At 45.6% G+C, this 144,179-nt stretch overlaps 1 protein-coding gene across 3 annotated transcripts; it reads right to left on the bottom strand.

Moving 5' to 3' along the window:
* Positions 1-80,281: 80,281 nt before the first annotated feature.
* Positions 80,282-127,949, bottom strand: DND1 (DND microRNA-mediated repression inhibitor 1). Of its 3 annotated transcripts, none has more exons than XM_088456650.1 (5): positions 127,854-127,949; positions 123,822-123,939; positions 106,079-106,540; positions 104,836-105,225; positions 80,282-80,730 (listed from the first exon to the last, which is right to left on the bottom strand). In XM_088456650.1, the coding sequence occupies exons 1-5, from the start codon at positions 127,884-127,886 to the stop codon at positions 80,714-80,716; spliced, it is 1,020 nt and encodes a 339-aa protein (XP_088312776.1). In that variant the 5' UTR covers positions 127,887-127,949; the 3' UTR covers positions 80,282-80,713. The 3 variants fall into 3 exon arrangements, with proteins under 3 accessions (XP_088312776.1, XP_088312774.1, XP_088312773.1); XM_088456648.1 differs by lacking the exon at positions 80,282-80,730 and adding an exon at positions 94,168-94,653; XM_088456647.1 differs by lacking the exon at positions 80,282-80,730 and adding an exon at positions 99,110-99,630.
* Between the last annotated feature and the right edge of the window lie 16,230 nt (positions 127,950-144,179).

Here is a 144,179-nt window from a genome sequence, read left to right as displayed (position 1 = left end):
AGTCATTAGAGAATAAGAGAAGAACATACGCATTTTAATTCACTGTATTACAGGGCCGGATTTACCACTGCCCATCCTAGGCAGCCGTCTAGGGCCAGGCAGGACCCAAGGGGCCCGTGGCAGGGCTCCTCTGAAATCTGGTCCTGGAGAAGTACCTTTTGGCTGCGCTGTTTGTTTTCAGCGCACCATCCGGGTAGAGGACCCACACATGGGCAATCTGTAAGCAGCAGCATGGGGGAGGAGGAAGAGAAAGGGCGGGGTGAGGAGCCGAGTTGCTGGCCAGGCCGGCTCTATCATTAGGCAGGGTATAGAGCACCGGTGAGTCACCTGTCTATCCCCTCTCCCTGCGCTATCAGGAGGCACTGCTCCGTAATGCAATGTGACATCATCACCGCAATTTACACTGACCGAGGCAGAGGAAGAGCCACTCGAGGAGCCATGGAGGTCAGCGGCGCTAATACAAATGTCCCCGGCAGGTAAGTTTGGCGGGGAGGGGTGAAAGGTGCTGTGAGGGGATGGGAAGGGGTCTCTTGTAAAGTGGTCTGTGCTTTGAGGTCAGAGGAGTCTGAGTTGTCAGTGGAGCTGGTATCTGTGGGAAGGGGGATCTGTGCTGAGAGGTGAGAGGAGTCTGTGCTGAGAGGAGAGGGTGTCTGTGCTGAGAGGGTTTGGGGGTCTGTGCTGAGAGAAGAGGGGGGATCTGTACTGAGAGGTGAGGGAGGTCTGTGCTGAGAGGTGAGGGGGGGGTCTGTGCTGAGAGGTGAGGGGGGGGTCTGTGCTGGGAGGTGAGGGAGGTCTGTGCTGAGAGGTGAGATGGGGTCTATGCTGGGAGGTGAGGGAGGTCTGTGCTGAGAGGTGAGATGGGGTCTATGCTGGGAGGTGAGGGAGGTCTGTGCTGAGAGGTGAGGGGGGGTCTGTGCTGAGAGGTGAGGGGGGGTCTGTGCTGGGAGGTGAGGGAGGTCTGTGCTGAGAGGTGAGATGGGGTCTATGCTGGGAGGTGAGGGAGGTCTGTGCTGAGAGGTGAGATGGGGTCTATGCTGGGAGGTGAGGGAGGTCTGTGCTGAGAGGTGAGGGGGGGTCTGTGCTGAGAGGTGAGGGGGGGTCTGTGCTGGGAGGTGAGGGGGGGTCTGTGCTGGGAGGTGAGGAAGGTTTGTGCTGAGAGCAGAGAGGGGTCTGTGCTGAGAAGGGCCCCAAAACCGGTATCTTGCCTAGGGCCCCATGAGGTCTAAATCCGGCTCTGCTGTATTATATATCTTTTTCTTTCATATATCACACAATTCATGTATGTTTTCCTAATTCCTGAATCTTGCCGACAAACACGATCTCAATGTTTATTTTTTATTAGTAACAATAAAAGTTATATTTTAAATTAAAAAAATCTATGTGAGTGTTTTTTGTTTTTTTTTAGAGGTGACATCATTCCTTTCTCTCCCTGTGTAAATAAATGTGTTGATATAAGTAGGTCTGGACAGCACCATTTTGCAGGTATGTCCCTTATCTGTAATATAAAACAAGTGAACCTTCTTTCATTGCAATATAACAAAGATATACTCAGGAATGTTGAGTTATTCACATAATATCAGCCCCTGTAGTTGCTGGCATGGTTCCAATCTGTTTCCCCTGTCAGGTAGAGTATTCCTGTGTGGCATAATGTAATCTGATAGGTTCTTCAGTGTTACATAATGTGAACTGGAAGGTAATTAAGACGGAGTGCATTTCATATGCAAGGAGTAAAATTAAACACCCGAGCCAGTATGTCTGACTACAGGCTATAGAGGGTTAAGATTTTGTTACTAGGTAGTTCATCCAATCCGCCGGCATCTTGACTGGATCCCCCAATAGGTACTCAGTTTTGTTTACTAACATACTACGGCAACCACCTGCCTCGGCCCACATCGTTTCACACACTGCATTTTGATTGGCCATCCGTAGCCAGCTTAGTTACCAGCCCCCCCAACTCTACCATACTACACACCCATTTATTCATGGCCACAATAACATAAGACCACAATGATTGGCCACTCTGCACCACGTGACATCCCGACGTGACATCCCAGTAAGAAGCGGTCAGAATTCCACCTCAGTAACTCCTTGAGAAAGGCCGACAGGTTGAAACAAGTTGGAGGATCACCTACACTAACTGACATTTACTAACTTTTATCCCGTTCCCTGCAGGACTGCAGGCTGAACTGACCACTATATACCTAAAGTACGGTGCACTCTGCACGCAAATTCTGAGACCTCACCCACCACTGGCAAAAGTTAAACCCCATGGACCATGGGGTCACCACCCCAATTTATCTCCTTTTCACCACGTGCTGCTGCACAGCTTGACCCACTGGTCCCACTCGCCGCAGGACTGCAGGTTGAGCATATCTCCTCCAAGTGCGCTGCACCCAGCACGCACAGCCAGAGTCACCATCAATACCGGTTGTCATCGGACCCCACGAGCATGTGGGGTCACTACCATACCCCATCACAGCGCTCGCAAGCGAGTCGATGGTCCCCGACTGCGCATGCACCACCACTGGCATGTGCATGCGCGAGACCTGTACTGCGACGGCAGCTCCATCGCAACGGGTCTCGCTGCATGACGGGGCGGCTGTCAATGTTGATTGACAGCCCACCCCGTTTTGTAGGCGGGGAGGGGGGGTAGCTGCACAAATGCAGGCGTTCCTTTAGGAACGCCTGGCGTTTGTGGGCGGCTCTACTGTCAGTAGTGGACGTTTTGCTCTATTAGAGCAGGAAGTCCACTCGGGCTTGCGAGAGCTAAGACCCTACCACAGGGTCTCCTCACAAGCCCGATGGTCGCGATAATCGCAACCATCGCCAGGCCGCCCACAAAAGCTGTGGGTGGTCACCCACAGTTTAGCGAGCGGCCTGGAGGCCAAAAAAAAACCCCGCTCTGAATCAGGCCCTGTGTTCCAAGGTCTGTCAAAGCAAGTCCTTCCTCTCCCTCAAAATGATTCCAAGTCGTGGAATGGAATATATAATAAAAAAGAAAAAGAAAACACAAATGTGAAGTACTGATAAATCAAATAAATATGTCCTCCTTGTGTTTGAAAAAATAAATAGATGATGGTGGGGGTGGTACTTCTATAATCCAAGATTATACAAACAGAAAGAAAAGGGCCTCGCCACCAATATCTTCTAAAATTAGGCGTACCGAAAACTCACATGAGGAGTACGTGGAGAATACACATAAAGGTTTCTTTAGAAAAGCTTCACCACATGAAAATCACATAAAATAAATTATATGAGGCGTACCCAACTCACATGTTAGATGGTTGGGATCCACACCTAAAGGTTTCTTTATACTTGGTAACACTTTGTCACATATCACACACGGAGATTCATCAAAAAACAGCAGTATTTTATTCCAAGTAAAAAGTATATTTAAAAATATATATTGAGATAATTCCAATAATACAGTAAAAAAACAAGTCCAGGGTTAAATGCGGGGGAAAAAAGAAAATATGCAATGTTATCACATTACAGGAAAAAAGGTCCAGGCCTAAACCTGAATGGGAAACATTGCATACCTCCAAAGTCCAGGTCTGTGTAATCATCCTTATGGATACCCACTAATCACAGCACCTAAGCCACAATATGAGCAGGGTCTGTCCCGAGTTGGAACCATGGGCCTGATTCAGACCCGCTCGTGAGCGCTGAGCGCTCGCAAGCGGGTCCATGGTGCGCTAGTGCACATGCGCACGATGGAGGGAGCTCCGTCGTGCGCATGCGCTAGACCCGCATAGCGACGGCCAAGCCGTCGCTATGGGTCTCACACCAAAGGGGGTGTGCTGTCGATGGTGAGTGACAGCATGCCCCCTTTGGTGGGCGTGCCGGGGGCGTTGCTGCCCAGACGGAGGCGTTCCCATGGGAATGAGCCAAAAGCCAAAAGCACTCCTGGGCTGATAGAACCAAAAGCACTCCTGGGCTTGCGGCAGCGAGACCCTACCGCAGGGTCTCGTCGCAAGCCCGATGGTCGCGATGGTCTTGACCATCGCGACCATCTTTTTGGCCGCTCGCATAAGCTGTGGGTGGTCACCCACAGCTATGCGAGTGGCCAGGAGGCCGCTCCAAGTTTAGGTAGGAGGGCCCTGATTCAGAGCGAGCGCTCTTGTCAGAGCGTCCGGCTCTGAATCAGGCCCCATGTTCCGTGGTCAAACCAGGGATTTTAATGTAAAAGGAGTAATACTAATAAAATACTGTTTACAGTATCTCATGTTTGGTACAGCAATATATATCAATGAGCCCATGTCTCAACTATTAAGAATAATGTATGTCTAAGAATATGTTTTTCACTCATTTTTATCATATATATGAAGAAGATCATGGGGCATTGAGAGCAAATTAAAAGAAAAAACATTGGCACTTGGGTAAACCATGTTGTACATTTGGGTTGGGTACAGTGGCGGCTCCAGGGGTCAGTCCAAAATTCAAATAGGGGAGCCACACCAACTGAGTCTCAGCCATCTATGTTTGGCAGCGTGTGAAATGGCAGTTGGTGAGGTTCCCCTATTTGAATTTTGGACTGTGCTGCAGCCCCGCCTCTGGTGCCGCCACTGATTGAGTACGAGATTCCCGTGCTCAGAATGCTGGTGCTCGGGATCCTGGCGGTCAGAATCCCGATGCCAGCATCCCAACAGGGTAAGGATACCGAGATTTGTCGGTCAGTATCCTATCCCTCCCCCTGCCCCTAACCCTCCCTCCCTGGTGCCTAAACCTAACCTCGCCCTCCCCGCACCCTAAACCTAACCTCACCCTCCTTGCACCCTAAACCTAACCTCCCACTCCCCGCACCCTAAACCTAACCCTCCCCCTCCCCGCACCCTAAACCTAACCTCCCCCTCCCCACACCCTAAACCTAACCCTCCCCGCACCCTAAACCTAACCTCGCCCTCCCCACACCCTAAACCTAACCCTCCCCGCACCCTAAACCTAACCTCCCCCTCCCCACACCCTAAACCTAACCCTCCCCGCACCCTAAACCTAACCTCGCCCTCCCCACACCCTAAACCTAACCCTCCCCGCACCCTAAACCTAACCTCCCCCTCCCCACACCCTAAACCTAACCCTCCCCGCACCCTAAACCTAACCTCCCCCTCCCCGCACCCTAAACCTAACCTCGCCCTCCCCGCACCCTAAACCTAACCCTTCCCCCTTAGTGCCTAACCCTAACTCTCCCTAACCCCAGTACTTACAGTCGGGATGCCGGCAGTGGAGATGCCAGCACTGGGATTCTGATAGGTGTCAGGATCTGGCGCCGGCATTCTAATCGCCAGCATCCCGACTGTCGGGATTTTGACCGGATCCCCATACATTTATTGTATTTGCATGCAGGATAAATACCGGCTGCTTTTGCATGTAGCCCACAGTGGCGGTTCTAGGGGTGGGCTAACAGGGCCGTCGCCCGGGGCGCCAGCCCCTAGAGGGCGCCACTGAGTCCCCAGAAGGTACAAAAAATAATAAAAATTTCCCATAATAAAAAAAAAAACATGGGGGCATTCCAACTTTGGGCACTACTATAGGGGGCATTCCTACTGTGGGCACTACTATAGGGAGGCATTATTACTGGGGCACTACTAATGTGGGCACTACTATAGAGGGCACTACTACTATGGGCATTGTATTAGGGGCACTACTACTCAGTACTGTGGGCCTTGTGTATAAAGGGCACTAATTTGGGCATTGTGTAAAAGGGGCACCACTGTGTGTCCAATTGTAAAGCGCAACGGAATATGCTGCGCTATAAGAAACTGTTAATAAAATAAAAATGAATAAGGGACTAATGTGTGGCATAATTTGAATTGGGGATACTGTATTATAAAGGGAATTACTGCATGTGGCATAATGTGCTATACAGGGCATTACTGCATGTGGCATAATGTGTTATACAGGGCATTACTGCATGTGGCATAATGTGTTATAAAAGCAATTACTGCGTGTGGCATAATGTGTTATATAGGGCATTACTGCGTGTGGCATAATGTGTTATAAAGGCCATTACTGCGTGTGACATAATGTGTTATACAGGGCATTACTGCGTGTGGTATAATGTGTTATACAGGGCATTACTGCGTGTGACATAATGTATTATACAGGGCATTACTGCGTGTGGTATAATGTGTTATACAGGGCATTACTGCGTGTGACATAATGTGTTATACAGGGCATTACTGCGTGTGGCAAAAATGTGTTATACAGGACATTACTGCGTGTGGCATAATGTGTTATACAGGGCATTACTGCATGTGGCATAATTTGTTATACAGGGCATTACTGCATGTGGCATAATGTGTTATAAAGGCCATTGCTGCGTGTGGCATAATGTGTTATACGGGGCATTACTGCGTGTGGCATAATGTGTTATACAGGGCATTACTGCATGTGGCATAATGTGTTATACAGGGCATTACTGCGTGTGGTATAATGTGTTATACAGGACATTACTGCGTGTGGCATAATGTGTTATACAGGGCATTACTGTGTGTGACATAATGTGTTATACAGGGCATTACTGCGTGTGGCATAATGTGTTATACATAGCATTACTGTGTGTGACATAATGTGTTATACAGGGCATTACTGCGTGTGGTATAATGTGTTATACAGGACATTACTGCGTGTGGCATAATGTGTTATACAGGGCATTACTGCGTGTGGCATAATGTATTATACAGGGCATTACTGCGTGTGGCATAATTTGTTTATAAAGGGCATTACTGCATGTGGCATAATGTATTTATAAAGGGCATTACTGTGTAAGGCGCATTACTGCACATGGCAATTATTCGCCACGAGGGAAGAGCTTGGGGGAAGCCCAGCACCTTCATAAGTGCTGGGCACGCCCCACAGTTTGATGAATTGGGGGTGTTCCGCAAGGACACGCCCCCTTTCCAGAAGGGCATGTGCTTTCAGCGCGTGCAGAGGAACGTCATCTACAAAAAGTTGTTTTGTTTTTGCTTTGTTTTTTTTTTGGGGGGGGGGCGCAACTGTGAACTTTCGCCCTGAGCTCCACAATGTCTAGAACCGGCCCTGGTAGCCCACAAATGCTGGACAGCTTTATTTTTACACTGCAATTTGCACGCGCAGTAGCAAAATATTGCTCCCCTGTGGCCGACATCAACAATATATGTGTCTCTGAACCAAGCCCAAAGTTACCTGCTTTTTATTTTTCCTTTGCTCCCCACTCAGAATAAGACCCACTTATGCACAAATCAAAAAAGACGTTAGGCAAAAAAAGAAGGTAAACCTAATTTTAAAGAATCTCAGCATCACATTAATTTTCTCTTAGAATATATATTGCGTAAACATTTTTCATGTCTGTTTTTGGTTCCATAAAAAAGGCAAAGATATACTTCAAAGCTACGTTTATGAATCTGGGACGTTTACTCCATCAAACACATGCTCAGAATAATTAATATAAATTGAGCTTGGGAGCAATGCACATTTCTTAGAATGCCTGTAAAATTCCGCTGTTACCTCTTTATAGAAAATAAACTATCTTTTGAGTTTGTGAAACTTTTATGGCATTCCTGCCAGTGAATTTGTCTCACGGTGTTAGCTCAGAATAAAAAATAAGGCACGGTGGCTAAGAGATTTTTATTTTTTATTTTTTTGCAGTTCATCGTAGAGAAAATAATTTCAGGGTCCTTCAGCATTGAAGAATTTAATCACATTATTCCTGCTACTGCAGATGCATCTGAGACATTTGGCTAAATATGATCATTGCACACAGCGAATCGGCAAAAGGCAATGCCTAACTGTGCGGCACTATAACTCAAAGCACATAAATAAAAGGTAACCATTTCAAAAGACCAGGTAAAATTCCTGGGAAATATCTCTTTAGTGTAATGGGTCTGTCATCTGTTGCATAAAGGTCATAAGTCACACAAAGAGCTTTTGAGAAGCTATCATCACAGGAGAAATGGTCTACAAACAGCCCGATACTTCCCAGCTTGTGGATAATATACATTATGCTCAACGGGAACAGAGCTGAAATACAACGTTTTTTCCGCATATTTTGACCTTTCTGAGAGAGAAAATGTCTAATGCTAAAAAAAAGAGCAGTGTTTGTAATATAAAAAAACAGTGAAACCCAATGAAAGCCAAGAATAAATAAGCATTTGAGATGTTTACAGCCAGTCATCAAAAATATGTAATTTAGTTTATTATCTACGATGTACAATATATTATTGAAATGATTAGGAATTGGTAATGCAATTAAATTGCACCTATGGCTTCGAGCAAGAGGCGGAAGCCGCCGCACAGACGGTGTAATGGTTAGCGTCACTGCCTCACAGCACTGAGGTTGTGGGTTCAATTCCCACCACAGCCCTAACTGTGCAGAGTTTGTATATTCTCCCTGTGCTTGCGTGGGTTTCCTCCCACACTCCAAAAATATACTGGTAGGTTAATTGGCTCCCAGCAAAAATTATCCCTAGTGTGTATGTGTGTGAGCATGTGATAGGGAAAATAGATTGTAAGCTCCACTGGGGCAGGGACTGATGTGAATAGCCAAATATTCTCTGTAAAGCGCTGCGGAATATGCGTGTGCTATATAAATAACTGATAATAAATAAATTTTGGGAGCCGGATCAATGAGAATACAGCCTATGGATGTACTAGGAACCAGTGACATCACTGAGAATACAGCCTATCAAGTTATCATAAATCAGTGACATCACTGAGAATGAAGCTTATCAACTCTCTAAGCTCTAAGGCAGTGTTTCCTAACCTCGGTCCTCAAGACACACTGACAGCCCAGGTTTTAGTGATATCCATGCTTGAGCACAGATGGATAAATCAAAATTACTGAGGTACTAATTAAGACACCTGTGCTCAAGTATGGCTATCCTTAAAACCTGGACTGTTAGTATGCCTTGAGGACCATGGTTGGGAACCCCTGATCTAAGGGGTATATTCATCAATGTCCCCGATTGGCCCATGTTAATTAGGTATCCAAGTCACCGTTAGTTGCGTCGGCAGATATCGAACTAAAGGAGCAATTTAGTGCTCAGAAAAGCACGAGATGGTGTCAGTTGGCAAAATCAGACTCTGAATTTCAGTTTTCGGATTTTGACCAATCTCCTATTGTATGGGGACAGTATGCCACATTGGGACTGTTCTGCATGCACAACATATGAGTGATAGCTCCTGCGTTGCAGCCAAGGTGACTACTGTAGGTCCGTTACTAAAAAACATACTGTTTTCACATGTAGAGTAGACCTATTCAGCTTGACGAACTGTGCAGAGTAGGACTTGGGCCTGTATTCAATTTGAGGCGAAAAGTCCGGATCCGCGATACTTTTTCACCAATGACATCATTTTCGCCTGTTTTGCTTTTACCCCGTATTCAATTTGAAAGACTTTCCGCTTAGGCAGAAAGTCAGTGCAATGTACTAGGCGAAAAAGTTTCGCCTATGAATAGCAGGCGCAGAAAAGTGCAGAATTCGGGTTTTGGGGTGCAATGTTGCGGGAACCCCCCTGCAGCGTTCAGACAGTCCCCCAAAGGTAAACTGTGTCAAAAATTAAAAAAAAAACTTAAGGACACCCAAAAAAATGACTTTGAAAAAGGGGGTGAAAAAAAAATGTTGGGGTACAAAGTTCAAAACTAGAGTACTTGACTCTGGGGGGTCCCCAAGTATGCTCCAGGTGTTTATTGGATTGGAGGGGCTTGCGGCAGGTGGATTTTCACGATTTTTTTCAACTTCACTTTAGCAACTTTTAAATATGCTGACCCCCATTTTCAAGTACCCCAAATTTGCTGGGATAAGTTATTTTCTGGAAAATATACTCCTGAATACTATTCTGCACCACTTATACAAAAACGCTATTTAGCAGCTATTGAGTCCGTTTAAAAACTCCAAATACCTTCAGCAAGCCAAATCGGGGGTATCATAGTGAACCCCCATGTCAGAACATCTTTTGGGGGGTGTTAGACTGATTTTCCCAAATCTGACAGTACATTCCGCTTGTTTAAGTTTTGCCGGGTCCCGTTTTTGCGTACTTTCAAATTGAATACGGGGTAAAGCGGGCACGCTCGTGCTACTTTTCCGCCTACAAAACAGGCGAAGTGGGTGAAAAGTCCGGGCCACGAAAAAAGTATCGTGGCTTGGCTCAAATGCAATACAGCTCTTAAGTGGAAATACATCTGATTCTAGGCGTAGCATTTACACCTGATGATGGTGACAGAGGAATACAGTAGTAGTTTCCAAAACAGATAACAATCACAAAAATACTTAAACTGGATACACACCACGCCACTGTCCTTAATGACCCCATACAGGTCACGTTTTCCAGATCACCCAGCAGGTTCACAGGTGCAGTCATTACTCACTGGCACATTTTAAAAGATCCAGAGTTGGAGCTAATTATGTCACTTGTGATTCTGTGAGGAGTCCTAGAAAACATGCACTGTTTAGGGTCCCGAGGACCGAGTTTGAGAACCTGGGCACTACACGATACACTGTACTATATATCATTCCAACGCGGATCGCATAGTGTGTGCGCCCGGGAAGATGAGATGAATGCAGCACGGAACTACAATCTTGCGCCGTCTTCCACTGCATTGTACATTGTGTATGTATCATGCCGTCGCATCATTCCATCGCTGGGTACACACATCGCGTAGTGATAATGAGGCCCTTTAGGGGGAGATTTAATAAAGCTTGGAGGGAGATTAAATTGGAGATAAATAGCACCAACCAATCAGTTCCTATCTATCACTTTACAGGCTGTGGGCGGTATTCAATTAGTTTCGTACCCGCGATAACGTCACGCATGCCGGACTTTTTGCCTACATCGCGTATTTTAGCCGCGGAAACTTATCGTACGCGTACCCGCTATTTGCCCTATTCAATTCCAAAAGACGCGAAAACGGTGACATGCGAAGTCAGAACAGGCGAAAAGTGGTGCCAGAATCGGGGAAATCACCCTGAACCCCCAAAAAAGATGCAGAAACATTGGGGATGAATGTAGTAGTGCCCGATTAGTCCTAATAAAACTGTTTGCGGTACTTAAGTTCGCACAATTGCATCTAATTAGCGTCTTTGCACAAGTGGTGAAGAATGGCATAAAGCTGGAGTTTTGGGAGAAAATAAGTACTCCTGGCACATTTGGGGTACCTGAAAATGGGTACAAGCATCTTTTAATGTCTCTAAAGTTTAGTTTTAATAAAAGTGAAATTCCTCCCTCATAAAAGCACCTGCAATCCCAAAAACACTTGGCCCCTTCTTAGAGCACCCCCAGATCTTATTTCGCTAGTTTGCGAACTTGTCCCCCCACTTTGTGCTTTTTCGCCCCCAAATTCAAAGCACTTTTTTGGGGTGTACCTCACTTTTTTTTAGTGATTTTTTGACACAGTTGTCCTTTGGGGGGATGTCCCAAGGGTTCTGAGTGTTCCCCACCTTTGCACCCCGAAATATAAAATGTTGCATTTCTTTTCTCCTGTTATTCAGAGGTGAATCTTTTTCGCCTATTACATTGCATTGACTTTCCACGTACGCGAAAAGTGGATGGAATTGAATACGGAGATAAGTTTCCAACAGGCGAAAAGTCGCAATCGACGATACTTTTTTCGCGGATCTCGGCTTTTCGCTTCTAGTTGAATACGGGCCTATGTTTGAAAAATTAGCTGATTGGCTGGTGCTATTTATCTCCAATTTTATCTCTCCAAGCTTTATTAAATTAAGTGTGATATATAATTAAAAGGGATACAGTACCAAGAGTGTATACCTGTAATCAGGATCATACTAATACTGATAATTACAATAATATTGTATGTGCATGAATCTGATTGGACTGATACAAGCAGCATTCTAGTGCATGTTCTCTATTCACATGTATTTTCCTGAAAATGGACTCGCCATTCGCATTGTTCTACTTTATGTGCATGTTGTGTGAATCTCACAAGACTCATAGCGTTTATGTTACACACATTATTTGGTGCTGAAACATGAAATTCCATTTTGTCTTAGTTGAAAAAGCGTTAAATGGAGAGAATGTGGTACTAACTTGTGTTTTGCAATGTTAGCTTGTTAAATGTAATGTACCATTCACAATATTGTACCGCAAGGAAGGGAAATATTGTATGAATTTCCTCTGGCAGCTTAGTGATTACCAGCATTATTAAAGAGTAATAGACTGTAGTGAGGTGCTGCAAGGGACTTTCTCCCAGACAGCTCACCCGCCATGTATCTATGTCAGAGATGCCTGTACATAGATAAACTGTGGACAAGGGTAACCCACATTACTATGGAAGGGAGACATTTTGTAACAACATCATTAAATCATGTGGACATCCTAAGGGGCATATTTATTAACATTATTTTTACTAAAATAATGTAAAAACTGGTGTTTTCACACCCTTTTCACATTATTTTAGAATCACATACATTTATTAAAGGGCAATTGGAGTAGTTTTCATGAAAAAATTACTCCAATCCCTTCAAATCACATAATTTTAGTAAGCAGACAGCATTTCCCATACTTGTAATGGGAAATGTGATCTGCCCAGATTTACTAAAAATATATTGTAAAAAAATACCGGGGGAAGCCCTGGAGGTGGCATTATTGGGGCTTTCCCCTGGTTCCCTGACCTCTGCTCTGACAGGCAAAGCAGAGGCGGGAACAGGCACCCTGTGATTAGCTTTGTGGTGCAAATAGCTGATCACTGTAATAAAAAAAAAAAACATGTACCCGCATCCAGGGACCGGTGATTGGTGCCTTGGTGATGTCCTCTGGGGCTCCGGTCAGCTGGTCTACGGGCTCCTGCACTGTGACCCTGGTCAGCTGCTGCCAAGAGGACCTCACCGGAGCACCGATCACCGAAGTAGGTGTAAGCTGAGGGGGGGAGCGGTATCCATTCTCCCTGTATTTTTTCCGAAACTTACATAGAGAAGTCTGTGGACGGGATTCGCAGGGACGGAGCTTTATCACAAACTCTGTCCCTGCATGCAGATGTTAGTACATCCATGTGATATTTCCTGAAAATATCACACTATAACCACATTTTACATGCAGAATGTAGTGAATAGGGGCCTAAGAGTAGCCCAGCTGGGTGAAAAAGGGGTTATGTCATACTTGCCTACATTTTTTATCTCCTTGCCGGGAGAATCAGGGGAGGAGAAAGATTGGGTCGCGACAGGGGGCGGGGCCTGATGGATCGCGGTCAATAAGCCCCATCCCCTTCACAACAGTGCCACGGTTGGCACAAATTTACATAAGGGGTGGGGCTAAATCATGTGATTCATGCAGAATCGCGACATTAAGCCTCACCCCTTACTCAAGGACCCGCGATCGCTGCAGAAGTTCTCCCCATTCTGCCCACTTTACTAGGTGCGGGGGGTCACCCGAAAAATCGGGAGCCTCCCGCGAAAACCAGGAGGGTAGGCATGTATGGGTTATGTCATCCTTTCTGGATTTAACAAAAGCGGTAATATAAAATTACTGTTGTTTATCCCAGCATTACTCTCGCTATCTGTAGATGGCGAGAGTGATGCGTTCCCCATTGACGGCAATGGGGACCCGACGCTGATTTTCCGGCTTCAGCAAAGCCTTCCAGGCACTACCAGGTACCCATGTCATGCACATGCACAGACGGACCGCCGCACATTCGCATTACACAAGACCCCGTAGCTGGTAGCGTTAGGCTGCCAGTAGCCCAGCGAAGGACCTGGCAGATAAGGAGGACTTCGCTGGACCTCGCCGGAGAGGTAAGAATTGATAAATATCAGTGGATATTTGTGTTTACTTTCGTTGATAAATGGGGCCATTTGTATGTTCACTTTACACTAGTGTAATACCATGTATATAAGTGTAATAATGCTGTGAACATCTGTGGGGGTGGGTACGGGATACTGACGCTTGGAATACCGGCAGTCAGAATACCGACGCCAGCATTCTGACAGAGTTAGAATACTGACACCTGTCGGTAAGTATCCTAACCCTAAACCTAACCCCCCTGCAGCTTAAACCTAACCCACCCCCCTCTGCAGCCTAAACCTAACCCTCCCCCCTCTGCAGCCTTCAGATAACCCACCCTCCCCGCCGCAGCCTAAACCTAACCCTCCCCCACGCAGCCTAAACCTAACTCTCCCCCCGCAGCCTAAACTTAACCTACCCCCCCTCTGCAGCCTAAACCTAACCCTCCCCCACAGCCTAAACCTAACCTACCACCCTCTGCAGCCTAAACCGAACCTACCCCCCCTCTGCAGCCTAAACCTAACCCTCCCCCCTCTGCAGCCTTCAGATAACCCACCCTCCCCGCCGCAGCCTAAACCTAACCCTCCCCCATGCAGCCTAAACCTAACTCTCCCCCCGCAGCCTAAACTTAACCTACCCCCCCTCTGCAGCCTAAACCTAACCCTCCCCCACAGCCTAAACCTAACCTACCACCCTCTGCAGCCTAAACCGAACCTACCCCCCCTCTGCAGCCTAAACCTAACCCTCCCCCCCACAACCTAAACCTAACCTACCCCCCCTCTGCAGCCTAAACTTAACCTACCCCCCCTCTGAAGCCTAAACCTAACCCCCCCAGTGCCTAACCCTAACTCTCTCCCAAGTGCCTAACCCTCCCTCTAACCCAACTACTTACCATCGGGATGCCGGTGATCGGGATGCTAGCACTGTGATTCTGACTGGTGTCGGGATTCCGGCAGCCGTGATTTAAACTACATCCCCATCTGTGGATGCCCTGTGTAATGTAATAACCTGTAGTAACACTGTATTTATTGTGTATGTGTTTATTAAAAATAAAACTGTTTATTTAGTGAGACATAGTGCCCTACTGTAGGGACTTAAACTGGGATGTACTAAAAGGAAAATGCTGGCAAAAATCAGAAAACGGCAATTCCTATATGTACCAAGCACTGGAATGCGTAACGGAGAGCTTCCCCGTGGCACACAAGTCACATGACGCACATGCAGCAGGACTCCTGGGTCATAACCCCGGAAGTCCTTTCATCATAAAGATCTTTTCGGAAGAGCTGTCCTTTGCGACTTTAATCCCAATTCTAGTTACATACCAGTGTTATTAACGGCGTTATGTACCCATTGGTGTGAACTGTACAGTGCCGGGGAAATCTGCAGGCTAGTGCTAGGAATGGACATCAGTGCTAGGTGATTAGGTTTAGGCTGCAGGGGTTAGCAACCATCAATGTTCCCGAACCAGTGTAAGTACTTTTTTCATCAAATTGCAGGTATTCGATGGTTGCAAGCCATCGGATGCTACTTTCCAATGCCCATCCGATGGCTGACAACTTGTATGCAGCTGTGGATGTGAAGTGACATGAAAGTTATTAAAGTGTGACAAGGACAATCTAGAGATCTTTGCTGGTAAATATTAATACTGATGCAATGTTTTATTTATTTATTGTCTGTGAACATTTACTATTTTTGATGTAAAGTAGTTTCCACAAAGGAAGTATAAAAAGTTTTCAGAACATTTCAGCCAAACTATTAGGATTCAGCCAATCAAAACTGACTATGGAACTGTTTGCAATTCTAAAGACCACTATACAAGGGGCATTTATGTTCTTAATAAAATGCAGTGGTCCAGCACATTCCATATGTGCAATTGCACCTACACTACTTTATATAGATTTATTTCCTATTCTGCATTTTAATGGTTTTACCTGAACACAGGTTCTTGTGCCCACATTTAATTCAACATATCCTTTTTAATGAAAATGTTTGCTTAACCCTCTTTTATTACTGTCTTAATGACTGATCACTCACCAGGGCCACCATTAGAAATGACAGCCACTTGTATGAAATGGGGCTTGGCTACACCGAGTTAGGACTTTCAGGCCCCAATGAACAGGTGCTGCCCAGCAACAGATGTCATTGGTTGGGAGCATGACTGCACCTCTGTGTCAGGCCTGGCTGCACCCCAGTACTTTGTATCCCAGCTGCAAACTCCCCGTCCTCAGCCTTCCCAGTGCCCTTGGTGATTACAATCATCTCCGATGTCAAAATCTGTCCATTTTGTATGTCTACAAAATTCCTTACAAGAGGTCTAATCGCAGCTCATAATAATATAAAGTTTATCATGTGTTCAGATTTAGGGATATTAATATAGTAATATAATTATATATTTTATTGATATGAATCTCCTGCATTTCAATTATAATTCCAAATCCCACTTTGGCCAGCCAGGTCCAATCAACACCCTTGCTGTGTGGGGCTCCAGTGCTCTCCCTCTCGTTCAGGGCAGTGAAATGTCTAGTTACTACTCTGCTTATGGCTGTGTGAAGGAGAATCAGCAGATCTCTGAGGACTCAGGGAGCATGGTCCTGCCCTCTGGCATTAGAGATTCGCCAGCTGGATTGTATGGGGTAAATTAACTAAAGTGAGAGTTTTTAGAAGTGAGTTTTAAAAGTGATGTTGCCCATAGCAACCAATCGGATTCTACTTAACATTTATCTAGCACCTTCTAGAAGATAATAGCTAGAATCTGATTGGTTGCTATGGGTTGCTCCTCTGCGGTTGATGCAGGTTAGGTGCCCCTTTGAAAGCGACACCCGCCGATATGACTTCCACTTTTCATCCCACGTTCTGCTTCCCGAGGCTTCTCCACCTGCCCATCGGTCCCAGGCCCCGTGCTTGTCGTGTGTCACTGTGGATAATAACGGTGTCCTGTGCTGGCAATGTGTGTTGCATGACCGCATCGCTGCTGGCTGCAAATTCACAGAAGCAGGACAAGATCAAATGAAGGGGTCTATTTACTAAGCAGTAGGGGTGTGCACCGGCCACTTTTCGTGTTTTGTGTTTTGATTTTGGATCTGGATCTTTCTTCGTGTTTTGGATCTGGATTGGTTTTGCCAAAACCACCCTTCCGTGTTTTGGGTTCTGGGTTTTGTGTTTTGTATCTGTATTTTTTTTTAAAAAAGCATAAAAACAGCTTAAATCACAGAATTTGTGGGTTTTTCTGCTCCTATGCAATTATTAACCTCAATAACCTTCATTTTCACTCATTTCCAGTCTATTCTGAACACCTCACACCTCACAATATTGTTTTTATGTCCAAAAGGTTGAACCGAGGTAGATGGATGACTATGCTAAGCGACACGAGTGGGCGGCACAAACACGTGGCCCATCTAGGAGTGACACTGCAGTGGCAGACAGGATGGCAGTTTGAAAAACTAGGCCCCAAACAGTACATAATGCAAAGAAAAAAAAAAGGTGCAAGATGGAATTGTCCTTGGGCCCTCCCACCTACCCTTATGTTGTATAAACAGGACATGCACACTTTAACAAACCAATCATTTCAGCGCCAGGGTCTGCCACACGACTGTGGCTGAAATAATTGGTTCGTTTGGGCCCCCACAAAACAAGCTGGCAATTAATCTGTCCCTGCACAAACTGGCTCTATGGAGGCAAGATGTCGTCCTCATCCTCCTCATTCACCGATTCCTTACCCTCTTCAGTGTTGTGTACATCCTCATCCTCACAGAGTATTAATTCGTCCCTGCTGGAATCCACCACCACAGGTCCCTCTGTACGTTCTGGAGGCTGATCTCCATGGAAGAGTTGATAATTCATTTTTATGAACATCATCTTCTCCACATTTTGTGGAAGCAACTTCCTACGCCTTTCGCTGACAAGGTTCCCGGCTGCACTAAACACTCTTTCGGAGTACACACTGGAGTGGGGGCTACTCAGGTAAAATAGAGCCAGTTTGTGCAGGGCCTCCAAATTGCCTCTTTTTCCTGGCAGTACAGGTACAGACTGTCTGACATGCCTACTTGGATGCTGTCACCGATGTAATCCTTTAACAGACAGACACGCGCTTGTCGCTGCTGCTTTGAGGATGCAGGTGCGGCTACAGCCCACACAATTCACAAAGACAGAAAAAAAAAGATTTTTTTATTTTTGTGGAGCGCACTTTGAGGGTTACACCACCCTTTAACAGACAGACGCATGCTTGTCGCTGCTGTTTTGAGGATGCAGGTGCGGCTACAGCCCACACAATTCACAAACACAGAAAAAAAAGAATTGTTCATTTTTTGTGGAGTGCACTTTGGGGGTTACACCACCCTTTAACAGACTTATGGGAAATAGGCGCACGCTTGGCGCTGCTCCTTTGTTGATGTACGTGCAGCCACAGTGCACACAATTCACAAACACAGAAAATTATTTTTTATTTTGTTTGGAGTGCACTTTGGGGGTTACAGCACCCTTTAACAGTCAAGCCAGCTGGCCCTTTACGTATGACACAGGCGCATGCTTAGCGCTACTTTGTTGATAACCGTGCGGCCACAGTGCACACAATTCACAAACACAGAAAATAATTTTTTATTTTGTTTGGAGTGCACTTTGGGGGTTACAGCACCCTTTAACGTTCAAGTCAGCCGGTCTTTTACTTATGACACAGGCGCACGCTTGGCGCTACTTTGTTGATGCACGTGTGGCTACTGCGCACACAATTCACAAACACAGAAAAAAAATATATATTATTTGGATTGCACTTTGGGGGTTACAGCACCCTTTAATGGATGAGCCAGCTGGCCCTTTACTTATGACACAGGCGCACACTTGGTGCTGCTTTGTTGATGCACGCACGGCTACTGCGCACACAATTCACAAACACTGAAAAAATATATATTTTTTTTGCACTTGGGGGGAGCACCCCTGATGGACAGAGCACTCCCTGGACAACACTACAGCACCCCTTTAGGACTGGGACACTGCACAGGACTTTGGAGTGGACACAGCCCCTATGGACAACTGACTGCACAACACAGTCCAGCCAGCCCCTATGGACTTTGGAGGAGTGGACGCAGCCCCTATGGACAACAGCAGCACAGCACAACACAGCCAGCCCCTATGGACTTTGGAGGAGTGGACACAGCCCTTATGGACAACAGCAGCACAGCACAGCACAACACAGCCAGCCCCTATGGACTTTGGAGGAGTGGACACAGCCCCTATGGACAACAGCAGCACAGCGCAGCACAGCACAACACTACACTGCACTACACTACACAGCCCAACCAGCCCTAACTCCCACCCTCCCTCTTCACTGTCCACAGCCGAGTGAGAAAATGGCACCGACGCGGGTACCTTATATAGAATCCAAAACCCGCGAGACCCGGAAGGCGGGATGATGACGTTTTGCCTCGATTTCAGATCCAAGTCAGGCGGGAAAAGTTGAGCCTGACTCGGATCGGCCTCGGATCGGGTAGACTCGGGGGGGTTCGGATTTCAGAGATCCGAACCCGCTCACCCCTTCTAAGCAGTGTTAGGAGACAGAGTGAAAAGTGATAAGGTGCCAACCAATCAGCTCCCAACTGTCATTTTTCAAACACAGCCTGTGAGATGGCAGTTAGGAGCTGATTGGCTGGTACCTCATCACTTTTCACTCTGTCTCCTAACACTGCTTAGTAAATAGACCCCTAAGCCAACAAGCGGTAAGTAACAAGTACCGCTAGTTGTTAAATACCTACACATTTCTAAGGGGTCTATTTACTAAGCAGTGTTAGGAGACAGAGTGAAAAGTGATAAGAAAGTGATAAGGTGCCAGCCAATCAGCTCCCAACTGAACTGTGAGATGACACCTTATCACTTTCTTATCACTTTTCACTCTGTCTCCTAACACTGCTTAGTAAATAGACCCCTAAGTCACATATGCAAATTAAAAAGCGCTGCATTACAACAGCGCTATCTACATTGATGAATAACATTCACAATGAGTTTAGAACAGCTCAAACTCATTAGTAAATGAAGCCCCAAAAGTGAAAGAACGGAAGCTGCTTTGGATCTGTGCTCCCAGTATTAGATACAGACAGGAGCATAACTAAACTGTCATTTATTTCAAGCCAGTCTATATCACCATCTACCATCACCAGGCTCAGTTAGCCAGTCCTGGTTGCGGAAATAAGGGGGATAAAATGAGTAGGGGATCCCCTGAATTATCTACAACCAACACTGGACTCTTTCTAGCGGGGGTGTAATGCCACAGTTGTGAGACCTGCTTCACGGGCTCCCCCGGCAATTGTCACCCCCATATAGTTAGCCCAAGCCTATAATCCCTAGGAAGGTGGGGACCACCACAATAAAGAGGCTCCACTTCTCCAGGGCACCCCAGTTAGGGGTGCCAGGTTGATTGTGTGAAAAAAAATAAAAAATAATATTGTCTTTTACAGGAGAACTAGAGGTCCCAGCAAGCATCCTCTGCATTCTGGTACTTGGAAAACCACAAGTACCAGCATGCGGAGCATTAAGGGCCCGTTTTCTTCAACTGCAAAGAAAGATTAGAAAAACCACAGGACACAGATACCAAAGATTTTATTATTTTACTAGCTGTAGTACCCGGCGTTGCCCGGGTTTAAGTCTTCAGGACATGAAGTTATCAATGAGTTGGATGTAACTGTCAACATTTTAAAAATAATTAATAGCTTTGCAGCCATGAGGAAAGTTTTGCCAGGTGCACTCTGCCGTGAGGTCCGATCAGGACCCCAACCACTCCATTAGGCATCCCAGACCAATTGCCACCCCTCTGTGAAGTTTTATCAAAATCCATCCAGTGGAAGGCCCAGAACAGGCTCCCCGGGTCAAAGTTCCACAGAGTGTACACCAACAGGAGGTCCGACCGGGACCTCAACACCCTAGTATGTCTTCTGGGATCCAATGTTACCACTCTGTGAAGTTTTTGCCAAAATCATTCCAGTGGAAGGCTCAGAACAGGCTCCCTGGGTCAAAGTTCTGCTAAGTGTACACCAACGGGAGGTCCGAACCGGTCCCTAACCCTCCTAAAACCTAGCCAGGATCCAACTGGACCACCTCATGTTGGGTTCATCCCAATCGGCGCAGGGGTGTCCGAATGCATAACCAGACAAACAAACAGACCAATGAGCTTTACATTTAAGATTACACATGCACTCACTCATTCACTCACACTCACCTGCACTCACACTACATACTTACCTTGTCCCTATCGCTGGTCTGTCACCTTATCCATTACAATCCTGTGTACGGGACCTGTAAAAAAAAGCCATACTCACCTACCCCTTGGCTCCGGTCCTCTTTGTTCCATGTAGGCATGATTGGTCTTCTTAATATAACAAACCGAAAATAGGCGAACCACTATGGTACTTTGCAAATGACGGCTCAGCTGCTGCATTTCCCATAGAAATGCACTGGCTGAACGTTAATTGGCTGAGGGAGGTGAACCTCCACCCCTCTCAGCCAATGAGCGGTTCCCACCATTCTCTCTCAGCCAATAAGCGGTTCTTAAAGTGCACTTATCGTCTGCCAATTAACATGATGCCTATCCAGCTTCAGCTCAGCTGAGAAGATCAAGGCCCGGATTCAGAGGTGGACGCGATGTTAATGTCAGACATAGTGGAGCGATTTTTTTGCTACTGTGCATGCACCAGAGCTGCACTCTGCATGTGCGGCGATGGATTAGAAACTGTAGGCGCAGTGAGGATTTATTTGCAAAGTGAGTGACAGGTAGTCAGCTCTTTGGGGAGGTAACTGGAGGTGTTTACAATGCAATGATGCTTGCTTGTCAGGACCGTTGCCAGGGCGTACCTTAGTTGGCCTCTGCAAATTTGTACGCAGCTGGGAAGGCTCCGGCATCTTAGGTCAGACGGACAATCTGAAACAGCATAGTGTTGCTCAGATGTTCGATGTGCGACCGATGTTCCCGATGTTTCATCTTTTGTACATAAGCGGCGACTGTGAGATCATCCAGCAATGGGAGTCTCGACTAGCAGGATATGCAAAACAGACATTTTTCGCTGTGCCACAAAACTGAGGTTCTCCGTTAAAGTTCCAGTAAATGTAAATCCAGCTAGAACTTGCAGCTTTGCACCTTGACAAAGCCATGTTGCACTGCTGGGAGAATTGTAATTGTGAGGACAGATTTAGTATTAGGAGGGAGTCATGTTCTAGCTCAGCCAGAAGTGTCTTAAGAGAGAAGGAGGCCCGTGTTCAGTCTCCATGTGGGCCCCCATCTTTCATACACATGTGTATCTCCGGGAAAATGGAGACTACTCCATTTTCCTGTGATTTCTGCAGCATCAGCGGAGAGACAAGTAGGCATGGGAGGGCAGGGTGTGTGGTGTCAGGAGCCCACATGCACTGCAAACCTTGCATCCATTACAGATGTGCCCCTGAGCTTGCCATTTAAATCCAAAGCATCCTATTAATTGTGTTGTGCGCTACATGAAAATGAAGGCAGCCTTTTCTGTCTATAAAAAAAAATAATAATAATTTGCACCCCTTGCAGTGCAAATTGTCCAGGTGCAAATTTAAACTTTAAAGGGTAAATTTACTAAGATTCGTGTTGGTCCGAGATTGCAATCTCGGGTGAGTTTAGGCATTTTTTTCAACTCGCAAATTTATTAAAGACAATCTTGGGTGAGAAATCTCGATCTAAACTTGCTACTCAGGTGAGAAATCTCTATCTAAACTTGTTACTCAGGTGAGAAATCTCTGTCTAAACTTGTTACTCAGGTGAGAAATCTCTGTCTAAACTTGTTACTCAGGTGAGAAATCTATATCTAAACTTGCTACTCGGGTGAGAAATCTCTATCTAAACTTGTTACTCGGGTGAGAAATCTCGATCTAAACTTGTTACTCAGGTGAGAAATCTCTGTCTAAACTTGTTACTCAGGTGAGAAATCTCTGTCTAAACTTGTTACTCAGGTGAGAAATCTCTGTCTAAACTTGTTACTCAGGTGAGAAATCTCGATCTAAACTTGCTACTTGGGTGAGAAATCTCGATCTAAACTTGTTACTCAGGTGAGAAATCTCTGTCTAAACTTGTTACTCAGGTGAGAAATCTCGATCTAAACTTGCTACTCAGGTGAGAAATCTCGATCTAAACTTGCTACTGGGGTGAGAAATCTCGATCTAAACTTGCTACTCAGGTGACAAATCTCTATCTAAACTTGTTACTCGGGTGAGAAATCTCGATCTAAACTTGCTACTCGGGTGAGAAATCTCGATCTAAACTTGCTACTCGGGTGAGAAATCTCGATCTAAACTTGCTACTCGGGTGACAAATCTATATCTAAACTTGCTATTCGGGTGAAAAATCTCGATCTAAACTTGCTACTCGGGTGAGAATTCTCTATCTAAACTTGCTACTCGGGTGAGAAATCTCGATCTAAACTTGCTACTCGGGTGAGAATTCTCTATCTAAACTTGCTACTCGGGTGAGAAATCTCGATCTAAACTTGCTACTCGGGTGAGAAATCTCTATCTAAACTTGCTACTCGGGTGAGAAATCTCTATCTAAACTTGCTACTCGGGTGAGAATTCTCTATCTAAACTTGTTACTCGGGTGAGAATTCTCTATCTAAACTTGCTACTCGGGTGAGAAATCTCTATCTAAACTTGTTACTCTGGTGAGAAATCTCTGTCTAAACTTGCTACTGGGGTGAGAAATCTCAATCTAAACTTGCTACTCGGGTGAGAAATCTCGATCTAAACTAGCTACTCGGGTGAGAAATCTCGATCTAAACTTGCTACTCGGGTGAGAAATCTCGATCTAAACTTGCGACTCGGGTGAGAAATGTCTATCTAAACTTGTTACTCAGGTGAGAAATCTCTGTCTAAACTTGTTACTCAGGTGAGAAATCTCTGTCTAAACTTGTTACTCAGGTGAGAAATCTCTGTCTAAACTTGCTACTTGGGTGAGAAATCTCGATCTAAACTTGCTACTCAGGTGAGAAATCTCTGTCTAAACTTGCTACTGGGGTGAGAAATCTCGATCTAAACTTGCTACTCGGGTGAGAAATCTCGATCTAAACTTGCTACTCGGGTGAAAAATCTCGATCTAAACTTGCTACTCGGGTGAGAAATCTCGATCTAAACTTGCTACTCGGGTGAGAATTCTCTATCTAAACTTGCTACTCGGGTGAGAAATCTCGATCTAAACTTGCTACTCGGGTGAGAAATCTCTATCTAAACTTGCTACTCGGGTGAGAATTCTCTATCTAAACTTGCTACTCGGGTGAGAATTCTCTATCTAAACTTGTTACTCGGGTGAGAAATCTCTATCTAAACTTGCTACTCGGGTGAGAAATCTCTATCTAAACTTGTTACTCTGGTGAGAAATCTCTGTCTAAACTTGCTACTGGGGTGAGAAATCTCAATCTAAACTTGCTACTCGGGTGAGAAATCTCGATCTAAACTTGCTACTCGGGTGAGAAATCTCTATCTAAACTTGCTACTCGGGTGAGAAATCTCGATCTAAACTTGCTACTCGGGTGAGAAATCTCAATCTAAACTTGCTACTCAGGTGAGAAATCTCTGTCTAAACTTGTTACTCAGGTGAGAAATCTCTGTCTAAACTTGCTACTGGGGTGAGAAATCTCGATCTAAACTTGCTACTCGGGTGAGAAATCTCTGTCTAAACTTGCTACTCGGGTGAGAAATCTCGATCTAAACTTGCTACTCGGGTGAGAAATCTCTATCTAAACTTGCTACTCGGGTGAGAAATCTCGATCTAAACTTGCTACTCGGGTGAGAAATCTCAATCTAAACTTGCTACTCAGGTGAGAAATCTCTGTCTAAACTTGTTACTCAGGTGAGAAATCTCTGTCTAAACTTGCTACTGGGGTGAGAAATCTCGATCTAAACTTGCTACTCGGGTGAGAAATCTCTGTCTAAACTTGTTACTCAGGTAAGAAATCTCTGTCTAAACTTGCTACTGGGGTGAGAAATCTCGATCTAAACTTGCTACTCAGGTGAGAAATCTCTGTCTAAACTTGTTACTCAGGTGAGAAATCTCTGTCTAAATTTGCTACTGGGGTGAGAAATCTCGATCTAAACTTGCTACTCAGGTGTGAAATCTCTGTCTAAACTTGTTACTCAGGTGAGAAATCTCTGTCTAAACTTGCTACTGGGGTGAGAAATCTCGATCTAAACTTGCTACTCAGGTGAGAAATCTCGATCTAAACTTGCTACTCGGGTGAGAAATCTCGATCTAAACTTGCTATTCGGGTGAAAAATCTCGATCTAAACTTGCTACTCGGGTGAGAAATCTCGATCTAAACTTGCTACTCGGGTGAGAATTCTCTATCTAAACTTGTTACTCGGGTGAGAAATCTCAATCTAAACTTGCTACTCGGGTGAGAAATCTCTATATAAACTTGCTACTCGGGTGAGAAATTTCTGTCTAAATTTGCTACTCAGGTGAGAAATCTCGATCTAAACTTGCTATTCGGGTGAAAAATCTCGATCTAAACTTGCTACTCGGGTGAGAAATCTCGATCTAAACTTGCTACTCGGGTGAGAAATCTCGATCTAAACTTGCTATTCGGGTGAAAAATCTCGATCTAAACTTGCTACTCGGATGAGAAATCTCGATCTAAACTTGCTACTCGGGGGAGAAATCTCTATCTAAACTTGCTACTCGGGTGACAAATCTCTATCTAAACTTGCTACTTGGGTGACAAATCTCTATCTAAACTTGTTACTCGGGTGAGAAATCTCGATCTAAACTTGCTACTCGGGTGAGAAATCTCTATCTAAACTTGCTACTCGGGTGAGAAATGTCTATCTAAACTTGTTACTCGGGTGAGAAATCTATATCTAAACTTGCTACTCGGGTGAGAAATCTCTATCTAAACTTGTTACTCGGGTGAGAAATGTCTATCTAAACTTGTTACTCGGGTGAGAAATCTCTATCTAAACTTGTTACTCGGGTGAGAATACTCTATCTAAACTTGCTACTCGGGTGAGAAATCTCTATCTAAACTTGCTACTCGGGTGAGAAATCTCTGTCTAAACTTGTTACTCAGGTGAGAAATCTCTGTCTAAACTTGCTACTGGGGTGAGAAATCTCGATCTAAACTTGCTACTCAGGTGAGAAATCTCTGTCTACATTTGTTACTCAGGTGAGAAATCTCTGTCTAAACTTGCTACTGGGGTGAGAATTCTCTATCTAAACTTGTTACTCGGGTGAGAAATCTCAATCTAAACTTGCTACTCGGGTGAGAAATCTCTATCTAAACTTGCTACTCGGGTGAGAAATCTCTGTCTAAACTTGCTACTCAGGTGAGAAATCTCGATCTAAACTTGCTATTCGGGTGAAAAATCTCGATCTAAACTTGCTACTCGGGTGAGAAATCTCGATCTAAACTTGCTACTCGGGAGAGAAATCTCGATCTAAACTTGCTATTCGGGTGAAAAATCTCGATCTAAACTTGCTACTCGGATGAGAATTCTCGATCTAAACTTGCTACTCGGGTGAGAAATCTCTATCTAAACTTGCTACTCGGGTGACAAATCTCTATCTAAACTTGCTACTCGGGTGACAAATCTCTATCTAAACTTGTTACTCGGGTGACAAATCTCTATCTAAACTTGTTACTCGGGTGAGAAATCTCGATCTAAACTTGCTACTCGGGTGAGAAATCTCTATCTAAACTTGCTACTCGGGTGAGAAATGTCTATCTAAACTTGTTACTCGGGTGAGAAATCTATATCTAAACTTGCTACTCGGGTGAGAAATCTCTATCTAAACTTGTTACTCGGGTGAGAAATGTCTATCTAAACTTGTTACTCGGGTGAGAAATCTCTATCTAAACTTGTTACTCGGGTGAGAAATCTCTATCTAAACTTGTTACTCGGGTGAGAAATCTCTATCTAAACTTGCTACTCGGGTGAGAATACTCTATCTAAACTTGCTACTCGGATGAGAAATCTCGATCTAAACTTGCTACTCGGATGAGAAATCTCGATCTAAACTTGCTACTCGGGTGAGAAATCTCTATCTAAACTTGCTACTCGGGTGACAAATCTCTATCTAAACTTGCTACTCGGGTGACAAATCTCTATCTAAACTTGTTACTCGGGTGAGAAATCTCGATCTAAACTTGCTACTCGGGTGAGAAATCTCTATCTAAACGTGCTACTTGGGTGAGAAATGTCTATCTAAACTTGTTACTCGGGTGAGAAATCTATATCTAAACTTGCTACTCGGGTGAGAAATCTCTATCTAAACTTGTTACTCGGGTGAGAAATGTTTATCTAAACTTGTTACTCGGGTGAGAAATCTCTATCTAAACTTGTTACTCGGGTGAGAAATCTCTATCTAAACTTGTTACTCGGGTGAGAAATCTCTATCTAAACTTGCTACTCGGGTGAGAATACTCTATCTAAACTTGCTACTCGGGTGAGAAATCTCTATCTAAACTTGCTACTCGGGTGAGAAATCTCTGTCTAAACTTGTTACTCAGGTGAGAAATCTCTGTCTAAACTTGCTACTGGGGTGAGAAATCTCGATCTAAACTTGCTACTCAGGTGAGAAATCTCTGTCTAAACTTGTTACTCAGGTGAGAAATCTCTGTCTAAACTTGCTACTGGGGTGAGAAATCTCGATCTAAACTTGCTACTCAGGTGAGAAATCTCTGTCTAAACTTGTTACTCAGGTGAGAAATCTCTGTCTAAACTTGTTACTCAGGTGAGAAATCTCTGTCTAAACTTGCTACTGGGGTGAGAAATCTCGATCTAAACTTGCTACTCAGGTGAGAAATCTCGATCTAAACTTGCTACTCGGGTGAGAAATCTTGATCTAAACTTGCTATTCGGGTGAAAAATCTCGATCTAAACTTGCTACTCGGGTGAGAAATCTCGATCTAAACTTGCTACTCGGGAGAGAATTCTCTATCTAAACTTGTTACTCGGGTGAGAAATCTCAATCTAAACTTGCTACTCGGGTGAGAAATCTCTATCTAAACTTGCTACTCGGGTGAGAAATCTCTGTCTAAACTTGCTACTCAGGTGAGAAATCTCGATCTAAACTTGCTATTCGGGTGAAAAATCTCGATCTAAACTTGCTACTCGGGTGAGAAATCTCGATCTAAACTTGCTACTCGGATGAGAAATCTCGATCTAAACTTGCTACTCGGGTGAGAAATCTCGATCTAAACTTGCTACTCGGGTGAGAAATCTCGATCTAAACTTGCTACTCGGGTGAGAAATCTCGATCTAAACTTGCTACTCGGATGAGAAATCTCGATCTAAACTTGCTACTCGGGTGAGAAATCTCGATCTAAACTTGCTACTCGGGTGAGAAATCTCTGTCTAAACTTGCTACTCAGGTGAGAAATCTCTATCTAAACTTGTTACTCGGGTGAGAAATCTCGATCTAAACTTGCTACTCGGGTGAGAAATCTCTATCTAAACTTGCTACTCGGGTGAGAAATGTCTATCTAAACTTGTTACTCAGGTGAGAAATCTATATCTAAACTTGCTACTCGGGTGAGAAATCTCTATCTAAACTTATTACTCGGGTGAGAAATGTCTATCTAAACTTGTTACTCGGGTGAGAAATCTCTATCTAAACTTGTTACTCGGGTGAGAAATCTCTATCTAAACTTGTTACTCGGGTGAGAAATCTCTATCTAAACTTGTTACTCGGGTGAGAAATCTCTATCTAAACTTGTTACTCGGGTGAGAAATCTCTATCTAAACTTGCTACTCGGGTGAGAATACTCTATCTAAACTTGCTACTCGGGTGAGAAATCTCTATCTAAACTTGCTACTCGGGTGAGAATACTCTATCTAAACTTGCTACTCGGGTGAGAAATCTCTATCTAAACTTGCTACTCGGGTGAGAAATCTCTATCTAAACTTGTTACTCGGGTGAGAAATCTCGATCTAAACTTGCTACTCGGGTGAGAAATCTCGATCTAAACTTGCTACTCGGGTGAGAAATCTCTATCTAAACTTGCTACTCGGGTGAGAATACTCTATCTAAACTTGCTACTCGGGTGAGAAATCTCTATCTAAACTTGCTACTCGGGTGAGAAATCTCTGTCTAAACTTGTTACTCAGGTGAGAAATCTCTGTCTAAACTTGCTACTGGGGTGAGAAATCTCGATCTAAACTTGCTACTCAGGTGAGAAATCTCTGTCTAAACTTGTTACTCAGGTGAGAAATCTCTGTCTAAACTTGCTACTGGGGTGAGAAATCTCGATCTAAACTTGCTACTCAGGTGAGAAATCTCTGTCTAAACTTGTTACTCAGGTGAGAAATCTCTGTCTAAACTTGCTACTGGGGTGAGAAATCTCGATCTAAACTTGCTACTCAGGTGAGAAATCTCGATCTAAACTTGCTACTCGGGTGAGAAATCTCGATCTAATCTTGCTATTCGGGTGAAAAATCTCGATCTAAACTTGCTACTCGGGTGAGAAATCTCGATCTAAACTTGCTACTGGGGTGAGAATTCTCTATCTAAACTTGTTACTCGGGTGAGAAATCTCAATCTAAACTTGCTACTCGGGTGAGAAATCTCTATCTAAACTTGCTACTCGGGTGAGAAATCTCTGTCTAAACTTGCTACTCAGGTGAGAAATCTCGATCTAAACTTGCTATTCGGGTGAAAAATCTCGATCTAAACTTGCTACTCGGGTGAGAAATCTCAATCTAAACTTGCTACTCGGGTGAGAAATCTCGATCTAAACTTGCTATTCGGGTGAAAAATCTCGATCTAAACTTGCTACTCGGATGAGAAATCTCGATCTAAACTTGCTACTCGGGTGAGAAATCTCGATCTAAACTTGCTACTCGGGTGACAAATCTCTATCTAAACTTGCTACTCGGGTGACAAATCTCTATCTAAACTTGTTACTCGGGTGAGAAATCTCGATCTAAACTTGCTATTCGGGTGAGAAATCTCTATCTAAACTTGCTACTCGGGTGAGAAATGTCTATCTAAACTTGTTACTCGGGTGAGAAATCTATATCTAAACTTGCTACTCGGGTGAGAAATCTCTATCTAAACTTGTTACTCGGGTGAGAAATGTCTATCTAAACTTGTTACTCGGGTGAGAAATCTCTATCTAAACTTGTTACTCGGGTGAGAAATCTCTATCTAAACTTGTTACTCGGGTGAGAAATCTCTATCTAAACTTGCTACTCGGGTGAGAATACTCTATCTAAACTTGCTACTCGGATGAGAAATCTCGATCTAAACTTGCTACTCGGATGAGAAATCTCGATCTAAACTTGCTACTCGGGTGAGAAATCTCTATCTAAACTTGCTACTCGGGTGACAAATCTCTATCTAAACTTGCTACTCGGGTGACAAATCTCTATCTAAACTTGTTACTCGGGTGAGAAATCTCGATCTAAACTTGCTACTCGGGTGAGAAATCTCTATCTAAACTTGCTACTCGGGTGAGAAATGTCTATCTAAACTTGTTACTCGGGTGAGAAATCTATATCTAAACTTGCTACTCGGGTGAGAAATCTCTATCTAAACTTGTTACTCGGGTGAAAAATGTCTATCTAAACTTGTTACTCGGGTGAGAAATCTCTATCTAAACTTGTTACTCGGGTGAGAAATCTCTATCTAAACTTGTTACTCGGGTGAGAAATCTCTATCTAAACTTGCTACTCGGGTGAGAATACTCTATCTAAACTTGCTACTCGGGTGAGAAATCTCTATCTAAACTTGCTACTCGGGTGAGAAATCTCTGTCTAAACTTGTTACTCAGGTGAGAAATCTCTGTCTAAACTTGCTACTGGGGTGAGAAATCTCGATCTAAACTTGCTACTCAGGTGAGAAATCTCTGTCTAAACTTGTTACTCAGGTGAGAAATCTCTGTCTAAACTTGCTACTGGGGTGAGAAATCTCGATCTAAACTTGCTACTCAGGTGAGAAATCTCTGTCTAAACTTGTTACTCAGGTGAGAAATCTCTGTCTAAACTTGTTACTCAGGTGAGAAATCTCTGTCTAAACTTGCTACTGGGGTGAGAAATCTCGATCTAAACTTGCTACTCAGGTGAGAAATCTCGATCTAAACTTGCTACTCGGGTGAGAAATCTCGATCTAAACTTGCTATTCGGGTGAAAAATCTCGATCTAAACTTGCTACTCGGGTGAGAAATCTCGATCTAAACTTGCTACTCGGGTGAGAATTCTCTATCTAAACTTGTTACTCGGGTGAGAAATCTCAATCTAAACTTGCTACTCGGGTGAGAAATCTCTATCTAAACTTGCTACTCGGGTGAGAAATCTCTGTCTAAACTTGCTACTCAGGTGAGAAATCTCGATCTAAACTTGCTATTCGGGTGAAAAATCTCGATCTAAACTTGCTACTCGGGTGAGAAATCTCGATCTAAACTTGCTACTCGGATGAGAAATCTCGATCCAAACTTGCCACTCGGGTGAGAAATCTCGATCTAAACTTGCTACTCGGGTGAGAAATCTCGATCTAAACTTGCTACTCGGGTGAGAAATCTCGATCTAAACTTGCTACTCGGATGAGAAATCTCGATCTAAACTTGCTACTCGGGTGAGAAATCTCGATCTAAACTTGCTACTCGGGTGAGAAATCTCTGTCTAAACTTGCTACTCAGGTGAGAAATCTCTATCTAAACTTGTTACTCGGGTGAGAAATCTCGATCTAAACTTGCTACTCGGGTGAGAAATCTCTATCTAAACTTGCTACTCGGGTGAGAAATCTCGATCCAAACTTGCCACTCGGGTGAGAAATCTCGATCTAAACTTGCTACTCGGGTGAGAAATCTCGATCTAAACTTGCTACTCGGGTGAGAAATCTCGATCTAAACTTGCTACTCGGATGAGAAATCTCGATCTAAACTTGCTACTCGGGTGAGAAATCTCGATCTAAACTTGCTACTCGGGTGAGAAATCTCTATCTAAACTTGTTACTCAGGTGAGAAATCTATATCTAAACTTGCTACTCGGGTGAGAATTCTCTATCTAAACTTGTTACTCGGGTGAGAAATGTCTATCTAAACTTGTTACTCGGGTGAGAAATCTCTATCTAAACTTGTTACTCGGGTGAGAAATCTCTATCTAAACTTGCTACTCGGGTGAGAATACTCTATCTAAACTTGCTACTCGGGTGAGAAATCTCTGTCTAAACTTGCTACTCGGGTGAGAATACTCTATCTAAACTTGCTACTCGGGTGAGAAATCTCTATCTAAACTTGTTACTCGGGTGAGAAATCTCTATCTAAACTTGCTACTCGGGTGAGAAATCTCTATCTAAACTTACTACTCGGGTGAGAAATCTCTATCTAAACTTGCTACTCGGGTGAGAAATCTCTATCTAAACTTACTACTCGGGTGAGAAATCTCTATCTAAACTTGCTACTCGGGTGAGAAATGTCTATCTAAACTTGCTACTCGGGTGAGAAATCTCAATCTGCTTCGCTATCGCACAATTCGATAACAGCTAAACTCACTTCTTAGTAAATTTGAGAGTTTCAGAAGCATCAAATCAGAGTTTTGGCAATACAAATCGAGTTTAAAAAAAAAAACTCGATCAGGCTCTATTCTTAGTAAATTTACCCATAAGAGTTGTTTCTCTATTTTAAATGAGCAGATTCTCAAACAGTTAAACACCATACATATCACTATTTTTTCAGAGCAATTCTTTATTTGTACATCTCTATAGTTCTGTCTTTTGGGGGGATGCGGACGCTTTATTTCAGGATTAAATCTGTGCCCCCCGCTTGTATGCGAAGAGATGTATTTCTGCACCATAGCTTTCTTGCCGAGCTCTCCGGAGAGCATCCTGGAATCATTTTTGAAATTGTCAACATATTGTCATTGTGATGAAAACAACAAACCATTTCAGCATGTACATTTACACACAATTTCAGACATTATGATGCCAAGTGAAATGTTATTACTGCAATGCTGACTACTGTACAGCAGCTTGTCTCAAAAGGCTTTTATTATTTCAGCTTAAATGTGCATTATAGGTTTATGTGGAATTACAGCTTAATGTATAGACTTATTTATATTATCTTAAATGTAGCATCAATCATCGAGAGTCGATACAGTATCTTTAAAGAGTACACAGTGTATATAATATATGTAATAAACCTCATATATTCCAAATAAATGTGTTTCTGTGTTGCTATTGCTGCTGCTGTGAACCCATAAATACCTTTTATAATACATTCTGTGACATTGTTTGGTATCATGCTGTAGGCAGTGATATCACAGCTGTCTCCAATTATTGCAGCGGGAAAACTGCATCTACCATTGGATACTGTGTGTAAGACTTGGGCCACATTTATATATTTCAGACCCTGGATTGTTTCTGGGGGCTTTGCCATGTTGTGAATATCGGACACTCTGGGTAATCCCAGGGCTCCCAAACAGGCCTAGATACGGGTACTTTATATCCGCCATGTAACCCCTCTTGGTGCCCCTGTGGAACATTATCTATTAACAGCATCTATCTCTCCCCTGGGATAGCAACACATACCTCCCAAGGTTTAGGAGGAGTGAGTCTGGACACGGTATGCGCATCAAAGGGGCACACTTGCAAAAATGGACAAAACTGCACGCTGTGCAACCTATGTGCCTTATAAGGTGGTGTGGCCATGCATCTCATCCCATTGCTCACCATGAAGGTAGATCTCATCACGCACCCGGTGTCCCCCTTCAGTATTTGGATCTGCGCTTTTGCGAGACAGAGTATCCTCCTAACCTCCCCTCCCTACTGAGGCCCATGGTGGGATGGTGAGACAATGCCTGAAAAGCGTGACTGTCCAGCCAAAATCATGATGGTGGGGAGATATGTCATCAACGTATTGCCTGTAGCATAGATAGACTCACTAGTGCTTGTAAACTAACTGCAATGAGCTGACAATTACAGAGAAAGTACAGAATAAAGTATGAAAGCAAATCCCAAAGCTGCATGGAATTGTCTGTTACCCAGAGCTACCAAACTACAAAAGATTTCTCCCCAGGGTGACAGTCACTGCTGGATGTTGTAAGCCAGCTGTATCATCTAATCTTCTATAGCTCACATGTTCCATTTTGTTTTAGGAAATATGTATATTTGGTCTTAAGAGATTCATTGCAAGATACTCTTTTTTTTTTAAAGATCACATTTCCTTTAACAAAACTTTTTTTCAGACCAGCAACTTTTTTGGGGGGGGGGAAGGGGGGGCATTTTCAATTCTTATAATTGGTTCCAGAAACAGGAATAACTCATTGAAATAATTTCAGAGGTGGACAGTATAAGCATCTGAAGACGTATCCAGAGTGTGAAAGCGACTGTAAACTAGTATCAACTTGTAACTTTAGGATTGGCACCTTTTTTTGAGTACTGACTCAACGTATGACAGCATGATACTCCAGTACACTAAAAACTTAAAAAACAAAGTAAAAAAACAGGCTCCCATTATGAAACTGGAATTATATGCCTGTACAAACCCTTGGAGATCACTACTATCCAAACAAGTGATAGAACTGTCTCTACTGTTCAGCAATCTCAAATATATTTGAATTATATACAGATATCATCTACTATACATTTACAATAGCAGTGATATATTATTGCCTAGACTGACTCTAGTCACTTACCCAGACCTTTACTCATAAGAACTTCTGGCACTTGATGGCCCAGCTGGATCAAGGTCTAATAGAAGATAAATATGTAATTTGCCAACTGCCACCGGTGATGGCGGCCTATTTAACAGGACAGCAGCAGTATACATACCATCGGCTATCCCCTTATAGCTATCGCCATCTGTCAATATTATATACTTCCACGTTGGTGACCGGAGCTAGAGAAGATAATCTGTGTAAAATAAACCGACAGGTGAAGAATTAAAAAAACAAAACCCAAATTAGGGCAGATTTACTTATTTACTCATCTGTGTTATTTATGTTTTGGTTTGGTTTTGTTTTTTTAACAGTGTTTCTCACATAAGCTCACAGGAAAGAACATTAGGGGGCAGATGTACTAAGCTCTGGAAAGTGATAAATTGGAGAGTGGTAAACTACCAACCACTCAGTTCCTAGACGCCATTTATTCAATTTCAAACACAGTCTGTAACATGACAGTTAGGAGCTGAGTGGCTGGTAGTTTATAACTTTCCAATTTATCACTTTCCATAGATTGGTACATCTTCCCCAAAGTGTTTGTCTATGCTTAGGTAGCTGCCCCCAGTGCTGCGAATAATGGGATATCTCCCTCACAACCTGAGATGTTACTTGCAAGGGATGCAGTTATAATGCCGGCGCCAGAGTCCCCACACCTGTCAGAATTCCAGACATTAAGTATTGGGGTTATGGGGAGGGTTAAGGGTGGTTAGAGCCAGGCACTAGGGGCGGGTTAGGATTAGGCACCAGGAGGAGGAGGTTAGGTTTAGGCTGTGGGGAGGGAGGATTAGGGGTAGGGTTGGGACACCAACAGACAAGTGTTGGTATCCTAACTCTGTCAGGTTTTCGGCGTCAAGATTCTGACCGATGGGAATCCCGAGCGCTGGAACCCCCTACCCAACCCACCTGCAGGCAACAGCCATGCCTCTCGGTGCACAGTGGGCCTGATTCAGAGGCGGACGCATTGCCGATGCCACGCGCAGTTGGCCAATGTTTTAAGTCTGCACATGCATCCTAGTTGCATTGTGTACCGATGGTTGCCACCGAGAGATGGAGGACGATATCAGGGAGGTGGTTAGCCGGAGAACATGTCTAAAGTCGCAGTAGCACTAACACAGGAAGCCATGTTCAGACAGAGAAATTGCACCGGCCTTAGGGCTGGTGCACGTTTACATCGTGTAACCAACAGTACAGAGATGGTGCGCCCCCTCCGAGTCCTCCGGTGCTGGACACTCAGTGCGGTTGCCTAGTGCGGGTAATAAGGTAACATACAGGGTCAGAGTAAGGACCACATGGGCCTGTGACTGAAAATGACTAAGAGCCTATTATGAAAAGCAGAGGTGGCGTGGCCAGTAGGTGTGGCCAGTGCCATGTAGGCGTGTACATCCCGTTACACTATCAGCCTCAGTGTGTCAAAATACATTTTTGTGAGGAAAACAGAAATACAGTTTTGATACCTATGATTTATGGCCAACCCTGTGGCCAGCTGGTGGCTGGTCATCATCATGCTGTCACAGTGATGGGCCTATTGTTATGTGGGGGCCTGGAATTGTAGCTCCATCAGCCCCATTGATAATCAGGCAACCCTGGGAATTACAACATCTTTTTAGAAGAGGATTCAATTCAGATGTCTCAATATTTACTTTTGTAGTTACAACTGGGGGGGGTTATGCAGTCAGCATTTCAGCAATGACTACTGTATACAGACAGTCGTCATGTCGACACCACAATGACAAATTTTGCCATGTCGACAAAAATGGGTGTCAACATGGAGTTCCTGCCAACATAATGTAGTCGACGGTATTATTGTCAACATTGACAGCGTCTGCAAATCATACTGAACCCAACCGCAGAGAGAAAGCTGACAGTAATTGTTCTTCTATGGTAGTACAATTATACATATAACATGAAGAGGATATGTTGATATAATCTATTTGTTACCAGGCTTTACTAGGGGGATTGGTATGAAATACCGGCGGCAGCCTGACAGAAGGAGATCCTGACGCCGGCTGGTAAGTACCCTAACCCTTACCCTCTCCCCCCCCAACCCTTCCTTAGGGGTGCCAAACCCTAAAACACCCAGGGTGGTGCCTAACCTTAAATCCCAACCGGGGGTGCCTAAACCTAACCCCCCCTTTCTGCACCCTAAACCTAACCCTCCCGGGGGGGTGCCTATCCTACCCCCGGGGGTGCCTAACTATAACCCTCCCCCCTAGGGGTGCTTAACCCTAATCTCCCCCCTCAGAAACTAACCCTAACCCCGCTACACTCCCTAAACCTAACCCTCCCCCCCCCTCGCTAAGGGCTTACCTCTTCTAGGCTGTCGTCCTTCAGCGTTCCGGTGTCGGTATTTCGATGCCTATCTAAAGTCCCCCGTCTTGCTTCTCCTGTTGGGATATAGGACCTCATTCAGAGGCGGTCGGAGGATGCAAGCGGTTGCTCAGAAACAGCTTGCATCCTGACCGCCCACCTCTGTTTCGGTCGTTAGGCTGTGGGCTAGGGTGATGGTCGCGATAGTCCTTGACCACCGCGACCATCGGGGCTTACGACGAGACCCTAGGGTAGGGTCTCACTTGTCGTAAGCCCCGGAGAGCTACTGGCTCTGTCAGAGCCGGAAGCGCTCCACTGACATCACTAGTGATGTCAGTGGGGCCTCCCCCAAACGGTAGGCGTTCCCATGGGAACGCCTCCGTTTGGGCTGCCGGCCCGCCTTCCAAACGGGGCGAGCTCTCAATCAACATCGACAGCTCGCCCCCTTTGGAAAGAGACCCGCTACGACCAGCGCTGTTGGTCATAGCGGGTCTCACGCATGCGCACGAGGGAGCCGGCTCCCTTGTGCGCATGCGCACTGGCCAAACATCATGGCGGCCATGTGGTCGTAGACCGTACGGCCGCCTCTGAATAAGGTCCATAGAGTGGCGGCATTTAGTCCGCCGATCTATAAACTGCATCGCTTACGAGTAGTATTCAGTACCGTAAAGAATAAGCCTAGGCTAAAGTGGCTGCTGTATGTACAAATAGAATTTCTTCTTATTTTGCAGAATTACTTTGCTAGAACATCCCGTTCAAATGAGCAATCAGTAAAAAAAAATATATGTAATAAATTACGTACAAAGATTTTAAGATTTTTTAACCTATGCAAACTGTAGCCTTGTCCTTCTGACATTGTCGCGCAGTATGTGTAATTTATGAGGCCTCATGTACATTACGATAGACGTTTTGGTTCAGCCAAAGATTTGCTGACTGTCATCAGGGGTCAAGCTCGACCCATAACACACATTTCCAATGATAAAAATACTTCTGGTTGCAGTGAGCACTGGTTCAAATTCCCTTGTCGGTTAAGGAACGTTTTTGTTTTGATTTTCTTTACAGGGAATAAAAGTAAGTTTGCCTTTTAAACAAACATTGATATTCTTTTAGTGATTCGGGCTGACAGTGATAAATACGTATTTAAGTCTACCCGGCTGGCGGAATACCGGCAGCGTGATGTCTGCACACTCACTAACCAAATTATTTTTTAATAATCATCTCGCTACTTTTAATCTGTGGAATGGAATCAGGGGCCGTCAATCAGTGGGATGGGATTTGCCATTGTACCCACGTCCACAGCCTTGCCGCTCTGCATTCCTCAGTCATTTACCAGGAGCGCTCTTGGCAAGCTTGAGTCTCAAAAATAACTGCAAAACGATTATCTGTTTTGTTAATCTAAGCAATGTGACAATCCTTTACCCAATTTTGCTGGATACTATGTGATAGATTCAGAATTACAGACAGTAGTATTTTAAAGCAGAAGTTTGGGTAAAAACTACATTGAACAAAAAAAAAAAAAAAAAGTCCAGGTGCTTAGGCTTGTGTAAATGGAGTTCAGGCGCCATCTAGTGGCCAAAGTGGAGACATAAAAATCTAATTTAAATACAGAGTTTGGCAGCACTGCCTGTTCTGCAAAGGTGATTAGTTACAGATGGTTAGCTTGAATGCCACAGGTCAGAGACAATAATGATAACAAAGCATTTTTGTTACACTGCATGTTGGGAAGTTTGAATTTAATCAGCCTGTAATGACCTTAACTTAAAGAAGCTTAAAGCTCAGTAGACTCTAGCTGCTACTCCTGTTCACCTGTTCAGGCAGAAACATTTGTATTCATTTTGGGAAGAACTCACACTGACTGCTGATTCCAAATACTTTACTCTATGTGATTCATTCTTTCCCTCTAAATTATACTAGATTTATTAGAGAAATCACACGTTCATCATACATTCCAGTATCTTCTGAATGGAACAACATACGTATTTGTACTTTCATTACCTTATTTACAGTATACTCAGACTATTTGTTCATTGGGTGTGGAATGATATGTCGACATGAGAATGTTAGCATGGTCATAATGTTTCATCAGGTAGACAGTGATGAAATGTCGACGTGTTAGAATGTTCAACATTCCAACATGTCGACATTTCATCACTGTCTACATTCAATGTCGACATACCATCCCTGGTAGCCTAGTGGGAACTTACCTGGTTCCTGAGGGCTTCAGCGAGCCCAGTGCAGCTTCTGGGTCCCGGCAGTCATGTGACCGTCACTTCTGGGTCAGCACTCTGATGCGTCTGCCTCCCAGAGAGTATTTCTCCCCTATACATAACTCTAATCCCTACCCATCCCTCTAGTGCCTAACCCTAAGGTCCCATCCCCCCCCATGCAGCTTAACCTACCTCCCCTTCCACCCGCAGCCATCCCTACCCTCCCCCTAGTATATAACTGTAACACTCACACGTGCAGCTTAACCATAACCCTCCCGTCTGCATTTTTACGCTCTGACGATGTCGGCATTCTGTGATTGTCGACCTTTTGACTACATCCCTACTAATTATCCCATAGATATGCACCCCATTGTAATGGTGTTACTACTCCTTAACACATAACTAGTCCTATTTAATTTCAGCTACTATCTTGGACATTTGCATTTTTAGGCTGGGTACACACCACGCCATATATCGTCCAATATATTGTCCCGATTTGGATCGGAACAACATATCATACACGTCTTATAGTGTGCACGCCACGATCCCTCGTTCATTGAATCGTTCCATGGGATGTGCTGCACATCCAATGAGACGATTCAGTGAATGATGCGGTGTAGTTACATGCGGCATGTAGCAATATATTCGGCTGTCGTATAGCAGAACGTGCAGTGAACGGCGCACACGATGTATCGCTACAACGCTCGACACATCGCTGGATCGCACTGCTGTAAGGCATGTACCCAGCTCTTCGCACATGGCGTTACACTGAGGGTGTGTTTCTTGGCGTCCAAAGATTTTGACATGTATCCACCACAGGGTTCAATGAGTCCTAATTTTCTGAGCACTAACAGAGCTTTAGTAGTGCCCTTTCTGACATGCAAATGATTCTGAGTTGCACGCCAAAGTGCACGCAGCAGCATCTATTGGCGGTCACCGGTCGACGACTTTATGCAGATGTCGCTACAAACTCCTTCCTTTGTGTACATATGAGCGGCCGAATGTGCAAGGACTGTGAAGCCCACATTTAGCGCCGGTGCACGCTGTAATACTGCTTGGTGCATCCTTATACACCACCATCGGTCGCACCATCGAAACTTGCACCAGTCCTATCATGGCAGGTGCAGTTCCTCCATCTGACCACGTCCCCCCACGCCTGCGGCTGTGAATGCATCCCATAATAAGCCCTCTGAACGGACCATTTCACTATCCACCATCGAATGGCCGTCACTTTACTGCCTCATTTCCCGATTGCAATAGCCCCTTTGTGTGTACACGCTGCGTAACGCATGCAATAGCGGTTTTCAGAACTTTTTGCGCATGTGCAGTCGCAAATAATCGCTCAACTACGTGAACATCAGCATGGAGTGCGTATTGCGTTCGACCCATTGTGGCTGCAGGAGGAGTGACACAACTCTGTAATCTGTCAGTGAGTCAAGCCCTAAGTCTCCCTCACCACCCTGGTTGTCCTTCCCTGCTCCGTCCGTCCGGAATCCCGTACCCAACCCTTACCATGGCAGAATCAGGCTTATTGATTGGAGCGATTTGCACTGGTTTTTGCAGTATGTGCCACCTACTTACTTCTTTACACAAGTGCACATTATATATGTTCAAATAAATAAAATAATTTTCAGAATTAATATATACAGTATTGTATGTAGTGAATATATACATTATAGTATATAGTGATGATCTCCTTTACAGTTTAGCAGCTCCAATATAGTGACTCTGAGACCATTAATCATACCCTTATATATTCAAATTCCACACCTAGGCATATATCATGAGGAAATTCACTAGAAAGAAATGTATTATATAAAAGGTGTAGAGGCCATATCATCGCTTCCAGGACTCCTTGTTCTTCTTTACGCTGAAGATAGTTGTTAATGACGTTGGCTGTATGTTTTGGGTCGTTGTCCTGCTGTAGAATAAATTTGGAGCCAATCAGACGCCTCCCTGATGGTATTACATGATGGATGAGTACCTGCCTGTATTTCTCAGCATTGAGTCACCATTAATCCTGACCAAATCCCCAACTCCATTTGCTGAGATGCAGCCCCAAACTTGCAAGGAACCTCCACCATGCTTCACTGTTGCCTGCAGACACTCATTATTGTACTGCTACCCAGCCCTTCAGTGAACAAACGGCCTTCTGTTACAGACAAATATTTAAAATTTTGCACCTGCTGCCATTTTCTGCACCCCAGTTCCTGTGTTTTTATGCATAGTTGAGTCGCTTGGCCTTGTTTCCATGTCAAAGGTATGGCTTTTTGGCCACAAATCTTCCATGAAGACCACTTCTGATCTGACTTCTCTGAACAGTAGATGGGTGTACCTGGGTCCCACTGGTTTCTGCCAGTTCTGAGCAGATGGCACTGCTGGACCTCAGGGGCAGAACTATGGGAGACACCGTTGGGCTCCAGCACTGAAGGGGCATCTTCTCCATTGCCCACAATATATTCACCCCACTTAGGGCTGTAAGAAGGGGCACCAAAATATAACTTGCCTCCGGGCATGTGGGATGAACTTACACCACTGCTGATTTTGAAGGGAAGTAAGCATCTGATGCACTGTTTCCTTGGCTGACCTCTGCGTCTATGGTCCTCAACATTGCCTGTTTCTTTATGCTTCTTTGAGAAAAAGGTCAAACAGCACATTTGCTGTTGAAATCTTTGCCTGGGAGAGACCTTGCAGTATAACCACCTTGTGCCTTGTTGCTGTGCTCAGTCTTGCCAGGGTGTATGGCCTGTGACATGAAACTGTCTTCCAAAACTTCATCTTTGTAACAGTTTGGCTGTTCCTCACCCTAGTTTTAAGCCTCCTACAAAGCTGTTTCTGTTTCAGTTAATGACTGTGTTTCAACCTACATATGAAAGTGATGATCATTATCACCTGTTTGGTATGTTTGGTTAATCATACACCTGACTATAATCCTACAAAATCTCTGACTTTGTGCAAGTCTACCTAGAAGAATTGATGCTGTTTTGAAGGCAATGGGTGGTCACACCAAATATTCATTTGAGTTAGATCTCTCTTCTGTTCATTCACTTTGCTTTTCGTGAATTGATAAAAATGAACTATTAATACTTCTATTTTTGAAAGCATTCTTACTTTGCAGCATGTTTTACTTTTTCACAGAATTGTATTACATATATTTATATAATGCTCACAAAGAAGACAGTTCATCCTGATTTACCAGTGTTTCGGACTATATTTCACACAACATCAGGGTATATAGCAATATGCATATACAATAAAGAAATTTAACTTATTTACACCACATGTGAAAGACAAACAAACAAGCTACGGCATCAGAGTTCACATCACTTCCGAGCTCCACAACCGGAAGTGCGTCAAGGCAGCAGGACGTCCAGGATGATGCCCTTCCGGTCAGTGCTGGCATGCAAAGATGGTGTCAAAACACAATCACTTGAAAGTGGGTATAAAAGGAAGCACAGGGCAATACCTCTCTTCTTGTTACCTAACCCTGAGGAAATCCTACACAGGATGAAACGCGTTGGGTCACTTACCTTCCCCAGCTGTTTATTCACACTACATACCCTACCTTGGTAGACGATTGGACTTGGAGTCTGACTGGCTTAGGTGCTGAGGAATCTCTAAGGACGGTGATACCTTCCCAGCACCAATCTACATAGAAGCTAAGCATTATCCTTTATTCTTTTGTTTTTGTCTGTGGTGTGTACATGTAGCCTTTGCTATTTATTTGTTATTAAATACACTAACAGTTAAGAAATAGATTACTACATGCAAAACATTTTATTTATATTCCACCACCCAGTCACAAGTAGATCACACGATATGATACATACAATGCCCACTCACTTCCCATACAAAAATAAAAATTTCCTATAAGAAAGCGAAAAGTGACCAATTACCAGCAGAAAATGCGAAAATAATTTAGCCCCTGAAACACAACATCGGTATAGATGGATTTAAAATCGTTCAAAATCGACCTTTAGTAAATTTACTTCTAAATATTGATTAACTAGATTCCTGGAAAAAAAACTAGTACATTTATGTGAATTTACCTTGTATGTTCTCTGGGGCTGATTCATTACGGATCGCAACTACAACAGCATACGGAGATCAGCCGATGGCGCGTACTGCACATACGTATACACCACAGTGGACGTGCGTGAGTTAGCATTGCGATCGCACTGCGATTACCTACACAGATACAAAGCCATCGCAGAGTGAGTAACGGGAGGTCAGCGTTTGGGGGTGGTGACAGGGAGCGGTCAGATAAACGTAGGCTTGCCTTTCCGTTTGAACACCGTCGCATGGGCGTGCATAAATTAGCCACTGCGATGGCATATGCAGCTTCTGTACTCATTGCGTGCGACGAGGTTAGCAATTTCTGGGTAAGGTCAGACCTGCTATAATTGTGCATAACGGGCTGATGTTACTCGATGTTCCCGATATATACGCAGGGCTGCAAGGTATTATGGATGTGAGATAGCGGTAGTGGGCGTCTCCATGCTGGTTGTGCGACGGCTTTGCGATTGCATTCATTAGCATATTTTCACAGCAGATGTATCAAGATAGGATGGGGCCCATATTAACTCACCATCCGCGGGCCCGTTCCTCTCTCCCCGGCTGCCGTCAGCGAACTGACAGCAGCGGTAGACTATGGGCAGTGAGTGTGCCCAGAGTCTACTTCGCATGCGCAGATCATCGGGAAAATGGCTCGGCAGCCATTTTCCCAGTGATTTTCTACTGGACATGCACAGAAATGCTGGGAAGATTGCTGCAGTGGCCATTTTCTATTGTGCTACACCGTGGGACATCGGAGAAGTAAGCATTAAAAAAAAAGTATGGGTGCCATGTGTGCGTTGCAGGCCCCCCTGGACCCAGGGGCCCGTGGGCACCACACACCCTGCACCAATTATAAATACGCCCGTGCTTCTCTTTTGCTGCCACCCCCCGACGTAATCTAATAATTGTGGGTGTATGAATTTTGGGTGTATGAAAAGGTGACTTAGAAAATGCACACATCGTAAATTGTCCAACACACCTGGAGGATGTCAAGTATTTTTTTCGGTTCATACTGTAGCTTGTATGAAAAATTCAAATGTTCATATATTAGGTTACACAGAGCATTTAGTACAACAATCTCAAAGAGAGGAGCAGCCTGAAGAAGTCAAAGCAGAGGCGGCAAGGCCAACACACAGCCGTGGAGGGGATGACAGGACAAAAGGAGTAGGTGTACCAGCAGATGCCAAGTCAGGAGGAAGAGTTACACCAGAGGAGAATTATGTGGACGAGGTGTAGATAGAGGAGCAGCCATCTGTGGAATCCAAACCACAAATATTCAATAGTAGATTGTCTGCTAGCGTTTGCCCGCAGCTTTGCTTGAGTGGATGTCTGTTATTGCTCAGCAAAACTAATTTTACAAAGACAGTAGTGGCATCTAATATTGTGATGTATATTTTATACTGTAGACATTGATCACAAAATGTCTTTGTAAACAATATTTGCAGTTTTTCCTTCAGGGATTAACACAAGAAGATCCTTGGGGCTACTAACTTGTGAGTAACATTGAAAGGTTGCAAGTAACATGAGCAGCGACTCTATGATATGTAGTATTTGTCTTGGTGTGCCATCTACTGGATTGACATGTATAGTGCAACTTCATGAGTCAAGATAAGATGCAGGATTAATGCTCAAGATATAGTTGGATTTTCCTGTGAAATAGATCTTAAGACATACAGTATATCTATATATAATATATGTATGTATTTATATATGCATACATATATAACTGTTTGCGTTCGGGGGTGTGCATACATATGGTAATTTTGGACTTGAGGAACCTGTGCAAATTCCGATAAAAACAATATTGTCTCCATAGTTCATAAACAGTCACTAAAAGAATATTTGTCCCCAAAAAATTATATTTATACATCTAGTAATTTTTTGGCTAAAGGAGCCTGCACATTGCACGCGCCGAGCGTCGAGTTTCTGTTTCTTCTGTTATTGCTCCTCTCCCCGATGTCACATTGAGAAGATAGTTACATACCTCAGTTTCTTTCTAGGTGACTAAGCTATACAATATTGAAAACACTATCCAAATCCATCCCGTACTTTTTGCGTGATTGCGGAACGAACAAAGAAAAATTCCGATTTTTTTTTTTTATCTCCATAGTACAAACACAGTCTCTAAAAAAAAAAAAAAAATTCTATGTACAGACACAACCATTTCAACTTTATTATAAGTATAGATAATATATTAAAGACATTTTGCATAATTCACAGTAAAAGTGGAATTGTAAGTTAAATGTGACTTGCACTTGTGGACACCCTACGTTTGGATTTAGGGCCTGATTCAGAGCCGCTCGCTCTGAATCAGGGCCGGGCATTTTTTTATTTGGATCAGCCTCTTGGCCGCTCGCATAGCTGTGGGTGACCATGCGACCATCGGGCTTGCAACGAGACCCTTGTGGTAGGGTCTTGTGGCCACAAGCCCCAGAGAGATTTCGGCTCTAACAGAGCCGGAATCTCTCCACTGACATCACTCGTGATGTTAGTGGGGCCGCCTCCAAAAGGCAAGCATTCTCATGGGTATGCCTCCATTTGGGCAGCCACCCCCACCCTGGCCCACCCACCAAAGGGTAGCGAGCTGTCACTCAACATGGACAGCTCCCCTCCTTTGTTGCTAGACCCGGCGCGACGGATTGCCCATTGCTAGCCGGTGTCTCGGGCATGCGCACAACGGTGCCGGCTCCGTCGTGCACATGCGCTGTGGGCCACCATCGACCCGGTTACGAGCGCTCAGTGCTTGCGACTGGGTCTGAATCAGGCCCTTAGTTCCATAAGATAAGCAAACATTATGTATTTTCAGAATTTGATGGTGTTTCTATACGCGACTTTCAGGTGTTATTGATGGAGAGGAGGAATGATGAATTCCTCCGGTAATTAGGTAGAACTCCATGCGAGTTCTAAACCTAATTACCTCCATCGAGTTTTTAGTAATGATGAATAGGCCCCTTAATGTTTCAAACAGCTGAGCTGTCTCTATTGTCAGAAGCAACACCTTTTTACCGGCAGTTTTGTCTGTGATTCTCTGACATTTTTCAAAACCGTCACTTGATAAATGGGCAGCTTGTCTCTTTTACAGTGAAAATCGGGATGACAATGTGTAGCAGGCAAGTTTATCACATAATGGTTTTCCAGCAGTGTGAGGACATGAGATGTGTGTTACAAATGTACTGGCAGCATCTCAGTCCTTGCAGAGATCAATTTACTTTTTAGTCCTTTTGTGTTCAACTTCCCGTCTCCTAGTGTATGTGTGATCATTCTCAGAACACACATTTTCATTAGCATGTCTATTATGTACTGTAATAATGTAAGTTATTGAAATGTTTAATACTGGATAAGCCTTGATGTTAGCCTGGTCCATATGTCTGTGTTAGAGCAAGGTGACACCTCCCAAAACAAAAGACCCTCTAAGTTAATTCCCACCTCCCCAGGGGACGCTCAGGATTTACTCCTCCTTCCATTTGCCTGTTTTGTGCTTCACGTGAGCCTGGTAGACTGAACGGAACCATCCCAGCAGGTGTTCGTCAGGGAAGTAATACCCAAAGGAGGTAGGAGAAAGTGACATCATAAGGGACTCGCACCAATCAGGAAACGGTGCAACCCCCCCTGGGAGGTCACAATATCGTGGGAAACTGGAAGATTCTAAAACAGGTCACTGAAGGTAACTCCACATGTTAGTCGCTGACTTTGGCTAAGAGGCCTCGCTCTGCCAAGGTGCTAGTGGAACGCATCACCAGTTCTGTGGATTTATACTTGGAAATTCTGCAAGGACCTATACGCTATTCATTGCTGTGTGATCTCTGATAGTTTCTACATGTGGGGTCCTGGAAGTGATTGAGTGGACATACGCTATGCACTGCTGCGTGATCAGTGATAGTTTCTACTGTGGGGACTGAGGGTCTCTAGCTATTTCGTGGAATTGTTCTGGGACATTATACTCTACTGGGACTGCCTCTGTCTGGACTGCTACCTGTTTATTGCCCGTTCACTGGATTTACTGCTTGTCCTGACATATTGTCTATTTCTGTGTGCTGTGGAAAAATAAACCATCACGTTGGTTTCATCTGCTCGGTGTCTGGGGGATTGAGTGAACCCCGTATCCTCACATTTGGCGGCAGCGACAGTGGGATCATTCAGACATCAATCAAGGAGCAGTGAAAGTGTGAAGTCACTCACAATAGAGAAGAGAGGATCAGGCCAACTGAGTGGTCGTCAGTCCTGTAAAAGGTAAAATGGTGCTAAGGAAAGAAAGTCAGTGCCTCAAGTCTCCCAGGGCAGTGAAGCTCGTGGATGGAGGTACGTCGGTATGTCGGCAGGCTAGGAAGCCGGATATATTATTTATTATAAGGATGCAGTACATATGGGCATACTGGAATGATGCTCGGAGGATGATTAGCGGGTGGAGAGTATCCAGCTTAACAGACAAATTGTGTTATCTGAGAGATGCTTTCATGCACTGCAGAAGTGAAGCAGTCACATGGAAGATGCTGGATGAACCAGAGTTTGAAGAATTCGCAGAGGAAGTGAAGGCTACAATGGCCCAAATGATACAAGGAAGCCACTGTACAAAGACAGAAGGGCAGGTCCAGGATAAGTTGTCCTCCTGGACAGACCCAGAGGAAAGATCCGAAATAGAACTACTGCAACCCGGCCAGACAACCGAGGGGGTTGCCCCAAAATTAACTGTTACCAGTGGAGCGGGGTCATTGTCAGGGGGGCCCCTAAGCCCTCTGGACGAAATGAGCATGGAGGAGTTGGTAGCAGAATGCCAGCTGCGGGGCATCCCTGGCCAATTCGGCACGCGCAGGGAAATCCTTCAGTGTATACTCCAGGACGAGGGGGACCCCACCAAAGCGTTCACTGATTATCGGACATTTATCCTCCATCTCGGCCCACGGATGAGTGTGGGGGAACAGCTGGAGTGTCTGGAGTCGTGCTTTGTTGTGGCAGAAGAAGAGGCCTCAGATCGTGGTCTCCTGGATACCCCAGGCTGGCGGGACCAGTGTTGCAGGGTGAATGCAGAAAGGCACCGCCTGCAACAGCTTCTCCCACTCCCAAAGGACACAGCTGCCCAGTGTACTATACTGGGAGAGGCTAGCGCCCAAGTGAAGGAAGCAGTGCCCATAATACAGGCACCCCAGGAGGAGTCGCACTACACCTTCCCTTTTGCTGAGGTGGAAGATGGAGACCTATTAACCAGCTGCCAGGGGATCTATGAGGACGGTGTCCGAGAGGAGATCACCAAGGTTGGGGGAGTATCATCTCACTTCCCAACCACAAGCATACCAGTCGCAGATGGCATCGTGGTCCAGGCGGTTCAGCATACTCAGCTGGGAGAGGTCCATCATGATGAACTGGCAATGGCAGACTCTTTTATTTCATCGGGGGAGGCTGAGGAGAAAATGCCCTGTGTATGTCCTGCTATCCTAACTCCCCCTGAAGGATATGAAGGATTGTACCCGATCCCCTATTTGGAAACTGAGGAATTGCAGGCAAAATGTTGGTACGTACCCTGTGATTTAAATGGAACATGGGTAGCAAAGACTGTTAACCTAACATCAGATCATAAATCAGAAGAGGATTTGTTATCACCCTGTAATAACTCGGACAGTGGTGTGGACTGTAACTATGTGCCAGGGGATTTGCCTGCCCTTAGTAAGATTCCAGCAAATACAGACCAGGTGGATGTCAGGAGACAGCGCTTGCAACCCCTTCTCCCACCCCAGGGAGAAGGCACTGCACCACCCGGCCCCCTGCATCTCACAGAACACGAGGCATTTGTGGAGATAATTTTGGAGTGTTCAGCGGTTAAAACCTGGTGTGGTACCCAACCAGTTATCCAGCCGACCGGGCTAGAAGAGGGAGTTACCAAGGAGGAGGACAGTCCAGAAGAAGTTCCAGGTGAGACTCTGGCTTTTGAGGGGGGAGGGCTGGGACAGGACCAGCCTGTCCTGGTGGCTCCCCTGCAGCCACTAACTGCATTGTTCCATATACAAGGTTCATCCTGGGGCCCGAGCCGTGAGGAGCCCACATGTTGCACTGAAAGTTGTCAGCCTCCCAGTTGGTGTTTGGGGGAGGAAGGAATGGACACTGCCACAGAAGTGCCATGTAAAGAGACCCAATATTTGCCTGCCCCTGGGCAACCGTTACTTGTACAAGGTGGTGAGGGGGAAGGTACCCACTGCCCCTGTGTTCCAGAAGTGAGGGTGTTAGGATGCCCGATTAGTATGATTTGGGGAAAGGGGTGTGATAATGTGAAGGGGGAACACCGAACGTCTGACTTGGGGGAATTGCTAAATCCTCTGGTGGAAAAAGGGGACATGTTATATTGTAATTTTGTACTTGCGGATTGTCTAACTAGGCTGCTTCTTACATCCTGGGTCTTATGTTACATTACTCTGTGGGACACTGGTGGCACACTCACCCACAAGATGCTTTACCCTGCACCCCACCTCGCCCAGTCAGTAGTGGTTCTGGATCCCCCCAGGGAACAAGGCCTAAAAAGTGGGAGAGGAATGTGAGGACATGAGATGTGTGTTACAAATGTACTGGCAGCATCTCAGTCCTTGCAGAGATCAATTTACTTTTTAGTCCTTTTGTGTTCAACTTCCCGTCTCCTAGTGTATGTGTGATCATTCTCAGAACACACATTTTCATTAGCATGTCTATTATGTACTGTAATAATGTAAGTTATTGAAATGTTTAATACTGGATAAGCCTTGATGTTAGCCTGGTCCATATGTCTGTGTTAGAGCAAGGTGACACCTCCCAAAACAAAAGACCCTCTAAGTTAATTCCCACCTCCCCAGGGAATGCTCAGGATTTACTCCTCCTTCCATTTGCCTGTTTTGTGCTTCACGTGAACCTGGTAGACTGAACGGAACCATCCCAGCAGGTGTTCGTCAGGGAAGTAATACCCAGAGGAGGTAGGAGAAAGTGACATCATAAGGGACTCGCACCAATCAGGAAACGGTGCAACCCCCCCTGGGAGGTCACAATATCGTGGGAAATTGGAAGATTCTAAAACAGGTCACTGAAGGTAACTCCACATGTTAGTTGCTGACATTGGCTAAGAGGCCTCGCTCTGCCAAGGTGCTAGTGGAACGCATCACCAGTTCTGTGGATTTATACTTGGAAATTCTGCAAGGACCTATACGCTATTCATTGCTGTGTGATCTCTGATAGTTTCTACGTGTGGGGTCCTGGAAGTGATTGAGTGGACATACGCTATGCACTGCTGCGTGATCAGTGATAGTTTCTACTGTGGGGACTGAGGGTCTCTAGCTATTTCGTGGAATTGTTCTGGGACATTATACTCTACTGGGACTGCCTCTGTCTGGACTGCTACCTGTTTATTGCCCGTTCACTGGATTTACTGCTTGTCCTGACATATTGTCTATTTCTGTGTGCTGTGGAAAAATAAACCATCACGTTGGTTTCATCTGCTCGGTGTCTGGGTGATTGAGTGAACCCCGTATCCTCACATTTGGCGGCAGCGACAGTGGGATCATTCAGACATCAATCAAGGAGCAGTGAAAGCGTGAAGTCACTCACAATAGAGAAGAGAGGATCAGGCCAACTGAGTGGTCGTCAGTCCTGTAAAAGGTAAAATGGTGCTAAGGAAAGAAAGTCAGTGCCTCAAGTCTCCCAGGGCAGTGAAGCTCGTGGATGGAGGTACGTCGGTATGTCGGCAGGCTAGGAAGCCGGATATATTATTTATTATAAGGATGCAGTACATATGGGCATACTGGAATGATGCTCGGAGGATGATTAGCGGGTGGAGAGTATCCAGCTTAACAGACAAATTGTGTTATCTGAGAGATGCTTTCATGCACTGCAGAAGTGAAGCAGTCACATGGAAGATGCTGGATGAACCAGAGTTTGAAGAATTCGCAGAGGAAGTGAAGGCTACAATGGCCCAAATGATACAAGGAAGCCACTGTACAAAGACAGAAGGGCAGGTCCAGGATAAGTTGTCCTCCTGGACAGACCCAGAGGAAAGATCCGAAATAGAACTACTGCAACCCGGCCAGACAACCGAGGGGGTTGCCCCAAAATTAACTGTTACCAGTGGAGCGGGGTCATTGTCAGGGGGGCCCCTAAGCCCTCTGGACGAAATGAGCATGGAGGAGTTGGTAGCAGAATGCCAGCTGCGGGGCATCCCTGGCCAATTCGGCACGCGCAGGGAAATCCTTCAGTGTATACTCCAGGACGAGGGGGACCCCACCAAAGCGTTCACTGATTATCGGACATTTATCCTCCATCTCGGCCCATGGATGAGTGTGGGGGAACAGCTGGAGTGTCTGGAGTCGTGCTTTGTTGTGGCAGAAGAAGAGGCCTCAGATCGTGGTCTCCTGGATACCCCAGGCTGGCGGGACCAGTGTTGCAGGGTGAATGCAGAAAGGCACCGCCTGCAACAGCTTCTCCCACTCCCAAAGGACACAGCTGCCCAGTGTACTATACTGGGAGAGGCTAGCGCCCAAGTGAAGGAAGCAGTGCCCATAATACAGGCACCCCAGGAGGAGTCGCACTACACCTTCCCTTTTGCTGAGGTGGAAGATGGAGACCTATTAACCAGCTGCCAGGGGATCTATGAGGACGGTGTCCGAGAGGAGATCACCAAGGTTGGGGGAGTATCATCTCACTTCCCAACCACAAGCATACCAGTCGCAGATGGCATCGTGGTCCAGGCGGTTCAGCATACTCAGCTGGGAGAGGTCCATCATGATGAACTGGCAATGGCAGACTCTTTTATTTCATCGGGGGAGGCTGAGGAGAAAATGCCCTGTGTATGTCCTGCTATCCTAACTCCCCCTGAAGGATATGAAGGATTGTACCCGATCCCCTATTTGGAAACTGAGGAATTGCAGGCAAAATGTTGGTACGTACCCTGTGATTTAAATGGAACATGGGTAGCAAAGACTGTTAACCTAACATCAGATCATAAATCAGAAGAGGATTTGTTATCACCCTGTAATAACTCGGACAGTGGTGTGGACTGTAACTATGTGCCAGGGGATTTGCCTGCCCTTAGTAAGATTCCAGCAAATACAGACCAGGTGGATGTCAGGAGACAGCGCTTGCAACCCCTTCTCCCACCCCAGGGAGAAGGCACTGCACCACCCGGCCCCCTGCATCTCACAGAACACGAGGCATTTGTGGAGATAATTTTGGAGTGTTCAGCAGTTAAAACCTGGTGTGGTACCCAACCAGTTATCCAGCCGACCGGGCTAGAAGAGGGAGTTACCAAGGAGGAGGACAGTCCAGAAGAAGTTCCAGGTGAGACTCTGGCTTTTGAGGGGGGAGGGCTGGGACAGGACCAGCCTGTCCTGGTGGCTCCCCTGCAGCCACTAACTGCATTGTTCCATATACAAGGTTCATCCTGGGGCCCGAGCCGTGAGGAGCCCACATGTTGCACTGAAAGTTGTCAGCCCCCCAGTTGGTGTTTGGGGGAGGAAGGAATGGACACTGCCACAGAAGTGCCATGTAAAGAGACCCAATATTTGCCTGCCCCTGGGCAACCGTTACTTGTACAAGGTGGTGAGGGGGAAGGTACCCACTGCCCCTGTGTTCCAGAAGTGAGGGTGTTAGGATGCCCGATTAGTATGATTTGGGGAAAGGGGTGTGATAATGTGAAGGGGGAACACCGAACGTCTGACTTGGGGGAATTACTAAATCCTCTGGTGGAAAAAGGGGACATGTTATATTGTAATTTTGTACTTGCGGATTGTCTAACTAGGCTGCTTCTTACATCCTGGGTCTTATGTTACATTACTCTGTGGGACACTGGTGGCACACTCACCCACAAGATGCTTTACCCTGCACCCCACCTCGCCCAGTCAGTAGTGGTTCTGGATCCCCCCAGGGAACAAGGCCTAAAAAGTGGGAGAGGAATGTGAGGACATGAGATGTGTGTTACAAATGTACTGGCAGCATCTCAGTCCTTGCAGAGATCAATTTACTTTTTAGTCCTTTTGTGTTCAACTTCCCGTCTCCTAGTGTATGTGTGATCATTCTCAGAACACACATTTTCATTAGCATGTCTATTATGTACTGTAATAATGTAAGTTATTGAAATGTTTAATACTGGATAAGCCTTGATGTTAGCCTGGTCCATATGTCTGTGTTAGAGCAAGGTGACACCTCCCAAAACAAAAGACCCTCTAAGTTAATTCCCACCTCCCCAGGGAATGCTCAGGATTTACTCCTCCTTCCATTTGCCTGTTTTGTGCTTCACGTGAACCTGGTAGACTGAACGGAACCATCCCAGCAGGTGTTCGTCAGGGAAGTAATACCCAGAGGAGGTAGGAGAAAGTGACATCATAAGGGACTCGCACCAATCAGGAAACGGTGCAACCCCCCCTGGGAGGTCACAATATCGTGGGAAATTGGAAGATTCTAAAACAGGTCACTGAAGGTAACTCCACATGTTAGTTGCTGACTTTGGCTAAGAGGCCTCGCTCTGCCAAGGTGCTAGTGGAACGCATCACCAGTTCTGTGGATTTATACTTGGAAATTCTGCAAGGACCTATACGCTATTCATTGCTGTGTGATCTGATAGTTTCTACGTGTGGGGTCCTGGAAGTGATTGAGTGGACATACGCTATGCACTGCTGCGTGATCAGTGATAGTTTCTACTGTGGGGACTGAGGGTCTCTAGCTATTTCGTGGAATTGTTCTGGGACATTATACTCTACTGGGACTGCCTCTGTCTGGACTGCTACCTGTTTATTGCCCGTTCACTGGATTTACTGCTTGTCCTGACATATTGTCTATTTCTGTGTGCTGTGGAAAAATAAACCATCACGTTGGTTTCATCTGCTCGGTGTCTGGGTGATTGAGTGAACCCCGTATCCTCACAAGCAGCTTTTCCTTCAGTAAACCACCAAAACATGGCTGCTTTGCAAGACCTCTCTGCAACTTCAGTGTGCTTAATGAGAACGCATATTATACTGACTGAAGTGTAACCCTATTGAGAGCAGTATACTTCGCATAAAATGCTCTCCATGGCAATAACAAGTGGCTCTGAAGGAGAAACACCCCTTATTAGTTGAAGAATGCCATAGCTTAAAGACTTTGCACAAAAGATTTAAGGCTGAATCTTCCAGAATATAGCATCTTAAGTGAAGCTCCTCATCTGTGTGTGATCTTTCCTTATCATGTGTATTTAACACTTTTTTATAATCTATGTGTACTGTATAAATGTATAACAGAATCCGTGCGTAAGTGGCTGCCAGGAAACTATACGTAAAGTGTGTATGACTGTATGTTCTGCTTATAGGATTTCTGCATCAGTGAAATATATATCATTGCATATTTACAAACGTTAACTCAGATTAGAAACGGAATAGCTGGGTAAGAACTATTGAACGCATTGAACCAATCTTTTTGGCAAGGTTACACAAAAGACCTTAACAATCGGCTGCCCTATAGTAGAACCATCTGTGATGTCATTAGCGCTGGTTCCGGTGGCAGTCGGTCGTGTGTACTGTACACACAAGCAGATGTGAAAGATATACAGTCAGGTCCATAAATATTGGGACATTGACAGAATTTTCATATTTTGTCCTCTATTCACCACCACAATGACTTTTAAATGAAACAAACAAGATGTGATTTAACTGCAGACTTTCAGATTTAATTTGAGGGTAATTACATCCAAATCAGGTGAACGGTGTAGGAATTACAACGGTTTCTATATGTGCCTCCCACTTTTTAAGGGGCCAAAAGTAATGGGACAAACTAAACAATCCTAAATCTAACTTTCACTTTTTAATACTTTGTTGCAAATCCTTTGCAGGCAATTACAGCCTGAAGTCTGGAACGCATAGACCTCACCAGACGCTGGGTTTCATCCCTGGTGATGCTCTGCCAGGCCTCTACTGCAAATGTCTTCAGTTCCTTCTTGTTCTTGGGGCATTTTCCCTTCAGTTTTGTCTTCATCAAGTGAAATACATGCTCAATCGGATTCAGGTCAGGGGATTGACTTGGCCATTGCATAACATTCCACTTTTTAGCCTTAAAAAACTCTTTGGTTGCTTTTGCAGTATGCTTCGGGTCATTGTCCATCTGCACTGTGAAGCGCCGTCCAATGAGTTCTGAAGCATTTGACTGAATATGAGCATATAATATTGCCCGAAACACTTCAGAATTCATTCTGCTGCTTTTGTCAGCAGTCACATCATCAATAAATACAAGGGAACCAGTTCCATTGGCAGCCATACATGCCCACGCCATGACACTACCACCACCATGCTTCACTGATGAGGTGGTATGTTTTGGATCATGAGCAGTTCCTTTCCTTCTCTTCCCATCACTCTGGTACAAGTTGATCTTTGTCTCATCTGTCAATAGGATGTTGTTCCAGAACTGTAATGGCTTTTTTAGATGTTGTTTGGCAAACTCTAATCTGGTCTTCCTGTTTTTGTGGCTCACCAATGGTTTGCATCTTGTGGTGAACCCTCTATATTCACTCTTGTGAAGTCTTCTCTTGATTGCTGACTTTGACACATATACATCTACCTCCTGGAGAGTGTTCTTGATTTGGCCAACTGTTGTGAAGGGGTTATTCATCACCAGGGAAATAATTCTTTTGTCATCCACCAGTTGTTTTCCGTGGTCTTCCGGGTCTTTTGGTGTTGCTGAGCTCTCCGGTGCGTTCTTTCTTTTTAAGAATGTTCCAAACAGTTGATTTGGCCACACCTACTGTCTTTGCTATGTCTCTGATGGGTTTGTTTTGATTTTTCAGCCTAATGATTGCTTGCTTCATTGATAGTGACAACTCTTTGGATCTCATATTGAGAGTTGACAGCAACTGATTCCAAATGCAAATGTCACACCTAGAATCAACTCCAGAACTTTTACCTGCTTAATTGATAATGAAATAACGAGGGAATAGCCCACACCTGTCCATGAAATAGTTTTTGAGTTGATAGTCCCATTACTTTTGGCCCCTTAAAAAGTGGGAGGCACATATTGAAACCGTTGTAATTCCTACACCGTTCACCCGATTTGGATGTAATTACCCTCAAATTAAATCTGAAAGTCTGCAGTTAAAGCACATCTTGTTTGTTTCATTTCAAAACCATTGTGGTGGTGAATAGAGGCCAAAATCTGAAAATTCTGTCAATGTCCCAATATTTATGGACCTGACTGTATCTTTCAGATATATGGCATCGGCCGTGCTGCAATATAGCTGTGAAATACGTCTTTCACAGATATACTGGGCCTAATTCAGACCCGCTCACAAGCGGGTCGATGGTGCCCTAATGCGCATGCGCACGATGGAGCTCCGACGTGCGCATGCGCGAGACCCGCATAGCGACAGCCAAGCTGTCGTTATGGGTCTCGCACCAAAGGGGGCGTGCTGTCGATGGTGAGTGACACCACGCCCCCTTTGGTGGGCGTGCCGGGGGTGTGGCTGCCAGACGGAGGCGTTCCCATGGGAACGCCTACCGTCTGAGTCCGGCCCCACTGACATCAGTAGTGATGTCAGTGGGAGTGATTTTGGCTCTGATAGAGCCAAAATCACTCCAGGGCTTGCGGCAGCGAGACCCTACCACAGGGTCTCGTCGCAAGCCCGATGGTCGCGATGGTCTTGACCATCGCGACCATCATCATGGCCGCTCGCTATAGCTGTGGAGGCCGCTCCATTTTAAGGTAGGAGGGCCCTGATTCAGAGTGAGCGCTCTGGTCAGACTGAACGATATATCGTCTAGTGTGTACCCAGCATTAGTATATTATCTTACCCAGTGGTTCCCAAACTTTTTGGAATCACAGCGCCCTAGAGTATCAGCATTTTTTCCACGGCACCCCTGGGCCAAAAGTTTCTTATTGAGAAATACAGCAAAAATGTAATTAAGTAATCTGTGATAATATGTCACCCTGAGGTTCAGTGATGTAGTGCTCGACAGGGCTTCGGTTCTTTTTGGGGATGTAGTCAGGAAGCCGGCGGTCGAAATGCCGACCACTGGCTTCCCGACAGTGAAATCCCGCTGAATATATCACACTGAATAAAAATTATTTTATTTGGTACTGGACCACCAACCCAAGGCACCCCTGCAAGTGCCCTGAGGCAACCCAGGGTGTTTGGGAACCACTGATCTTACCTGTTAAACTGTACTGTATTATATGTACAATATGTAAGGATTCCATGTACTGTTTATATGATCTCACAGTAAACTGTGATTGTGTTACCTTTATGTTCATAAATTGATGATAGAGTTGTATTCATAGAGACTGACGCACATCGTCAAGTGGATCGTGAATTTTACCAGACATGTGCTCCCCCTAGTGGATAGGACAAAAATAGAAGCCTCATGAGTAACTACTGCAGGCTTCACAACATGTCACATATATTAGTGGGGACCTGTCTATGGGTTGACATGGAACAAGACAATGGGCTTGATTCAGCAAGGAACGCAATTGCTAATAAGCACGCAATTGGCCGATTGTTGCAAACTGTGTATGCATCGCAGTGCGCGAACCAGCCACTGCGACGGGGACTGCGATTGCAGTGACTATGCAAACCCATCGCAGAGTGAGTGACAGGAAGTGCCATTTGTGGGTGGTGACGGGGGGGTGGTCGGGGAAAAGCAGGCGTGTCAGTGCATTTTAACGCCGTTGCAGTGGTGTGCATAAATTATCCACTACGATGCCCTACGCAGCCTGAGGCCTGATAGCATGCGATGAAGTTAGCAATTGCTGAGTAAAGTCAGAGCTTGTGCAAGTGTGCATGAGGCTGCGATGTTACTTGATTGTACCAATGTTTTCGCAGTTTTGCTAAACATTACGGATGTGTATAAAGTAAAGTGGGCGTCCCTGTGTAGTGCTACAGCGGCATAGCGATCACAATGAATTTGCATACTGTCGCAGTTGAACTGCGTGCATAATCGCTATTGCATCCGCAGTTGTGTTCCGTAATTAACCAGTCCCAATGACGGAGATTTTAGAGAAGGATCTTTCTTAGAATATCTGTATTGTATAGCAGCTATTCCATATATGTGACACACATATTTACCCCTTGTCTGATTACATAGGAGCTGCATGAACATTGGTGATCAGGTTTACAAACTTTTCTAAACAGCAGCGTTAGAATATGATTACTGTAGTTAGACAATTGTTTCATAAAAAAAAAAAATTGTCTATCACAATATCGTCAGAAATAATGTGTGGCCTGAAATTGCAGTGCATGTTGCCCCAAAACTAGACGGATGCCCAATAGTAATCCAATCAATCACATAAATGCAATCAGAAGATAACCACTATCAGACGATGCAGTGTCATCTTCCGTCTAAATGGGCACATCCACTAGGCGACAATGAAAAGACTGAACGATAACGATATCGTTCAGTCGTTCATTGTACTGTGCAGTGCCTACACTGAACGACATATTGGGGAGGTTAGGGTTAGGCACCCCTAAGGGAGGGCTAGGGCGGGAGAGGGGAGGGTTAGGGGTCTTACTCACCTCAGTCGGGATCTTCATGTGCCGGCCTTCCGGTGTCGGTATTTCATCTGCCGGGCTTAGGTCCGGCGGTAATTCATACCGATTCCTTCTTTTTTCTCCACATTTTTTTTTTTTATTGCCAGCCATTAGCACTGGTTTTGCCTATCACACTGACATTATCGGCAGATTGACCAGCATGTTCGGGCGATGCTTGATGTCGGAAACGACCAGAGAGTGCGCATCGCTGGTCGTTTCCGATATTTGCATGCCCGATTCGTGCCCGATTAACGAGCGATTGAACGATAACGATGTCATTGTCGTTCATTTGCTCTGTTTAATCGGGTAGTGGATGTGCACCTTAACAGTCAGCCAGAAACAATCTCATTGCAATGCGATCACTATCTCAAATGACAGTGGTCGCATATCGAGTGCCAACTAGCCCAGAAGAGTTGAGCAAAACTGACCGAGAATACATAAAAGGTTATAGATAATCCAAATACATATGAAGAATGAAACTAGATTGTTTTGGAGGGGGATTATAAGGAAGACTCTGTGATATCAGATTGTAGGATTTATTTTTAAACAAATCCCCCCCCCCCCCTTTCCCCTAGAAAAATGAACAATTCACCTTTGTTTGTAGTTGTGTCTAAAGTCCACAGCAACAATGACTAAGGGCCTATTCATCATCACCTAATTGTCACAAAAGCAGGTGAAAAAGCACATTTTCACCTGCAATTGTGACAATTAAGTATTCGCCCATTCATTAAGAAGGTGAAGCAGGAGATATCACAGATATCTCCTACTTACCTTCCGTTTGCGGAATGGCCGCTGTCCCCATACACTAGTATCACAGATATCTCCTACTTACCTTCTGTTTGCGGAATGGCCCGCTGTCCCCATACATTAGTATCAGAGATATCTCCTACTTACCTTCTGTTTGCGGAATGGCCCGCTGTCCCCATACATTAGTATCAGAGATATCTCCTACTTACCTTCTGTTTGCGGAATGGCCCGCTGTCCCCATACATTAGTATCAGAGATATCTCCTACTTCCCTTCTGTTTGCGGAATGGCCCGCTGTCCCCATACACTAGTATCACAGATATCTCCTACTTACCTTCTGTTTGCGGAATGGCCCGCTGTCCCCATACATTAGTATCAGAGATATCTCCTACTTACCTTCTGTTTGCGGAATGGCCCGCTGTCCCCATACATTAGTATCAGAGATATCTCCTACTTACCTTCTGTTTGCGGAATGTCCCGCTGTCCCCATACACTAGTATCACAGATATCTCCTACTTACCTTCTGTTTGCGGAATGGCCCGCTGTCCCCATACATTAGTATCAGAGATATCTCCTACTTACCTTCTGTTTGCGGAATGTCCCGCTGTCCCCATACACTAGTATCACAGATATCTCCTACTTGCCTTCTGTTTGCGGAATGACCGCTGTCCCCATACATTAGTATCAGAGATATCTCCTACTTACCTTCTGTTTGCGGAATGTCCCGCTGTCCCCATACACTAGTATCACAGATATCTCCTACTTGCCTTCTGTTTGCGGAATGACCGCTGTCCCCATACACTAGTATCAGAGATATCTCCTACTTACCTTCTGTTTGCGGAATGGCCCGCTGTCCCCATACATTAGTATCAGAGATATCTCCTACTTCCCTTCTGTTTGCGGAATGGCCCGCTGTCCCCATACACTAGTATCACAGATATCTCCTACTTACCTTCTGTTTGCGGAATGGCCCGCTGTCCCCATACATTAGTATCAGAGATATCTCCTACTTACCTTCTGTTTGCGGAATGGCCCGCTGTCCCCATACATTAGTATCAGAGATATCTCCTACTTACCTTCTGTTTGCGGAATGTCCCGCTGTCCCCATACACTAGTATCACAGATATCTCCTACTTACCTTCTGTTTGCGGAATGGCCCGCTGTCCCCATACATTAGTATCAGAGATATCTCCTACTTACCTTCTGTTTGCGGAATGTCCCGCTGTCCCCATACACTAGTATCACAGATATCTCCTACTTGCCTTCTGTTTGCGGAATGACCGCTGTCCCCATACATTAGTATCAGAGATATCTCCTACTTACCTTCTGTTTGCGGAATGGCCCGCTGTCCCCATACATTAGTATCAGAGATATCTCCTACTTACCTTCTGTTTGCGGAATGTCCCGCTGTCCCCATACACTAGTATCACAGATATCTCCTACTTACCTTCTGTTTGCGGAATGGCCCGCTGTCCCCATACATTAGTATCAGAGATATCTCCTACTTACCTTCTGTTTGCGGAATGTCCCGCTGTCCCCATACACTAGTATCACAGATATCTCCTACTTGCCTTCTGTTTGCGGAATGACCGCTGTCCCCATACACTAGTATCAGAGATATCTCCTACTTACCTTCTGTTTGCGGAATGGCCCGCTGTCCCCATACACTAGTATCACAGATATCTCCTACTTACCTTCTGTTTGCGGAATGGCCCACTGTCCCCATACACTAGTATGGGGACAGAATTCATTAAGCTCCAAAAATATTATATTGGCGGAGCTTGACTGCGGGGGCATTTGCCATTTTCAGATGGCGAATACCCCCGCTTAAGGTTCGCAACCCGCTCTTCCCAATGGGAAGTAGGTCCGGGTTGCGAGAAAGGATCCTTTCGGATCCCTCCGCCCCTGTCCGGCTCCTTCTGACGGACTTCGGGGCTCTTGTGTGCATGCGTGACTTGTAGGTCGCACATGCACACCGCCGTCACTGCTCCGACAGGAGCAGTGAAAAGATTCACTGCAGGTTCATCTTCCGTCTAAATGGCCACATCCACTAGGCGACAATGAAAAGACTGAACAATAACGATATCGTTCATTGTACTGTGCAGTGCCTACACTGAACGACATATTGTTCAATGTAGGCACCCTCCATCATCCCCAAACATGGCCAATCTGTCATTATCGGCAGATTGACCGGCATGTTCGGGCGATGATTGATGTCGGAAACGACCAGCGGGAGCGCGCAACGCTGGTCGTTTCTGACATTTGCATGCCCGATTTGTGCACGATGTCGTTCATTTGCTCTGTTTAATCGGGTAGTGGAAAGATTCACTGCTCCGAAAAGGAGCAGTGAAGCCGCTCGCGGGGGCAGCTGATTTCACATCAGCTGCCACTGCGCCGGAGCAATGATGAATTGCTCCGGTGGCCACGGCGAATTAGAATGTTAATTATCGGGGTGCTTCGGACCCCGATAATTAACATCATGAATAGGCCCCTAAACCACTGCTGATGGTTTTGGTTGGGTTACTGGCGAATTCACAACTAACACCACCAGTTCAGCTGCCATGGCAATCACTAGAAATTGCATCGTAGCTCAGACCTTTCAACCACTCTCTTGTTGACAGCAATGTGATGGGGACAAGGGAGTAGCGAGGGTGGTTTCAGTGGAACATGAGCTGTCACCGGGCCTGCCTAATGGGCCCCATACATAGTCAGGGGCGCCGAGAGGGTGGGGGAGTGGGTACAAATTACCCAGGCCCGATCTTGCTGGAGGGGCTCGGCGGGGGCCTGGGTCCAGCACCGATCCCCCCTCTTACATCACAGCAGCCCTGGGAGACTGCTCGCGGCTGCTAAGAAATCCCCATCTTACATTCAGGGCCAGGCAACAGAAATCATGGGGCCCTGTACACCCATTCTTTTAGGGGAAGACACAGGCTAGTTGCCGGAGTCTGCCCTCCCTGCACAGTGAAGAGATGGTGTGCGCATGCACATGGCAGTGAAATTGATTTCTCCAAACTCCCCCCAACGCGGGACACCGCGGCCCGCGGGTGGGACGGCGGGACAGTTCCTGAATAGCGGAACAGCTGGGATGTGGTTTTTCTGGGGAACCTCTGAGCCCCACAGTTTCCCTCCATGCCCCACACTTACCTTATTCTGTGTATGCCTGCTGCAGTGACTCTGCTTGTGTGTCTTTTCCTCTCGTCTCACGGTGCTGGCTTGACTCCGCCGGCTAATTTATACTTGAAGGACTTAACCTAAGCAGCATGGGGGCTGGTATTAGCTCCTTTGCATAAGCATATTTTGCTTCTAATGGTGCGTACACACTGGGCGATAAAGTGGACGACTGAACGATAACGATATCGTTCAGTCGTCCACTTTATCGTCCATTTTTAACCCCAAAAAGATGAACGATAACGACGACGCGCGTTCCCGCGGGTCGTTCGTCATTATCGTTCATCGGGCTGACATGCAGGCCAACCTGACGACCTCGTCAGGTTGCTGCATGTCAGGGAATGGGGGAGAGAGCCCAGCGCTGAACGATATCGTTAATTATATCGTTCAGCGGCTGTGCTCAATGTCATGAATGACATTGAGCACAGCCTACCGGGGACAACACTACACGATATCACTAAGGGAGCATACCGTGTAGTGTGTACCCACCTTACATCAGACTCCTCAGATCACTGGCTGAGAGATCGAGGAGTCATCAGGCAGTAGCCCCACCCCCCACCACAGTGCTGAGCGCTTCACCATTCACCAAGCCCAAGCAGTAGCAGCCAGCCAGTACTAGTAAGTGGCTATAAGTAATATAATATATATGCAGCATGTGGCTGCAGCTGTCTCACATCCGGGTGGCAGACGCACCCTGCAGTGCAAGTCCAGTGGGGGGGGGGCACCCCCCCCACTGGACTTGCGGCTGCAGTGATCAGCAGGGGCTCATACATGCCTGCACCCTGCTGATCACTGTGGGGCCCCCTAGGACCCGGTACAGTTGTACCCCAGGGCCCCACCTGTCGCCAGGCCTGCTTACATTAGTCAAATATACAATAAAGTATGTCATATCATTACCACAGTATAACAAGCATCATTATGATTAGTACGCAGTGGTTTTGTAAACATTCATAAGGTCAACAAGACCTAGGTCGACCATGGAAGACAGGGGTCATGTTCAGGGCCGTAACTAGACTTTTTTGGTGCCCTGTGCCAGAAAGAGCATTGGCACCCCCTTATTTTTCAAATGGGGACAAAACGCATTTGAAAAAGGGGAATGGCCTCATTGGGACGGGCCAAGGAAGAGATAGGGGAGGCCAGGAGATGCTGGGGATAAAATAAAGGCGGGTATCCACTACCCGACAGTGAAAAGACTGAACGATAACGATATCGTTATCGTTCAGTCGTTCACTACACTGCAGGGTGCCCACACTGAACGATATGTCGTTCAGTGCAGGCACAATCAATCATCTGCAGTCATGCTGAACCTGACGATATCGTCAGGTTGACCAGCATGTTTGAACGATGATAGATGTCTAGAAGACCAAATTTTCAAATGATTTTCAAACGATGTTCAAACGAGTATCGAACGATTATCAAACGATTTTATTGTTATCGTTCAATCATTCAACTTTATCGTCTAGTGGATACCCCCCTTAAGAGGAAGCTACAAGTGAGAATGCTTATAAACAGAACATTGAAAAGCTCGAACAGCGCCCCCTGCCCTGCGGTGGCACAGGTCGCAGTACCCTAGTTACGGCCCTGGTCATGTTTACAGTTGTGCCGCCGGCAGCCATGAAATGCTTCAAGTACCTTGTTAACCTGCTAGAATCAGCATTCGTGTCAACATACTGCTCATCAACAAGATGTATATAACCCCTATGTACCAGTGAATAATGAATACACCTGTGCACCTGCTGGGTGACCTGGAAAACGTGAACTGTGTGGGGTCCTGTGGACCGAGTTTGAGAACCACTATTTTTTAAGTTGCTTAAAATGACAAAGTTAACACCTGTAACTCCCATCTGAAAGCTTGAAAAAACCTGTCCCATCTATACAGCACTCCCATATACCTGCTCCACATCTTTTAACCCATTCTTCTGCAGTTTGCAGAATATCACCCCAAATGAAAAACTAATAAGTACCTAATTAATCATTGGGGGCAGGGGTCCCAGGGGTTCTGAAGAAAGTCCCGACATTTTAACATTAATATCCATTTTTCCAAAGTTTTATCTTCTCAGGTAATTGGGTGTAATATATTAACATATTATTATTGAACTGGATTACCAACATTGAATTAATCAACACCCATATAAAACAGATGCTCCCACACAGTGGGTCAAATAGTTTTTTTTAATCACTTTATTCACTGTTTAATGCACTTATCGTTGTTTTTAAATATTTCACGGATTTAGCTTACATACTTTAATTGTATTTAATAAAGGTTACAATTTATTAAATAGTGCGCCAAACAGGTTGCTTTTTTTCTTCTTTGGCGTTTTAGGTCTTACGGTTGTCAAAAGGCTGCAACCCCTTTAAATATACACAAGAATTTGTGGTGAACACTCATACCCCTTTTACACCAGAGCAAAAACCTGGGTTTTTGCTGGGTCTACCCTAGTTGCAGCTCAGTGTAATACCCCTTTTACACCGGAGCTAAAACCCGGGTTTTTGAAGGGTTAACCCGGGCAGCTCCCTGGTGTAAAAGGGCAGAGGGTTGGATCGCCGGGTCGAGTGACCCGGCAATCCAACCCAGGTTACTAGCAGGGTTTAACACGATGACCTGGAGTGCGCTGCTAGCCGGCCGATTGGTCCGGCTTCAGTGGCGCTTGGAGATGACGTCATCTCCAAGCGTCCACTTTCACTCCGCAAAAGCCGGGTCTATGCAGACCTGACTGCGGTGTGAGCGGCGCTGATTCGGGAATATCCCGAGTCAGCGTCGGCAAAATTCCGGGTCTGATCCGGATAGGAACTTTGTTCTAACTCCGGGTCAGACCCGGAATTTAGGTGGAAAAGGGGTATTAAAGGGTCCCTGAAAAATAACCCTGGTCAAGTGACCCGGCAATCCAACCCAGGTAGCTACCAGGGTCAAACCCAGGATGGACCTGGGTGATGATGCAGTGTAAACGACGCAACCCGGGTTATCCAACCTTGGTCATGAGCTGATTGCTGGTTGTGGAGTAGTCACCTCCCACTTTTTATGACCTCACAAGTTTAGCAGGGCAGACCCAGGTTTAGTGTGAACAGGGCTGACCTGAAAATAACCCAGATAGATGGTGCTGTGTAAACGGTGTCTGACTTGGATCTGACCTGGGCTGGAACCATGTCTCAAAACCCAAGTCGGACCTGTGTTTTTGGTGGAAAAGAGGTATAAAAGGGCCAAATCTAGTTGGTATAATACTAACAGTTAGACTTTTCAAGGATCCATTATTCCAGTTTTTCCTTTTCCCTGAATTTTGAACTTTTGGGCTGCAAGAAAAAAAAAATAGAGTTATGGTAGACTTACCTTGATAACTTCTTTTCTTCGAGGTCCATAGGGTCCACAGGGATACCATGGGGTACTGTGGTTGGAGAGATCCAGGCACCAAACAGTTAAAGCTTTCAGCTCCCAGTAGCCTCGGGTCTTCCTCCATATATACCCCACCCCCAGCAACAGGCCTTCAGTTTTGTAAACAAGTCTCAAGGTAGGAGAAGGAAAGAGGAGAAGGAAGAACAATAGAACACTAGAAACACTCTCACGCAAGATGAGGGTATCCGTGACCGAAAGAAAAGAAAATTTACCCAATGCAGCCAGGTGCTTCAGGGTGGACCCTATGGACCTTTAAGAAAAGGAGTTATCAAGGAAAGTCTACCATAATTAATTTTCTTCTTCAGGGTCCATAGGGATCCACAGAGATACCAAATGGATTTCCTAAAGCAGTTCCCATAAGGGTAAGGGACGCTCCTGAGCAGAAAGGAGAACTCATCGCCCAAAGTCAGAATCCCGAGAGGCAAAAGTATCAAAGACGTAGAACCTAAGAAAAGTGTCGAAAGAAGACCACGTGGCTGCCTTGCACAATTGTTCAGCAGAGGCACCACGACTAAAAGCGCACGATGGCCCTACAGACTGAGTATGAATGCGCTGTCACCATGTTTGGGACAGGGAGATCAGCCTGTGTATACACCTGAGAGATACTCATATGTAACTACCGAGCCAGGGTCTGCTTATTAGCTGCCCATCCTCGTTTGTAATACAAAAAAAGCATCTGATTTTCTAACAGAGTTTGTACGCGCCACATATAAACGGAGAGCATGAACTACATCCAGGGATGCTTCACCTACAGAGAGGTCTGGAGCCTGAAAAGCTGGAACTACAATTTCTTCATTTACACAAAATTGGGACACTACCTTAGGAAGGTAACCCTCCCTTGTACAAAGAACAGCTCTATTCTGGTGAAAAATCAAAAATGGGGAGCGACAAGAGAGCGCTGCCAAATCAGAGAATCTGTGTGCAGAAGAGATAGCAGGAAGAAAAAGTGTCTTCGCTGTCAACCATTCCAAAGGTTCAAATGGGGGAGCTTGTAGCCACTTAAGAACCAAGGATAGATCCCACGGTGCTACTGGGGAGACAAAAGGAGGCTGAACTCGCAGAACTCCCTGAAAAAAAATTCTAACATCTGATAAAGAAGCAATCTTTCTCTGGAACTAGACTGAGAGTGCAGGTTTCTGCATTGACAAAGTGGCCAGACGGAGACGAAGGTCTAAACCAGCCTGGAGAAAACACAGTAGCCGGGAAACCCTAAACACCTTAGGGTCATACTTCCTGTGGGAACACCACGGAATAAAAGAATGCCAAACCCTGTGATATATATGGGCAGAGGCAGGCTTTCGTGCCCTAAGCATCATTTGAATCACAGAACTGGAAAAACATTTGGCTTTTTAAGATGGAAAATTGAAGAGCCACGCCGTCAAAGCCAGACGTGGTAAGTCCCAATGCCGGCAGGGACCCTGTGCCATAGAGGAAGAGGATATGGACTGTCTATGGATAGATTCTGTATGTTGGTGAACCAATGATGTCTGGGCCAAGCCGGAGACACTAGTATTATTGTTCCGCCTTCCTGCTTGAATTTCCTGAGGACTCTTGGTAGGAGAGAAATTGGAGGAAAGAGATACATCAGCTTGAAGTCCCATCTTTCTGCCAGTGCGTCCACGAATGCTGCTGATGGGTCTCTGGACCTGGACTCATACCTGGGGACCTTGTGGTTGTGACGTGATGCCATGAGATATATGCCTGGTAGACCCCATTTGTTCACCAAGAGCTGAAACACTCCCGGGTGGAGAGAACACTGTCCGGCGTGTATGTCCTGAAAACTTAGGAAGTCTGCTTCCCAATTGAGGACTCCTGGTATGAATATTGCAGAGATGGCCGGAAGATGATGTTCTGCCCAAATCGGAATCCTTTGTCACTTCCTTCATTGCTGCATGACTTAGTGTGCCTCCCTGATGATTGAGGTAGGCCACTGTAGTTATGTTGTCGGACTGGATCTGGACCGGCCTGCCCTGGAGCAGGTCCTGCGCCATGATAAGTACTTTGTATACTGCTCGCAGTCCCAGAATATTTATTGGCAGATGACTTTCCTTATTTGTCCATCTTCCCTGAAAGATGTGATGTCCCATCACTGCCCCCATCCGAGAAGTATGGCATCCGTGGTGAGAAGCACCCAATTTGGAATCCAGAATGGGCGCCCTTTGTCCACATGATCCTTTCTTAGCCACCACAGGAGGGAGAGACAAACCTCTGGAGTGAAAAGGATCCTCTGGGACTTTATTAGACGATACTGTCCGTTCCACCTGGAGAAAATCAATTTTTGCAGAGGCCTGGAATGAAACTGAGCATATCCCACCATGTCAAAAGTGGATACCAGTGATCCCAGGACCTGCTTCGCTGATAGGATGGATAGCCTTTGCTTGTGCAGCAGTTTGCGTACTCTCAATGATAGGGCTGCAATCTTGTCCTCTAGTTGAAAGACCCTTTGTGCCTGAGAGTCCAGAAGTGCTCCCAGATGTACCATCTGTTGTGTTGGAGAAAGAGGATTTCTTCCAATTGATGATCCAGCCATGCTTCTGTAGGCAGGCTATGGTCAGCTGAAGATGGTGTTGTAAAACAACTGGAGTTTGTGCCAATATCAGAAGGTCATCCAGATATGATAGGATTCTGACTCCCTGACTCCTGATATAGGCTGTCATGACTGCCATTACCTTGGTAAATACTAGAGGGGCTGTTGATAGGCCAAAAGCAGCACCTGGAATTGGTAATGTTGCTGTAGGACAAGACAGCAAACAGTAGAAATTGTTGGTGGGAAAGCATAATAGGAACATGCAGATACGCATCCTGAATGTCCAGAGAAACCATAAAATCCCCAGGTTCCATTGGCAAAAAAATAGACCGTAAAGTTTCCATACGGAACCTGGGTACATGGATAAACCTGTTGAGGGTTTTTAGATTTAGAATAGGGCGATGAGACCCATTCGGTTTCTGAACCAGAAATAGATTGGAATAATAACCCCCTTCTTGCTGTAACACAGGAACCGGTATTATTACCCCCGCCTGCAGCAGGGAGTGAATGGCCTCCTGAAGGACCATTTTTACCGCACCCGATGGAGAAATTGTGCAAAACTTCTGGGGAGGATGCATCCGGAAAGTGAGAGCATAACCCTGAGAGACCACTTCTTGGACCTAGGCATCTCTTGTCGTTGTTTGATGCCAGCAATCCACAAACTGAAGAAGTCGCCCCCCCCCCACCCTGGGATCCCCCAGGAGGATGCCCTTCCCATCAGGCTGAGGGTTTGTCATCCTGCTTAGAAGCTGGATATCTGGCCTGCCCAGACCTCTTAGTTTGTCGCCTGGTTGTCTTGCGAATACTAGATGGCCTGGAGGAAGACTTGTTTCTTTGCTCATCCCTGAAAAACCAAAAAGAAAACTGCTTAGCCGTAGATGACAGACCTGCAGATATTGAAGCTGCCAGATAAGATAATAGCTAATCTAACTCTACTCCAAAAAGTATATTTCCATAAAAAGGTAAGGATTTCAGAGCCTTCTTTGATCCTGTATCAGCTTTCCAGGATGTTAACCAATGGACCCTGCGTGCCACTACTGATGCTGCTAAAATTCCAGCATCTACTGCAGCTCCTCCCAAATAGGAGGCAGCTTCCCATATGTGGGAGATATACTTCCTCTGTTCTCTGGTAGCACCTGGTAGAGAGTCTTCCAATGCCCCCGTCCATTCTTCAACAGCTTTGGCTACCCAGGCTCCAACCATAGCTGGATGAGTAACAGCTCCTGATAATGAAAATATTGCCCTAAGACACATTTTAATTTTCCTATCTTTAGAATCCTTAAGAGAAGATGCTGACGGAATAGGCAACGTAGTATTGCTGGCTAAGCGCGTCCCGTGAGTATCCACAGTAGGAGGTACCTCCCACTTAGTACATTCAGAAGCTGAGAAAGGATACAACAATGTTAAACTTTTATGCACATAAAACTTTATCCAGGTTACCCCATGCCTCTTCCATAAGCTCAGTGAGCTGCTTGGATTTAGGAAACTCAGTTTTGACCACCTTCTGGTGTGTAAACACTGGAGCCTTCTTACTAGGGGCTGGTTCATCATCCTGAATCTCTAGGATCGATTTAACCTCCTTCACCAAAGAAGGAACATCCACTGAGTACGATTGGTCCTCCACTCTCGAGCTAGGCCCCGGAGAAGAACCCTGCGCATCATCTGAGTCTTCTGATAATGCGTCTGAATCCATATGCTGAGCAGACTGATAAAAAGATAACTTGCGTTTAGGAGCCTTAGTAACTACAGCAACAGCTGACTGATCCATACTCTGACTTGAGTGGGCATAAACATTCACCCAGGAAGGATGTATAGGAGGTGTAAACATAGCACGCTGTGGGTACTCCATACAAGGAGCCTTTATGGAAGTAGCCATATGATCCACAAACTGCTTCATAGTCTGAGACAAGGAAGACACCCACAATGGCTCCTGTACAGGGACTGGTATACTGAACTGATGAGGTGGCTCTTTATAACAGACAGCACACAAACCATCCTTAATCAAGTCCTGAGCGGTCAAACACGCTACAGAGGCCTTACATCAATCAGCACAGGGGGCTCCCACTCCTGATCGCCTTTACTTTTTGACATATCAATTGTAAAGGTAACAATGCAATGTAGTGTGACAGTCTTCACAAATGACAATTAAATGTGAAGTATAAGAAAAGACAACACACACCTGCAACAGAGGGATGAGGAGAAAAACAGTGATAGTTATAACTGATAGTCAGAAATAAAAAGCAGTATTAACACCACAGCTAGCAAACAGTCACATACAATGCATATGTCATTTAGTTGCAATGGGCTCTCAATCAACTACTCAAAACACGATGCTCGGTAGGATATAGAGCACTGTACAGTGCATCCGGAAAGTATTCACAACGCTTCACTTTTTCCACATTTTGTTATGTTACAGCCTTATTCCAAAATGGAATAAATTCATTTTTGTCCTCAAAATTCTACACACAATACCCCATAATGACAACGTCTAAAAAGTTTTTTTGAGATTTTTGCAAATTTAATTAAAAAAAAAAACCACTAAGAAATCACGTGTACAAAAGTACAATTGAGCTCAGGTGCATCCTGTTTCCACTGATCATCCTTGAGATGTTCCTACAGCTTAATTGGAGTCTACCTGTTATTCAGTTATTTGGACATGATTTTGAAAGGCATACACCTGTCTATATAAGTTCCCACACTTGACAGTGCATGTCAGAGCACAAACCAAGCATGAAGTCCAAGGAAATGTCTGTAGACCTCAGAGACAGGAATGTCTCGAGGCACAAATCTGGGGAAGGGTACAGAAAAATATCTGCTAATTTGAAGGTCCCAAAGAGCACAGTGGCCTCCATCAGCCATAAATGGAAGAAGTTCGGAACCACCAGGACTCTTCCTAGAGTTGGCCGGCCGTCTAAACTGAGTGATCATGGGAAAACGGCCCTAGTCAGGGAGGTGACCAAGAACCTGATGGTCACTCTGACAGAGCTACAGCATTCCTCTGTGGAGAGAGGAGAACCTTCCAGAAGGACAACCATCTCTGCAGCAATCCGCCAATCAGGCCTGTATGGTAGAGTGGCCAGTCGGAAGCCACTCTTTAGTAAAAAGCACATGGCAGCCCGCCATGATTGAACTCTTTGGTGTGAATGCCAGGCGTTATGTTTGGAGGAAACCAGGCACCGCTCATAACCATGCCAATACCATCCCTACAGTGAAGCATGGTGATGGCAGCATCATGCTGTGGGGATGTTTTTCAGCGGCAGGAACTGGGATATTAGTCAGGATAGAGGGAAAGATGAATGCCACAATGTACAGAGACATCCTGGATGAAAACCTGCTCCAGAGCGCTCTTGACCTCAGACTGGGACAACTGTTCATCTTTCAGCAGGACAACGATCTTAAGCACACAGCCAAGATATCAAAGGAGTGGCTTCAGGACAACTCTGTGAATGTCCTTGAGTGGCCCAGGCAGAGCCAAGACTTGAATCCAACTGAACATCTCTGGAGAGATCTGAAAATGGCTGTGCACCGACGCATCCCATCCACCCTGATGGAGCTGCAAAGAGGAATGGGCGAAACTGCTCAAAGATAGGTGTGCCAAGCTTGTGGCATCATATTCAAATAGACTTGAGGCTGTAATTGCTGCCAAAGGTGCATCGACAAGTTTTGTTTTTTTTATAAAATTTGCAAAAATCGCAAAAAAACTTTTTACACGTTGTCAGTATTGGGTATTGTGTGTAGAATTTTGAGGGCAAAAATGAATTTATTCCATTTTGGAATAAGGCTGTAACATAACAAAATGTGAAAAAAGTGAAGCGTTGTGAATACTTTCCGGATGCACTGTATACCTGACCCATGGGAGGGGTACACAGGGAGACTGACCCAAAACCTCCTGAGACCAACAGCTACAACAGCGCACCATTAGTGGACTGGGAGTGTCTCATATACACAAGGCGGGTAGGAGTGACCCAGACGCGCAAAATTCTTTGATGGGACCGCATCTGTGTTGGGGGATGGGCTGCCAGGGGAGTGCCTACCCTCCCTAAGTTGCATCAACTGGCCCGGTATGCTGGCCTCGTGGCAGCAGAAGCATCTGCTGCCGATCTCTGGCATAAGACGATAAGGACCCGGCGGTCTAGAGAGGACGCGGACGCACCGAGCCCTGACTGCAGCGGCTTCCGGTGCATCTCCTACACCGGAAGCAAGGATTGGCGCGCGCGATTCCCCTTAAACTAGGCATTGCCTTACCTGACATCTTCGTGCGTCCGGTTGCAGTCCAGGTCGCAGCATTGCTGCTAGGAAGCTCAGACGAGACCCGTCAAAATCACCAGCTCTATTACTTTATGTTGCAGCCCGGCAGAGGTAGATGGAGTCGCAGTACATGCGTCTTAATTCAGACGCTCTGTACTGCCAACCCAAAAACATAAAAAATAAAATAAAACATAAAATAAAAGTAACAGTAAAATGTACTTATCCCTAAAACTTCACATTGGACTCTTGGAAATGCTATCAGGTTTCTTTCCGCTATGGATGCAAATTTAATATTTCTTATGTATGCCGAACAATGTACAAACAAAATGCAAATGATCTTTCCTATAAAACTTAACCTATAGAAACTCTGTAGTTAACAATTTTTATTAAAAATATATATATATATATATATATATATATCTGCTATGAAAGCCATATGCAGTTTATATTTGCCAGCCGGGATGTAGTTAGCAAACCAGCAGACGGATGCCTCTTGTCTAAATCCCGACGCTGGAAATCCGACACAGGACTTAAGATAGGTGTCGAAATACCAACGCTTATCTTAATCCCGACACCAGAACACAGACGCCAGCACGAACCAGGTAAGTCCAGGGCATCTTAGCTGTTAGCCGTAGGAGGCGATAGTTAGGTAGCATAGTGGGGTTAGCATTAGGTTTTGGTGGGAGTGGGGAGGTTAGGCACCACTGGGAGGGGCTTACAGTTAGGCACTAAGGGGGGAGGGTTAGGGTGTGGGGTTGGGGAGGGTTAGGCTACAAGAAGGGAGGGTTAGGGTGAGAAGGTAAGTATACTTACCCGACCCATTGGGATACCAAACTTCAGGGTGCCGCTATCAGTATTTTGACAGGAGGCATCCCGACAGCCGGCATTACATACCAATTCCTTGCCAGCCCTGTGCAGTTGCCCCCTGATCCACTGCAGGACCTGCTCCCCTCTCCTACCTCATAAATTGGTGCAGTGCTCATGGCCAGAAGGAGCTTGAGGTCCGTATGGCATTCAAAGTCCCAGTATGCAATGTATACAGGTTGCCATCCTTCAAAATTCCCTTCATTGGAGCCAAGTGCTATGCAGCCCCGTTAAAATTCTGGAATACAGCCCACACCCTTCTAATTCTACCTCTGACTGTGATGTAGTCAAAATATAGACAGTAACAAGTTAGGCACTCATAAGGTAGACAGTCAAAATGTTCACAAACAAAAGTTCAACTTGGACACAGGGTCATTAGTCAAAATGTTAAATAAGGAAAAATATTGACAGTCAGAATGTTGGTGACCAATCATAATGGACAGATGTACAAGATAGCGTCCCACTGAGAGAAGTGCACTGCCCATCCTGTCATGTCAGCCATAGTGTCTGATGTGCCTAATTGTCATATCAAGATGTGACCTGTGGTACTCCAGCTGCTGTGGAACTACACATGACAGCATACCCTGCCACAGATTTGCTGTAAGGAACACCTGAAACTGGCCGGGTGTGCTGGCATATGTAGTTCCACAGCGGCTGAACTGTGACAGTTTGCCTACTGAGGAAAGAGCACTGCGCAATCATCCTATCATGTCAGCCATATTTACCTTCATGCATGTCAAATACAAATCAGTCACCCCCTCCTGCTAGAGAACTGTGCAGACTAACTGCCCGACTGTTATGTCCCACACCACACATTAATTCCCATGATCGTTGTGCTAAAACCCATCACAGTAACGCTAAATGCCAAACAAAAGTATGTGCAGTTACCTATATTTTCTATTTCAACATTTTTAAATTGTCAAAATGTCAACATATAACATAGAGATGAGTTGGTCCGGTTCTCAGAGAACCGGACCCACTCGAACATTGCAATTCCGAGTCGGATCCAAGACCGGCTTGGGTTTTCCCCATATTTGCCTACTTTTGAAAAAGCATTTCATGGAGATTGTGATAGCAGCACCTATGAGCGCGGCGGTAAAGTGGGCGTGTCCTGCTACATCTGAGAGGCGTATCAAAAACCTGACTTACATCCACATGTAAATGTGCCCCAAAACAGTAAGATCTACTTTTGATGAAAACACACGGATACTTTTTAGAAAATGCATGTAGTCATAGGGATCATGTGCCTTATTATAACCAATTCAGGGCATTGATACTAATTTGGATGGGTATATCTGTTTTTTATATATATATATATAGAACAGCTTCATATTGGGGATAAGGTGCAATCAGGGAGAATGACAACACTTCAGAGAGACAGGGAGATTGCTATTATTTCAGGGAGAGTTGGCAAGTATGGTTTTCCCTCCTGATTCAGCTCTCAAAACGTCATTCTCCCACTGTCGGGTTCTCGCGGGTTTTGGATTCTATAAAGGTCCCGTGATCTGCGCCATTTTCACTCCGGGTGTGGATGGTGGACTGAACAGATGTGTTGCTGTCACTGTCTGTGTGTTGTCCAACTTGTCCTGCTGGGGTCTGGGGCTGAAGGCTGCTGCTGTGTTGTCCATAAAGGGGCTGCAGTATATAAAGGGGGGCTTCAGTGGGTGCTGCAGCTGCTGTGGCACTTGTCCTGTCAAGCAAGGGGCTGCTGCTGTGTTGTTGTCCTGTCAATCAAGGGGCTAGGGCTGCAGCCCATACAGGGGTGCTGTGTTGTCCAGGGGGGGTGCTCTGTCAATCTGGGGTGCTCTACCCCAGTGTAAACAAAAATAAGTGGGTTTTTTTGTGTGTGTGTGTGTGTTAGCAACTTAGCTGCACTATTATTATTTAGCGACACTGCCGGCCAGACCAGTTTATCGTCCATGTACTTGTGACGCTGCACTGCAGGTGGTCTGTCCGTACTCAGCAGTGGTGTTTTGTTGTCCATAAAGAAGAGGTCCTGTCTGTTGTTAATCAAGGGGCTGCTCTCCCCCAGTGTAAAAAAAATAATAATTTATATCAATCCACAAAAATAAAAAAAAGATTTATTTATTTTTTTGTGTGCGCGTTAGCAATTTAGCTGCGCTGTTATTGTTCGGTGACACTGCCGGCCAGACCGCAGTTTATCATCCACGTATTGTGACACTAAGTCATAGCGCAGTGTGTTATTCTTATTCATAAAAAATTGTGACAGTGTGATAGCGCAGTGTTTTACTCAGGGGATTCCAACCACGGCCCTCAAGGCACACTAACAGTCCAGGTTTTAAGGATAGCCAAACTTGAGCACAGGTGACTTAATTAGTATTTCAGTCGTTTTGATTTAACATCTGTGCTCAAGCATGGATATCACTAAAGCCATGAGGACTGAGGTTGGGAAACACTGCACCAAGTGGTAGCGCAGTGTAATATTCAACTTTTCACTTCTTTCCTCAATCGTGAATAAATGATTAGTCTACATGCCGACTACAAGACCACAACAAAGTGCTAAATAACATGTTATATATATAAATCATGACATCACTGTAAGTGGTAGCGCAGTGTTATTCTTTTCTTATTCATAAAAAAAATCTTGTGACAGTAAGTGGCAGCGCTGTGTGTTAATTCTTTTTTTATTCAGAAAAAAAAAATCTTGCGACACTGTAGGTCATTGATATCGTAGTGTAATATTTCAAATTGGTACAAATTGACGTGTGTGCTGTACCCCACTTCATTCGTGTTTGTTGATTTGGAGAACGATCAGTTGAGAGGAGAGCAGGAACCACATACTAGTGCTGGAGTTGCTGCCAGAGCCACCCAGTCATGATGATACTAGTCCATCTACATCATCTACTAAAGCCGATGCCCAAGAACCAATCTTTACCAGTGGTAAAGAAAAAACATCAAAGAGAAAGTTAGTCGCAGAAAGAAATAAAATTGTCAATATGCCTTTCACCACCATAAGGCTCGTATTCAATTTGAGGCGAAAAGTCTGGACTTTTCACCTCCTTTACCTGTTTTCCAGGCGTAAAAGTATCGCGCGCAGCCCGATATTCCCCGTATTCAATTTCAAAAGATGCGAAAACGGGAACCTGCGGGGAAAAAAAAAAAAATAGGATTTTCAGAAAATCATCCTTGGCCCCCCTAAAGATATTCTGATGTGGGGGATCACATTGGGTACCCCCGTTTTTGCCTGCTGAAGGAAGTCAGGTTTTTAAATAGCTGCAGCAGGTGCATAAATGCAGCTTTGAAGGTGATGATGCAGAAGAGCATTTAGCAATTTTTTTTGGGGGGGTGGGGAGGGAATAACTATGCCCATCAAATTTGGGGTACATGAAAATGGGTGCAAGCATATTTAAGTCCCTAAAATGATTTATTTAAAATTATTTAAAAATGCACCTGCCGCTACTACCCGCATTGAAGAAAACACCTCGTATATGGGAACCCCTCTGGATTGTCTTCTCCATTTTTTATTTATTTTACCCCAAAATTTTCAATTTTTTGGGGGGTGTCCCAATTTATTTTTTTACACATTGTTTTTAGGGTTCATTCACAGGGGTGCAGGCTATTTTTTTTTTTAAGCCTGCACCACTAATTCCCAATTCTGCACTTTATTTCGCCATCTAAAGGCTGGCAAAAAATGAACCCCATTTTTTTACATTAACTTTTCGCACCGGTGAAAAGTCTTTGTAATTGAATACGGGGATAATGACAATAGACAAAAATGACGTTTTTGCCTCAAATTGAATATAACCCTAAGTGGCAAGAAAAGGCTAAGGCCTTTATTTATGACTGGTAGTTCTGCTTCTTACGATGATGTAAGCACAAGTGCACATGCCGACATAGAAATCGAGGATGCCTCTGTGGACTTGCAGCAGGAGGTTTGTGTAGCTGACGCTAATGGAGGATGTTTGTGTAAATCAGGCACCAGTGGAAGAAACAGTAATTGCCCATAAGGAAAAGCCCATGGTCATGCCTGGGCACAAGACAAAAATAAATCCACTTTTTATGTGTGGAATTATTTCTAACCAAATCCAGGACAATTGTCAAGCCATCTGTACCCTTTGTAAAGCCAGAGTAAGTAGAGATAGGAACCTTAATCATCTAGGAATCTCCTCCCTGTTACAACATCTACAGCACATCCACCCAAAAAAATGTTTCCAAAATTCAGAAACTGGCTAAAAAAAAAAAAAAAAAAAAGAACCAACAAGCAGTCCAGCATCAGCTAGCTCCCTTCTCTCTGCTAGATCCAAGCACCTGCCATTTCCTCCACCACCATCAACAATTTGAAAAATGAAGCAATTGGTTTGTTTGGGCCCCCACAAAACAAGCTACCAATTGGCTGCTCACTTTGCTGGCAATGATCTCTACGTGCACAAACTGGCTTTACAAAGGCAAGATGTTGTCGCCATCACCATCCAATTCCTCACCCTCATCTGTGTGTACATCATCTTCACACATTAATTCGTCCCCGCTGGAATCCACCATTACAGGTGCCTCTGTAACATTTGGATGTTATTGGCATATAATTTGTAGTTCATTTTGATAGACATCTTCTCCACACTTTGAGAAAGTAGCCTCCTACACCGATCACTGACAAGATTCCTGGCTGTGCTGAAAACAGCTCAAGCAAAGCCAGTTTGTGCAAGGGACTCCAAATTGCTTTTTTTTTTCCTGCCAGCAGATGAGTGGACTGTCTGACATGCCTATTTGCCATTGGACGCTATCATGTAAAATAGTCTTAACCATTCTTTGAATGGTGACCGTATCAGATTGAGCCATGGTAGAGGTCTCATTAATTGTAGGCAATGCCTTTAGACCCAACTAGATGTCAAAACTTGGTTGTGTTGACTTATCTGCAACACCAGTTGGACTTTTGGGACAGTTTATTTTTTTTCTTGGCAGATGCACTCACTGGAGAAACTGACGGCGACGCAATCGCTGCATCACAGGCCACTTGAGCTGACAATTTGCTTACCAACAGCTCTTTGCATCTCTGCAGATCTGTGTGTTGAGACGAAAGACACAACTTAAGACTTAAATCTTGCATTTGCTCTGTTCAACTTCTCCATATATCTGTGGTGGAGTGGACAGTGGGTACAACAGCATTTTGGAGGCCACTAATTAAGTTTGTTTTTGTTTTTTAAATGTCCCTGTACAAGACCTCAATTAATGGTCTAAAACCCACTGCATTATTGGTGGATATTGGACGCACATCTAATACCAGCATAGAGTCAGTGATACGCTGTGCACCTGGGTAACTGCTGTCATAATTCTTTGCAAGGGGGAGAAAATAACAGTCAATTGTTTTTTTAAAGTACTAGTAGTCTTCCTGGTCCCCTTCTGGGATGAAAATCCACTCACGCCAGAAGGCATAGCCCTCAAGGATTTTTTCTGAGGGCAAGGACTGATATGAATGATTTAATTATTTTTTTGTAAATGCCTCCCCTCCTCCCTTATAAATTTGCATCAGAATCAATTACATTTACTACCAATCAACCCTTCCTGTCCCTACCATCAACTACATACATACATACTCCATCTTCTTCAGGCCTCTTGATTAATGAAAACATGTTTCCTTATGTGATAAGTTGGAAGTTAAACTGCCACGTGTTTGTGCCGCCCACCGCTGCAGCTTAGCTTAGTCAGCCAAATAGCTTCATGCAACCTTTTGGCCCAAATAGGATGAAAATAGTGAGCTGGGAGGTGGTCAAAATTAACTGGAAATGAATGTTATTGCAGTTAATTCTGTAGGAACACAAAAAAATAAAATAAAAAATAAAAAATGTTCCTGTTTTTTGTTTTTTTTAAAAAAAAAAAAAAAAAATCATGAGATCCAAAACCAAAACACAAGTAGATACAGATCCAAAACACAGGGTCGGCGCACATCCCTAATAGAAAATACAGGTATCTGGGAACAAATATATACACATGGTTCATACTAGCACCTAGCTTCAATACTAACTTACAGATGTGTCCTCATACCTCTAGCCTCAATACGCCTGGCAGTGCAACTTTCCTGGTGTGAGTGGCCAGGTCCCGTGCTACTCTGCTACTTAGATGCATTTTTGGCAAACGACTAGCAGACTGTGCTGATTAATTTGATGCGACACCTGTATATCTGTGTGCCCCTGAATCTGTATATATGAACCACAACAGAACATGGAATGCAAAAAGCTGCGGTCGCTACATTGTACCACTTTGTATACAGATTCAGAGACTCACACAGATATGCAGTGTCGCACATCAAATTAATTAGCAGTCTTCTGGCGTGTCCTTGTCTCTTTGCGACTTCGCATTTTCTGTAAAAAGGCAGCCCGCGCTAGCAGTCTCATGGGACCTGGCACGCCAAGAAGGGTTTTTTGGTGTGACTGCCGCAAAGATGTGTAAGGACACATCTGTAATATAGGTCTACCAATGGCATTCTTCGTGTGGCTTTTAAAACACATTACTGATAATGAAAGTGGCTATATAGTGGATTTTTGTTGCGAAAAAAACAAATGTGACTAACATGTAATAAGTGGTAAACTATAGTACTGTATCTTTATCAAATAAAGTGAACAAGTACTGTATGTTCCTGCAACCTTCTAACCTAATGTAAGCAATTTGATGCCTAATGCAGAAGTGCACGTAACGTCGAGGCTGCATGAGAGCAGCCAGTATTTTCAGTGTGTAGATGTAGCAGATACACTGCGCTCCCATGGTTACCGCAAACAGTATTTAGCCGCAAGAACTGGGGCTTTCAGTGGGCGTTCCTAGGACTTAACAGGGGTGGCTAAAAAGATGAAGACGTGTCTGTTTATGAGCTAGTAATACTCTTTATAGCATTTTGTTTGTATGAAGCAGTGAAAACAAAAGCCCCTCAAACAAAAACCCACCCCCTCTTATCACATCACACACATTCCGAGTGAAATCCAACCAAGCTTCATTTTGAAATCATTTCTTTTAGTATAAAATTTAGCAATCATTTTCATACATGAAATCAATAACGAAAACACACAAAAGACAAAATTTTGCTTATTAATCTTACATGTGAAATATTTAAAAGTAATACTCATTAAACATAATGCCAACAAATGGCAAGTTTCCAGTGCTCAAACGCATTCGCAGATAATGATAAAGTTTGTTGTCAAAGTGAATACACAAAACTCTCAAAGTGCAAAAAACCTAAACAAACATTTACAAACAATATTAAAGTGCCAAACATAAAAGTACAATAAAAGGAAGTGTCTTAAAGCCATTCAAAAAAGGCATTCATTTCTGGAGATCCCGACGTTCTCATCCTTATCCTGGACTCCAAATATTCTGATAAAACACAACATAAAAATCATGCGAGTTCTTCACCATAAAAGTAGACTAGTCAACGACGTACCCTGCAAAACAAAAACAGTACTTTTATTGGCAGGGGTTCTATAGGTTAGAGAACAAATATTTGTATATGCTCAATCTGTGACAGAACAGATGTGCCACAGATTGAATTAGAATTTTAGGTCATCTGCAACTCCTTCTGGAGAAGGAAAGGAAGTTTGGTTCACACGTTGGCGATCCCAGTTTACTTATCACCTCAGGCGAGTGCATGCAAAAAAATACCCTGACAAGTGTTCAGACAGGATTTGCAGGGATAGAGCTTTCTCAAGCTCTGACCACGTAATACTCGATACTGTACATCCTTGTATTTAAATATCGCATTACTAATCCTGGCGAGTTCATCACATCTGCATCTCAGACAAGGGTTGAAATAAATAGGGCTCTAAGTCCTTTTTGTCTGTTTGCTGATGGCCTGTGTTACAGATTTGAAGACCACTGTTCACATCGTTTTGCGATCAAAAGAAAGAGTTGCACAAATAGGTGCTCACATGTTGTCTAACACGACTCAGCACACGGAGGACAGATGTATGCGGACACATTATAGATTTCTCCACATACAAGTACCGTTTGGTGAACCACTGACTGACTTCGCCACACCAAGCATACAGTCATTGACTTTCCACAAATGTATCTTCGTCACGTATGCAACAAAAGTACAGTGCAGAGGTACCCTGAATACAGACGCAGGCACTCCATCGCTAATCTGAGTAACAGAGCGGTAACGAAAGCCATTCCCTGCATCATGTTATGATTAATCTGTACCTTTGAACCAATTCCTTTGCAAAAAAAATACAAGTTGTGAATACCTAGTACACTATGGACAGGATTCCATGTTGATTATTGTTTGCATACAAAGATTGTGAGTCCTGAGCACGTGCAGGATCTGTACTCGCCTCGCAGTTCCCCCCAGTTTTGAAGCAGGGCCAGTCTCAGTTCCAGAATACAGGGACAAGACCATAGTTTTCTGGGAATGGCGAGGCCAAGGACAGAGTCTTCTGACGCAGACTTCCTGGCCTCAGCTGCAGCGCTGCAAGGGTTACTCAGATGCCGATTGTCTCGCAGAAGTTTCAATGCTGCATCTTGGGACAGCACTCGGTTCTGCGATGCAGTCAAGTGGCGTCCATTCATACCAGACGCCTCTTGCTGCATTAGCATATTGGTTGTTTGGTATTGCACAGCAGTTCCCCTGTAGCAGAGCAATACCGTACGAGACCGAATTACGCCCAATAAGCAGCTACAATTCAAAAATGCAAAAAAGTTCAGGAAAAATAAAATATACAAAAAGTATGGAAACTGCCACTTGCGGCAGAGCTTCCACGTCACACCAAGCATCTCACATGCCTTAAGGAACAAAAATTAGAGTTATGTTAAGAACTTACCTTTGTTAACTCTTTCTTCGAAGTCCATAGAGAGATCTTGGGGTGTAGGTGATTGAACTGAATCCGGGCACCACCCAGTTAAAAGCTTTCAGCTCCCAGGATGCACTGGTCCACTCTCCCTATACCCTGCCCTCGAGGCACCTCAGTTGGTAATAAGCCAAAGGCCGGAGGAGCATAAGAGAGGAGGACTGATACACAAGAATTACTCACCAAGGAGGAAACTGAAAACCGGTGACCAGCAACATAGCCCATACGAAGCCAGGTAAGTCAGGGCGGGTGCCCTGTGGACCCTATGGACTTCAAAGAAAGTTAACAAAAAGGTAAGTTTTACCATAACTCATTTTCTTCAGGGTCCATAGGGCTCCACCTTAGAAAAGGTCTGGATAGAAGATCACGTTGCTGTCTTACACAGCAGAACAGCCCAGGCACCACGGTGAGCTGCCCATGTGGGGCCCACAGACAGAGTGGAATGAGCATCAACAGAAGCCGGAGATAGTCATACGAAGCCATCTAGCCAAAGTTTGTTTATCGGCTGGCCATACTTTCTTGTGAAACCTATAGAGCACAAATAAGGAATCAGATTCACAGAGTGAACTGGTACAGTCCACATAAATCCTGAGGGCACAGACCACATCCAAAGAGGCCTCACCTGCTGAGAGGTCTGGTTATTGAAAGGCCAGGATTGTAAATTCCTCATTAAATGTGGTAACTAGAAACAACTTTAGGAAGGAACTCAAGGCGAGTGCGAAGCACAGCCCTTTCCCGGTGAAATATCAGGAAGGGGGAGCGACAGGAGCGCGCCCCCAATTCTGCCCCCCCCCCCTGGCAGATGCATTCGCCAGAAGAATGTCTTAGCTGTCAACCACTTCTATTGCATCTAGTGGTTCAAATGGAGGACCCGAAGAACTACTGCCAAATCCCAAGGAGCCACTGTGGGGGACAAAGGGAGGCTGAGTCCTGAGGACACCCTGGAGGAAGGTGTGGATATCCTGAAGTGGAGCAATTCTACGTTGGAACCATACTGACAGCAGAGAGAGATGCACTTCCAGCAAGGCCAGACGGAGTCAGAGGTCCAATCCAGCTTGAAGGAAGGCCAGAACTCTGGAGATCCGAAACACCTAGGGGTCATAATTCCTGGGAAGACACCACTGGAGATGTATGCTACACTGTGGTAGATCCTAGCAGAAGCCAGCTTACGCACTCTAAGCATTGCTTTGATGAGAGCTAGAGAATCATAAGGTCCAGATGATCCAGGCCCGGGTAAATGCAAGGTCCCCGAGACAACAGGTCTGGACGTTGAGGCAGCAGAAACAATGTCGATGGAGAGACTCCAAATATCTGACTACCAATGACGTCTGAGCCAAGCTGAAGCCACCAGCAGAACAGTGCCTCCCGTCTTGTTTGAACTTCTGAAGAACTCGAGGAAGAAGGGAGACTGGAGGAAACAGGTACGCAAACTAGAAGGTCCACTTCAGAGCGTCCACCAAGGTTGCCTTGGCATCTCGTTCTGGACCCGTACATTAGTAATTTGTGATTGTGTAGTAAGGCCAGGAGGTCCACGTCTGGAAGGCCCCATTAGTCCACTAGGAGTTGAAACACCTTTGTGAAGAGACCATTCCCCTGGATGCACGCAGTGACGACTGAGGAAGTCCGCTTCCCAACTGAGAACTCCCAGAAAGAACACTGCCGAAATGGACGGGAGGTGACACTGCCCATGTCAGAATGTGCAACACTTCGGTCATTGCTGCCTGACTTAAGAGTGCCTCCTTGATGGTTGATTTAAGCCACCGAGGTGGCGTTGTCAGACTAGACCTGCACGGGTTTTCCATGAAGTATGTGGTTGGCCAACTGGAGGGCCCTGTACACAACCCGATGTTCCAATCGGTTGATGGGAAGGCTTGCTTTGGCTGCTGTCCAACGACCGTGAAAAGAGTGCGGACCGGTCACTGCACCCAAGCCCCGGAGACTGGCATCCGTTGTTAGGAGTACCCAGTCCGGGATCCAAAAGGGGCGACCCTTGGTTAAATGAGACGTCAGTAGCTACCAAGACAGACCGACCTCTGGAGAGCACTATTGTCTCAGCTTTGATCCGGTGGGGCAATCCGTTCCATCTGGAGAGGATCAGCCCCTGCAGAGGACTGGAATGAAATTGAGCATATTCCACCATGTCGAAGGTGGACACCATGGTTCCCAGAACCTGCATTGCAGAGTGTATGCATACCCGGCAACTGTGGAGGCATCTGCATACTCGTAGTTGTAATGGAGATCTTGTCCGAAGTCAGAAAGATTATCTGCTGTTGAGACTCCAGTAGGGCCCCCAGATGAATCATCCTCCATGAGGGATTCAGGGAGGACTTTTTCCAATTGATTATTGCCTTTCTATAAGTGCACAGGTGGTTAGTCAGTTGCAGGTGGTGGTGAAGCACTTCTGGAGAATATGCCAACAGGTGGTCGTCCAGGTATGGTAGTATCTGGATACCCTGATTCCGCAGATGGACCGCCATGATAGCCATAACTTTGGTAAACACCCTTGGAGCTGTGGACAGGCCAAAGGTTAGCACCCTGAACTGGAAGTGTTGCTGTAGTATAGTAAACCAGAGAGAACGCTGGTGAGAAGGAGTTATAGGGACATGTATGTATGAGTCCTGAATATCCAGTCATACCATAAAATCCCCAGGTTCCATAGCCAGTATGATGGAGCGTAAGGTTTCCTTCCTGAACCCGGGCACCCTGAGGAATTTGTTCTGGGATTTGAGGTTAAGGATAGGCCAATGAGATCCATTCAGCTTCTGCACCAGAAAGTAGAACCAGTCCCTCACTGGGATAGTGGGACTGGCACAATCACCCCTGCCTGCAGCAAGGACAGTATGGCTTTCTGGATCTGTAAGGCCTGTGCAGAAAAACTGGTGAGGAGGTCTTCGAAGGAAAGAGGGCGTAACCGTGAGAAACCACTTCTCTTAGCAAAGCGTCCGTGGTGGTTTGACACCAGCACTGGGCGTACTGAAGAAGTCGGCCTCTCACTCTGGGATCCCCGCCTCGTCAGGCTGAGTGTTTAACCTCTGGTTTGGAAGCAGGGTGTCTTGTGCTCCAGGACTTTTTTTTTTTTTTTAGACTTTGTGGCCTTTTTGGCAGCCGACTGTCTAGGAAAGGACTGTCCTTTGGGTTTTTCTTGGGGACGAAAGGAAGAGGCTCTAGACTTTGAAGGGGCAGATGCTGAAGGCAGAAATGCAGATTTCGATGTTGTCAATGTGTCAATCTTGTCTAGGTCTGAACCAAACAAGATCTCCCCATTGTACGGTAAGGCTTCCAGGCCTCTTAGAATCAGCATCCATCCTCCAAGAGATCAGCCACAAGGAACGGCGAGCAGACACGGCTGCGACTCTGGAGGTCAGCAGACTGGCATCCAGAGCAGTCTCACCAATATATGCAGCCGCATCCCTAATGTGGCCAACAAACGACACCTAAGTCTCAGGAGCTTCCGAGGGGAAGGAGTCCTCAAGTGCATCGGCCCAGCTCGATAGCTTTAGCTACCCATGAGATAGCCATGGACGGACAGGCAAGAGTTCCTGAAAGAGGATATCTATTTCAGCCAAGTTTTCACCTTCCTATCCATAGGATCCTTTAAGGAAGAAATGTTAGGCAGAGGCAGTGTAGCACTATTTTTTAAACGTGTAACATGAGTATCCACCGCCGTGGGAGATACCCATTTCCCGAGGCTCATTGTAAAAAATGGGAAACATGAGGCCAAATGCTTTTGAGGCAGATAGCTCTTACCAGGTGATTGCCAAACAGCAGCCATGTGATCCACTAGCTGATCTGATAGAAGGAATACGGCCGAAGTCACCTTGACCCATTTAAACAGGGTGTTTGGACATAGGGGCTAGCTTGTCATCCTCTATTACCAATATGGATCTGACCGCACGCACCAAGGCAGGAATATTATTTGACCTAGCCTCCACCTCATGCAGAGGTGAGTCAGGGTTAGAGGCATCAGCAATCTCAGTCGTCAGGACATCTCAGACTCAGGACTTGAGGAATGAGATGACACCACAGGACGCTTAGCTGGCTTCAGGGTTTTCACCCCCTGCAATATAGACTGAAGAGCAGTAGAGGAAGCATCTACCCATGGTGGATGCATAGCCTGTGGTAATCCCTGTAAGGGAATGACAGACTGCTGAGGTACAGGAGTAGTGTGCATAATCTGAGACAGACCCTGAGAGGGCATAATGGTCTGCCGAGGTAACCCCATCTGGGGAAAAACAGCAGGGACATCCAGGCGTCCTGCAATGGAGGCCAGGACCTGAGAAAAGGTAGCCCAAGGGTGTTCCTGTACAGTTGTTGGGGGGTATGAAGTGCCTGGAGGATTATAACACTTCACACAATCCCTCCTGAACCAAATCCTCCTCACTTAAACCTGCAAGATAGCAGAATGGGTGCAGAAGGGTGTTTGTCATATTGTCAGACATGTCTGACATGGGTAACTATGAGAGATTACTAGTCTGAGAGCACAACCATGGTCCCGACTGATACTTTTATAAGCTGCAGAAGCCCACTGCCTAAATATACTAGCCACTGGTCCTGTCTGATGCCTGGGTAAGCTGCAGGAACCTTTGCCTAAATATGGCACAGTGCAGCACACAACAGTATGTGACAGACCTCACAAATATCTTTTTATATATGGGAGGTATAGGAACCACCCTAACTACACCTGAATTAGGGAAGATGAGAGGAAAGGTATAGATTAGATATATGCCGACAGGAAAAAGAAAAAAAAAAAAAAAAGTCTGGGTCCTCCGCAGGGGCCTTGGCTAGCACTGACCCCCGGAATACCCGCCGAGATCCCCAGATCAGTACTGGCGTCGCGGCTCCAGTGGGGTGATTGAGCAGCAGCAGACATCCCATGGATAGTCTGCTGCTGCACACTCTAGTTGAAGTCAAACTAAATAAATCATTAAAAAAACAAGCTTAAGGGCTGCCTAAGGAGCCCCTGCGTATTGGTGACCTGACTCTGGCTGGGCACCAACAAAACTGAGGTGCCTCTGGCTCGTAGGCGAGGTATAGGGAGAGTGGACCAGTGCATTCTGGGAGCTGAAAGCTTTTAACTGCGTGGTGCCTTGATTCAGTTCCATCACCTACACCCCAAGGTCTCCCTGTGGAGCCCTATGGATCCTGAAGAAAAAATATAAGTGAATGAGGACGCAGTTTAGTTTAAATAAAAGTAGCATCATCTCAAGACAGTCATGTGCGATCAATATATCAATGTCAATTTAATCAGTGTACTCTATATAATATCAACCATTCCATCAGTCTCTGGGAGTCAATTACACCAAAACTGAGGGCTTGTCTTCCATTTGACAAATTAAGTATTTGTAACCCAGCTTTCCCGCCATCCTAAGGCTGTTACATATTGCAGGCTCAATAGAGGCACACTTTACAGCTCACTGCCACCATTTCTAATAGAGGTCACCCATGGTTCCAGTCAGTTACAGAAGTGCCATTAAGATGAACAGTATGCTTGGTGCGACTCGGCAGGCTGTGTCCAATCGGCACTCTGCCTACCTGAATCAGCGGTCACTAGAGTTAGTGCAGTGTTGAGTGTGGGTCGACAGGACAAGGTAACCAACATGAGGGAGGCTCTGGGTTGGCATATTTTCATTGTAGATGGAGGTTACTTGACCTTGAGCAACCTGAGCTGACTTGCCTCACCACTCCTAGGATCTCCTTCACAGGGCCTGAATCTGCACGCAGTCGGCCGATTGTTACGAACTGGGCATGCATCGTAGTGCGCGAACACTCCACTGCGATGGGAACAGTGGATAATTTATGCAGGCCCCTGCAACTGTGTTCAAATGCACTGGCACACCTGCAATTCGCCGACCACCCCCCAAATGGTACTTCTGTCGATCGGTCTGCGTAGTCGCAGCTTTTGAACACCGTTGCAGGGCCTGCATAAATTATCCACTGTGATGCCATACGCAGCCTGAACTCACTGTGTACCGGAAGGTTAGCAATTTCCGAGTAAGGTCTGACCTTGTGCAAGTGTGCATGAGACTGCGATGGTACTCGATGCTACTGTAATCGCAGTTATGATCCGTACTGAATCAGGCCAAAAGACAGCAGCCTGTTAGACTGCTCCCACTGTTGTGAGCAGGTTAATAGTTGCCACCACCAGGTTCCTACTACCGGCACCTGGAACCACTCACATCTGGGTATCCATGGTTACCTCAAGCACAATTTGATCAGACATTCTCAATCAGGAGCTTTAGAGGAGGACACCTCAATTTGCCCTCATCAGGATCTCATACCTCACAGCATCAGCTTTAAACAGAACCCCCCCCCCTCCTCCTCATATATTGTATTTAATTTGCATTGTGTTCACTTTAACACTTAATAAAAAGGAGTGTTCTGATAAAACTTACCCTTGTTAACTCTCTTTGAAGTCCATAGGGTCCACAGGGGAGACAATGGGATGTAGGTGGGACTTGGAAGACCGGACACCAACAGCAAAGCTTTTCAATCCCAGGATGCTCCAGTTCTTTCCCCCCCCCTTATACCCCACCCAAATCTAGAGGGCAACTCTTGTTAACAAGCCCAAGGCAGAAGGAGGATAGGTGAGAAGGAAGACTGGTACACTGAAGAATCACACGGTCACACAGAAGAAAATAAGTGAGCAAGAGAAAAAACCCATAGAAGCCAGGTGCGTCAGGGAAGGTGCCCTGTGGACCATATGAACTTCAAAGAACATTAACAAGGGCAAGTTTTACCATAACTCCTTTTCTTCTTCAGGGTCCATAGGGGAGACAATGGGGATGTCCCAAAGAATTTGTCAAGGGCAGGTACACTCCTGAGCTGAGAACCCTGCGCCCGAAGCATCCTGAGAGGCAAATGTATCAAAGGCAAATAACCCAAGAAAAGGTGTGGACAGAAGACCACGTAGCCCCCTAGCAGTTCAGCAGAGGCACCACACCGGGCCCCCCAGAGGGACCCACAGAGCGAGTAGAATGAGCAGATACTGTAGCTGGCACAGGAAGGCCAATCTGCGTGTAAGCCTGTGAGATACTCATGCGAATCCATCTGGCCAGAGTCAGTTACCTGTCCATCCCGTCTTATGGAATCCAAAGATGAAGAGGGAGTCTATTTACTAATGGAACTAGTGCAGTCCATGTAGATCTTCACAGCACAGACCACATCCAAAGAGGCCTCACCTGCCGAGAGGTTTAGTGATTGAATAGCCAGAACCACAATTTACTCATTAATGTGGAAACGAGGAAGCCTGGGTGTGGTCTAAGAACAGCCCTGTCCTGATGAAAGATTAAAAGGGGAGCAACATGAAAGCGCCCCCAACTCAGATACCCTACAGGCAGATGCTATAGCCAGAAGAAACAGTCTTCGCAGTAAGCCACTTGACATCCACTGATTCAAAGGGCTCGAATGGAGGCTCCTGAAGTGCGCGGAGAACCACTAAAATCCCACGGAGCCACAGGAGGGACAAAGGGAGGTTGTATACATACAACACCCTGCAGGAAGGTGTGACCATCTTGTAGAGGAGCAATTCTGCGCTGGAACCAGATTGACAGAGCAGAGATGTGCACTTTCAGAGATGCTAGGCGGAGTCCAAGATCCAGTCTAGCCTGAAGAAAGGCAAGTATTCTAGAAACCTGAGGGTCATAGTTTCTAGGGGCACACCATTGGAAATATGTATGCCATACCTGGTAATAAATCCTGGCAGAGGCTGGTTTACAAGCTCTGATCATGGTCTGGACCACAGAGCTAGAAAATCCCTTAGAAGGAATGTCTCAAGAGCCAAGCAGTTAAAGACAGGTGGGCCAGGTCTGGATGTAGACAGGGACCCTGAGACAATAGGTCTGGTCGTAGAGGAAGTTGAAGAGGAACATCTATGGAGAGACTTTGAAGGTCGTGGTACCAAATAGAGTCTGGGTCAAGCCGGAGCTACTAACAGGACTGTTTGGACTTCCGAGGAACTCTAGGAAGAAGGGATATTTGAGGGAAGAGGTACACCTCACATAGGATGTGTCCACGAATGCCACGTTGGGGTCCCTTGACCTGACTCCATACACTGGAAGCTTGTGGTTGTGTCTTGAGGCCATTACATCCACATCTGGTAGACCCCATTTGTCCACCAGCAGCTGAGAGACTTCTGGATGTAGAGACCACTCCTGCATGCACGTCATGACTGCTTAGGAAAGCCTCTTCCCAATTGAGAATTCCCAAGTTGAACACTGCAGAGATCAGTGGCGAACGCAGGATTTTTAGAGGGGGGGGGGGGGGGGTGTTAAAAATGCTTGATTTTAGAGCAAGTGTGGCCAGTCCATGAAGAGGGCATAATTAGTACTTAAACAGCTTTAATATGCGTCATACATACTGCATTGTAGAGTCATAATTCCAGCATATACAGGACCAGCGATCACAGTAACCCATTATATGCAGCAGTAGGACCATCCTGCCTGAGCTGAATTTTTTTATTTTAGTGTGAGCACCATTCCAGAGCCTTGGAGCAAGTTCAGGAGCCTGGAGGAGCAGCAGCAGAAGGACCTAGCACTGTCCTGGACATATATGTACATATTGTGCTCTATAGCAGTGCATCCCTAACAGTACATGTTTTCCAGATCTCCTAGTTTGTGCACAGGTTATCACTGGCTGATAAAATGTTAAAAGATCCACAGGTGGTGCTAATTATTTCATTTGTGATACTGAGAATAAAATGCAGCACAAGTAAAATTCTATTATATTACTTTTTCTATTGTGGTCATGGTGTGAGCTGCGGAGGGGGGTTTCCAGGCAGACGGAAACCCCCCCCCTGCGTTTGCCTATGGAGATGGAGTTCGGTCCATGTGAGAATGCGGGTCACTTCTGCCATTGCTGCCTGACTTAGAGCACCTCCTTGGTAATTGAGGTAGGCCACTGCCATGGCATTTTCAGACTACTTGTACTGGCCATGATCTTTGTAAAGACCCGTGGAGCTGTTGACCAAAAGGCAGAGCTTGAAATTGGTAATGTTGCTGCAGTATAGCTAACCCAGACATTGCTGATGAGAAGGCGCTGTAGGTACATATCCTGAACGTCTAGACACCATAAAGTCCCCAGGCTCCATAGCCAGGATAATAGAGCGGAGGGTTTCCATATGAAATCTGGGCACCCTGATAAACTTATTTGGAGACTTAAGGTTGAGGATAGGCAGATGAGACCTGTTGGGCTTCTGAACTAAGAAAATAGTATAGTTAGGGGTATTTCTAGAGGAGGGGGGTCATGTGCAGTCTCCGTCACAGGCCCCCTCCTCTCAGTCCAGCAGCGCACTGAGCGCAGCACGGCCAGCGAGGCACTGATAGACTCTGGGCACTGGGAGAGACCCGCCCAGTCAAGCTGAAGGCTTGTCCTCAGATTTGGTAGGTGGACGTCTAGCAGCCCAGGTCTATTTGGTCCTAGGCTTCGCAGCCTTAGTTGATGCCTGGAAAAGGACTGATCTTTAGCTTTTCCTTGAGGAAAAAAGGATGGCGGAGCCAAACAATACGGCAGGCTACAACAGAAGTGGCAGATGCCTTGGAGGCTAGGAGAGCTGTATCCATTGCTCCTTCACACAAATTTATAGGCTGCATCCCTGATGCTTTGAGGGATCAGCTGTCATACATATCTCACATTAGAGGGAAAGGTCTCTTCTAGGGACTCTGCCCAACTCTCAATGGCCTTAGCCACCCACGCCGTAGCCCTAGCAGGACAAGTAATCGCTCCTGTAAGACTACTGTATAGATTTTAGACAAGCCTCAATACTTCTAACCATAGTCTCCTCCAAGGAAGTTGCAGTATGGATAGGCAAGGTAGCATTTTTGACCAGACATGTCATGTGGGAATCCACTGCTGGGGGAACTTCCCATTTAGTGCAATCAGTAGTGGGAAGAGGGTAAAAGGAACTTAAACGTTTAGGCAGCTGAAATCTTTCACTGGGCATATTCCATGCCTCACTCATATGATCAGATAGCTAATCTGAGTGAGGAAATTCTGGCAAAACTATTTTTTGTCGTTTAAACGATGGCTGTTTTGCTTTAGGAGCAGGTTCTGTCTCTATTTAAAGAGTAGAGTTTACAGCTCTCACAAGTGCAGGTAAATTCAATTTAAAGTGGGAATCCTAGTCTCTGAAGGGGGGAGTCAGAGGCATCTTCTGCCTACCCAGATGATAAATCAGAATCTGATAGCTGGATGTACTGAGAAGGTAACAGCACGCTTAGTAAATTTACTAGGTAAGGGGGGGGGGGGGGGGGGTCACTATTTGCAGCATTTACTGAAAGGCTGTAGGAGGTATCCACCAGACTCTGCACTGAGGTAGAAACTATGTCTACCCATGGGGGAGGTAAATGATTTGCAGGGAGTACCTGTTGTGGCTGTCCCCTGTGGTAGCTCCCACTATAGGATGGTTAGATGTTCCGCAAGCACCTGTGAAAAAGTAGCCCAGGGTTGGTCTGATGGGCCTGGGGCAGTATAACACAATGCACAAAGACCCTACTGAATGAGGTCCTCTGAAGTGAAGTCTGCTGAGTAGAATTTACAGGACACCAGAGTGGGAGGAGCAGGCTGTCATTCTAGCTGCAAGAATAATGTAACAATCTGACAGTGCAGTGAGCAACCCCGATGTATGTGTAATATGGCACAGTGTAGTGCACAACAGCAATATATAGTATGTGATAGCCCTCACAAATATATGAACATGTGAGGTACAATGAACCCCCTTATACCTTAGTATGCAAAAGTTACAGTAGAAGGGAAAAGTATAAGCAGAGTCATGAAAAGAAAACATTGTATGTGACTTATGCTAGTGCTGCTGTAACTGCAGTGGGCATTAAAATCAACTACACAGAACGTAGTGGCTGGTAGGCTATAGAGCTGTATAACAAGCATGTTCAATACAACACCGTAGCACTCCTAGAGAAGAACCCTAGGTGGAGCACTTGAGTCACCTTAAATGCCAAAACTTGAATACAATATAAACAGTAAAGTGCAACACCCAATGGCACTAGACCGTGGTGATAAGAAATAAAAACAAAATTACTTGTTCAGTTTCAAAAATATTTTTATATATGGAAAAAGAAAGCAAAACATAGCATAATACTGTATGTATAAAATATATAGAATTAGGCTAATAGCCAAACAATACTAAAATATATAATAGTCAACCATGCACATAAAATTTGCATATAAAATATCACATGTATAAAAAAACAGAATATAAAATAGATATATATGTAAAACGGCAGCTAGGGTAATTTGGACTATACATACAGTATACACACATATATATATATATATATTATATATAAATATACTGTGTATATATATATAAATATACTGTGTGTATATATATATATATATATATATAAATATACTGTGTGTATATATATATATATATATATATATAAATATACTGTGTGTGTATATATATATATATATAAATATACTGTGTGTATATATATATATATATATATATATAAATATACTGTGTGTATATATATATATATATATATATATAAATATACTGTGTGTATATATATATATATATATATATATAAATATACTGTGTGTATATATATATATATATATAAATATACTGTGTGTATATATATATATATATATATATATGTGTATATATATATATATATATATATATATATACATACACACATATATACATACACACACATATATACATATATATATATATACACACACATATATACACACACATACATATATATACACAAACATATATATATACACACACACAATATATATATATATATATTACTGTATATATATATATATATATATATATACACACACACACATATACATACAGTATATATATATATATATATATATATATACTGTATGTGTGTATATATATATATATATACACACATATATACACAGTATATTTATTTATATATATATATATATATATATATATATATATATATATATATATACACATACATATACATACACACAGTAATATAAATATAATATATATATATATATATATATATATATATATATATATATATATAAAAATGATGTGAGGTAGCAAATAGCTGAGCCCAGAGGCCTGTGTACCAGATAATTGATATAAGCAGACCTTGTGGTGCACTGAGAACAATCCAGTGTCGAACAAGCAGTCCCGGTACCAGGTATTCTATAGTATTGTAGACTGCAGTCCTTAACGCATTTGAAGCCTAAGTGGCTCTTCCTCAGAAGGTCATGCTGGCTCCAGTCAGGTGTTGGGGTTTAAATACCCTATTGCAGGAAGTTCTGTGTCCCCGTTGAGAGAACAGAAGCAACGCGGACCTACACTTCCGGTTCGCGGCTATTGGTGCAATAGTAATAAAAGTGGTTGTCTAATAGAGCCCTATCTTTCAGGAGGACGGAGTTTCCTCCTAGTATATAGTCCTGGCAGTCCATGGGAGATAGTAGGCATCACAGCAATGTTCTCATCGAAAACCGGAAGTGGTCATCAGAAAGTAGTGCTCTGTCTTACTTTAATCTCTGAAAGATCCATTGAAACAGCATTCAATATACAGGAAGTAAATATAAAAACACAAATTCTTATTCACACTTAAGTGGAGTAACAAAATTCTAAATGTTGTACAAAGAAAATATAAAGATCATAAAATATATTAAGAGCTATATATATATATATATATATATATATATTTTTTTTTTTTTTTTTTTTTTTTTTTTTTTTTAAAGATAAAAAGCATATATATTCGTTCAAAAAAAAAAAAAAAAAAAAACTTTAAAATGTGTATTAGATTAACCACTTTAATTCGAAGGTCTTGTCCTTCGGGTAATGGGGTTTTAAGTTTAATAATCCCCTTCATCTTATTTTTAGCTAACTTTAAGTCTACATGGAAAGAGGTATGTGGAGACAATGAGGGGAATTCAATATGAAAGAAACTTCGCTGTCGAAGTTTACGTTTCATATCGGAGCTTTTACCTGGGATAAAGTATCGGGCGCGCGCCCACTTATCCCCGTATTCAATATGAAACTAACGAAAACTGGAGCCTGCGAAGTTGGAATTGTGTAAAGTTACGAAATTTTCCTTAAAAAAAAATTGTAGGACCCCTCAAAGTTGTAAAAACATGGGGGATCACTATAGGTACCCCCGTTTTAGCCTGTAAATGAAAGTCGGGGATTTAAATAGCCGCAGCAGGTGTTTTTTCCCCGACATTGAAGTGTTGCAGAAGAGCACAGGTTTTTTTCTCATTTTTTTAAGTGGTCCCATCAAATTTGGGGTACATAAAAATGGGTACTAGCATATTTTGATGTCCCTAAAGTTTTTAAAAATTCTGCATATGTGCACCTGCCGCTATAAATCTATTCTAGAAAACACCTGCCGCATACTTGCAGAATAGCCCTGAACCTATTTCCCTAGTTTTAAACATTTTTTTCCCCCATTTTTTTTTTTTTCACCCCAATTTTTAAATACATTTTTTTGGGGTGTCCCTATTTTTTTTTTGACAGTTAATTTTTAAATGTCATTCCCAGGGGTGCAGGCTATTTTTTTTTTAAGCCTGCACCCCTAAACTACAATTCTGCACTTTTTTTTCGCCACCTATTCAGTGGTGAAAAGTTATCCCCGTTTTTTTTCAAAGACTTTTCGAACCCGCGAAAAGTCTTTGAAATTGAATACAGTGTAAAACTAAAACCTGCGATAATGACATCATAGGTGCGATATTGACGCAAAAAACTGAGTTTTCGCTCCATATTGAATTTCCCTAAATGTGCTGTATTCCCATACATTTAATTATTTCTCCTGGTGAACATTTATGGTTCTTCTTAAAGTGCTGACAGGAATAGAGTTTCCAACTTTTTTTAGATTTCGTACGTGTTCTCCCATATGAGTTTTTAAAGATTTTGAAGTGCGACCAATATAACATAGTCCACATGAACATTGGATCAAACAAACGTTAGTGTTATGTCAAGTAATAAACAAATATTTGGCCATTAACCTGAAACTGTCATTTTTGATCGAGAGCTAGAGATCTTTAGTCACATACTGCAAAAACCACACCGGTGAAATCTCTTTGTGCGCATGGGATTAGTGGTTTGATACTTCGTACTAATTTGTTTTTTTTAATTATCTGCTTTGTGATAAAATGAGTTATGGTAAGAACTTACCTTTGTTAACACTTTCTTTGAAGTCCATAGGGAGACCTTGGGGTGTAGGTGATGGGAACCAATCTGGGCACCACGCAGTTAAAGCTTTAGCTCCCAGGATGCACTGGGTCCACTCTCCCTACACCCCACCCCCAAGCCAGAGGCACCTCAGTTGGTAATAAGCCAAAGGCTGGAGGAGGATCAGAGAAGGAAGACTGGTATACTTAAGACACTCACAGAAAAGGACACTGAACCCGGTGACCAGCAATATCGCCCATCTGAAGCTAGGAGCGTCAGGGCTGGTGCCCTGTGGACTTCAAAGTTAACAAAAGGCAAGTTCTTATAATCAATTTTCTTCTTCAAGGTCTCCCTGTGGAGCCTAAGGACTCTGGGGATGTCCCAAAGCAGTCTTTTTAAGGGTGGGGACGCTCCAAGCTGAGAGGAGAACCCGGCGCCCAAAAGGAAGCATCCTGAGAGGCAAAAATGAGATATGGTAAGAAATTACCCTTGTTATCTTTCTTCAAAGTCCATAGGGTCCACAGGGTTGACCTTGGGGTATAGGTTGGGAACCAAATCCAGGCACCACACAGTTAAAGCTTTAAGCTCCCAGGATGCACTAGGTCCACTCTCCCTATAACCCCACCCCCAAGCCAGAGGCACCTCAGTTTGTTAGTATCCAAAAGCCGGAGGAACAAAGAAAGAAGACTGGAACACTCAAGAACCATACTCAGAGAAGGAGACGGGAAACAGGTGACCAGTAACAGCCCATATGAAGCCAGGCGTATCAGGGTGGGTGCCCTGTGGACTTCGAAGATGGATAGCGAGGGTTAGTTCTTACCATATAAAATTTTCTTCAGTGTCCATAGGGTTGACCTTGGGGATGTCCCAAAGCCACAGCGAGCCACCCACAGCCAGAGTAGAATAAGCATCAACAGAAACAGAAAGGCCTTCCTATGTGCAGGCCCCTGAGATAGACATACAAAGCCATCTAGCCAGTGTCAGTTTATCGGCCGGCCAACCTTTCCTGTGAAATCCATAGACCACACAAATCTGGAGAGGCCAGACCACAGTCAGTCAATGAGGAAACCCCAGCCAAGAGGACTGGAGACAAACACTGGTACAATAAGTTCCTGAATAATATGGAACTTAAACACTTTAGGAAGAAACAGGGCTAGTGCGACTCACAACCCTGTCTTTGTGAAATATCCAGAAGAGGGAACCACATTAGAACGCTCCCAATTCCAACACTCTCCTAGCAGATGCAAACACGATAAGAAAGTCTAAGCCATAAACCACGTAAGGCCTATCAAAACTAGTGGTTCAAATGGAGACCCCAGGAGGGCATGAAGACCACTGTTAAATCCCAAGGAGCCCCTAGGGGGGGATAAAGGGAGGTAGAATTTAGAAAACACCTGGAATGACGGTCTGAATACCCTAGAGTGGAGCAATTCCACATCTGAACCATACCAACAGTGCAGAGACCCACACTTTAAGGAAGGCCAGGTGGAGGGGGCTAGACCCAAGCCAGCTGGAAGGAATGCCAGAACTTCTGGAAATCCAAAACACTGGAGGATCGTAGCTACAGGTACGATACCATAGGAATTATGCATGCCACATTCTGTGGTAGATCCCAGCAAAAGCTGGCATACGCGCTCTAAACATCCCCATGATGACAGAGCCAGAGAAGCCTTAGGACCACAGTAGGGACACAGTCAAAGACAAACGACCCAGGTCCAGGGAAAGGCAAGGACCCTGAGACAACAGGTCTGAATATTGAGGCAGCAGGAACGGAGTGTCGATGGAGAGACTCCGAAATTCTAAGTACCAGAGACTTCTGGGTCAATCTGGAACCACCAGCAGGACAGTACCTCCATCCCAATTTAACTTCTGAAGACCTTGAGGAAGAAGGGAGACCGGGGGAAACAGGTACAAATTGGAAGGTCCACTTCACTGACAACACGTCACCGAAGGTTGCTTCAGTACCTCTAGTTCTGGACCCTAACACCGGCAGTGTGTGATAGTCAGGAGGCCATGAGGACCACCTCTGTAGAGGCCCCTTCTGCTCACTATGAGTTGAAACCTCTCATGGAGAAGAGACCAGTCCCTGGGATGCACGTCATGATGGCTGAGGAAGTCAGCTTCCCACTGGAGAAATCCTGGAATGAACCCTGCAGAGATGGCCGGTAGGAGACCCTTTGACTATGTCAGAATGAGTGACATTCCCGTCATTGATGCCCAACTACGAGTGTCTCCTAGATGTAAGCCACTGTTGTGACATTGTCGGACTGAACTTTTCAGGTTTACCGTGAAGTATGTTTTAGGCCAGAGCGAGGGCTCAAGAGAGCTTGAAGTTCCAATAAGTTGATTGGCAGTGCGGAATTGACAGACGTCCAACTGCCCAGACAGGGGTGCAGACTGGTCACTGCGCCCCAGAGACTGGCGTCCGATGTAAGGATTACCCTAGATGAGATGGCCATAGCCACCCAGATAGACAGATGCACCTCCGGAGAGAGCATCATCTGAACAGAGATCCCAATGAGAAACCCATTCCATCTGGGGGGGGGGAATCAGTTTTTGCAAAGGCCTGGAATGGAACTGAGCATATTCCACCCTTCCGAAGGTAGAAACCCAGGATTCCAGAACCCGCATTACAGAGTGTAATGACACTTGTTGACTGGAACCATCCGCGCACTTGTAGTTGAAAAGTTGAGATCTTGTTTGACAATTAAACATTCAAGTCAATACACCAAGTTATGAACCTAAACGGTTTTTATTAAAAAAAAGTAAATCACACAAAGGATCCGACATGTGCTGCAATAAAAGTAGAACAATGCCTATTTCAATTAGTATAAAACAGCTTTGACAACCTGCAACAATGGTATAACAGTGTAACTATTGTATTAATTATATGATCCCCTGTTTAAAGGGCAAACGTGGCAGGATATCCAGAGATAATTAAAAAACAGGCTCCAGCATGTAGTAGATTGAAGCAAATGAGGGGGGAAGTTTGTGTACCCCAATACCTCCTTGGTATTGCGCTCAACCTCAAAGTGACAGGGAGCGACTTGGTTAATGAGACCGAGGTTGTTAACCAGTATTTCAAGGTGAAAAGTACCTCAGTGTAGTCCTGTCTGCTCCGGCAGAATATGTGGACTGAATAGGTGAAATATTCCTCCGTGTTGTCCCGTCTGCTCCGGCAGGAGTGGTGGTCAATTCCCAGGTGTTCCCCAAAGCGTACCTTCTGCTCCTGTTTTCTTAGGGCAGTGCCGTCAGGTGAGAAAACGTCTGTCCTCTCAGCTCGCGCCGGCTCAAATGAATGTGCAGGCACGGACGTGAAGGTAATGAAAACTGCAGTACATAATCTGCAAGATTGCAACAAAAGTACAGGAATGTGTCAGTTACCCTTGTCAGACATGTCTGCGGGGTTAATGACACACAATAGCGCACACTGTACAAAGCAGCCACAAATATAGATACTAACAGGGAGCAATATACTGGTCCTGTCTTATGCAAGCTGCTGGAACCCGTTGCTAAAATATGGCACAATGCAACAGTATGTGACAGACCTCAGAAATATTGAAAAAGCTATATATTCTCTGAGGTAAGGAATGAGCTTACCCTTAACACCTGTATTTAGGGCAGAATGAGAGAAAGGGTATAGTCATAGGATGAAAAAAAAAAAAAAAAAAAAAAAAAAAAAAAAAAAAAAGAGATCGCTCTGGTGGTCAAATGGGAGCGCGATGGCCTGAAGCCTGTATCCACACCCAGCATCACCAGTCTGTCCCCTGCGACTGGTGGTATCTACTGCAATTACGCGCAGGTCACCGCAAACAGTGACCCGCTCTTGCCCATCTCCTGATGTCTGGGTGCAATCTGGCCCCTGGCTAGCGCTGACCTCCGGAATGCCCGCCAAGATCCCCAGATCAGTATTGACGTTGCGGCAACGAAGGGGTGGTGGAGTGGCAGCACAGACATCCCACGGAAAGTCTGCTGCTGTACGTTCTAGTCGCTTGTGTAAGTAAAATTAAAATAAAGAAATAAGCTTTAGGGGCTGATTAACAGCCCCCCTGCAAAATGGTGACCCGACTCCAGCTGGGCACCAACGAAACTGAGGTGCCTCTGGCTCAGGGGCGGGGTATAGGGAGATTGGACCCAGTGCATCCTGGTAGCTAAAGCTTTAATTGCGTGGTGCCCGGATTGGTTCCCATCACCTAGACCCCAAGGTCACCATGTGGAGCCTGAAGAAGAAAGAAAAGTTTATTTGGAAGAACATTCTTTAAAATGTTTTTTTTTTTTTTTTTTTTTAAATGCCAAAAAAAGTTAGTTCAAAGTGCCGTAGAGCAGTGGTTCTCAACTCTGTCCTCAGGACCCCAACACAGGTCATGTTTTCCAGGTCATCCAGTAGGTGCACAGGGGTTGTCATTACTCACTGCCACATTTGAAAGATCCACAGGTGGAGCTAATTATTTCACTTGTGATTCTGTGAGGAGACCTGGAAAACATGCACTGTTTGGCGTCCTGAGGAAATAGTCTGAGAACCTGTGCCCTAGAGTAGCAAACCAATAACTCCATACGCACATAGGGATTTCACTGGTGTGGATTTTGCAGTATGAGCCTAAAGGTCTCTAGCCCTCAATCGAAAATGTCAGTTTCAGGTTAAGTGCCAAACCTTTGATATAGGAGAAAAGTAATTTATGGGAAAACAGCACATAAAGACAAAGTCTACATGCAAAGAGCTATGTGGAGACCAAGTTAGCCAAAAATTAGATGAAGTGGAATTTTAAACTTAAAACCCTATTACCCGAAGAATTAAACAAGGACTACAAATTAAAGTGGTTCTTTTAATTCGCATTTTGAAGTTGTTTTTTGTTTTTTTACAAATCTTCAATGATTGTATCCTTTTTAATTCCTTAATTTTAGTCCACTATAGAGTTAAAATAAATAGTGATATAGATATATATATATCTATCTATATCACTATCTCATTTCTATGCTGATGACACTCAAATTTACCTTTCCACCCCTGAGCTCTCCCCCTAGCTCCATACCCGTATCTCCAAACTGTCTGTCTCTTCATGGATGTCCCAGCGCTTTCTTAAACTTAACATGTAAGACTGAGCTGATCATCTTCCCACCCTCTTCCACTACATCACTTCCCACAATTTCATTATCCATTGATGGCACAACTATCTCCTCTAGCCCCAAAGTGCGCTGTCTTGGAGTTATCCTAGACTCCTCCCTCTCCTTTAAACCACACATTCAGCACCTCTTGTATTCCTGCCGTTTCCACCTAAAAAAAATATCTCCAGGATTAGACCTTTCCTCACCCAGGATGCCACTAAAACACTCATCCACTCACTGGTCATCTCCAGATTGGACTACTGTAACCTTCTCCTAGCTGGCCTCCCAGTCTCTCGCCTCTCTCCACTACAATCTATTCTCAATGCTGCTGCTCGGCTCATCTTCCTCTCCAGACGTTCTACATCTGCTTCAAGCCCTACACTGGTTCCCCTTCAGAAGCCAATTCAAGGTTCTTACACTTGCCTACAAAGCCCTTACCAAATCCTCTCCCGCATACATTTCTGACCTTCTCTCCCTTCACACTCCCACCCATCCACTTCGCTCAACAAATGCATGCCGTCTCTCTTGCCAACTGATTACTTCCTCCCACTCCCGCATCCAAGATTTTGCCCGTGCTGCTCCCTACCTTTGGAATGCTCTCCCTCTCCCCATCAGACTCTCCACCTCTCTACAAATCTTCAAACGGGCTCTCAAGACCCACTACTTCATCAAGGCCTTCCAGCACTCATCCTAACCCACCTCATGCTCTTTCCTCCCTATCTTCCCCTTCTGTGTCACGTCCATCTGTCTGCCCCTCCCCTTTAGAATTTAAGCTCTCACAAGCAGGGACCTCTTCCCTCATGTGCTCCTCTTTACATTTTCTTCTACTCTTTACTCCCCATAAGGGCACCTAACACGTGACTGCCAACTCCCGGCAGCTTATTGTGATAGCTTTAATAGCTATTGCAGCAATGTATATAAATCATGTCCTTGTCCTGTACTGCAAGTTACTTGTTTACCTATTCGTTCTATGTAAGGCGCTGCAGAATACTTGTGGCGCCATATAAATAAAGGTAGGTATATATATATATATATACATACATACACTTTGTGCAATATTTGGAGTTTTATATGTTACTCCACTTAAGTGTGAATAAGAATTGTGTATTTTTACATTTACTTCCTAAATATAGAACGCTGTTTCAATGGATCTTCCGGAGTGAAAGAACAGAGCACTACTTTTCTGATGACCACTTCCAATTTTCGGCAAAACTTCCGGTTTTTGATAGGAGCATTGCTGTGATACCTACAATCTCCCATGGACTGCCAGGACTATATACTAGGAGGAAACGCCGTCCTCCTGGAAGAGTGGGCTCTATTAGACAACCAATTATATTATACCACTAGCCGCGAATGGGAAGTGAAGGTCCGCGTTACTTTCGGTATTCTCTCAATGGGGACACAGAACTTCCTGCAATAGGGTATATAAACCCCAACACCTGACTGGAGCCAGCATGACCTTCTGAGGAAGAGCCACTTACGCTTGAAACACATTAAGGACTGCAGTCTACAATACTATAGAATACCTGGTACCAGGACTGCTTGTTAACACACGGGTGATGAATCCGGATTGTTCTCAGTGCCCCACAAGGTTTACTTACATCCATTATCTGGTACACAGGCCTCAGGGCTGAGCTATTTTTTTACCATATGCATGGTTGACTATTATAAATTTTAGTATTGTCTGGCTATTAGCCTAATAAATTCTATATATTTTATACATACAGTATTATGCTAGGATTTTATTTTTCCATATATATATAAAAACTATGAGAAGTGACTTTTTTTTATTTCTTATCACCACGGCCATTGGGTGTTGCACATTACTGTTTATAGTGCCGTATAACCTGGCCCTTGGGAAAGGTATACAGAGAGACTGGACCCAGCATTCCCGGAGACCTGAATGCAGAAAGTGGCTGCATTGAGTCTCAGGAGGTAGCGGAGGGTGAGTGAAGAGCAGCAAGACCGCAGTGGAATGGCGCCTTGAGCTGGGGGAAGAGGCCGCAGGCAGAATGGCTTCTCCCCTATGCTGACTTTAACCACCAGGTCCCTTGGCCTTACAAATATACCCAGCGCCAGTGCTTGTAATGCCCGGGTGATTTAGTGGAGTCCTAGATGAACCAGTGTCCACATCAGTGCCTCCGGTCACTCTCCTAAGACCGGAGGCAAGACTGCACATACATGCGGGTCCCCGCAAATGGGGATCCGCCTTACCAGTCTTCTTGAGTTCCGGCTGCAGTCTGGGGAGCCTCTGCTAGCTAGGTCCCCCTCAGGGGATGTAGTTATGAGACCGGCGGTCAATCCCTACACTGGAATCCTGGCAAGGGTTTTTACATAAGTGCAGAAATATGTTAATCCCGACGCTGGAACGCAGAGAGGACGCCAGACCAATTGTCCTCTGCTGGGGGTAAGGATACATGTAGCCAGGGATAAAGGGGGGGGGGGGGGCGCGCTAGGTTTAGGGACCCCATGGGGACTTAGTGTTAGACACCCCTCCGGGGAAGGTTAGGGTTAGGCTAGGGAAAGGGGGGGGGGGGGTTGGTTTAGGCACTAACTGGGGGAGGGGAGGTTAGGCACGGGGAGATAGGTAGGAATAGTATACTTACCTGCGCTGTCTGCATTTTCACCCATCAGGCAGCCAGCGCCGGGATTTGAATTAGCCGGGCTCACGTCAGGCGGTCTTTCATACAGATTCCCCCATCACAGTCCCGCCGAGTGTACCTAGCAGAGGGCTGGTGTCACGGTGCCGCGGAGGGGTGATGGAGCAGCTGTGCAGACGTCCAAAGGACTGTCTCGTGCTGCTGCACATTAGAATAAATTAAAATAAAATTAAAACATAAAAATAAGCTTGGGCCGCTTAATAGCAGCCCCACTGTTAAAACGGTGATCCAGCTCCTGCCAGACACCAGCGAAACAGAGTTGATCTCAGGCTGTGGTCTGGGTATAGGGGAAAGGACCGGAGCATCCTGTTATTGAAAAGCTTTGCTGTTGGTGTCCGGTCCTCCCAGGCCCACCTACACCCCCCTTGTCCCCCCTGTGGACCCTGAAGAAGAATTTCACTTTTACTTGAGATCTTAGCGATATTACATATGGAGACCACCCTCTTTTCAAAACACCCTATTTTTTTTTTTTACAGCAGACCAGTTGCACTTTGGTACCAACACTTTCTAGAAACTAAACTTGTGTTGTGACCCCGCCCCCATGCCACCTCACTGAGAGCGCAGATCACTACCCTTTTTCTCCTCTTGCAAGACGCATTGCACTACAATGAACGTTATATTAAATAAAAGGTCGGTGTATATGCAACATCTCCCAAGCTGGTTATCTAGTACTGTGCAACCTGCTGTTTCTTCAACCTTTTATGACTCAAACATTCAAGTTTACTGTGGGATGATGAAAAAAAAAAAATAAATAAATTTCAACCAAGGCCTGTGACTCGTACTTACCCAATTCAGTCAACAGCCTCAAGGCCACCATCTCCTTTGCTTGGTCGTACTTGTCAGTTGGTATAAGGTTGTCCCCCAGAAGCCAGGAATAGCCAGTGAATGGAGCACAGTGCTTGGGGATTACTACACGATACCAGAACCTCAGCCATCCACAAGAGCCCATGCCCAGGAACTTTATTTGATAAACCGGCTGACCCAGTTTCATGCGGTCACAGATGAGCTGAAGACACTGGACACCACTCAGTGAGAACTTCTTCTGCTTGGTCTCATTGTTCCACAACTGAGGCAAGAACGAATGGGGCTGCAGAAGACCACCGGAATGCTGCTTCTGCCTTATGGTGGGCTGCAGCCAGTCTACATGGAAAGGACAGCCATATAGCAGATGGGTTCCTGCAGGAAACAAGCAAAGCCTGATCAAAGTTAGAATATAAAGAAACCTAATACACACAGACAGCCCATTTGGTAAAGGGACCTCCCTACCCTGGCAAGTCTTCCTCTGCAGGGGAGTGTTCCCCGATGACTATAGTAGGTTATGCAAACTGAAAGTGCAGGGTCACAGGAGAAGCTTCCATTGTTCAGGGCACAGGGGTGGAATAAAGTGCTGATAAATACAGAACAAATTGCTACACTGATGGAGATTGCTGACCAGGGGAGGGGGGGGGGGGCTTGGATTCAACCCCATCACAGCAGGTAAGCAGCAGCTCATCAGACACCCCATCCATGCACCAGGTAGGAGAGGTGGAGGCTGCAATGCCTGCCTCCGGTGCAGGGTGGGCTGGGTGTCGAGATGGAGGGAGCTACAGACATTCTCCGAGCAGGGAGTTGCGCCATACTGACACTTCTATATAAAATCTCATTGCAGAGTATCTTTCAACCACATCACCATGCCAGGCAGCAGGGAAATGACTCAGGGTGGACTGCCCCGGACTAAAGCATGAGGAGAACACCGTCCCACATCAGAATCATAACTGGGTCTGTGATTGCTATGGCTAATAACTGTACAGTATGGCCACATCCGAGCACCATTTATTGCTGCTGGCCATAAGAAATCTTCCAGCATGCTTGACAAGAGGTCATAACTGGTGGTCAGAGACCAATTGTCTGACCGCGTATGACAATGTCAGATAATTGGAGAGTTTTATCTCAGTGTATTGCTCTGTCTGATGGAGAGTTATCTTATTGTATACGGCCAATATAAGACTTACAAATAGGAAGTTTATCAAATCAGAAAGTGCTCACAGACCTTCACAGAAACATTTCTTTGCCATGGCGGCTGCCCTGTGGGAACTATACTTCAAAATAGCCAAATTCTTCATATCAGTCGTAGGGCTGGCATACAGAGAGACAGTTTCCACACTGGCAGTCAGTCCGCACAAGATTCTTGTTAGAGTGTCCTTATCTAACACACTTGGGAGACCATCAAGAGCAAGCTCACACTTCTCAGTGCTTCTGCTGACCACTACCCTGTAGCCACGTTTTATTTCATAGCCATTAAGATGGGATATTGCTAGCTCTGCCAGACGTCTGGTGGGGTAGCGGGCGTACGCAAAGCCACGATTCAAGCCACTGAAAGTCATCATCAATCTAAATTCGAACAGCTTGCCAACCGACTGAAACAGTGGGATTAGCTTGTCTTCATAGATTTCTTGGGGCAGATTGCCAATGAATACTTCGGAACCATAGGGAGGAATTTCCCCAACCCAGCCTGCAGAGCAAAGAAGAAAATTATTAGTTCGAAATTAATCTAAAAAAAACTTCTAAATTAAAAACTTCCTTGAAATACCCCATGGCATCCATTACAATGAGCTTCCATTCTAGGTAGGGATGGCCATCGATTGATCCTTTGGTGATTACCATCGACAGCATATAAACCATCGATGGTTTGCACCCCCTCGAAGGTCACTTTTGCTGCTGGCACGCCAGGCCGTGGACAAATCAAAAAAATCGGAGGGGGGCAGGGTTAAGCTCAGTCTTGCAACATTAAAAAAATAAAAAAACACATTGGCTCCTACATCCAACCATTGGTTTTGACATTGATGGCAAAAGTAGTTATCGGACAGCAACCATCAATGTTTTGGACACATTGATGGCCATCCCTACTTCTAGGTAGAGTTAGCAACAATATAAACCCTCCAAGAAAATACCAATAGATGGTACAGTACAGATGTGTCGTTATACACTGCGGCTCCAGTTGCGCCAAAGAGTCTTTCGGCAACGGAACCCGGGCGACTGTCACGCCCAGGAGTCTCTCGCTCAAAAGGTGCATCTTAGTCGCATAAATAAAACTGGGAGAGAACTACATTGCGCTGATCAATATGTGCGCTACTTGTAAATCTTTGCGAGACTGAATCTGTAAAATGGGCTCAAAATCACACAGCTGCAGCTTTTAATCATGCCGCCAAGTTCCCAAGTGCTACATCTGCAACTTTGCAAGTTTGTTATATACCAAATCCTGTGTGGTCTCGTACACAGAATAGGTTTTTCTCTGCAGCTGCAATGCAACCAAGGGCCGTACTCAATTAGCGTCGAAAAAAGACGAAAACTTATTTTCACCAAAAAAGGAGATAATTTCGCCAAAAACACAGGCGAAAATGCAATGGTCGAAAAAAAAACGGGAGAAAAAGTAAAGTTCACCATCCCAGACCAGGCGAAAAACACATGCAAAATCCCTATTTTTTGGCAAAAAATGTGGGGATTTCTTTCAGAACCCTTCGGACAGCACCCCCCCCCCCCCCCCCCCTTAATACCTTGGTCAGTTTGATTACACCATCCATGCACCAGCATGGCTATTCTTAAAGCCTTCTCTGCCACCAGAGCCATGTCTGGAGCTTTCAATGATGCAGTGCACGCGTTGAACACCGGCATCTATCCAAAGGCGCACTTTAATTTTGAGAGCCCAATTCTCGGCTTGCAGCATCACATAGGGGGTCACTGGGATCCAGAAGAAAATTAAACCCTTCTACTACAGGCAAACTATAAAACACTGCCTGGCCTAACTATAGACAGGATTTTGCCAGGGAAGAGCAGGAGCTGCATTATATAGCCATCTTACTGTTTCTCTCCCATCTCTACCTGTACGCAGAAGGGAAATTAACCATTGTAATGTCTGCCACGGAGAATTAAAAAGGAAATACAGACTTCTATAAATTAGTTTTTACACCGAATCAAGTGACCTCAACATGCACTGAGGATTTTACAGTGACATGAGTTACAGTTGTGCCCTCATACATCTTATAGCGGTATTCAATATGGAGCGAAAACTCAATTTTTGCGATGTTTTCGCACCAATGACGTCATTTTCGGAGGTTTTGGTTTTACACCATATTCAATTTCAAAGACTTTTCGCAGGTTCGAAAAGTCTGAAAAAAAAAACGGGGATAACTTCACCACTGAATAGGTGGCGAAAAAAAGTGCAGAATTGGGGTTTAGGGGTGCAGGCTTAAAAAAAAAATAGCCTGCACCCTTCAGAATGACCCCTTGAAACGATCTGTAAAAAAAAAAAAAAAAAAATCGGGACACCCCAAAAAAAAGCACTTTGAATTTGGGGGCCAAAAAAAAAAAAAAATGTTGGGGGACAGTTAAAAAAAAAAAAAAAAAAAATACTCTGGGAGGGTCCCCATGTATGCCCCAGGTGTTTTTTCAAGTCACTTTAGCAACTTTAAAATATGCTGACCCCCATTTTCAATTACTCCAAATTTGCTGGTAAATAGTTATTTTTCCCCCCCCAAAAAAAATACTAAATGCTCTTCTGCATCATTTTCTTCAAAGTCGCATTTATGCACCTGCCGCGGCTATTAGAAACCCCCACTTCCTTCAGTAGTTAAAAATGGGGGTACCCATAGTGATCCCCCATGTCTACACATCTTTAGGGGGGGGGGGTAAGGTGCGCTCTTCCTGCTAGTAATGGTGATGACTTGTGTGTGTTTGTGAGTGGTGTTAATTAGAACGTTTCTTCTGGTGGTGGTGATGTTTTGGGAGTGAGGAGGGTGTGATTGGGTATGGAGTGTAGTTTGGAGTAATGTGAAAAGGGGAATGGAATAGGATCAAAATGAGGCCAGCGAGACAGTAATTTTGGGCAAAATCTTTTATTGAGTAGTCACAATGCTGCTCTGTTAAGATCCCGGGCAGGTGGGTGGGGTTCAGTGATGAGTGGTGATGAGACTGGGGAGGTAGGTGGACCCTTTTAGGGGGCTCCTTCCCGTGCGGTTCAGTGACCTTGCACGTCACCCCTGCTGGACCTATGGTCGACAGTCTAGGAAGTCTCGGGGGGTGGGGGGATTTGCAGAGTGGGTTGGAACACCTGTGCGGCGTCCCGCGTGTTGGTGTGAGTCTTGGCAGTACTTACCTACCGGTAGGTTTTTTGTTATGGTGATGTAGGTCGACGTTGTGGCCGTTGCAGATAGGTTGGAAGCTGCAGGTTTGTTGGTGAGCTGGATCAGCGTGTTGCTGGTGTGCTGCAAGTGCACGGCTGTTCTGATTGGTCTGCGGAGGTCAGCGACCATAGTATGCAGCTGAAATTGGCTCTTGGTCGTGCCGCTGGTGGTGCGGAGCCAGAGGTGTGAATGGGTGAGCTGCTGGGAGGCTGGGTTGCAGCGTGTGTGCTGGTACCACCCCTGGGGGGTGGTCTGCCCGGGATACTGATTCAAAAAAAGCCAGGGAGGAGGGGGGATGTGGAAAGTGTGACCGGGATGGAGCTGGTCACCGGCGATGTTGGCTGGGCGGACTTGCGGCCGGATGTGCGGGATGCTCTTATCACTGACGGTCCCTCGTGGAAATGGGGATCGACGGTGGAGACACCCCTGGCCAGGAGTGAGTTGCTGAGCACGCCTGGGAGCAGGGGGGGGAGAGGGGCTGGTCCGGGGTGGAGCCGGTCACTGGAGGTGTGAGCGGTGCGGACCAGCAGGCGGGTGGGCTGAGAGCATTCTGCACTGGTGGTCCCTGGTGGGGATGGGGATCTATAGTGGAGGTCAGCCTGGATCGGTGTCGGGTTTGATGTGAGGGTCTCCAACGCGTTTCGGCACAGGTGCCTTCTTCAAGGAGGTGTGAGAGGACCAATGTTTCTGAGGTTCTTATGTAGGGCACTTCCGGGGGTGGGGGTGTGATCTGGTGACTCATGGGGCCAATGGTGTGTTTGATGGGTAATATGGTGCAGGGACTTGCTGATTGGTGATGCGGTTCAGGTGTGTGCAGGAACTAGCTGGAGTGGTAAGTGTAATCATATTAGGCCAATGATGTGTTTGAGAGGTAATGCGGTGCAGGTGTGTGCAGGGACTTGCTGGAGTGATAAGTGTAATCATAATGGGCCAATGATGTGTTTGAAAGGTAATGTGGTGCAGGTGTGTGCAGGGACTTGCTGATTGGTGATGCGTTGCAGGTACTAGCTGGAGTGGTAAGTGTAATCATATTAGGCCAATGGTGTGTTTGGGAGGTAATGCGGTGCAGGTGTGTGTAGGGGTTTGCTTTTTTTTTTTTTTGAAAGGCAATGCGGTGCAGGGACTTTCTGAATGGTGATGCGGTTCAGTTGTGTGTAGGGACTAGCTGGAGTGATACGTGTAATCATATTGGGTCAATGGTGTGTTTGAAAGGTAATGCGGTGGTGTGTGCAAAGAATTGCTGAATGGTGATGCAGTGCAGGTGTGTGCAGGGACTAACAGCAGTGATAAAAGGGGAGGTGATAGGGGTTGGGGCTGGAGTAGAGCGTGGGTGGGCTGGTTGGAGATTACTTCGTTAACACGGATTTGACTTCGTTGTCAATGTTGAGTCCCCTGGGGGTTAATGTTTTCAGCGTGAATATCCATCCAAGTTCCTCCTTGTTGAGGATTTTGTTATGGTCTCCGCCTCTCCAGTTTTTTTGCATGTGTTTGATTCCTATGAAAGTGGTGCCTTGTGTGCTGCTAAGGTGGTATTCTTTGTAGTGTACGGGTATGTTATGGTTCTCTGTTTGTTTGGTGATGTTTCTCAGATGTTCGGCAATTCTGGTTTTTAGTGGTCTGGTGGTCCTGCCTATGTATTGTTGATTGCATGGGCATTGTATGAGGTAGATTACGTTGTTAGTGTTGCATGAAATGTGTTCTTTAATTTTATACGTGGTGTTTGTCTGTGTGGATGAGAATGTTGTAGTGGGTGTGGTGCTTCTATATTTTAGTGTGACGTAGTTGGTACATGAGCCACAGTGGGAGAAACCCCCTGTGAGTTTGGAGTTGTCTAGAGTGCTTTGTGTTCGGATGGGTGGAGGAATGTGGTTGGATACGAGTTTGTTATGGATGTTGGGGGCCTTGCGGTAGATGACTTTGGGTCTGTTGGGTAGGATACTTGTCAGTTGTGCATCTTCCTTAAGTAAGTGCCAGTGTTTGTTGATGATTCTTTTTATTTGTGTCGCCTGGGTGTTGAATTGTGTGATGAAGGGAACGTGGTTGTCTGTGTTTTGTGGTTGTTTGTATTCCAGAAGTGGTTTCCTATCTTCTAGTCCTATTCGGGTTAGTGTGGCTTCTAATGTGTCCGGTTTGTATGCTTTGTCCGTGAATTGTTGTTTAAGTGTTGTGGCTTGTTCGTGATAGTCCGTGAGTTTTGTGCAGTTTTGTCTGATCTGCTTGAACGGTCCTGTGGGGATATTGCTGAGCCAGGAGGGGTGATGACCACTACTGGAGAGGATGTAACTGTTGACGTCTACGGGTTTTTGAAAAGTCTTGGTCTGTATCTGGTGATTATCAATGTATATTTCTAGGTCTAAGAAGTTGACGGAGGATTGGCTGTAATTGGTTGTGACTTTGAGGTTCCAGTCATTGTTGTTGATGTATTGAATGAAGTCAAGGAGTGTGTGTAGGGGACCCTTCCAGATGCAGAGGACGTCATCTATGTATCTGGTCCATAGGACCAAATTCGCATCCCAGTCATGACCCGTCCATATGTGAGAGTCCTCCCAAATGCTCATGAACAGGTTAGCATAACTTGGTGCGAACTTGGTCCCCATAGCGGTGCCAGTCCTCTGCAGGTGGAAGTCCCCATCGAACCAAAAGTAATTGTGTATGAGAATGTATTCAATGCCCTGGAGGATGAATGCGATCTGTTCTGGTTCCAGTGTGTCGTCGTGATTGAGATGTGTTTGATGCTGTCAAGACCCTGTTGGTGATTGATGATCGTGTATAGGGATGTGACGTCGCTGGTGACTAACCAGTGGTCATCCCCCCAGGTGGTGTCCTCGAGTATTTTTAGTATGTGTGTTGTGTCCTGTAAGTGTGAGCGTTGGCGTTTGACGTATGGTTGAAGATAGTGGTCGATGTATTGTGATAGATTAGATGAGATGGAATTGATGCCGGAAATGATGGGTCTACCTGGAGGGTGTGTCGTGCTTTTGTGTATCTTGGGGAGATAATAGAATACGGGTATGACCGGGTTTGGGTTATGGATGAAGTTATATTCCTGCTTATTGAGGATGCCTGTGTCTAAACCGGTCAGGAGTATGCGTTTGAGTGTTTGGTTGAACTTGAGTGTCGGGTCAGAATTGAGTTTCTCATATGTGTCTGTCTTGAAGGATGCGCTGTGATTCTGCGATGTAGTCGAGTTTGTCCAGGAGTACTATGCCCCCCCCCCGTCTGCTGGTTTAATTATCAGGTTTCTGTCCGATTTGAGATTGTTCAGTGCACTTTTTTCGTTGGTGGTGAGGTTTGGGTTGTGCAGTTTGTTAGAGGTATTGCGTTTGTTGATGTCCTCTGTTACCAGATGTTCGAAGGTGTGTATGATCACACCCCCACCCCCGGAAGTGCCCTACATAAGAACCTCAGAAGCATTGATCCTCTCACACCTCCTTGAAGGCACCTGTGCCGAAACGCGTTGGAGACCCTCACATCAAACCAGACACCGATCCAAGCTGACCACCACTAAAGATCGCCATCCCCACCAGGGACCACCAGTGCAGAAAGCTCTCAGCCCACCCGCCTGCTGGTCCGCACCGCTCACACCTCCAGTGACCGGCTCCACCCCGGACCAGCCCCTCTCCCCCCTGCTCCCAGGCGTGCTCAGCAACTCACTCCTGGCCAGGGGTGTCTCCACCGTCGATCCCCATTTCCACGAGGGACTGTCAGTGATAAGAGCATCCCGCACATCCGGCCGCAAGTCCGCCCAGCCAACATCGCCGGTGACCAGCTCCATCCCGGTCACACTTTCCACATCCCCCCTCCTCCCTGGCTTTTTTTGAATCAGTATCCCGGACAGACCACCCCCCAGGGGTGGTCCCAGCACACACGCTGCAACCCAGCCTCCCAGCAGCTCACCCATCCACACCTCTGGCTCCGCACCACCAGCGGCACAACCAAGAGCCAATTTCAGCTGCATACTACGGTCGCTGACCTCCGCAGACCAATCAGAACAGCCGTGCACTTGCAGCACACCAGCAACACGCTGATCCAGCTCACCAACAAACCTGCAGCTTCCAACCTATCTGCAACGGCCACAACGTCGACCTACATCACCATAACAAAAAACCTACCGGTAGGCAAGTACTGCCAAGACTCACACCAACACGCGGGACGCCGCACAGGTGTTCCAACCCACTCTGCAAATCCCCCCACCCCCCCCGAGACTTCCTAGACTGTCGACCACAGGTCCAGCAGGGGTGACGTGCAAGGTCACTGAACCGCACGGGAAGGAGCCCCCTAATAGGGTCCACCTACCTCCCCAGTCTCATCACCACTCATCACTGAACCCCACCCACCTGCCCGGGATCTTAACAGAGCAGCATTGTGACTACTCAATAAAAGATTTTGCCCAAAATTACTGTGTCTCGCTGGCCTCATTTTGATCCTATTCCATTCCCCTTTTCACATTACTCCAAACTACACTCCATACCCAATCACACCCTCCTCACTCCCAAAACATCACCACCACCAGAAGAAACATTCTAATTAACACCACTCACAAACACACACAAGTCATCACCATTACTAGCAGGAAGAGCGCACCTTACCCCCCCTACCCCCATACATTTTCACTGCAGGAAAGGTACTCCCACACAAAGGTGCAGCACCCCAAAACCACAACACACCACCCCCTGGTCAACGAGAGCGCAGTTCTACCGCCCATCTTCACATCTTTAGGGGGGTCCCTAGAATATTTCCCAAAAATTCCAGTTTTTGTTGAACCTGTAAAAAAAAAAAAAAAAAAAAAGTAGCAAAAATGTACAAAAAAAATTGACAGCCAGTGGTGGTTTCTAAAAATACGGGGAACAAAACGTATAGGGTTCCACCGTATTTTAGAAACCAACACCAGGCTGCAGAGACTAGTGCTGGTTTTAAATATAGGGGGCAAAAAAGACATGGGGTACCCCCTATATTTAAGACCAGCACCAGACCCAACCAACCGGGGTGTAATGCCACAGTCCGGAGACCCAATCACCGGGGCTCCAGGTCCAAAGCATTACACCCCAAGTCAGTCAGCGCAAGCTGGTGATCTCGGGGACCCCCCAAAAAAGGGTCCCCCCTCTCCCGAGCACCACAGGCTTACGCTGAAGCCTGGGGCTCATCCCCATACCCCTGGAGTGGTGGGTATCGGGGTAATAGGGGGGCCAAATAATGTCACTATTGTACTTTACAGTGGAACTACAAGTGCCAGCATGCCTGCCATTTTGCACTTGTGGAACTACAAGTGACAGCAGACATGCGGCACCTGTAATTTCACTGCAAAATAAAGAGTTAAAAAAACACAACACACACACAGTGTCCAGTATAAGTTTATTACACACACCTACCCATTCACACATACTTACCTATACCAGATGTTCGGTCCCCTTGTTCAAGTAGGATTTCCCAAAAACATGGCTCTGCAAGAAAGATTTCATACTCTCCTACATCCAGCGCTGGTCTCCGCAGTAATCCATGGGTGTTTAAAAACAAAAAAAACGAGTTACCCAATCCACAGAACACAGCTATCTGTATGTATGTTGCTACACATACAGATAGCTCCCGAATGCCCGCTATCGGCACTTCACGGGGCATTGCAGTCCAGAAAGCCAATCGGCGGCAGCGGTGACTGTAGAGCGCCTGCTGATTGGCTCCAGCAACTGACAGTTCCCATGTGGGCGAGCCGCCGCTGCTGTCTCTGGACGGCCAGTGATCACCATGTGATCACTGCCGGAGCCGCAGTGGGAGGGTGTCCCGCTGGCAGCCCGGACACACAGCACAGTGGCGGCTACCAGAGCCGCCGCTGCTTCTACTCAGCCAGTGATCACTATGATCACTGTTGTGCTGGAGCCGCAGCGGGAGGGTGTCCCGCTGGCGGCCCGGCTACTTAGCAGCAGCGGATACCAGAGCCGCGCTGCTGCTGCTTCTACACGGTGATCACTGTGTTCCTGGAGCCGCAGCGGGAGGGTGTCCTGCTGGCGGCTCCCGATACATAGCTACCAGTGTCGCCGCTGCTTCTCACTGAAGGGGGTGGGGCCGGCTGCGAAACGAGAGGGCATAACCCCGAGAAACCACCTCTTACCCAGGCATCTGTTGTGGTTTGATTCCAGTACTGGGCAAACTGAAGTCGGCCTCCCACTGTGGGGTCCCCCAAAGGGAGGCCCATCCAGTCATGCTGTGGACTTGTCCGGTTTAGAGGCTTGACTCCTTGTACTCCAAGCTTGCTTTTTGGGTCTTCCTGACAGTACGTCTGCTTGAGAAATTACTGGCTTTTAAGCTTAGTCTGCGCTCTGTAGGGCCGAAAGGATGGAGCTCGGGACCCAGAGGGGACCGAAGCTGATGGCAGACGAGCAGACTTGGCCGCTGCTAAAGTGCCCACGATCTTGTCTAGATCTGGCCCGTTGCAGGGTAAAACTTCCAGTCCCTTTTTAGAGTCCGCATCTGCCCTCCAGGACTGGAGCCATAAGGACCTGCGTGCTGTGACAGCCGTGGCTGACACTCCGGAGGATAAACGGACATCCAGAGCTGCCTCATATAGGTAGCAGAGTCACGTATCTTGCCCACCAGGAACAACTGGTCCTCTGAAGCATCAGGAGACAGGGACTCCTCCAACAGATCTGCCCAGGATTCCACAGCCCTAGCCACTCAAGAGATAACCATAGACTGTCTGGCCACTGCTCCTGACAAGGAGTAAATGGACTTTAGGCAGTTTTCCTTTCCTTTAAGGACACAATGGAAGGCATAGGCAAGGTTGCACTTCTGACTAAGCGTGTTACATGGGAGTCCACTACAAGAGGTGAAACCCATTTCTTTAAGCACTCCTCAGGAAAGGGGTATGCATTGACCAGATGCTTTTGCGGCCGGAACCACCTCGCTGGAGCCTTCCACGCCTCCTCCATATGATCCACTAACTGATCTGACAGAGGGAAAATGGCTGTATAACTTTTAACCCTCTTAAGCAAGGGGTGTTTAGATTTAACAGCCGAAGGGGCATCTTCCTCCTCAATGACCAACACCTCTTTTACTGCCCGGACCAGGCCCGGAATGTAAACACACTGGACTTGTGCTGCTCATCCCTTGGGGATAGTTCCAAGTCAGACTCTGGAAGTACCCCATCGTCCTCGGACGATCTGTCATCCTCATCCACATAGATGGCGAGGAGACACAGAAGGCCTTTTTGCCAGCACCATAGGGATCCTAGATAGTGAATCAGGGTCAGAGCCCGCAGACAGGTTGACCTGAGATCCTTGTGGTACATAAACCATCCGCGGTGCCAACTGGATCTGTGGCATAGGAGCCAGAACCAGTGGATGCTGTGAAGACCCCACTTGGGGGAGCATAGGGGGCAGTCATGCGAACCATAAGAGTCTGCAGTGCCTGAGCAAAGCACACCCATGGGGGTTCTTGCGCAGTCCCTAGGACTGAAGAGGGACCTGGAGCGACATAACACCTGCTGCATAACCCCTCACGCAGCACATCAGTCTCCACAATGCCAGCAGCACAACGCACACAAGACTGCAAGGCGGGGATAGACACCCGGGTATTATCCTCACCGCTGGACTTGGTGAAAGGAGATATAGGTGTGTAAATAGGGATATACACCACAACTGTTTGTGACCTAACCCGACCTGGACAGCAAGTCAGAGGTTAAACGGAAAAACAGTGTACAGCAATATTTTTTGTAGAAAGTAAAGCAGACACATTCAGATGGTAGCAAACAGTCAAACAATGCAGGGGAAAAACTCTGGCACTTTAAATCAACCTGAAAGTCTCTGAAGACTGAAAGTGCTGCAAATCAACTTCAAAATCAAAGGGTTAATGAAGGCTGCAACTACATATCAGATCCGGGAATCCAAAGTATGTAGGGGGACACAGGACACCAGCTACTCACCGCTGCCTGAGAGTCAGAAAATGGCCCCCAAAAGCTTGCTGGGGGCTGGTGCCTGTAGGAGGAGTCCACTTCAGCATGGCCTGAGAGCAGGGCAAAGGCACGCTGAGTGGGTGCGAGGGGCCGGCTGCTGTTCCATCTACCCCCGCAGAACCGCCGGGGAAGCCGTGCCCTTCCTCCTCCAAAGCCCGATGGTTATTTGTCCCTGGTGGCCTAGTGAACGCCGGGGTATGGGGGGGCAAAGCATCCCCTACCCTGTGCTAATGAGCTGCCCTGCGGCGGTTCCAGTCTAGGGATACCGCGCACACTATTGCAGACACTTGAGGCTTTACCTAACCTCCCGCCGCTGCAGCCCTGGGAGCCGACATGTCCCGCTAGCAGGGACACGCCACTCCTGCCCAGACTCACTGCAGGGATGCGGCTCCGGCAGGGGGGGGGGTTAGGAGCGGCGGTCCTGACTCCCGCTGGACTGTCAGGGCCGACCGCTGAATCCCGCTGACTCCAGTCAGCAGAATCTTCAAAACTTCAGGGGCTCTGCTAGCCCCCCTGCGATACCCAGTGCTCCCCAACCTCTCTGGCCGGGGCACCACACTAAACTGAGTAATGCCCTGGCTAGGAGGCAGGGTATGGAAGGGGACCAGTGCATCCTGGGTTAACTGCATGGTGCCCGACGCCTAAGTCATCCACCTATACCCCAAGGTCACCTGTGGACCCTAAGGAACCTGAAGTAGAAACTTTATTATATCTGTGTGTGTAACTGATTCTATAGAAGCCCAGCGTCCCCTGGCATTCTTGAAGCAGTTTCACATATGAGATTGTGACCAAGATGCATTTTCTGGCAAAAAATTAAATAAATACCTGGTGCAACTGCAGCAATCGTGTATGAGGACACCTGTAGCCACATATTCTCCCCATCTTCCCACAAGGTGCATTTTAAGAGGCACAATTAGTGGACTAAAATCTGCACAGGAATTACTGAGAATATAGGAACCCTGCACAATTTGTATAGATTCAGATGGATCTCATCTCCCCTCTCCAGTCTGTCCTCAATGCTGCTGCTCAGCTCATCTTCCTCTCAAAACGCTCTTCATCTGCCTCCCCTCTCCTACAAGCCCTCCACTGGCTCCCCTTCTCTTTTAGAACCCAATTTAAGGTTCTCACGCTCACTTACCCTCAGCCATTCTTCTTCCATTTACATCTCTGATCTCATCTCCCTCCACTCTCCTGTCCACCCTCTTCGTTCAACAAATGCACACCACCTCTCATGCCAATTACTTCCTCCCACTCCCGCCTCCAAGATTTTGCCAGCGCTGCTCCCCACCTTTTGGAACTCTCTCCTGCTTCCCATCAGACTCTCCACCTCTCTGCAATCCTTCAAACGGGCTCTCAAGACCCACTACTTCATCAAAACCTTCCAGCTCTCATCTTAACTTGCTGCTACATACTCCTTACTTCCTGCCTAGCCCATCCGTTTCACCCCTGTCTGTCTGTCTCTCCCCCTTAGAATGTAAGCTCCTATGAGCAGGGCCCTCTACCCTCTTGTGCTTCTCCTTACTCTACCTTCATCTACTTCTTACTCTCTACCAGGGCACCTAACACTGTTGCTTTGCATTGTTGCTTATCTGGGTGTTATGGTCGTGAATGTAGCAATGTATGTCCTGTAATGTATTTTATTGTATTGTAAGTCACTATAAATCTATTTATGTACTTTGTAAGACGCTGAGGAACACTTGTGACATCATATAAACAATAATATTATTATTATTATTATTATTATTATTATTAATAATAATAATAATATGTTGCACAGCATAATAACCAGGATCTATTTGGACTATAACAGACATCTAGTTTACAATGGGCACGATTCTATTCAACACGAAGTGAATGGCGCTGGGAATCAGCTCCCAGGCTATTCAATTCATATGCGCTGTTAAACCAGACTAGGACTTCTTCTCGCATCCCTCCGGGCATGCGAGCAGAAATCCGACAAGTCCAGGCGCGTTGCTCTTTTCCCACACTTAGCGCTGGGAAAACAGCATTGAGTCACAGAATGCCCGTTCTCACACCTGAACATCCTGTTTAAGGCGCAAGAACGAGCTTTCCCCGATCTAACATCGCAATGGATTGAATTGCTCCAGGAGCTCATTCCCGGCGCTATTCACTTCGCGTTTAAATTAATCGTGCCCATTTAATCTAGTAATGCTGGGCTGCTGTGGAACCATGCCATCTAGCATGGTGCAAATGACCAGCGTAATAGCATTCATGCACACTTCAGCATTAAATGCATGAGTGGTACCCCTGACCTGTGTACTCACTCATATGGGTTCTATATAAAGTGTATATACTGTATATAACATGTAAACTGTGTGCACTGTGTATATGGCACAGAATGGTTATTATGGAACCATATTATAACTGGCTGTTAAATTGATGCCTCACCAGAGTCTGGGGGCTCTACCCATATACATATATATTTACCAGCGCAGGTAATGTGGTGAGTCAGCAGCAGGTCACAGTACTCAGAACCCGCTGAAAACAGCTGCGGTCGCTAAGGGGGCGCAGAGGCATTTCCCATCAGCTGTAGCGCGGCAGACAGCGCTGCGAGACCTGCGACACCATCAGAGCCATTTCCTTGTAAGAGTCACGGCCCAGCTGGAGGCAAAATAGCAGAGAATGGTCTCCGGAAGTTCGACATCAGCTGGGACACCGGGTGCTAGAGACGAGGAGAGGTCTGTAATGCACCCGAGATGCAGCCTCGTACTCTGTCCCCACACACTGCAGCCGACAGCCTGTTACAAAGTATAAAATCTCCCTCATAACACCGCTAGTCCCTCAGAAAACGAATGATTGCAGCTCCATATTGCTAAAGGAGAGACATTACGATGCTGTACAGGGATTAGACAAGCTGTTCCTACAACGCAAGATATTTTAAGTAGGGATGTGCGCCGGACCATTTATGCTGTATTTGGTTTTGGCTCAGATTAGTCATCCGGCTTTGGATTTGCCAAACCGCCGTGACTGGTTTTGGTCACAGTACTTTTATATACAGTGGGCTACGGCCCAAGGAGTCAGTGTGCTTCTATACACAGTGGGCAGAGGGCTAAGGCCCAAGGAGTCACAGTGCTTGTATACACCAGTGGGGTACAGCCCAAGGAGTCACAGTGCTTTTATATACAGTGGGGTACAGCCCAAGGAGTCTGTGCTTTTATACACAGTGGGGTACAGCCCAAGGAGTCACAGTGCTTTTATACACAGTGGGGTACAGCACCACAGCAACTTTTGAGTCTGGACACAACCACTTAATCAGCAGCGTATAGCTCAGCATTGCAGTCAATGCCCCCTATACAGTCACTTACCAGCAGAGCAGTACGCAGCGCGAGATTGAAACGGCGCAGATTTCTGGGACGCAACATCTTATGTAGAGACGAACTCTCGAGAGAATCAGACGTTGGGAGAATGACGTTCAGCCTCGAAGTGGGATCCAAGTCACGCAGGAACACCTGAGCAGCGGCTCGAGTGGACTCTGATCCCCAGTGTTCAGATTCCACAGAATCCGAACCACTCATCCCTAATTTTAAGGCTAGCGCACTACAGTTCTTATCAGAGTTCTTAGTCTAGTTTGCAGGATAAAAGAGTTCACAAACGCCAAGAGACATCACTTGTGTATCAGATTACATTTATTTAAACTGGTTTAGTATGGCAGTTATTCTTCTCCAGTTAAAATGCCTACACACTAGGCTATATTTTGCACGATTCACCAGATTCCGACGAATCGTAGTGACAAATCGTGCAATATATGTGCAAATCGCGGAGTGTCCACTCACAATAACGATGCGTATCTCCAGATCTTGCCTACTGCAGGCAAGATCTGCTGATTTCGTACACGAGCCGGAGACATATCGTTCAATGCTTACGCCTGAACGACATGTCGTTCGGACCAGCACGATGCCCGAATCAAGGAGATACGTGATGCAAGCAGCAAGACAGATGCACGCACAGATCAGTGCATGTCCATGCTGCAGGCAGTGGTGATATATATATATATCTATATATATCAATAAGACACAGATGCAGTGAGCTTCATCCCTGCATCAGTTTAAAAAAAAAAAAAAAGTAATACAAAGTGTAGAAATAAAAAGACGTGACAAAAAATAAAAAAAAATGACCTGGACCAGCGAAATTTAGTACAGTCCTCTAAGGATAGTACTGCCCAAATGATGACTCAGCGGCAGGATTTCACTATAGAAATCCTGGTGCGAAGCGCTCATTGGCTGAGAGAGGGGAGACTTCCACCTCAGCAAATGAGCAGTTCCCACCATTGAAGTCAATGGTGGGTACCGCTCATTGGCTGAGAGGCAGAAGGCTCGTGTCTCAGCCAATGAGCACTCAGCACCAGGATTACTATAGTGAAATCCCACCACTTAGCCATCATTTAGCTAGTACTATCCTTAGAGGACAGTACTAAATTTCGCTGGTCAAGGTCATCTTGTTTTTTTTGTTTTGCCAAGACCGTGGATGTCTACACGGAAAGAAGAAGAGGTTGTGATCCAAGCAATTTTTTTTTTTTTTTTTACACGCAGATTCTTTCAGCAAGGATCGTACTGATCAGTGCTTGCATCTGTCTGCCATCACACACGATCTAATATGCAAATTATTATATTGTGCACGATAGATCTTATGTCACATTGTACAGTTTCTTCACATCATGTCCTGGAGTGCCGAAGAGATTTCAAGGGAAATAGTTGATGACATTGCTTTGTTTGCAGGTCGTCTAGCGTGTAGGCACCTTCAGACTAACTCAAAAGTGCACCACCTGTACTGTAAGTGTTTAATCTTATAGTTGACAATCTGCATGCATGCTAAATTTATAGGTTAGCAGACAGGAATTCGAATGAGAGACCCATTCCAAAGAAAGTTAGACTGAAGTAATGTTTTGTTATTTGCTCTAATTTCACTCTGAGAATTTATTGGCGTCTCGTCTTTTAGAGTATAGTGCATTTTTAGCCTTACTTAACGTTCTGTGAAGATACTGTACTCCATGCTGACACCTAGGATAATATAATAGCAGTTGTGAAAAAAAAGTTAGATTTCAGCAAGTAAATTGGTGTCCTGGAAGAGTTTGACTCCAATGAGCAACCCTTCGGTTCAGTCTGTTACAGAGAAATAAAATGTTCCTTTTGGGTCTAGTGTGAATAATTGTTAAAGGTTTCCTCGATAACATTGCACAATGCTGTGATACTATGTACCTATTATGTATTGCTCTTCATTGCTTGAAAACCATCTTCGCAATAAAATGAAAACTTTCTTTTGGGATCAAAAGTGGCGATTTTCCATGCTCTTATATTCCCCTCCTTACCTCTGACCATCCAAGAAGCAAGGAGCCTGTTCTAACCTGGTAAGAGCAGATGGACAGTACTGCACCACACTAGACTAGACTATGTGCTCAAAACGCAATATCATGAGCTATTTCCCTTGAACTCTCCAAGGCAGCTCTCCCAGCACACCATATGGTGCTAAAAGTGTCCAATCTGACCAAAGACCCATCGCTCGTCCTTAACTATTTCCAGTGCGTCGTGTACGAGATTGGCAGATCTTGCCTACAGTAGACAAGATCTGACAATGCAATGTATGACACACTGGTACATGCATCGTGATCGCGAGTTTACACGATTTGTTGCCCCAGTGCATCGAAATCGGGCTAATCGTGCAAAATATCGTCTACCGTGTATCCACTAAGCAATTAAACAGGCCGATTGAACGATAACGACGACGTTAGCGGTCAATTGCTTGCTAAACGTCTGCAAATCGCCCATATAAATGTCAAAAACGACCAGCGATGCACATGCCCGCTGGTTGTTTTTGACATCCATCATCGCCCGTACATGCTGGTAAACCTGACGATCGTGTCAGGTGCAGCATGTACGGGAATAATTACTGTGCCTAAACTGCATTACTGAACGTTCAGTGTTGGCACATCAGACTGAAACGACAGAATGATTACAATGTCGTAATCGTGCTCTCGTTTGTGTCGGGAAGTGGATAAGCACCTTTACACCTGTCACGGTACCACACAGGGATAGGTATGAAATCCCACCAGATGTGAGCCCGGCGGATGCAAGACCGGCACCGGAAGCTCAACAGGACTAGACCCCGACACGGTAAGTATCTCTTCTATCCCTAACCTTTCACCCCTGCCTAACCCTTCTTTAGGTGTGTCTAACCCTAACCTCCCCCAGGGGGTGCCTAAACCCAATCTCCCTCCCCACACCCTAAACCTAACCTTCCTGGCGGGTGCCTACACCTAACCTCCCCCAGGGGGTACCTAACCCCCCTCCAGGAGCCCCTAACCCTCCCCCACTGCAGGTGTCCACTGCCAGGCATACCACCGTTCGGTATGCCGGGCGTCAGTCCCGCAGTGTAGGGCTAATGAAAGGCGTCGGGATTTCAACGCCTACCATTAGTACCTTGCCGGGATATGACAGTCGGGAAGCCAGCGGTTGGCATTTCGACTGACTGCTTCCCAACTACATACCATCACATGTCTGCCAATAGCCTCACAAAAAAAAAAAGGCAGAACCGAAATGTAAGAAAAAAAATAGATAAATGGTTTATCACAACTGGAAAAATTATTCAAACAAAACATTGAGGCTATACATTCTAAATAAAAACAAACATACACTATAATATACACACACACACACCTGGTGGGGGGCCGCCATATTTTCTCTGTCCATTGACTTGGACGAGGTTGATGTTCTGGTTTTTCATCCACTGCAGAAGTGCTGTTTTATTGTCCTTATTGACTGAATTCAGCCAAGCCTGGAAAAATAAAAAATAATAATCATTGGAAGTAAGCAGTTGAATCGTCCCTGATGTCTGAGCCCCCAGAAACAAGATATCCATTTGCATTAAACTCATCCAAGCAATACTAGTTTATTTTACGCCACTTAAACCATTACTAGCAGAGTATCTAGTGGTCCAGCACCTCTAATAAGGTGAAAGGCTTGCACAGCTGCATTGGAACATAATGCACCCTGCACTTATGGGCCACAACATGGAGACTCCATAACAGAAAGGCAAGGACTAGTGTAATTTGCAGAGATCCTTCATGGGCAGGGGGAGCCACAGGGGTTAGTTGTGTCACACCAATCAAGAGCTATGGGGACCATATGGCAATTGCCATCCTGGGAGTAATGTACTGTCCATTACACCTATACACCTAGCCCACCTAAGTTATATTACCTTTATGATCCTCCCGTCTATTTCCTTTCAAATCCAAACCATCTGACTGTTCACCACCTCCAACTTGGTACTGCCATCTACTGCGTGCTAGCTCCGGTCTAACAACTTCACTGCCTATTTATCATCTGCAGATAGATCACATTCCCCCATTCACAACCTCCACTGCAGAAAAACTTTCATTAAGCTGGGTACACACTGATGGATATATCACCTGTTCGAACGGGCGATCTATGTATAATGCATCGCCAGGTGTGTACAGCAGAAAGGTCTGACATAGTTCAGAGACATATCCCGCTGTACACAGCCGACAAATAACTATAGATATATAACCCGTCTAATGAAACGGGCAATATATCTATCAGTGTGTACCCAGCTTAAAGGGGACAGGTCTTTCCTGCACTGCAATAGAACTGCCTCTGCTGGTGAGTGTCCTAGAGACATCAGAGCAGTGACCTCATGATTTCCACTTCAAAGAAACAGCACCTAGGTTATTATATGAGCAACACCCATTTCTTGTGTGCATTTTTAAATTGCATCTTGTGCATTACGAGGTTAACAAAAAAAATAATGTGTATATACAGTAGTCATATAGCTGTGTGACATCACATATGCAGAGACCAGTAATGTATGAAGGACAGCACAGAGCAGTCTAAGGCAGAATACAGCAATCAGCACAGTACAGCATTTTATCAGGCTGCCTCCTAGGTAATCAGGGGTACGGGTGGGTTTCATACCTGCATAGAATGCCAAGCAGTTTAGTGGTCTATTCACGTTGCTGAGGCACAAAAAGTATTTTCCACCATTCAGAAATAAAATATTACCGTAGACCCATAATTACATGGAAAAAAATTAAGTGCAGAGGCAGCCCAGTATTAATTTCCTATCCCAGAACACTGGGAGTTGCTCATCCCTTCACAGATGTGTCCACATATATCTAGCCACCTTGGTCGTCAAACAAACCTTTTAGTTGCGCCATGCCATGGTGTGACTCAGTAGCGCCGAGCGTCTTTTTACCTTCAAATGTGTCTTACTCGCACAGCAGTGTGAACAGAACGCACAAGCGGCTTCTGAGTGAAAGGGTATGTGGCATGCCTACGTTCTTTATGTGACTGCAGCTGTATCTGCCTACGTTCTTTATGTGACTGCAGCTGTATCTGCCTGCGAAATAGCCAAGTCAGTGTCAGCATCAGACACACTAAAGTAGCATTTCACAGGCAGATACACCCACAGTCACACACAGAACATGGGCACAACACTTAGTTCTAATCAGCAGAAGATGCTTGTACATTCTATTCGCACCACTGTGCGAACAATACACGTTTGAAGGTAGAAAGTTACAAGCCGCTACCAAGTCACACTGCACTCGCGTGTTGTGCGGCGCGACTTGTAAACGTATAAAATGTATGTGGACACATCTAAGCAAAGGAATAGAAGTAAAACCCAAGATCTATAGATATTTATTACTTTTTTTTTTTTTTTTTATATATAGACTAAGATAATCGCACACAAATATATAATTTTTCTGTTCTTTCCTTTCTCCGATAGCGATAACATTTGGTGAAGAAATGAAATCTGACGGCATATTCCTGCTGCCCAGAGATCTACGGGAGCTTCAGTAGCTGGCACAAAGTGTGATTGCCAGCCTTAACCTTAATGGGGGTAACACTTTCTATGGTAGAGCCATCCTCCCCACCACTAACCTCCCTAGAGAAATGCTAGCCACACCTTTTTATGTTGAAGAAATAACCCAGCAGAGAAAAAAAAACAACAAAAAACCTATATACACACACAAACATTGCTTTTTACAGAGGGCTCTGTGGCACCTGGTACATTGATTTGCTTCATTTTTAATTATTTTGAAAAATGTGAAGAAATTGGTAACAAATTTCCATAAATTAATAAAATAAGCATCTGAGCACTTACATAGGAGTAGTCTTATCAGGTGTATTCAGTAAAATCTCAACAGCAGCTGCCCGACAAGGGTGAAAATCCCGATCGTCCCTAAGGTAAGTATCGCTAACCTATTTCTCTCTCTCCCCCCAACCCTCCCTTAGGGGTGCCTAACCCTAACCTCCCCCCAAGTGCCTAACCCTAATCCCCCCCCTTCCCCTAGCCTAACCCTAAATCCCCCCCCGAGAGCCCTAAACCCAACAACCCCCACCACGTGCGCGCAGCTGTCGGTGGCCGGCTTACCTTCGTTCGGTATGCCGGGCGTCTGTCTTCCGGCGTCTGGTTAATGACAGCGTCGAGTTTGACGCCTGTCATTAGTACCACGCCGGGATTAGACAGTCTGGAAGCCGACGGTCGGAATTTATACAGTCGGCTTCCAAACTACATCCCGACTCATCAACTAACGTGTAACTTCAGGTTAAGATGGGTGCACACAATACCATGGTGCGATGAAATGTAGTGATAGAACATTGCACAATGTTACATTTCGCATCTCATCACCCCCATCTGCCATCCAGAACAACAGGTGGGACGATGAGATTAACGACAGGTTTGGGCATACACCCTACACGACGTGTGCAATATATCGCTCCAATCCATACCATAAAGATATTTCACGATACACCGTATATTGTGTACCCAGCATTAGTACCAGCACCATTTTCTAGTCATAGCAGAAACAAATTTCACACATTTGGGAAAAAAAAAAGACATTGCTTTATGCAGTATAATCTGTAGGGATGGGGCTGTAGTAATAACTGTCCCATCTCTATCACAGTGGGGGTGAGGCTTGCAGAGTTTTATCCATATTAAAGCTTAAACCCCAGTAAAGTGCAAACAGTGTGCAGTATAATGATACAGCCTGGGCAGGCTATGACCAGGGTCTTCCACCTATATACCTTCCACAATCCCACTCCCTACAGCATCCCACAATCAGCCACACAGTGTATGCACCCACATTCTGTGTGTGTAAAATAAGTAAAAAAAATAATAATAAAAATAAAGGAACACACACACACACACACACACACACACACCTAAAGACCATAATCTGCAGATACAAAAATCCACATTTATGGGACAACAGTGCAAGAAGACTCCGCCCAAATACAGACATTGTAGGTATTCCAGTCCAAACCCATCCAATCCAGCAATTCATGCTACTACTAATATGGGCATGGAGCTTGCCACAATATAGGTGCATTACACATTGCATTTATACAAGGCATGGAAATGCTTATCAGACACCACTACACACTATGCTGGGCTGGTCACACCCGTTCAACCTTCAACAATTTAGGACCAAAAAAAACAACGATAAAAAAAAATTACATACATAAATATTTAAGCAGGATATAAATATTTGCACATTTAAGTTAGTTTTGTTTAACCCTAATACTTTGAGGTATAAACAGTATTAAGAGTTTGCAAAAACAGTAAAACAAAAAAACAAACAAACATGCAAAAGGAGTTTCCCTAAACTCTATCCACTACACTAAATCAGACATGTTACATGTGTATCCAGCATAGCAAATACCCACCTCACTGCTTCCGTTCATCACGGTGTGCTCCATAGTAATGGTCACTCAAGCAAAACTCACAGCCCTCAGCAAACGTTATATAGGTCAGGTGACCCTTGTGCAGGCCTTTATATAGAGTCCCAAATTGCCAGAACTAACCCCCCACAAGATCACATCATCCAATCATATGAGGGCAGAAGGATTACCAACCACCCCCTTGTCTGAACCTCCCTCTTGGAGATACAATTAAAAAAAAATTGGAAACACTTGTTTTGACACTCCATAAGGCTATTTTATAATCCAGGTGAAAATTATGTTTGTTCTGTTGTTGGATTCTGTTTTGCAGCCTCATTCTGTTTCCTGTTTGTTGAACCTGAAAGTATAGCCAGCAATGCAAGTGCTGTTATCAGATTGTCTATACAGCAAGAAGGGAAAATAGCTAGAAACCATACAAAACTGGCACAAATCAGTGACTAGAGAAGGAGGATAGACTTTCACATACTTATGTCAGTGTGCAATGAGCAACTGCTGAATTTTTTTTTTTTCTTTTTTTGTTTCACATCTTTATTATGGATTAGCTTTAAAGTTATAAAACTAGGAGCAAGCAATTACACAAATGATGGGTATGTCAAGTTCACTAGCATTAAAAATCATGTCTTGTTTTGGTTTTTTATCACTTGTAGAGACTTGTTATTGGGTATAGGAGTGTAGCATACACTGCAAAGTGATCTAGAGCGGATTCATGGCGCTTTTTCCAAAAAGCAAGTAGATAACAAAAAGCTCATTTGTGAAAATGATGCACAGGCTGTGGTCATGAGTTATGAATTACATCGGGATAATGGAGTGAAAGACCCAAACAGCATCTAAATCAGTCAGGGCCCTAGAGCAGTGGTTCTCAAACTCGGTCCTCAGGACCCCACGCAGGTCACGTTTTCCAGGTCACCCAGCAGGGGCACAGGTGTATTCATTACTCACTGACACATTTTAAAAGATCCACAGGTGGAGCTAATTATTTCACTGATTCTATGTGGAGACCTCCAAAACATGCACTGTTTGGGGTCCTGAGGACCGAGTTTGAGAACCTGTGCCCTAGGGCAGTGGTTCTCACACTCTGTCCCCAGGACCCCAAACAGTGCATGTTTTGCAGGTCTCCTCACATAATTACTAGTGAAACAGTTAGCTGCACCTGTGGATCTTTTAAAATGTGTCAGTGACTAATGAATACACCTGTGAACCTGCTGGGTGACCTGCAAAAAGTGAACTGTGTGGGGTTCTGAGGACCGAGTTTGAGAACCACTGCCCTAGAGAATGGGGTCTGGTCTGGGCTTTGTAGGAAGCGTGGTCAGGTTCCCTAAAACAATAAAAAAAAATAATAATAGTTTTGGCCACCCCTCTGGGGCACGACCAGTGTGCTGTCAGTGGGTAAGAGATAGAGATAATGGTATAGGTGAGGAAAGGAAAAGCACATGAGGGAAGAGGGCCCTGCTCGTGAGAGCGTACAATCTAAAGGGGAGTGGCATGCAACCAGGGGTCACCCTGAGGGGGGAGAGAGATGGTGAGCGAGGAGGATGAAGCAGTAGAATGAGAGCTGGGTGGCTTTGATAAAGAAATGGGTCTAAAGAGCCTGTTAAAGCTTTGTAGAGAGATGGAGAGTCTGACAGGGAGAGGAAGAGATTTCCAGGGGTGGGGAACAGCACATACAAAATCTTGGACGCAGGACTCGGAGTGGAAGGAAGAAATCATTTGAGAGGAGAGGCGGCATTACTTAGTGAAGTGGGGGGGCAGGAGTGTGAAGGGAGATGAGGTCAGAGATGTCAATGGGAGAGGATTGGGTGAGAGCTTTGTAATTCAGTGTAAAGGCCCCCACACATGGAGCGACCTAGCGGTCGATCCGACGGTTTTGAACGATATCGCTGCTATATCGTTCCATGTGTGGGCATGATATCGCCCGCTGCGCACTCCCGTTGGGTTGTCCATCGCTACCTCCAGATCTTTCTGCATGTTCAATCGATCTGGGGGATAGACGAACGATCCCATGCAGCACTGTGCGGGTGGGAGAGGGGGGTGCCGGCATATTGGGCAGTCGGGCCACCGGATCGCTCCTTCTGTCCGTTGCATCACAAGGTGCGTATAGAACAGTGTATGGAGCCCTTAAGAAGCTTGAATTGGGCTTGGAAGGGGAAGGGGAGCAGGCGTAGGGCCTGTAGGAGAGGGGAGACAGATGTAGAATGTTTGGAGAGGAAGATTACCTGGGCAGTAGCATTGAGGACAGATCAGAGTGCAGAGAGGAAGGAGACAGGGAGACCAGATAAGAGGAGATAACAGTAGTCATGTTTACAGATGACCAGTGAGTGAAAAGGGGTCTTATCCTGAAGATATTTTTGAGGTGAAAATAATACATACCTCCCATTTGCTAGGCTACACCCCTTTTGTGATTGATTCAGCTCCTTTTGGCCAATTAAAAATTCTGGACTGTTCCATGACAATCATGTCCATGTGCAGGTATGATATGATCATCATATATGCTGTAGTATTAATCTTACCGTCAGTTCCACTATGTGTATCTGCTCAGTCCGGGCTGGCTGCTCCAGGTCAGTGTGACCATTGCTCTGCTGTCCCAGTGATATTTATTTTTGTTTAAAAAATAAAAAAAGGTATTAAGGGATTATTTACTGCAGCAATAGCTGGATTATTGGGTCTATTGGTAATGCCATGTGTGTGTATATTAATTGCAGTATGCAGAATGTCTGGTTCATATATAGCAGTGGTTCTCAAACTCGGTCCTTAGGACCCCTCGCTTTTCACGTTTTCCAGGTCACCCAGCTTGTGCACAGGTGTATTCATTACTCTGGAACATTTTAAAAGATCCACAGCTGGAGATAATTATTTTATTTGCAATTCTGTGAGGAGACCTGGAAAACATGCACTATTTGGTGTTCTGGGGACCAAGTTTGAGAACCTGTGACATATACAGTCCTTGCCTACTTGTGAAAAAACATTTCAGGGAGATTGTGAAAGCAGCACCTATTAGCGAGGCGATAAAGTGGACGTGTACTGCTACATCTGAGAGGCGTGTCATACATGTGATGGGCGTGTACTGCTACATCTGAGAGGCGTGTCATACATGTGATGGGCGTGTACTGCTACATCTGAGAGGCGTGTCATAAACCTGACTTACATCCAAATGTAAACGAGCCCCAAAGCTGTCCTTGTTGATGTAAACACACAAATACTTTTCAGAAAATGCATGTAGCCATAGAGATCATTGTGCCTTATACCCAATGTAGGGAAATTATACTAAAGATCCAATTTTATTGCATATGTCCCTGGTTTTTTTTTATAACAGCTTCATAATGGGGGTAAGGTGCAATCTGCCAGACTCTTCAGGGAGTCAGGGAGATTGCTACTATTTCAGGGAGTCTCCCTGACAATGAGGGAGAGTTGACAAGTGGCATGGGATTGAAATACTGCCGGTTCAAATTCCACCAGCGGATGCCCGACAGGAGGAAGTCCCCTCTGGACAGGTAAGTACCCTAATCCTCCCCTGTCTCCCCTCTAACCCTAACCCTCCCTTAGTGGTGCCTAACCCTAACCTCCCCCACCGGGTGTGCCTAACCCTAACCCCCTCTTACCGCTCCCTAAACCTAACCCTCCCGAGGAGGATGCCTAACCATAATCTCTTCCTGGGGGTGCTTAACCCTAACCCTCCCCCCTAGGGGTGCCTAACCCTAATCTCCCCCCCCCAAACCCTAACCCCGCTAGACTCCCTAACCCCGCTAGACTCCCTAATCCTTACCCTCCCCCACCCCCCCGTGGCCAACGCTAAGGGTGCCCCGGACTTACCTTGTTTGAGCTGGCGTCCTCTGCGTTCCGGCATCGGGATTAACATAGGCGTCGGGACGTGATTTCAAGTGCTTTCAAGACACATACTGCATACTCGCCAAGGGATGTAGTAATGAGACCAGTGGCCGCTTTCAACCTGATACAAAATGTTCTGCTCCCTTAATTACCCACTGAAGTCACTAGTGCTGAATTAATATCTGTTAAAAGGCATCTCTGAACAGTTTGATCCAGCACAGGTAATTCCAGCAGTAATTTTATTTATTTATATATATATATATATATATATGTATATATATATATATATATATATATATATATATATATATATATATACAGGTTGAGTCTCCCATATCCAAAATGCTTGGGACCAGGGGTATTTTGGATATCGGAATATTCCGTATTTTGGAATAATTGCATATTATAATGAAATGTCTTGGAAATGGGACCCAAATATACACACAGAATGCATTTATGTGTTTTATACACCTTATACACACAGCCTGCAGGTGATTTTAGACAATATTTTTTATAATTTTGTGCATCAAAAAAAGTTTGTGTACATACATGAAATTCATTTATGTTTCATATACACCTTATACACACAGCCTGAAGGTTATTTTATACAATCTTTTTAATAATTTGTGCCTCAGACAAAGTTTATGTACATTAAACCATCAAAAATCAATGGTTTCATTATCTCAGTCATGCTGAAAATATTCCGTATTTCGGAATATTCCGTATTTCGGAATATTTGGATATGGGAGACTCAACCTGTGTGTATATATATATATATGTATATATATATATATATATATATATATAGCAAATGCGTGGGTGGCGGCACTCGTAGCGACTTGTTTAGGAGGCCAACTTTGTATCATTTACAAGTACCGCCACCCACGCATTTGCTGTATTGTTTCCTGGCATGACCAGGATTATGGAGGGCATCGGCGCATATTAACTCTGGATTTTGGGAGTGCCAAATCTATCTATCTATTTATATACATAATATATATGAGCTTGCCAACAGGGGTATAACTAGGTATTTGAAGGGCCGCATGCCCCATAGCAAAAGTTTGTAAGAGCCCATATGTACCACCCAGGGCTGCCATCAGAAATTGTGAGGCTCGGGACTGATAAAATCGGAAGGACAAATCAACCCCCCCCCCCCCCCCCTGCTACCTTATTCCTAAAAAAAAAATGTTGGCCAAAAATATCAAGCCTGCCCTCTTCTGTGTCTGCAGCGGATATCTGCTGCCGACCACTTTCATGCGCATGTGGGTTGCAGAAAACCTCCAAAAGCTGTAGTTTTTAAAGACTCGACCGCATTGGGGTTAGTATATCATGCGAGAGTGTGCCTCGACCAGCTGCTAATGCCTGCACTGCACTGAGGATGGTCCAATACTGAGTACTTCCTCCCCTCCCTGTCTGAGACACTGGGCCTGATTCAGAGCCGGACGCTATTTGCGCTCGCTCGTTCAGAAAAAGGGGCCGGCTATTTAAATTGAGCGCTCGCTCTTTGCGGTCTGTTGACGCCTCTATGTCTGAGCGAGCGTTCGAAACATGCGCTCGCTATTTTGTAAAGACGCCCCTTGGCCGCTCGCATCATACGTCATCTCCGCTATTTATTAGATTAATCGAGTACATCGAAAGGCGTATGAACTGCTCGCTATTCATGTGGTAGCATTTTCCTACCGCAATCATGCGAGCAGTTCAGGCTAAAAGACAACCAAGTGACGTGGTCGATGACGCTGCTTTGTTAATTATGCACTCCCTTAAAACGCCTGTTTTCACCGTTTGGCACGCCTGCGTTCGGATCTCCACTCCCCGTTTTCAAGCACCTTCCCCTGTTACCACCCACAAACGTCTCATTCTGTCACTCAAATTAGCAGGCACTCGCTATTTTGCGAGCACACGATTTCCGACCGCACTGACTGGTTGGCGCATGCGCAGATGTGCGAACAAATCGCTCAGAGCGAATGAGCGGCCGCTTACGAGCGGCTCTGAATCAGGCCCTCTGACCCCTTCTCCTCCCCCCCCGCATCCCCTCCCCCTCTTCTTCTCTGCCCAGTTAACTTATTCCTCTACTCCCGTCTCTGACCACGCCCACTCGCCCTTCCTCTCCTCTATAGCCTGTCTCTCTATTCCAGTCTTCCCTCCTCCTCTCCTGCCGCAGACTAGGAATGTCCACATGGCGGTGGCGTATCGATATCCTGGATATATATGGGTTCTCAATATCCGAAGAGATGCAGAAAAAATATATTTTAAATAATATCAATATTTAAACATACCAATATTTGCTGCTGCGCATGTGCAGTCTGCAGCAGGCCGGGGCGCAGAGGTGCTGCTCTGAGACGAGATGGACACAATGTATTGCAGTAGGAAAAGCTTTCTACATGCTAGATCAAGTGAGTTGAAACAACAAAAATATCACATCACATCATTCTGGGATAACTAGGGGGTGGTGTATTTAAGTTACGGGGGGTTGTGTTTGTATTGTCTGGAGGAGGTTGGTGTATTAATGTGGGGGTGTATTAATATTGTCTGTGGATTAGGGGTGGTTTATTAATATTGTATGACGATAGAATAGTGTATTTATGGTGTGGGAGTGTATTAATATTATCTGTATTATATGGCGTTCACTGATGCTTTCTGTATTATATGGTGGTCACTGTCACTGATGCCCTCTGTGACGTAAGGCAGTCACTGTGATGGTATCTGTATTACATTGCGGTCACAACTACTGTCTGTGTTATATGGCGGTAACTGATGGTCTCTGTATTTTATGGCCATCACACTCTCTGTATTATCTGGCAGTCAGAGATTTGCGTATGTGAAGTAGACTCTGGTACATACTTGCCGTAATGTATTTTCTGCTCCCTGGATGATGTCCAGAGAGCAGACACAAAAGATCACTTTGGGGGGCGTGGCTGGGTTTCAATGTCATTAGGCCCTGCCACTGTAAATTGTGGGATCTTGAGAAGGGGGCGGGGCTAAATGTTGCAATTTTTTTGCACCATTTAGCCCTGCCCCTCCACACAGAGTCGCGATTCCCGGCAATCATTTCCCTATCCTGCCCACTTCACTAGGAAGTGGACGGGATGCGGGAGATCAGAATACTCTTCCAGGGGTGCGGGGGGCTTCCCGCAACTTCCGGGAGAGTATGCTCTGGTACAGTTTACTAGATGTATGCGCCACCGCAGGAGGGGGCATGCGCATGGTGACTGCACATGGGCTCTTGTCCAGTCTTGAACCGCCCTTGAGGTCACTGATACTTTCTTCATTATTTGGCAGTCACCATAATGTTCTCTTCATTATATAGTGATCCCTGCAATGCTCTCTGTATTCCTGTATATGGCAGGCACTGCAATGCTCTCTGCATTTTATGGTGGCAGGACCATAACTAGGGGTGTGAGGGCAGTGTCATCGCATAGGGCACATAGCCCAGGGGGGGGCACAATCACTACATCACGGCAACTGCAATGGTCACAGAAAGAACCTGCACAGTTGACCAAGAAGTCTACTCTTTAGTCCATGACCCCGCTAATGCGTGACGTTTTACCATAGTATAAATGTGCATTAAAAAATATATATATATGTAGTATTCTCTATTTTTATAGCATCTTAAGTTACCCCCTCTAGCTCTCTCTTTTCGACCAGGTTCGTGCAATATATCACACACCCCCTGTGATGTAGCATACATCCTTGAGGCACAGATCCCCTGTAATGCAACACTTGCTCCGTAGCAGGGATGTAGTCTGGAAGCCAATGGTCTAAATGCCGACCGCCGGCTTCCAGACTCTCTAATCCCGGCGTGGTACTAATGACAGGCGTCGAAAACTTGATGCCTGTCATTGACCATACGCTGGAAGACTGACGCCCGGCACACTGAACGAAGGTAAACCGGGCACAGACAGCCGCTGGGGGGGGGGGAGGGTTAAGTTTAGGTCTCCCGGGAGGACTTAGGGTTAGGCACACCCCCTGGGAGGGTTTGGTTTAGGCTAGGGGAAGGGGGGGTTAGGGTTAGGCACCCCCGGGGGGAGGTTAGGGTTAGGCAGAGGGGAAGGGTTTAGGCACTTAGAGGGGGGATTAGGGTTAGGCACTTGGGGGGAGGTTAGGGTTAGGCACCCCTAAGGGAGGGTCAGGGGGGGAATTAGGTTAGCGATACTTATCTTAGGGACGATCGGGATCTTCACCCTTGCCGAGCTGTCGCTATCGGGATTTGAACCGCCGACCGCATACCTACTACACCCTCCAGCACACATATCCAGTAAATCAGCAGACATTATGGGCACAAGTCACTTGTAATTCACGCAACCTGGGGCCATACTTAGCTACTTTTGTTGATGCCTCTCCAGGAGAAGCCCGGAGAGTAAATTCAAGTGGACGGTAATGGGCGGGGCCTGAGTATTCACGCCATTAGGCCCCGTCCCCTCTGTGCGGACCACAGATTGCCCGTAAGATTCATTAGGAAGTGGGCAGAATGCGAGAGAAGTACCTAGTCGTGTAGGGGGGGGGGGGTGCTACCTGAAAAATCGTGAGCCTCCCGCAGGTTCCAGGAGAGTAAGCAAGTATGCCTTGTTCATGCAGTACAGTCACTTATGTGGCCATCAATGTGCTGGAGACCTGCGGCCATTTTCTTGTAGCACACATCCTCCTCATTCTTCTGCCAAGTGTTTACATTTTTGGTGGAAGGAGAGTGAGATGACATCATTAGTGTTCCGATCTCAGAGCGATTGCTAGGGAGATGATCCGCGCTGGCCATGTGGGGAGAAGGGAAGGAGGCAGATGATCCTGCTGGGAAGGAGGCAAATGATCTGAAAAATTGCTGAAAGTGATTGCTGGATATTAAGATATGAGGTAATGACTGTGATGAAAGGAGATGATGGTGATATGAGGGACTGTAAGGATGATCAGTGCCGTAACAGGGCTTTAATGTACCCTGTGCTGGCCCCGCCCCCTTTGTGTGTGACATCATGATGTTGTGAATAGACGATATTGACAATATATCGGACTGATCCTTCGGATTGGCCAAAATATTGTTTGTGTACCCAGCTTAACACTGTTTTTTTTTTCACCTGTGGTGGTAAAATTAGGATCGATCACCATGGGCGAGATGCATGACGCATCGCACTTGCGATGCATTCCGCCGGTCATCGCATGCATGCCAGCTTTGGCAATGCCGGTATGCATGGCAATCCCCGCAAAGGACCGCTCTGTCGGTAAGAGCGGGCCTTCTCGATGGAGGAGCTTCCGGGGCTATGACCTAGAAACCCCTCCAGTGTCGTCCTGCGCATGCCGCAGGTGGGCGCTGGGAGGGATCAGATTGGATCTCTCTCTATCAGCACACGGCGGAGAAAACCCCACAGGCTTCTATGGGTAACGCCATCAGGAAGATCGCGTTACCCACGGTAGCCAAGTCCTGGAGTGCATCGCACTACAGGGCATGGTGCATATGGGGTTTGACCGCATTTTTTTACCCTGGATGCATCTCGTGGGCCATATTCAGAGTTGAACGCTATGTCTATGTTCGTGCAGTTGAGTGATTATCGGTGGCTTGCGCATGCGTCACATCCACATGCGCTGCGAATTAACCGCGATCGCCTAGAGGATTCATTCATATTTGACTAACAGGAAGAACCGTTTTGTGGGTGGTTACAGGGAGTTCCGGCCAAAATGTGGGTGTATCGGGTCCATTTCCTGGGCGCGTACTAGTCAGCGCCTGCGATCGCGCACGCAAAGAACAAAGCTTCAGTGTCTCAAATACTGCAGATATTCTGAGTGACCATAGACTCACTTTAGACTCATCTCCACATACCTGTCCCACATCATTTACACCTCCACACACCTGTCCCACATCACTTACACCTCCACATACATGTCCCACATAATTTACACCTCCACATTCCTGTCCCGCATCATTTACACCTCCACATACATGTCCCACATCATTTACACCTCTATATACCTGTCCCACATCATTTACACCTCCACATACCTGTCCCACATCATTTACACCTCCACATACATCTCCCACATCATTTACACCTCTACATACCTGTCCCACATCATTTACACATCCACATACCTGTCCCACATCATTTACATCTCCACATAACTATCCCACATCATTTACACCTCCACATACTTGTCCCACATCATTTACACCTCCACATACTTGTCCCACATCATTTACACCTCCACATACCTGTCCCACATCATTTACACCTCCACATACCTGTCCCACATTATTTACACCTCCAAATACCTAGCCCACATCATTTACACCTCCACATACCTAGCCCACATCATTTACACCTCCACATACCTGTCCCACATCATTTACATCTCCACATACTTGCCCCACATCATTTACACCTCCACATACCTATCCCACATAATTTACACCTCCACATACATGTCCCACATCATTTACACCTCTATATACCTGTCCCACATCATTTACACCTCCACATACATGTCCCACATAATTTACACCTCCACATACCTGTCCCACATCATTTACACCTCCACATACATGTCCCACATCATTTACACCTCCACATACCTGTCCCACATCATTTACACCTCCACATACCTGTCCCACATCATTTACACCTCCACATACATGTCCCACATCATTTACACCTCTACATACCTGTCCCACATCATTTACACATCCACATACCTGTCCCACATCATTTACATCTCCACATACCTATCCCACATCATTTACACCTCCACATACCTATCCCACATCATTTTCACCTCCACATACTTGCCCCACATCATTTACACCTCCACATACCTATCCCACATAATTTACACCTCCACATACATGTCCCACATCATTTACACCTCTATATACCTGTCCCACATCATTTACACCTCCACATACATGTCCCACATCATTTACACCTCCACATACCTGTCCCACATCATTTACACCTCCACATACATGTCCCACATCATTTACACCTCTACATACCTGTCCCACATCATTTACACATCCACATACCTGTCCCACATTACTTACACCTCCAAATACCTAGCCCACATCATTTACACCTCCACATACCTAGCCCACATCATTTACACCTCCACATACCTATCCCACATCATTTTCACCTCCACATACTTGCCCCACATCATTTACACCTCCACATACCTATCCCACATAATTTACACCTCCACATACCTGTCCCACATCATTTACACCTCCACATACCTATCCCACATCATTTTCACCTCCACATACTTGCCCCACATCATTTACACCTCCACATACCTATCCCACATAATTTACACCTCCACATACCTGTCCCACATCATTTACACCTCCACACAGTGGCGGGCTGGGCCCGGGGGCAGGGTGCCATGTGCCCCCCGGGCCGCAGCGTCATGCGGGCCGCGGGCAGTCTGTGTCACTGTGATACAGACTGCACCGCGTGTGTAGCGCTGACCGGACGGAGTTCGGTCAGCGCTACACAAGTGACAAACACACAGCCGCCGGCTCCGGCAGCTGTGTGTTTGTTTTGATCAGCAGCCAATGAGAGTCTGTCAGACTTCTCATTAGCTGCTGCTGCGCCCACTGCAGGAGCCGCTCCATCTTCCGGCTCCCGCAGTGGGCAATGGGAGAGGTGTTATGACGTCATATGACGTCTCTCCCATAATGCAGAGCGGGCTGGCCCGGGAAGGACAGACGGAGGAGCGGATGGCGGTGGTGGGAGCGGGGATTCAGGTAAGTGTTTTTTGTTTGTTTTTTTACTATGTGTGTCTACTGGGGGGGAGGGGCTGGCACTGCAAGGGGGGAGACCACTACTGGGGACACCACAAGGGGGGAACCACTACTGGAGGCACTGCAAGGGGGGGGCTACTACTAATGGGGGCAATGCAAGGGAGGGACTACTACTACTGGGGGCACTACAAGGGGGGTACTACTGTGGGCACTACAAAGGGGGAACCACTACTGGGGGCACTACAAGAGGGAGGGACCACTACTGGGGGCACTACAAAAGGGAACCACTACTGGGGGCACTACAAGAGGGAGGGACCACTACTGGGGGCACTACAAAGGGGAACCACTACTGGGGGCACTACAAGAGGGAGACCACTACTGGGGGTACTACAAGGGGGAGATTACTACTGGGGGCACTACAAGGGGGACCACTACTGGGGACTATAACTGGGGGCACTTCAAGGGGGGGGACTACTACTGGGGGCACTACAAGGGGGGGGACTACTACTACAAGGGGGGGACTACTACTACTAGGGGCACTACAAGGGGAGGGGACAACTACTAGGGGCACTGCATAGGGGGTAGGGGACTACTACTAGGGGCACTACATAGGGGGGAGGGGACTACCACTGGGGGCACTGCATCGAGGGACCACTGCTGGGGGCTCTATAAAAAGGGCAATACTGGGGGTACTGCATAGGGGGGAGATTACAACTGGGGCCACTATTTAAGGGGCACTGCATAAGGGTTACCACTATTGGGGGCACTGCATGGGGTGTGGACTGCTACTGGGGGCACTATATAAGGAGCACTGCATAGGGGGTACCACTACTGGGGGCACTATATAAGGGGCTTACTACTGGGGGCACAAGGGTCACTGCACAGGGGGGACCACTACTGGGGGCACTGTATAAGGGGCACTGCATAGGGAGGATCACTACTGGGGGCACTACTGGAGGCCTGCATAAGGGGGTCCTCTCCTGGGGCACAGGGGGGCACTGCATATGGGCACCACGACGGGGCTGACCCTAATCTTTATTTTTACTTTACATTAAACCCATATGGCCAGCCTCCTCCCTGGAACACTTGATGGGGGAGGGGGGGGGTGCCGTAGCACGCAAGTTCTTCGGGCACCCTGGCTACACGCTACTCCTCTGCCAGGGCCGCCTGCATGCATTTTCCCCCCAGGCTAAAAGTTGCCAGCCAGCCCCTGCCTCCACATACCTGTCCTACATCATTTACACCTCCACATACCTGTTCCACATCATTTACACTTCCACATACCTATCCCGCATAATTTACACCTCCACATACCTGTCCCGCATCATTTACACCTCCACATACCTGTCCCGCATCATTTACACCTCCACATACCTGTCCCGCATCATTTACACCTCCACATACCTGTCCCACATCATTTACACCTCCACATACCTGTCCCACATCATTTACACCTCCACATACCTGTCCTACCTCATTTACACCTCCACATACCTGTTCCACATCATTTACATCTCCACATACCTGTCCCACATCATTTACACCTCCACATACCTGTCCTACCTCATTTACACCTCCACATACCTGTCCCACATCATTTACATCTCCACATACATGTCCCCCATCATTCAACCCATTATTGAACTTTTCAGAGAAATTCACCTGAAGACTGACATGTCTTTATTGGCCAAGATATACTATTTAAACCCTTCTAAGTACATCATTTTTCATTTTTCATTGGGAGGGGTGTACCAGAGGTTCTGCACTGTTGGTCTGATTCAGCAAGGATCGCAACTGATAAAGTGTACGCAGATGGGCGATTGTTGCGTACTGCGCATGTATTGCAGTACACGTGTATGAATGCCTCACTGCAATCGGGACCGATTGCAGTGAGTACACAGACCCATTGCAGAGAGATTGACAGGAAGTACCGTTTGGGGGTGGTGACGGGAGGGGTGGTCGGAGAAAAGCAGGCGTGTCCATGCGTTTGAACGCCGTTGTAGTGGTGTGCATAAATTAAATGTGCGAGTGGCTCCGATGTACTTCGATTTTACTGATGTTTTGGCTGGATTGCAAGGTATAAGGGATGAGCGTGAGGGGAAGTGGGTGTCTACATGTTGTTCATGCGAGTGCTTTGCGATTGCAATTATTAGCATACTTTCGTAGCAGAACTGCGTGCGCGATAGCGTCCGTGATTGCATCAGCCATCCTTCCTGAATCAGGCCCTGTGTCCTATAAATAAAGATCTCCCTACCATTTCACGTGCTCGGGAGAGTGCAAACAGTTTTTTCTTTTTTTAATTTGCAGGGTGAATGGAATTCGAGTTTGGAATTGTATTGCAAATGTAATTTTCAGTGCGAATTTCCCATGAAAATGTCTCGCACTAGCCAACTCACAGCTAATTGGATTGACCACTATGTTTGTCTGTCTGTAGCCAGAACATGCGTTGCCTGGTTTAATGGATAAGTGTGCAGCCTAGGGAGATATTGTTACAGCAGCTCATGCCAGTTAAACTGCAGAACTTAGCTTCCTCTGTGACAGGGTACAGACCCATCGGAGCCACAAGTGTTAATTACACTAGTTGGTGTAGAGATAGATAAGTAATCAGCTTTCTTGTCATTTAGAGGTTATAATTTATTGCTGATAAACTAAGGGCTGGTCAATTCGGTGATTTGTAGTCCTGCAATGTTAAGTGGTCAAACTCATTACAGCAATCCCTTGTTTTGGAACTAGTTGTTTCCAGTGAGGTGGGAGAGACATTTTTTTTTTATTTTATTTGCTGTGTAGTGCAAAAATCTCCTTCAGATTGTCGCAATTCCCAAATCCCCAGATGCCGGGGTTTAGGTATCGGTAAAATCCAACATGTTGGCATGTTGGATTTCACTGATTTGTCGATCACAATCAAAATATGATCATGATCAGCAAATCAGGATTTTTTTAACATGTAGAATTTCACTGATTCCCTGATGGATCGGTGACAATCGATAGCCACTAGTTGGCATTTCCGGTCCGACCAGGTGATAACGCGATATGTTCTAGATTAATCATAAACCTTACTGATTATAAAAAGGAGATAATCACCATATAAATGGTAATGTCCACATTAGTATATGGATCTCCTTGATATTCCTTGTAGTAAAATCTCCTTAGTAAATGACTGACAGAATTGTTCCACCTCCACTCGTACTTGTCAGGACAGCATCAGCATGGGAGGACACATGGGAAAAGAATATATAGTGCAGATCATACATGCCTACCCTCCCGGTTTTCGCGGGAGGCTCCCGATTTTTCGGGTAACCCCCCGCACCCCCGGAAGGGTAGGCATTTCTCCCGCATTCTGCCCACTTCCTAGTGAAGTGGGCAGAATTAGGAGAATACCCGCGGCAATCGTGGGTCTCCGTGAAGGGGGCGGGGCTTACGCCGTGATTCTGCATGAATCACAGCATTTGGCCCCGCCCCCTATGTAAATTGTGCCCAATCGCGGCAATTTTACCGCGAGGGGCGGGGCTTAAAGACGCCAATTGTCAAGCCCCGCCCCCGTCGGCCCCCTGCTGCTTCTCTTACCCGGGCTTCTCCCGGGAAGAGAATATTAAAGGTAGGCAACCCTGGTGCAGATCAACCTTTTTAAAGGACAAATACAGATTCTGAAATAAATGAAAATGCTTTTACGTAAAGACAGCTTCTTAATTATACATGAAATCTTGTAAATGCAGACTTACAACACAAACACACAACTTATTCCAGCAGCAGAAAAATAAATGATTTGAAATGACTAGCATGGACTTACAAGACAACAGTCAGCCAATTGTTTATACATACGTATCAGCACCCTCGACTCTCAACCTGCACCTTCTCCTGTTCTCACCCCCTCTGTCTTTGGTCAATACTTTATAATGTCATTTGTCCATACCCCCAATACATCCAAAATGGCGAATATTCATTTATTTAATATTCATACGTGCTAGACCTTAATTGGTTATATGACCTAACCATAATATTGACAATATAATATGTTATCTTCTTTTTCTGTTCCCATGTAGCCTTCAGCTCCTGCTTCTTGCAGAACAAGGCTATCTTGATTTAACTCTTTTTATTTATAAAATCTGGGACTTGCAGCCTACTAGTCTGTACACACTTAAACCTGACATTTTAAACGTACAATTCTTATTGCTAAACCATTAAACAAGATGGCTGCTGCATCAGACACAGGATTTGCTTACTTTAAAGAGGAAAGGGTAGGCCTTATCTGCTCTAGGCCTGAGGCCATTCCACAAATACGGTCTTCTGCAACTCACACAACTAATTTATATATTCTCAATTATTTCTATATACTCTTAATTGCAATAAAAGTAATAGTGATATACATAAGCATGCATATATTCTAGGGGTGAGCGGGTTCGGATTTCTGAAATCCGAACCCCCCCGAGCCCCCCCGATCCGAGTCCGATCCGAGTCAGGCTCGACTTTTCCCGCCTGACTCGGATCTGAAATCGAGGCAAAACGTCATCTTCCCGCCTTCCGAGTCTCGCGGGTTTTGGATCCTATATAAGGTACACACGTCGGCGCCATTTTCTCACTCGGCTGTGGACAGTGAAGAGGGAGGGTGGGAGTTAGGGCTGTGTAGTGTAGTGTAGTGTAGTGCTGCTGTTGTCCACTACTTCAAAGTCCATAGGGGCTGGCTGTGTTGTGCTGTGCTGCTGTTGTTAATAGGGGCTGTGTCCACTACTTCAAAGTCCATAGGGGCTGGCTGGACTGTGTTGTGCAGT

This window comes from Taudactylus pleione, unplaced genomic scaffold, assembly GCF_031769625.1.
Source record: "Taudactylus pleione unplaced genomic scaffold, aTauple2 ptg000711l, whole genome shotgun sequence".
Classification (NCBI taxonomy): Eukaryota; Metazoa; Chordata; class Amphibia; order Anura; family Myobatrachidae; genus Taudactylus; species Taudactylus pleione.
This window is presented reverse-complemented; position numbering and strand designations above follow the sequence as displayed.

Excerpts from the sequence above, each read along its gene's own strand:
- DND1 (XM_088456647.1), bottom strand. The coding sequence starts at position 127,886 with ATGGAGCACACCGTGATGAACGGAAGCAGTGAG. Across the intron at positions 123,940-127,853 it reads TGATGAACGGAAGCAGTGAG|GCTTGGCTGAATTCAGTCAA; the intron begins GTGGGTATTTGC and ends TTATTTTTCCAG. Across the intron at positions 106,541-123,821 it reads ATATGGCGGCCCCCCACCAG|GCTGGGTTGGGGAAATTCCT; the intron begins GTGTGTGTGTGT and ends TTTGCTCTGCAG.